Genomic DNA, 144,179 nt, shown 5'->3' on the forward strand with positions numbered 1-144,179 from the left:
AAGCTGTTGTCTAGGGGTTAAAGAAATCCTTCATTTTAGATGTTGTTTAGGACAGCGGTCCCCAACCTTTTTTGCACCACGGACTGGTTTATGCCCGACAAAATTTTCATGCACCAGCCTTTAAGGTGTCGCGGATAAATAAAACAAAATAAAACTAGTACCTGTACCGATAAAAAGAAGATTTATTCATAACACACATGAAAAGACCAAGGAAAACAGAGTTAACGATAACAAAATAACACTGAAAACCGATAAAAACCCTGAAAACTATACATTTCACACCTGAGCCTCAACTCTCGCGGCCTGGTACCAAACGACTCACGGACCGGTACCGGTCCGAGGCCCAGGGGTTGCGGACCGCTGGTTTAGGATATTGTTTTGATGCAGGTTTCCAATTTGCATGTTTGGGGTTTTTTTTGCTGAATGACTGCAACTTAAGGATTTACATTAAATTTTTTTTTTTTAATGATGTAGTGTGAGAAATTCTTCAAGGCTGACAGGTTTTATGATTTCTAATATCTCTTATCTACTTAGCCCTATTTTTCTGGAGGAAGATGAAGCTCTTGAAGAGGCAATTCAGCGTAGCCTCCTAGAAGAGTCTGATAAACAAAGTGAAGTTCATATTTCAAGGTAAGATTTGAAAGTAACCTTTGATAATTGAATATCTTATTTGCATCTTTACTTGCATCATTTTTTTTGCAGTTACACAATTACAAAGGTAATTGCTCATTTCTGACTAATTTAATATGGACTATCACAACATAGTTATCTGTTGTAACTCTGTGCACTTGAGTGAAATGTACAGCAAATTTCCATTTTTCCCCGAGATCTGTTTGTCATTGTCCCATTTTTATATAGGTCTTTTAAGAAACTCAGCAAAGAAGAAATTGAAGGTCTTCTTAGAGCTCATAGTGAGAAAGTCATTACACCAGGAACAAGACAACTCCATATCAGTCGAGCCAATGTGTGGTCAACTGCTTTGCGTCAGTTCAAGAGACCCAAGTTTGCAGAAAGCTGTGAGATGCTTTATGTCACATTTGCAAGCGATGAACATGATACAGAGGAAGATGCTGCTGACCTTGGGGGGCCAAGGCGGGAGTTTTTCCGTTTACTGGTGAAGGCCATCTTTCAGGAGAGTGGTGCTTTTGAAGGTAATATGATTTCATAGATAAACTAACTTACTTACTCAAGGCATAAAGGCTTGTTGACGACACTCGTTTTTATAATGTTACAAACGCAACAACCACCTGATCTGAACATTGTTTGACAGAACATTAACAAGTTAATAAATGACTACAGATAATAAATCTGTTATGTTCTGTGTGTCTGAAACAGTAAAAAAAAAAAAGTAATACATTTTTATCTGTCAATCTCAAGATATCAGTTGGGGTCTGTACAGAATATACTTTTTTTGTGTGTTATTTTTCAGCTACACCAAATGGATGCACACTGAAATTTAACATCCTACACTTGCCACCAGGAGCAGCAAGATTCCAGCCATAGGTTTTCAACCAGCTCCTAAAATAACATTCATTCACGATGAAAGCAAACATCTCCCGATTGCACACACATGTGCAAATGAGCTTCAGCTTTTTGTGAATGAAACAACAATGGCTGATGATGATGCTTTTCATTACTGCTTCTTAGTAGCACTCATGAATGGAGCTTTATTCAGCACCATCTAAACATGTTCCAAAAAAGTGAAATTAAAATGGTGGGTTTGTTAACTCTAATCCTGTTCATTAATTGTAGTTTCAAGTAACTTTGCTTCATACAAGAAAGTTGAAATCAATTCTGACTGCATTTAATGTTGAAATGTAATAATTTTCAAAGCTTCAATAGATTTATAAAAATGCTAACTGTATTTTCAACGACAAATCAATAAAGTCACTGGTGTAATACAATTAATAATTTTATTAAGCTTTTTCTTTTTTAAACAAGGACATTTCAAAACAGTTTATGCACAGAGTATACTAAACATGCTTTGTAGAACAGGCTAGGATTACTTAGACATCTAACAGCAACATTTATTAAGACTATTGCAACTTTACAATGATTAAAACAATACTGTAGATAATCTTGTGAATTGGTTTAAAGACTGACTGTTCCGTGTTGATAAATTTCACTGTTATACTGTATTACACTGTTACAGTGTGAATTTGATCTTTACTGCAATCTGAATAACTGGTTTTACCCATAAACTAAAAGTGGTTGTAGCCTTCTGAATAGCCTATGAGTCACTGTCAGTCATTAACTCTGAGTCCTTATGTGGCAGGAGGTGTCACTGCTAGAGGGGAGGGGGGTTCTGCAGTAGTACAAAAAAACGCATTTGCTGTACAGCATTTAAGAATACTAAGTGTCATCACTCTTTAGAACATCGCTGGTATCCTGTGGTTGAGGTCACACATTTACAAGTTTGTTAAAAATATACTGCTGTGTTCGCTGAAACAATGTTTTACCATTATTGTTGTCTTCTTCAAAAGGGTGAATGCTTGTATATAGCTCTTGTAAATCGCTGTCATTTAATGGGACAAACCTACTTTCAGAGTTTGACAAGGAGGGTATGGAGACCTCTGCTGTAGAAAGTTCTGGGTTGTGACGATGAGACACATGAGTTCCGCAGGCAAAAAGCTGGATGGGAGTTCTATTACCTTCAGTGGAAATAGAGTGATTGTTATATCCAGCTTTGAATTCCTTCAAAGTGCGGTTGATTCGTGGTAGAAACACATAATGAAGGGAAAATAGGTCTGTTGCATTTTCTAAGTCTAGGATACCAAGTGATTCCAATTCATAAAATATAGGTGCCTAAATGTGGCTACAGTTGTTGTTTAAGTCTCAGTTGAAACGCTCAACCCTCTGGTTGTGCACAGAACTTCCCATTAAGACAGAGCTTTCACCCCTGCTTGCTCGCATGTCCTCCCAAATCTGAGCATTCTCTCCTCCATGATCAGTCCTGATATGCAGGGGTCTGCCAAATTGTCCAACAGCTGCAGTAAAGAGGGCTTTCACAGTCTCAGCTCGATTATTGCTGGAGCACTGAAGAAACATCAACATCCTGCTGTATCCATCTATTGCACCATGAACAACAAACTTCCAACGAATCAGTTTGTGATTTCCATCTATGTGCCATATGAAATTTGGATGAGGCACAGAATATACTCGCCGAGCAACTGCAGTTCTCGGCGAGTATGGATAGAACACCAGCCGAGTCCACCCTCCGCAGTGACTCTCTTACGCGCCATCTTTGAACCACTATGTTTTTGGAACGCAGATGACCCATCAGCATCACTCCTCCAACATTTGGATGTTCAGTTTTTATCTGGGACACTATCTGATCTAACTCATGGTCACTGATTACATTGAATTTTGACTCTGAGATATTGTAGTCTTGCAGTAACTTATACAGAGTGGGCCTGGAGATGGAAAGGATAGATGCAGCTTCAGTAAAAGATGTTTTCAGGGAAAGAACATTTTCCAATTCCTCTTTGGAAATCTGAAGCCTTCCTTGGTAACCATCCTAGAACACGGCACAGAAAATCTCAATGAGCGCAATTGTACTGTGACAGATTAGCTAGAGAGTAATATTTTATCAATAGTTTTAAAATATGAAAGTGAGCAATCAAAAGACACTTCACAGCAAAAACAGTAATAAAATATGACGTAAAACTTGTGAATGTTGTTGGTGGTGATGTGACACTGCTAGTGATGGACCCCTAAGAAGATGAAATGTATGTAGAATCAGAATCATTACTTTGACAGGATTTAATTTAAGGTCACATATTACACCAAAGAAAAAACAAAAATCAGTCAGCTAAATGATATGTGTAAGAAGGCCTACCGAGCAGTATGGTATCCCAGTGGAGACGGCAGGTCTACTTGGTCCAGGTGCATTGCTGGATTCCTAAGGAAACATTTACATCAAGAACGACTGTTACCTACCTACCAAATAAATAAATAGAGTTGTATGATGTTCGATCTCTGTCTGCTGCCTACCAAATGAAATAATTGAGGACTAGCTAAGTAATTTAGCTTTGCTAATTTTGCTAACACTGCTATCAACCCGTCCAAAATGCTATACAATAAACTTACCAAGTGCTGCGGCGTTTGTGAGGTCGAGGGTGCGCTACTGCTGAATCGTTGGATGGCCGACAAAACAGCTCTTCCAATGTTTTCAGCTAAATCGCTGGACATGCTCGTAGGGAATAGTCGAAGCAGCTCATGGCAGTCAAAAGTGACCGTGAGAGGAGCGCAAACACAGAACCTGACCACGACCGGCACACTTTAGCGCGGGAGGTTTTCTTGAAGCTTTTATTTTGGTATTTCCGTTGACCCGTACAATAAATTTGCATATTAGCTAAATATTTAGTTTCCCGTAACATTTAGATTTAACATTTAACATTTAGATTTATATATAACATTTAGATTTAACATTTAACATTTAGATTTAACATTTAACATTTAGATTTAACATTTAACATTTAGATTTATATATAATATTTAGATTTAACATTTAACATTTAGATTTATATATAACATTTAGATTTAACATTTAACATTTAGATTTATATATAACATTTAGATTTATCATTTAACATTTAGATTTATATATAACATTTAGATTTAACATTTAAAATCCTGTTTTAAATATGAAAAGTTACAAATATTTTACCAAATGTTGTAAAAAATGACTCGAAAAAACATGTTTTTGTAAGATTTAGAGCTAAATATAGAAAAATGTTGCTGTTAATTTCGGCATGTTTCAGTTTACAAACGGCGCACCATACAAATGAGTATTTTGTCCACATCATCCTCTTCATGCATGTTGTCTTACTCCAAGCTGTATAGGCTCGAAAGCCTACTACCAGTTAAGCATATTAGGTGATGTGCATCTCTGTAATGAGAAGGGGTGTGGTCTAATGACATCAACACCCTATATCAGGTGTGCATAATTATTAGGCAACGTCCTTTCCTTTGGCAAAATGGGTCAAAAGAAGGACTTGACAGGCGCAGAAAAGTCAAAAATCATGCATTTCATGCAAAATAGTCAACAGGGTCGCAAGAAGCGTGTGGAAAAACCAAGGTGCAAAATAACTGCCCATGAACTGAGAAAAGTCAAGCGTGCAGCTGCCAAGATGCCACTTGCCACCAGTTTGGCCATATTTCAGAGCTGCAACATCACTGGAGTGCCCAAGAGCACAAGGTGTGCAATACTCAGAGACATGGCCAAGGTAAGAAAGGCTGAAAGACGACCACCACTGAACAAGACACACAAGCTGAAACGTCAAGACTGGGCCAAGAAATATCTCAAGACTGGTTTTTCTAAGGTTTTATGGACTGATGAAATGAGAGTGAGTCTTGATGGGCCAGATGGATGGGCCCGTGGCTGGATTGGTAAAGGGCAGAGAGCTCCAGTCCCACTCAGACGCCAGCAAGGTGGAGGTGGAGTACTGGTTTGGGCTGGTATCATCAAAGATGAGCTTGTGGGGCCTTTTCGGGTTGAGGATGGAGTCAAGCTCAACTCCCAGTCCTACTGCCAGTTTCTGGAAGACACCTTCTTCAAGCAGTGGTACAGGAAGAAGTCTGCATCCTTCAAGAAAAACATGATTTCCATGCATGACAATGCTCCATCACACGCGTCCAAGTACTCCACAGTGTGGCTGGCAAGAAAGGGTATAAAAGAAGAAAAACTAATGACATGGCCACCTTGTTCACCTGATCTGAACCCCATTGAGAACCTGTGGTCCATCATCAAATGTGAGATTTACAAGGAGGGAAAAGAGTACACCTCTCTGAACAGTGTCTGGGAGGCTGTGGTTGCTGCTGCACGCAATGTTGATGGTGAACAGATCAAAATAGAGCTGGGCCATATTATACCGTTCACGGTAATACCGGTATAATGTTAGGCAACGATAGGAAAATGACATATCGCGATAGAATATGAGTAAAACGCGCATGCGCAGTGCCTTTGTTTTCATACGCACATGGCCGATTGTTGAGTGAAACAGATGAACCAGAATTGGTTTGTAAAAACGGTGCAACTTCAGTGATGTGGAACTGGTTTGGTGTTTGTCCATCAGATACACGACAAAGCACATTTTTTTGCAGAACATGCAAGCGGCCGTCGTTATTGTCGTATTTGTCGTGCTAAGATGCTCTTAAATCTGGGAGTAATCTGGGTCCTAAACCCCCTCTTCAGGTCAAACGAACACTGCAGCATCACTGAGAGTTAAAAACTGTCTAAATTCTTTCATCTTTAATAAAACGATCAGCATTGCTGCTTTACCAGGTGTAACTATGAAGTTTAACTTCCAGGCATTCATGAAAACAAAATGTATTACATTTAACGGAGTTAGAAGTTAGCAGGAAGCTAGCGGAAGTTAGCTCGCTAGTTTCGCTAGTTACCTAAACATGATATTGCATGTTCTGACTGAGAGATTTCTGAAAAAAATCAAACGTACAGCTCTGCTATCACTTCCAACATAAATGAAGACAGGAAACTAAACAGCAGTGACGTTTGTAGGGTTACTGAAGTTGGGCTAGCTGGTATATAATGATGTGCTACGTGATCGCTAGCGACACAGCTATGTTAGCATAACATAAAGAGTGAAGCTGGAGGACGAACACTAACACTTTTCCATTTATAAAAGTTAACGTGAAGGTTCCTCATGGTTAGAGACAAATGCAATCGCATGGCAGGATGCTGTAAACGGACCAAACTTCAGTCAGGAGAACAACTGAGATAATCCATCCACAATACGAGGTTAGTCATTAATATACTGCAGCAACATGGGAATAGAACAGCTGCCAGAGAATTCAACATTAATGAATCAATGGTACAGAAGTGCAGGAAGCAAGAAGAATGAGTTTAATAAAGTTTGATTTATCTGACTGCTTTGTTTCGCTTAATGTGCCTTATAATCCCGTGCACCTTATGGTCTGAAAAATACGTACTGCACACTGCAGTTGGATATTATACATGGTTATGCTAAGGATATGTCAGCCCATTTCTACTGGAAATGCCTTTTGGTTAAACTTTCAGCAAGGAATTTGCATTTGCACTGTTACATTTTTATAAAGCTTTAATGTACATAAAAACCAGCTTCTTGTTTAAGTGAAAATAAATGGAAGGTTGTCTTTTTGCGCTAGTAATGTTGTGGAGTTGTATTTTGTCTCGCATCAATTATATCGTCAGTTATATCGTTATCGCAAATTTTCAAATATATATCGTGATAAATATTTTTGGCCATATCGCCCTGCTCTAGATCAAAACACTGACAGAATCCATGGATGGCAGGCTTTTGAGTGTCCTTGCAAAGAAAGGTGGCTATATTGGTCGCTGATTTGTTTTTGAATGTCAGAAATGTATATTTGTGAATGTGGAGATGTTATATTGGTTTCACTGGTAAAAATAAATAATTGAAATTGAAATTGTTTGTTTTTTGTTAAGTTGCCAAATAATTATGCACAGTAATAGTCACCTGCACACACAGATATCCCCCTAAAAGAGCTAAAACTAAAAGCAAACTAAAAACTACTTCCAAAAACATTCAGCTTTGATTTTAATGAGTTTTTTGGGTTCATTGAGAACATGGTTGTTGTTCAATAATAAAATTATCCCTCAAAAATACAACTTGCCTAATAATTCTGCACTCCCTGTAGTATACGTGGGGTAACGAGACACGATTAACACCTCACGACTACTGCTCACGCGCAACCACGTAAACGTCGGTGAAAAAGACGGAGCAGCACGGCTGTGCAGCGTGTGATCTGGACACAAGCGATGGAGGCACAACTTGTAGAACTTTGGAAAGCTCATCTGAGCCTTTTCGATGTGGCATCACAAAATTATCACGACCACAACAACTGTGAAAATAGTTGGATTTACATTGCTGCTTAATCACAGCTGCCTGATCAATGTTTTTCATTAGCAATTTAGCAAAGTTGATGGTGGTGGTGTGTCTGTATGAGTGAAAGACAGAGAGAGAGAGCGAGCGAGCGACATAATTTCTGTTATAACCTTCATTTTATGGACGCACAGTGTGAGCACTCAGGTCGCATCAGAGCATCGGGCGGTATAGTATGAGACCCTGCATCGTGACCTATGAACTTCTAACCCCTGTGAGTCAATCGTGCAATTTGAGCAGGAGCTGAATAACGTGACTGAAAAAAAAAATCGCACAGTGTCTGCCCAGCTTTAGGTGTACTGTCATCCGAGACTTGCACCGCAGCGTTTGTTTCCCTGTTGGCCATGCTTCTTGTTGTGGTCATCTGTTGTCTTCCGGTATTTTCTCTGCAAGCGACCTTTCCTCGACCAATGAGATGAGCGGTAATCTGAAATGTCATACTCGAATTGTCATAAGTGTGCTGTCAGCTCATTGGTCACAAAGCAGGAGAGGGGCTGGGAATTATGTTTTCAAACAAAGCGTTAATTCCATTAACATTTATAGATTACTTTTGATTCTCACTGTATTACGGGACAAAGTGCGTCCCTTATTAGCTCAATACGGGACGTGTACTTTTGTTTCTAAATACGGGATGATTCGGTTTTTTAAGGGATGGTTGGCAACCCTAGCGGTATGGTATCCCAGTGGAGCCGGCAGGTCTACTTGGTCCGGGTGCATTGCTGGATTCCTAAGGAAACATTTACATCAAGAACGACTGTTACCTACCTACCAAATAAATAAATAGAGGCAATCAAAAGACACTTCACAGCATAAACAGTAATAAAATATGACGTAAAACTAGTGATGGACCCCTAAGAAGATGAAATGTATGTAGAATCAGAATCATTACTTTGACAGGATTTAATTTAAGGTGACATATTACACCAAAGAAAAAACAAAAACCAGTCAGCTAAATGATATGTGTAAGAAGGCCTACTGAGCGGTATGGTATCCCAGTGGAGACAGCAGGTCTACTTGGTGCATTGCTGGATTCCTAAGGAAACATTTACATCAAGAACGACTGTTACCTACCAAATAAATAAATAAAGTTGTATGATGTTCGATCTCTGTCTGCTGCCTACCACATGAAATAATTGAGGACTAGCTAAGTAATTTAGCTTTGCTAATTTTGCTAACACTGCTATCAACCCGTCCAAAATGCTATACAATAAACTTACCAAGTGCTGCGGCGTTTGTGAGGTGGAGACTGCAGCTACTGAGGGTGCACTACCGCTGAATCGTTGGAAGGCCGACAAAACAGCTCTTCCAATGTTTTCAGCTAAATCGCTGGACATGCTGGTAGGGAATAGGTGAAGCAGCTCATGGCAGTCAAAAGTGACCGTGAGAGGAGCGCAGACACACAACCTGACCACGGCCGGCACGCTTTAGCGTGGGAGGTTTTCTTGAAGCTTTTATTTTGGTATTTCTGTTGACCCGTACAATAAATTTGCATATTAGCTAAATATTTAGTTTCCCATAACATTTAGACTTAACATTTAGATTTAACATTTAAAATTGTGTTTTAAATATAAAAAGTTACAAATATTTTACTAAATGTTGCAAAAAAAATGACTCGAAAAAACATGTTTTTGTAAGATTTAACGCGCCGTTAAATCTTACAAAAAGGATCTCTCCTTGACAAAACCCATAAGATTAAAGCCTTGGCGTATGCAGATGATGTGACGGTGTTAATTAGAAATCAAAATGAACTCTCTATAGTGATGGAGACATTACACCAATACAAACTGGCATCAGGGGCCAAGCTGAATCAAGATAAAACTGAAGGGGTGTGGCTTGGACATCAGACCACCAAAAGACCTGAAATGGCGATCTCCCTATGCAGGGAGATTAAAATCTTGGGTATATGGATTGATAGTACTGACTCTTGCCTATTAAACTGGACTCAAAAATCAAAACAGATAAAATCAGAACAGTAGATAGAATCAGTAGTTAATGTAAGTTTTGAAATCTAAGCTTAAAAGTGTGGATTTGGTGCTTTATTCAAATGCAGCTGAGAATAGGTGAGTCTTCAACCTGGATTTAAATAAACTGAGTGTTTCAGCTGATCTGAGGCTTTCTGGGAGTTTGTTCCAGATATAAGGAGCATAAAAGCTGAATGCAGCTTCTCCGTGTCTGGTTCTGACTCTGGGAACTGATAAAAGACCAGATCCAGATGACCTGAGGGATCTGGAAGGTTCATACTGGGTCAGGAGGTCACTGATGTATTTTGGTCCTAAACCATTCAGAGCTTTATAGACCAGCATCAGAACTTTAAAGTCTATCCTCTGACGGACAGGCAGCCAGTGTAAAGACCTCAGAGCTGGACTGATGTGGTCCACTTTTTTGGTCTTAGTGAGGACTCGAGCAGCAGAGTTCTGAGTGAGCTGTAGTTGTCTGACTGGTTTTTTAGGTAGACCTGTAAAGATGCTGTTACAGTAGTCAAGCCTACTAAAGATGAATGCATGGACTAGTTTTTCCAGGTCCTGTTGAGACATCAGATCTTTTATCCTTGAAATATTCTTGAGGTGATAGTAAGCTGACTTTGTTATTGTCTTAATGTGTTTTTCTAAGTTTAGGTCTGCATCCATCACTACACCCAAATTTCTCGTTTGGTTGGTGGTTTTTAGATGTATAGATTGAAGTTCTCTGGTGACCTGTAATCGTTTTTCTTTGGCGCCAAAGACTATTACCTCAGTTTTGTTTTTGTTTAGCTGGAGAAAATTGTGGCACAACCAGGCATTAATTTCCTCAATGCATTTACCAAGAGCCTGTACAGGGCCTTGGTCTCCTGGTGACATTGTGATATATATTTGTGTGTCATCTGCATAGCTATGATAGTTTATTTTGTTGTTCTTTATAATCTGTGCCAGTGGGAGCATGTAAATGTTAAACAGAAGGGGTCCCAAGATGGAACCTTGGGGAACTCCACATGTGATACTTGTCTGCTCAGATGTGAAGTTACCTATTGATACAAAGTATTTCCTGTTTTCTAAGTATGTTTTGAACCAGTTTAGTACAGTTCCTGAAAGACATGTTCAGTTCTCCAGTCGTTTGAGTAATATGTTGTGGTCAACTGTGTCAAATGCTGCACTGAGATCCAGTAAAACTAAGACTGACATTTTTCCACTGTCTGTATTCAGACATATGTCATTAAACACTTTGGTCAGAGCGGTTTCAGTGCTGTGGTTCTGTCTAAAACCTGACTGGAAGGCATCGTAGCAATTATTCTGTTTTAAGAAGTAACTGAGCTGTTGAGAAACTGCTTTTTCAATGATCTTACTTAAAAATGGGAGATTTGAGATCGGCCTGTAGTTGTTCATTTGTGTCTTGTCAAGATTGTCCTTTTTTAGTATAGGTTTTATTACAGCAGTTTTTAGTGATTCTGGAAACACACCTGATAATAAAGAAAAGTTGACGATCTGTAACAGGTCTGACTCTAAAGTCTTTGAGACCTTTTTGAAAAAACTTGTTGGCAGGACATCTAAACAGCAGGAGGAGGAGTTCAGTTGACCTAAGATGTCCTCCAGGTCTTTGCTGTTAATCGGGTGAAACTGTTTCATGGTGTTTAAACAGTTTTTTGGTGGACACAGTACATATCCTGGATCTGCTGTTGATGTACCAATTGCTTGTCTAATTTTTTGGATTTTTTCTGTGAAGAATTTGGCAAAGTCATTGCAGGCCATGGTCGAATGAAGTTCAGCTGCCACTGACACAGGAGGGTTTGTTAGCCTGTCAACTGTAGAAAATAAGACCCGAGCATTATGGCTGTTTTTAGTGATGATGTCAGAGAAGTAGGACCTCCTTGCACTCCTCAGTTGTAAGTTATAATTGTGAAGTTTCTCTTTATAGATGTCATAATGAACCTGGAGGTTTGTTTTTCTCCATCTGCGCTCAGCTTTCCTACACTCTCTTTTTTCATTTTTCACCAGTGTGGAGTTTCTCCATGGAGACTTTTTCCTTCCAGAGATAACCTTCACCTTAATGGGAGCAATAGTGTCCATTACATTTAACATCCTTTACGGCAGAGTCACCCACAATCAGAGTTTCAGGCCTAGCCTTTAGCTTTCCCTGTGGCCTTTCACTTTCATTTTCAGACCTTACTTCGCTGCTTTTAGATGGATGGTTGTCCGATATAGATCCAGGGTCCTTTGATAGTGGAGCAAATCTGTTGTGCAGTTTCACATTCAGTTGTTTTGGAGGTTTGTTGTTAACCTTCCTATTCGCGGTTGTCCAGTCCTGTTTCCTCTCGTATACAGGGGTAGAAGAGCTTCTCTGTCTCGTAGGAAGTGAAGGCCAGTCGGTTTCAGAGATTTCAGCTCGCTGTGCTCTGCCCGTGATACGTCCTCCCCCTTCCAGGAGACATGATTTATGTCTTGGTTTTACACCAAGACAGTCCAAGGGGGGATTATCACTTGAGGATTTATAATAATGCACAGAGTCTACTTTCTTGGTCATGTTATCTGTGCTCCTTAGCAGTGTACTAGCTTGCTCATCGCCATTGTTTTGAATCAAAGGCAAGGTTGTTTCATTTCCACATAGTCCATTTACCTCCACGTTTACTTCTAAGCGATGAATTTTTGTCTCCAGTACTGCAATCTTCTGCAGGAGGCTGTGGTAGTCATCTGTGGAGAGGGAAGGCATCTTGTTGCTAGTTAGCCTAGCGGTTAGCACCTTTCCAGGCTATTGCGGTGCCCAGATGCTGTAATCAGGCTTCAGCTGTGTCTAGGCCACAGACACACGGAGCGCTGAGGATAAGGTAACTATAAAAATGTTGCTGTTTCTGTTGAGAACACTTTAGTCCTAATGATCTATAGGTGTCCAGAAGCTATCGCAGGTAAGCTCATACGGAAAAAAGGGAAAAAATCAGCATAAAAATCAATAAAAGAAGCAAAGCATTTAAGGAGCAAAGAGATGAAGCGTCCACACTCGCAAAAGGGGAGGAGAAGTCCAGAGAGCAGGGGGGGGGGGGAATTGAAGAATATTTACTTACTGAAATTCTTTGGTGAAAACAAGTTGTGAGATAAAATCAATGGTTGTGTGAACACTGACCACATGGCTTGCAACTAGTACATCGACTGGTTGATGGTCTTTGAGGAATAAAATCTCCCTGTCTGTCACGTTTTTTCCAGCGCACTGGTCTTGGCTAAAGTTCACTCTGTGCATCATTCTACGCAATTAACAAGGAAAAAAGGGAACACCTAAAATACAGTCTATGATTAAAGCAAAGATTATCAAACATCTTAAGTTAACCAACTTAATTTGACATAAACTTTAAAAAAAATTCAAATAACATAACGTTTACTCCGTACAAAATATTAGACAAGCGTGTTCCCTCTTTAACAACTGTTTCCACTAAAAATGTTACCTGCATATCTTGAAGGAGTTCGTCAGCAGCCTGAAGCTCTTCCTCCAGCTCGGGATCCTCTGAATCACTCATTTTCAAGCTAAAGAGGAAAGAGATTTTTGCAGAACTCAGTGACATAAACACATAACTAACGCAATTCAAATTATTTTCAGTCTTGGCGCTCCGGTTAACGTTAGCAATTAACGTTAGCATCATCAGTTTGTAAAGAGCTAGCAGAACTCTTAGCGCAAAAACTGCTTTACGCACCATGTGAGGGTATTTTGCAGCACACAGGTCCTTTAACGTTTGTAATAGATTTAATCCATCATCGTTGGATTAAATGGCTAATGCTGCAGTAGCCACGTGTAGTCGTTACCTAGCAAGCATGCTGACGGTAGCTGTAGCCATTTTTAAATACATTAAACCGTTTCGAGATCAGTCACCTCTGTTTGTTTGAAGCCGGCTCTTGAGAAGTCCGTGGATTAGGCTGCGGTGAGGAACGCTGGCGGCGCGAACGTCGTTTCCGATCATTGGTTAAATGTGATCATGTGACTGATGCAAGCCAGATCCTTTTATTTAGCAAAACTGTGATTAATAGTTAAATATTATTGTTGAGGGGCACAGACAAGACTCCGCACGCACACACACATTAAAAAAAAATAAATAATATTTTTTTTCCTCGTTTCCGCCAAAGGCCAGTAGATGGCCGTAGTTTCAAGCACTCCTGTTTTCTTTTACGTCCTCAAATCAGATGTAAATTCAGGAGTCCGTCAAGCACCGTCTCACATTTGTTTCTGAACAGCCAAAATGAGTGGAAGAGGAAAGGGAGGTTTTGTCGCCTGAGTTTATCCCTTCCCTTCTGCTTTTAGCCCTTGTGTTCTTGAACATGCCCCCTTATGTGCCTTTGCCCTATGCCTCTAAATTTGGCAACCTATGGGTAAGGTTGAAATATGGTGGAAGTAACGACCCACCCTCCCGCGATTATGTGGCGGAGGAACTCCTTTTCCAATCTTCTTGGGTAAACCCTCAGGACATCTATTCTTTCATTTCGTTACCCAATAGAAGAGAGTTTGAGCTGTGCTTCCTTCAAGAAGCCCCCTTACGATGGTTCTTGGAAATTCATCATACCAACTTAAATCACCCGAAGTGGAAGGAATGGTCTGTAGAATCTCCAGTCCAGCTAGAAGTCACAACAATTGTGGTGAAATTTTGGACAGGGAGAGTTCCAGACCAAGACATTGAGCTCTATCTACAAAGGTACTGTGAAGTCTTGCAACCTCCTGTGAAGCCGGTTGACAAATTCGGCTTATGGTACGGAGTAAGAAAATTCAAAGTACGAATGCGGAGAGATGGAGCAGGTCATATTATTTCCATCCCTAACTCCATCTCTTTTGGCCCCTTTAATGGGCGTGTCATATATCCTGGACAGGCAAACAGATGTTTCGTCTGCCAAGCTTTAGACCACCAAGTAAGAGACTGTCCTACCTTTAAGTGCTGGAAATGCGGGGAGTTGGGTCATAAAGCTAAAGAATGCCAAAATGACAGCGAGTGTTCTCTATGCGGACTGAAGGGACACACCTTCTTTAAATGTCCCAAATCCTTTGCTAATATAACTAAAGCTTCCCAGCAGCCCTCCACGGGTGCTTTTCGCACGAACCTTCCAACCATCTCAACGCTGTCAGTGGTTTCAAATCCAGCCCCGCTACAGGAAAGGCCCGCACATGGAAATGTGTCCTCGATAAATCCATTGGCTGTCTCAGATGCTGCCTCAGGACAAGAACCAGGCAGTCGTAACACAACAAATCTTCCGGGAGTAACGGAGCCGCAGACACACAATAACAACATAAAAGAGGATTTGACGCTTCCAAGACAACCCGAAGAAATGGCAGTTGGAGGTGGAGAGGAACCGGGAGACCAATCCTTCTCACAAACCTCTGATGTGGAATGTGAGAGCGATGACGAGCGAAGAGAAAGCGAGGAAGAAAATTCATCTGAAAGCTATCTAAGTGCAAGTGATAGTGAAGAATCACCCATTTCGACTCCTGTGGAGATTTCTCCTACAGATGATCCTGCAGGACAAGATGATGTGGATCCACAAATAGGGATCTTTCTTAACAAACAGCATCCTGCGATGGAGGAATTGGTCAATGAAACAACGACAGGAGGAAGGAAAAGAAGTGTCTCGATGGCGTCTTATGGCAGAGATAAAAGAAAAGACGATCGATCCAGCCCTCCGCAAGGTACTGTTGAATTTACAATGTTCCCTCCCTCTACTGAATAACCCTCCTACTACATAAATATGAGCATTCTTAAAATAATAACATGGAATGTTAGAGGGTTACAATCAGAAAGACTAAGGAAGAAGAAAGTGCTTTTTCTGCAAAAACTGGACTATGACATATTATGCCTACAAGAATTAAGATTGAAAACCAAGGAAGATGTTGAAGAACTGATTAAATTATGGGGTCCAAGCCACTCAGTAGTCTCAATAGGGGAAGATAGTGCAGACGGGGTGGGCTTTTTCTTCAAAAACACTCATGTGAACATCATAAAGAAAAGAGATATAATACCAGGACGGCTGTTACTTGTTGATTGCCATTATGGGGGTCAAAAATTTCGGTTAATTAATGTGTATACCGCACCAGAAAGAACAAAGAAAATGCAATTGCTAAAGAAAATGAGACATTTGTTGGAATGTGGGTTTAATACTGTTCTATGTGGGGATTTTAATATGGTTACGGAAGAGAATGATAGGATTGCTAGTACGATTTTCAAAGAGTCCAGGGAAGGCAAATTACTTACACAAATATGTAATGACGCATCTCTTAGGGATTTATATAGGATCTTAAACCCTCAGACAATTCATTTTACAAGGTTTGACTCATCCTCTAAAACTAGAATAGATAGGATTTATATATCTTCCGAGATTGTAGCTTTAAGATATAATGATTTCGTAACTGATTTCTCTGATCATAAGGTAGTCAGAGCTACGATTTTGTGTGGCACTGACCCCCCTTCCACTTATTGGAAATTAAATACGAGCTGTCTAAGTGACGGGGCACTAGTTTTGGAATTAAAGGTAGAAATTGTGAAAGTTTTGCAACTTAAAAAACTCACAACATCTGATATACAATTGTGGGAGATACTGAAAGAACGGATGCGAAATTTTTTTAAATTTAAATGTAGAGAAATAAATTATGCAAAAAATATAAAGTATAACGAACAAGTAAATCAATACATATTGTTGAAGAATAAAAAATTTAGAAAAGAGGATGAAGAGAACCAGACTGAAGAACTTAGAGTTAGTATTGAAAAAGTAAATAATGAAATATTATTTAACATACAAAAATCAATGGGAGGTGATATAAATGGTAATAAAGATTATATGATTGGTGCTAACCAAAAGAAACGTAATAATGAGTTCATTTCTTCTATAAGAGATGAGGGAGGAAACTCCTTCGTAAAAGAAGTAGATAAAAGGCGAGTTATCAGAAGGCTATGTGCCCATATGTTCTCTCCGTTATCTACAAAAACAAGTGCAGTAAAATATTTGTTAAGTAAAATAGAACCTCTGGACTCCATCCAATATACCTCACTTTTAGGAAATATTACTAAAGAGGAGGTAGAATGTGCGATCAGTCAGTTAAACATAAACAAAACCCCTGGTTTAGATGGGCTTCCGTCCGAATTTTATAAAATAGTTGTGAATGAAATATCCAAATTTTTAGCCACTGTCTTTAATGAAGGCATGCATGAGGGAACTTTGGGTGACTCCTTTTATAATGGATTAATGTGTTTGCTATATAAGAAAGGGGAAAGAGATAATATAAATAATTATAGACAATTGACAATAATGAATGTTGATTATAAAATATTTGCTAAAATAATTATGAATAGGTTTGAAGAGGTATTAGATAAAATTATAGAAAAAGAGCAAACATGTGCAATAAGAGGTCGTCTGATGTGGGATAATTTATGTACTCTGCGTGAAATAATTTACAGTAGAAAAGACACAGAATTTTTTATTTTAAGTCTTGACCAAAGGAAAGCTTTTGATTACATCTCCCACTCTTATTTGTGGGAAGTAATGAAAGCATATAATATGCCTGAAACCTTCATCTCCATGATTAAAGTATTATATAAAAAATCCCTTGTCCAGATTAAAGTAAACGGAAGACTGACCGAACCCTTCCATGTCGAATGTGGAGTGAAACAAGGATGTCCTTTAAGCGCAGCCTTATATGTTCTAGCAATAAATCCGTTACTTAAAACAATCAATAGTGATAGCCGTTTTACTGGATACATCCTAAATGACACCTACAAGGTGACAGCCCTTGCTTATGCGGATGATGTCTCTGTAATTATTAAAGATCAAAAGGAGCTATCAATACTTAAGGATTTACTAACAAAATACGAACAAGCTTCTGGTGCTAAGCTAAACCAGGAAAAGACCGAAGGAGTTTGGTTTGGACAAAACTTAAAAGAACCTGTAATTGATTTAAAAACTAACAAGGAGATGAAGATTTTAGGTATTTGGATTACTAAAAATGATCCATGTCTTTTGAATTGGAAAAAGAAAGAGAGTGAAATAGAAAACGAAGTAGCTAAATGGGACAATAAAAATACAAACTATAAAGCGCGTGTGAATATCGTGAAAACACACGTAGTCTCAAAGATGTTGTTTCTGGCTACTGTCTTTCCCCCTCCTCACAAAACTGTTATTAAATTAAGTAAATTGTGTACCAAATTGATTTGGGGGACAAACCGCGAAGTAACACAGAGGAAATTAATGTATAAAGGAAAAGAAAATGGAGGATTAGGAGCGCCAGATCTTAGTGTTAATTTGATGATTCCTTTTCTAAAAAATGTATATAGCGCATTTGAGCGAAGCACCCACTGGATCCAAGGGAAGGAATCTTTGTGGAAAAAAATGAAAGGGAGAGCCCGAACGGGAGTACCATACTTTAAACTCGTGTTTGGGGATCTTGTGGATCAGTGGAAATTGGATGATTTAAATCTTTTACAATTAAATTCAAAACAGATATATAATAAAATCAATCTAAAAAAATGAAGGTATGATACAATATAAGGCTGTGGAAAAAGAAGAAAATCAGAAAATAGTTAAAAACATATATGACAAAGTAATATCCGAGAACATGAGAGATACAGTGTGGCTTATCTCTGTCGGACGTCTCCCAGTAAGAGCTGTGGTTCTGTGGAGTTGCTTCGTTACCACTAAGAAATGCCCTATGGAGAATTGTGATGAAGACGAAACTCTTGATCATCTATTGATATCGTGTTACAGGACGGTTGAAATAAGAAGGAGGATGGAAAAACTAGGTTTTAATATTGAAAATAATATAAAATCAGTAAGATATGGTTTGTTTAAAGAAAAGATGAGTGAAAATAAAAGAAGATTGTTTTGGTTGGTGATGTGTATTATAAATGTCCACATATGGAAAACAAGAGCTAAATGTGTTATAGAACAAAAAATGATAAGTAGTTTCACCGTATGTAAAAACATTGTCACTGAGCTGAGAAGAAGAAAAACGAGAGATATGAAATTAGGAAATGACTTGCCGTGGGAGCTTTTATTATTGTAATATGTAAAATAAGATGTGAATAATTTTGTGCATGGCGCTTGTATTATGTGTATTTGTAATTGTGAATATTGATATTTAAATAAAGTGATTTTTAAAAAAAAAAAAAAAGAAAGGGAGGTTTTGTCGCCTGAGTTTATCCCTTCCCTTCTGCTTGTAGCCCTTGTGTTCTTGAACATGCCCCCTTATGTGCCTTTGCCCTATGCCTCTAAATTTGGCAACCTATGGGTAAGGTTGAAATATGGTGGAAGTAACGATCCACCCTCCCGCGATTATGTGGCGGAGGAACTCCTTTTCCAATCTTCTTGGGTAAATCCCCAGGACATCTATTCTTTCATTTCGTTACCCAATAGAAGAGAGTTTGAGCTGTGCTTCCTTCAAGAAGCCCCCTTACGACGGTTCTTGGAAATTCATCATACCAACTTAAATCACCCGAAGTGGAAGGAATGGTCTGTAGAATCTCCAGTCCAGCTAGAAGTCACAACAATTGTGGTGAAATTTTGGACAGGGAGAGTTCCAGACCAAGACATTGAGCTCTATCTACAAAGGTACTGTGAAGTCTTGCAACCTCCTGTGAAGCCGGTTGACAAATTCGGCTTATGGTACGGAGTAAGAAAATTCAAAGTACGAATGCGGAGAGATGGAGCAGGTCATATGGTTTCCATCCCTAACTCCATCTCTTTGGGCCCTTTTAATGGGCGTGTCATATATCCTGGACAGGCAAACAGATGTTTCGTCTGCCAAGCTTTAGACCACCAAGTAAGAGACTGTCCTACCTTTAAGTGCTGGAAATGCGGGGAGTTGGGTCATAAAGCTAAAGAATGCCAAAATGACAGCGAGTGTTCTCTATGCGGATTGAAGGGACACACCTTCTTTAAATGTCCCAAATCCTTTGCTAATATAACTAAAGCTTCCCAGCAGCCCTCCACGGGTGCTTTTCGCACGAACCTTCCAACCATCTCAGCGCTGTCAGTGGCTTCAAATCCAGCCCCGCTACAGGAAAGGCCCGCACATGGAAATGTGTCCTTGATAAATCCATTGGCTGTCTCAGATGCTGCCTCAGGACAAGAACCAGGCAGTCGTAACACAACAAATCTTCCGGGAGTAACGGAGCCGCAGACACACAATAACAACATAAAAGAGGATTTGACGCTTTCAAGACAACCCGAAGAAATGGCAGTTGGAGGTGGAGAGGAACCGGGAGACCAATCCTTCTCACAAACCTCTGATGTGGAATGTGAGAGCGATGACGAGCGAAGAGAAAGCGAGGAAGAAAATTCATCTGAAAGCTATCTAAGTGCAAGTGATAGTGAAGAATCACCCATTTCGACTCCTGTGGAGATTTCTCCTACAGATGATCCTGCAGGACAAGATGATGTGGATCCACAAATAGGGATCTTTCTTAACAAACAGCATCCTGCGATGGAGGAATTGGTCAATGAAACAACGACAGGAGGAAGGAAAAGAAGTGTCTCGATGGCGTCTTATGGCAGAGATAAGAGAAAAGACGATCGATCCAGCCCTCCGCAAGGTAATGTTGAATCCACAATGTTCCCTCCCTCTACTGAATAACCCTCCTACTACATAAATATGAGCATTCTTAAAATAATAACATGAAATGTTAGAGGGTTACAATCAGAAAGACTAAGGAAGAAGAAAGTGCTTTTTCTGCAAAAACTGGACTATGACATATTATGCCTACAAGAATTAAGATTGAAAACCAAGGAAGATATTGAAGAACTGATTAAATTATGGGGTCCAAGCCACTCAGTAGTCTCAATAGGGGAAGATAGTGCAGACGGGGTGGGCTTTTTCTTCAAAAACACTCATGTGAACATCATAAAGAAAAGAGATATAATACCAGGACGGCTTTTACTTGTTGATTGCCATTATGGTGGTCAAAAATTTCGGTTAATTAATGTGTATACCGCACCAGAAAGAACAAAGAAAATGCAATTACTAAAGAAAATGAGACATTTGTTGGAATGTGGGTTTAATACTGTTCTATGTGGGGATTTTAATATGGTTACGGAAGAGAATGATAGAATTGCTAGTACGATTTTCAAAGAGTCCAGGGAAGGCAAATTACTTACACAAATATGTAATGACGCATCTCTTAGGGATTTATATAGGATCTTAAACCCTCAGACAATTCATTTTACAAGGTTTGACTCATCCTCTAAAACTAGAATAGATAGGATTTATATATCTTCCGAGATTGTAGCTTTAAGATATAATGATTTCGTAACTGATTTCTCTGATCATAAGGTAGTCAGAGCTACGATTTTGTGTGGCACTGACCCCCCTTCCACTTATTGGAAATTAAATACGAGCTGTCTAAGTGACGGGGCACTAGTTTTGGAATTAAAGGTAGAAATTGTGAAAGTTTTGCAACTTAAAAAACTCACAACATCTGATATACAATTGTGGGAGATACTGAAAGAACGGATGCGAAATTTTTTTAAATTTAAATGTAGAGAAATAAATTATGCAAAAAATATAAAGTATAACGAACAAGTAAATCAATACATAGTGTTGAAGAATAAAAAATTTAGAAAAGAGGATGAAGAGAACCAGATTGAAGAACTTAGAGTTAGTATTGAAAAAGTAAATAATGAAATATTATTTAACATACAAAAATCAATGGGAGGTGATATAAATGGTAATAAAGATTATATGATTGGTGCTAACCAAAAGAAACGTAATAATGAGTTCATTTCTTCTATAAGAGATGAGGGAGGAAACTCCTTCGTAAAAGAAGTAGATAAAAGGCGAGTTATCAGAAGGCTATGTGCCCATATGTTCTCTCCGTTATCTACAAAAACAAGTGCAGTAAAATATTTGTTAAGTAAAATAGAGCCTCTGGACTCCATCCAATATACCTCACTTTTAGGAAATATTACTAAAGAGGAGGTAGAATGTGCGATCAGTCAGTTAAACATAAACAAAACCCCTGGTTTAGATGGGCTTCCGTCCGAATTTTATAAAATAGTTGTGAATGAAATATCCAAATTTTTAGCCACTGTCTTTAATGAAGGCATGCATGAGGGAACTTTGGGTGACTCCTTTTATAATGGATTAATGTGTTTGCTATATAAGAAAGGGGAAAGAGATAATATAAATAATTATAGACAATTGACAATAATGAATGTTGATTACAAAATATTTGCTAAAATAATTATGAATAGGTTTGAAGAGGTATTAGATAAAATTATAGAAAAAGAGCAAACGTGCAATAAGAGGTCGTCTGATGTGGGATAATTTATGTACTCTGCGTGAAATAATTTACAGTAGAAAAGACACAGAATTTTTTATTTTAAGTCTCGACCAAAGGAAAGCCTTTGATTACATCTCCCACTCTTATTTGTGGGAAGTAATGAAAGCATATAATATGCCTGAAACCTTCATCTCCATGATTAAAGTATTATATAAAAAATCCCTTGTCCAGATTAAAGTAAACGGAAGACTGACCGAACCCTTCCATGTCGAATGTGGAGTGAAACAAGGATGTCCTTTAAGCGCAGCCTTATATGTTCTAGCAATAAATCCGTTACTTAAAACAATCAATAGTGATAGCCGTTTTACTGGATACATCCTAAATGACACCTACAAGGTGACAGCCCTTGCTTATGCGGATGATGTCTCTGTAATTATTAAAGATCAAAAGGAGCTATCAATACTTAAGGATTTACTAACAAAATACGAACAAGCTTCTGGTGCTAAGCTAAACCAGGAAAAGACCGAAGGAGTTTGGTTTGGACAAAACTTAAAAGAACCTGTAATTGATTTAAAAACTAACAAGGAGATGAAGATTTTAGGTATTTGGATTACTAAAAATGATCCATGTCTTTTGAATTGGAAAAAGAAAGAGAGTGAAATAGAAAACGAAGTAGCTAAATGGGACAATAAAAATACAAACTATAAAGCGCGTGTGAATATCGTGAAAACACACGTAGTCTCAAAGATGTTGTTTCTGGCTACTGTCTTTCCCCCTCCTCACAAAACTGTTATTAAATTAAGTAAATTGAGTACCAAATTGATTTGGGGGACAAACCGCGAAGTAACACAGAGGAAATTAATGTATAAAGGAAAAGAAAATGGAGGATTAGGAGCGCCAGATCTTAGTGTTAATTTGATGATTCCTTTTCTAAAAAATGTATATAGCGCATTTGAGCGAAGCACCCACTGGATCCAAGGGAAGAAATCTTTGTGGAAAAAAATGAAAGGGAGAGCCTGAACGGGAGTGCCATACTTTAAACTTGTGTTTGGGGATCTTGTGGATCAGTGGAAATTGGATGATTTAAATCTTTTACAATTAAATTCAAAACAGATATATAATAAAATCAATCTAAAAAAAAATGAAGGTATGATACAATATAAGGCTGTGGAAAAAGAAGAAAACCAGAAAATAGTTAAAAACATATATGACAAAGTAATATCCGAGAACATGAGAGATACAGTGTGGCTTATCTCTGTCGGACGTCTCCCAGTAAGAGCTGTGGTTCTGTGGAGTTGCTTCGTTACCACTAAGAAATGCCCTATGGAGAATTGTGATGAAGACGAAACTCTTGATCATCTATTGATATCGTGTTACAGGACGGTTGAAATAAGAAGGAGGATGGAAAAACTAGGTTTTAATATTGAAAATAATATAAAATCAGTAAGATATGGTTTGTTTAAAGAAAAGATGAGTGAAAATAAAAGAAGATTGTTTTGGTTGGTGATGTGTATTATAAATGTCCACATATGGAAAACAAGAGCTAAATGTGTTATAGAACAAAAAATGATAAGTAGTTTCACCGTATGTAAAAACATTGTCACTGAGCTGAGAAGAAGAAAAACGAGAGATATGAAATTAGGAAATGTTTTGCCGTGGGAGCTTTTATTATTGTAATATGTAAAAAAAGATGTGAATAATTTTGTGCATGGTGCTTGTATTATGTGTATTTGTAATTGTGAATATTGATATTTAAATAAAGTGATTTAAAAAAAAAAAAAAAAAAAAAAAAAAAAGAAAGGGAGGTAAAGGACTCGGCAAAGGAGGTGCAAAGCGTCACCGTAAGGTGCTTCGTGATAACATCCAGGGCATCACTAAGCCAGCTATCCGCCGCCTGGCTCGCCGTGGTGGTGTGAAGCGTATTTCTGGTCTGATCTACGAGGAGACCCGTGGCGTGTTGAAGGTGTTTCTGGAGAACGTCATCCGCGACGCCGTCACCTACACCGAGCACGCCAAGAGAAAGACCGTCACCGCCATGGATGTGGTGTACGCTCTCAAGCGACAGGGCCGCACTCTGTACGGCTTTGGTGGTTAAGCTTACTGCACTGACGACAACAACTGCAACAAAGGTCCTTTTCAGGGAAAAAAAAAAAAAAAAAAAGAAAGGGAGGTTTTGTCTATTGTCAATTAAATATAAATTATAATATGAAAACAAAAAGAAGATGCACATTCTCTGTCATATGGGCCCGCATGAATCCGCACTTTCCGAATCCTTTATCATCTGCAACCGAAAATAGTTGTGGATGATTACTATACCTTTCTAATGTGACGTTGTTGTCCCTGGCTCTCTTTCTCTCTCTCCCTCCCTCTGGCTCTGTTCCTGTGCTACTGAGTGTAACTACCGCCCCTCCCCCCTCTGCCCAGCGTAAAGCACAAGGCTCGCGTGCAGAGTGAAGCGGGAAAAAAAGTGCGAGAGAGAGAGGGTGAAAGAAAAAAAAAACCACGTGACTGCTCGCGATAAGGAGCCGGCTCGCGTCGTTCACGTCAAAGAGCCGGCTCTAAGAGCCATTTCGTTCGCGAACGACCCATCACTACTAAGAGCTGTTTCGTTCACGACTGACACATCACTAGCTGTATGACAAGGTGTTTAATCATTCCTCCATTTCAATCACAAAAGCTTTTGCTATGGCTGTTTAGGATATGTGCCACAAGTTAGCTTGTGGGAGACATGTTTGTGAAAACACCAACTGTAGAACTCCATAATGATTTAGTTTGTCAATTGACTCTTCACATTATATTTCCATTATATTCCCATGTATAGTGACTTTATGTTACCAATTAAAATTCATACACTCATGATGACCAAGTGGAAATTTCTATTTCCATGACATCATGACTATTAGAACAGGGCACATTGCTCCTGATATCAGCAAAGGGCCAAGGTTTAACGTACAAACCCCACCCTTTGTACGTGCTGTATGGGGTTTAATCATCATTATAAAGGTTTTTAGTTCCTTCAGTAAATAAATAAATCTCACATTTAATATTTAACAAATATTATAAAATAACTATATAATTTGATATAATTTGAGGGCATGTAACTGTAATTTTAATAGTATGAACATAATATTTTGCGTGATTTTATTAGCTATGATAAAGTTATTTAACCAAAAAGTAGTTGATTTGGAATAGAGCAGGTGGAAAATTTTGTCAGATTTGATTGATTTCAGTGGGGATAGGCCAGTAGATAGATGAATGTGAGTGCCAATTATCTGTTTGTGATTAGCCCTGGTGACCTGTCCAGGGTGTTTGTACACTGCATCTCACCCTAAGACAGCTGGGATAGGAGCCAACCCCCCCCCCCCCGCGCCACATATCCGGAACAGCAGAACAGAATGGATGGAATAGTGACTGATATTATGTGAAATCCTCCTTGTTCAAAGTTAATCTTTCACTTACCTGGAAAAAAAATATTTACAGTATTTTACCTTAGGGGATTGATCACATGTTCTGACAATAATATATAGGTATTAGTTTTAAATGAAGGATAGGATCATATATCTGATTTATACTTTATTCCACACAGTTAAGTATTGTAGTATTGTAATAGTTAGAGGTAGACTAGCACACCCAGGCACCATTAGACATTAGAGACATTAGACCAGGGGTTTCGAACTCCAGGCCTCAAGGTTTTAGATGTGTGTTGATCCAACACAGCTGATTCAAATGGCTAAATTACCCCCTCAACATGTCTTGAAGTTCTCCAGAGGCCTGGCAATGAACTAATCATTTGATTCAGGTGTGTTGATCCAGGGTGCTATCTAAAACCTGCAGGCCCTCTAGGCCTGGAGTTCGAGACCCCTGTCTCACCCTTGAAGAGGAAGGGGGCCTCCTGGGGGAAGCTGCAGCTTGTAATTAAACCCATTTCAAAGACACTCATCAAGTGCTTGTGTTTTATTAAACAAACTTCCATGACACAAACAAGACACACTGACAGGGAAAAATCTGTGAATAATTTACTCCAACACAAAACTGCAAAATCTGTTAGTAGCCTACTCCAGTCCTAATATCACGTTCATGGTTTTAGACAACAAACATAAAAGAAACAAACAAACAATCCAACAAAAAACAAATACTATTAATAACAAAATATACATATGAAAAATAAAAGCACTTAATTAGAATCGATCCTTACTGCTAAATTAAGCTTAATGTTGTTAGTTATATTGGATCCAAATGCTACTTCAGTTCCCACAAACAAACAAGAACTGAGGCACCAGTGAGAGTTAAAAATAGTCTAGATTTTTTTTTTATCGGCATTAAAATGATCAATGTAGCTTTTCTCTCACACACTACAACACAATCTTGTCTAAACTGGACTTTGAAACACAAATACTGAAATGTGAAATGAGTTTGAAATCAAGCATTATCAGCACAATTTGACATTGCTATAGTCTAAGCAGAAATAAAAAGCTTTATGGTACATTTAGTATGGGGTAGAAAAAGGTGTCACCTATGGATTACTCACTGCATAGCCTGATACCCTGCAGGACTTAATGATAGCTCAAAACGTTTACTATTAATCCAGGTATCCCATTGTCAGAATTTATCATCTATAACTACACAAATACCATGTATTTCTGTTTGATTTTTGTAACTATTGGAAAAACCGATTAATGATTCCATTATCAGTATAATGTAATATATGTATATAGTAAAAATAAGATATTCATCTCAGCGCTGCCAGTAGTTTCAAATCCAGCCCCGCTACAAGAAAGGCTCACATTTGGAAATGTGTCTTTAATAAATCCAGACGCTGCTTCAGGACAAGAACCCGGTAACCGTACCACAACAAATCTTCCAGGAGTAACAGAGCCACAGACAGACAATAATAACATAGAGGAGGATTTGACGCTCTCAAAACACCTTGAAGAAATAACAGTAAAAAGTGGAGAAGAACCGGGAGACCAGTCCTTCTCACAAACCTCTGATGTGGAAAGTGAGAGCGATGACGAGCGAAGGGAAAGCGAGGAAGAAAATTCATCAGAAAGCTACCTAAGTGCAAGTGATAGTGAAGAATCACCCATTTCGACTCCTGTGGAGATTTCTCCTACAGATGATCCAGCAAGACGAGATGATGTGGATCCACAAACAGGGATCTTTCTTAACAAACAGCATCCTGCAATGGAGGAATTGGTCAATGAAACAACAAAAGGAGGAAGGAAAAGAAGTGTCTCGATGGCGTCTTATAGCAGAGATAAGAGAAAAGACGATCGATCCAGCCCTCCGCAAGGTAATGTTGAATCTACAATGTTCCCTCCCTCTACCGAATAACCTCCTACTACATAAATATAAGTACTCTTAAAATAATAACATGGAATGTTAGAGGGTTACAATCAGAAAGACTAAGAAAAAGGAAAGTTGAAAATTTATCAAAACTAAATTATGATATTCTCTGTCTACAAGAGATGAGACTGAAAAGTGACAATGATATATCTGCACTAACTCAAATGTGGTGTCCGGGGCACTCAATAATTTCAATCGGGGAGGATAGTGCAGATGGAGTTGGTATCTTTTTTAAAGACTCAAATGTGAACATAATAAAACGAAGAGACATTATTCCTGGAAGACTTCTTTTAGTTGACTGTTTTTTTCATGGACAGAAGATGCGGATCATCAATGTTTATACTGCACCTGAAAGGACAAAGAAAATGAGGCTGTTAAAAAAAATGAAGCAGCTCTTAGAAGTGGGTTTTAATTTAATAATGTGTGGCGATTTTAATATTGTAACGGAGGAAAGTGATAGAGTTGCTACAACGCCTTTTAAGATCAATCGTGAAGGTAAATTTTTTAGCGCAGGTTTGCGCAGATGCTTCCCTTAGAGATCTCTATAGAATATTACATCCCACAAAGATTCATTTTACTAGATTTGACACAAATGTCAAAACTAGAATAGATAGGATTTATATTTCTTCTTCAATACACGCCCTTAATTATGACACCTATATGTCTGATTTATCTGATCATATGATTGTTAAAGCTACAATACAGTGTGGTTTTGACTATCCTAAAAGCTATTGGAAATTAAATACGGCGTGTTTGAGGAATCTGGCTCTAATACAAGAACTAAAATGTGAAATTAAAAAAATACTGCAATTAAGAGTTCTGGTAAGTTCTGAGATAGAACTGTGGGATTTGCTTAAAAGCCGATTGAAAGATTTCTTCAAATTTAAATGTCGGGAGTTAAATCATGCCAAGAATATGAAATATAATGAAGATGTAAAGGCATATATAAGTCTAAAGTATAAAAAAAGAAACGAAGAAGAGGAACATCAGATGGATGAGTTGAAAAAAGAAATAGAATTGATAAATAATGAATTATTATTTAATATGCAGATAACAGCAGGGTGTGATAAAAACGGAAACACTGACTTTGCGATTGTCTCTGGTCAGAGGAGACGTGGTAGCAACTTTATCCCCTCTATTAGGGATGGAAGTGGAAAATTAACCGCCAATGAGAGCGAGAAAAGATACGTTGTCAGAGAACAATGCTTTTCCATGTTTGTGTCATCATTGATGTTATGTTTGGTAAAATAAAAAGTTAATCACATCTCTGTTTAATGTGATTTTTCAACAGACATTTTACATTTTGAGAAGAAAAATGGAATTTCCTTGGTGCAGTTGTTTACCCTGAATCATTATTTCCCATCTAATTTAATGACTAGTGTACATGTTCAGATACGATAACATAATTTAATTTATGGGATGCTTTCTGGGCTGCTCAAATTATCACAAAATTTAAAAGCACCAGGCAGCACACTCACAAGTAAATTTTTTGTTCAGTGTTTTGTCGAAGAAATCAACAAGTACAATTGAGATGTTTGCTGTAGTGGTGTGTTTGTTAAGAAGCATGTCAGCACACTGGTGAACTGACAGTCCCAGAATGCACCCGAGCCAGTGACTCGCCCCAGAGCAAATGAAATTGCTTATCTAGAAAGACAACCGTCATCAAAGAAGAAGTAAAAGAGTAGGAAACAAATGGTAAGGGAAGGTACTGTGGGGTAGGAAAGAAAGGCCAGAGCTGTGCAAAATGACCTCCAGCAGGCCACAAATGTGCACGTCTGCTCAAACGGTCCGAAATGGACTCCATGAGGGTGGTATGAGGGCCCGACGTCCACAGGTGGGGTTGTGCTTACAGCCCAACACCGTGCCGGATGTTTGGCATTTGCCAGACAACACAAAGATTGGCAACTTTGCCACTGGCGCCCTGTGCTCCTCACAGATGAAAGCAGGTTCACACTGAGCACTTGTGACAGAGTCTGGAGACGCCGTGGAGAACCTTCTGCTGCCTGCAACATCCTCCAGCATGAGTTTGGCAGTGGGTCAGTTTTGGTGTGGGGTGGCATTTCTTTGGGGAGCTGCACAGCCCTCCATGTGTTCGGCAGAGGTAGCCTGACTGCCATTAGGTACTGAGATGAGATCCCTTGTGAGACCATATGCTGGTGCGGTTGGCCCCGGGTTCCTCCTAATGCAAGACAATCCTAGACCTCATGTGGCTGGAGTGTGTCAGCAGTTCCTGCAAGACGAAGGCATTGATGCTGTGGACTGGCCCGCCCATTCCCCAGAACTGAATCCAATTGAGGACATCTGGGACATCATGTCTCGCTCCATCCACCAACTGCACCACAAAATGTCCAGGAGTGGGCAGATGCTTTAGTCCTGGAGTCTGGGAGGAGATCCATCAGGAGACCATCTGCCACTTCATCAGGAGCATGCCCAGGTGTTGTAGGGAGGTCATACAGGCATGTGGAGGCCACACAGACTAGTGAGCCTATTTTGACATGTTTTGAGGACATTACATAAAACCAGATTAATGATTCTGTATTGCATTGATCAAGGAACCAACCCAATAGGAGCTAAAGGAATCCTCTTGACATTACTTCACTCAGTAAGTTTATACTATGTTTAATGTGCATTTTCTTCATCAGTTTAGAACATAACATGTTAGCGCTCCCTGGTTCTTTTTGGAGACAGATCCTGAGACAGCAGGCAGCTATGGAGAACTCGTGTCAGCTGTGGTAATTAGGGAATACTTTGATTTAATATTGATTTCATGACAACTATCCTCAGGCACATATTCCTGGATATATATAATGACATAAGTAAACTACCATTTTAGAATCATTGCCTTCTTTGATCTGACTTATTGCCTCAGACTTTGGCCCTGTGTCCCCAAAAGTATAGAAAATCCATGACACTGAGTAAGAGGCCTTTATCATGTTATAAGTGAGAGAGTTTGGTGTAACAGTGGTTGAACATGCCAAATCAATCCACAACATACTGCCATTCCCCAGCTGTAACCTGCATATGCATCAAACCAAAATCCAGTATCATAGCCACATGATAGACATACAGATGAGGTTAAAAGGGTTGTATCATTTTGCCAGATAGCTTCATCCCAAAAAAGATAAACATTCTTCAAAAACAAAAGTTTGTGAATATTTGCTTTTTTGCCAGGCCTAAACCAACCTGTTAAACTTATCAAATTATTGTCATAGATACGAACCTATTGATTGAAACAGAATAATCCATTGAAGCCTCCATCATCATCCACGATCACTGTTACTGTTCAGATTATTTTATCTCCGTTTTCCTCTAGAATGTTTTGAAAATCAGCATTTGATCAACAGACTTTTTAAAAGTTTATTTTGATCCTATTGTTTACGTGTGTAATTGCATTTTTATTGAAATTATGACAGGAAAACCCTTAATCAAATTGTATCTTTGATATCTAATAATAATATTAACAATAATGTTACATATGTAATATGTACACAATAATATTGCGCAAACAAACAAGAAAAATAGCAAAAAATGTCAATTTTTTTTAATATCCTGTATATAAAAACCCCATATGACCACAACTCCAAATGTGCAATTGTCACTGCATCTAAACATGACATATTACAAAAAGGTAGAAACATATAATATACAATATGTTCTGAAGCTGGTACTGGTGCAGTTAACTTTGCTTTAGGCTCCCATACACAGTAGGTGTTACTTACTTTACGTGCAGTGCAGTATTACTTTACCTTGTAATATGTTATACCGTATTTTCACGACCATAAGACTCACCGTACTAAAAGGCGCAGTCTCAGTTATGTGTGCCATTACTGTATTTAACACACACATAAGGCGCACTGGATCATAGGGCGCATACAAGTATGCGTGTTTAAAAATAAAGCGGGAGCAAAACTGAGTTAGGTACTCACATTTTTATTACCGGTAATTGTCATCATCATCAGCATACAAACATACAAGTATGCGTATTTAAAAATGAAGCGGGAGCAAAACTGAGTTTGGTACTCACATTTTTATTACCGGCAATTGTCATCAATCAAACCCATCGAAGTCCTCATCCTCTGTGTCTGAATTGAACAGCTGTGCTAAATCTCCATCAAACATTCCAGGTTCACTTTCTTCACCGTCAGAGCCACTTTCCGTGCCGTGCGGCTCCTCGGAAATGATGCCGGCTTTTGCGAAAGCTCGAACAACAGTGCCAGCAGACATGTTAGCCCAAGCATCTACAATCCATTGGCAAATTGTGGCGTAACTCGCCCGGCGCTGCCTTCCACTCTTGGTGAAACTGTGGTCTCCATCGGTCATCCATCGCTCCCACGCCGCTCGCAGCCTTACTTTGAACGGGCGGTTCACACCGATGTCCAGCGGCTGGAGTTCCTTTGTCAGGCCTCCCGGAATGACAGCAAGCTCACAGTTCATTTGTTTCACTAGCTTTTTCACATTGGCTGTGAGATGGGCACGCATAGAGTCACAGATCAACAGCGATGGTGATGCGTGGAAAAAACCACCTGGTCTCCTTACATACACCTCCCTCAGCCACTCTTTCATCATTTCCTCATCCATCCAGCCCTTTTCATTTGCCTTAATGATGATTCCTGCTGGAAACTTCTCTTTAGGCAAAGTCTTTCTCTTAAAAATCACCATAGGCGGCAGTTTCTGTCCATTAGCATGGCAGCCAAGCACAACAGTAAAAGAAGACTTTTCGTGCCCCGTTGTGCGTATCGCTAGCGTGCTGGTCCCCTTCTTCTCCACAGTGTGACTCACCGGGATGTCAAAAGTGAGCGGGACCTCGTCCATGTTTGTGATGTGGCTGGGCTGGATGTTTTTGTCGGCGATGTGTTTGCTGCAGTAGGAGCGGAAGATGGCCAGCTTTTCATTACCGGTATAATCCGCTGGAAGTTGCTGCGCTACCGTAGTCCTGGTCCGGATGGAAAAATGGCACCGTTTCATAAAACGAAAGCACCAAGACGGACCTCCTCGGAAATGTTCAATTTTCATTTCTTCTGCTAGCGAAACTGCTTTTAGTCGAATGGTGACCGTCGAAACGCTTCTCCCGCTCGTTCTTTGCTCGATGATCCACCGCTCGAGTCTTTCCTCCAACTCGGGCCACCTCGCCTTATGTCCGCGGAAACTCAGCTGCGTCTTCTTGACCTGTCGGAGCTTGTTTTCCAGCTTCCTCCACTTGCGAACCATCGATTCATTAATCTTAAATTCTCTCGCCGCTGCTCGATTTCCATGTTCCTCCGCGTAGCTGATGGCCTTCAGTTTAAACTGTGCTTCATAAGCGTGTCTCTTTGCCATTTTCAGGGTTGTTAAAACAACGATGTTCCACATAATCGCACATACCTGACCTTTTATACAGGTATGTGCGATTGTCCGGTATATACGATCAACGCCCACACTTCACCCTTTAGCGTTCTCATGGTGTTCTCTACTACGTCCTCCTTACAACACACAGGGCGCACTGCACTATAGGGCGCGCCGCACTTTTTAAAGAAAATCTAAGGCTTTTATGTGCGCCTTATAGTTGCAAAAATACGGTAATAAGCAAGTCACTTCTATATTTATGAGCATGTAGACAATAATGTTGGCTGATATGTAAAACTATGAGATGTCGAGTGCAGGGAAGATATTATTGATCGATCAGATTCATGAATGTGTTAGGTACTTAAGCCACAATTAGAGAGTGAAACAGAGACTGACACTGGTTGAAATGTATAGTAAATATTTTATTTTGAACTTTTATGCTGAACTACAAGCTGTGAACTGTGCGATCTCTGTGACCTGTGGTGCCTGGTTTACTGTGTGTAAAACTGCGCAGGTTCCCATGTGTCATCCCACACTTTGCCACTGTCAGGAGAAAAACATAACAAACAACAACCACAACCACACACAAAATAGGACAATTTAGGTTGTGACATATGACAATTTTTTAGGATGAAATATCTTCTATATTCATGTCACGCTTTATACACCTTCATTGTAATATAAATTAATCAAATCAAGTCAGAGAGTAATAATATATGTAGTAGATGTCAAGCAGGACCACAGCAGCAGCCACGATCCTTCAGAACCTGCTGGATGAGAGAGCACAGAAACTCCAGGGAAGAAGTTTAGTTAGTAACATGCATGAACTGCATTACTGAGACATGTGTGTTTACAGATGGTGGTGAGGGAGAGGGGGAGAGTTTTCAGTAAAAGGAGACGTGACTGCATCTTCAACCAATACTGAGCCTGCATAACCCTGAAAGAGACCGAGAGAGAGGGGGGGGGGACACTAACCTCCAGCAGTCTGGTCCTATTACAGCATAACTAAGGGCTGAGCTGAACCAGCCCTAACTATAAGCTCTATAAAGAAGTAAAGTCTTATGCCTACTTTTAAAAGTGTTGACCATGTCCACCTCCAAAACTCATAATGGACTTTGGAGGTGGACAGCTATCAAGCTCCTCACAGAAGAGCAGCTTGACAGCTAAAAGCTCCCAGTTTACTTTAGTCCAAATACATGAATTCAAATTGAGGTGATAACTATTTATCAACAATATGAATGTCTGTTCCCGTCCAACAAAGTTGTTACTACATACCATGTTGAGCAAGGCTTCCACTTGACTTTAACTTCTTCTTTTTCCTGAAAAACATGATATAAACAAACAATTAATTAAGAAAGACATGCAAGTTGCATACAAAAAGGAGCTTATAAACATTTGTGTACTATTGAATGGCTCAATATATTATACAATTAGTTTACAAAAACATAAGAACCACTACAATGCTTGTACTACCAGCATCGAGTGCATGTCAGCAAAGCAACACTGCTTACATTGTGGCTCACAAGCAAAACTAACTGAAGCAGATGTTACTGAATGGGAAAAGCACCTCCACATCAATCACTCCTTCTGAGCATGATGTCAGGAGGACTATAAAGAACGTAAACATCAGGAAGGCAGCACGACCAGGTCGTATCAGGTGGTCTGTTCTTATTTAATGTCCTATTTGGAGTGAAATCCTGACTCAGTGGCTGAATTAGTGTAGATTCATCAAATACAAAAGCTTATGGATATTCAGTCAGGCACAGTTCAAATCTGGGAAGTCCAAAGACGCAAACAAATCTGCACAACAGCAGGCTAAATTACTTACATTTACAACTCTCCTGTCTACTATCTCTTCATATTTGAAAATCTTCTGTGTACGGTGTTTTTGGCATTGTGAAAAATAACAAATGAAATATTTACATGAGTTCTGTAAAACTGGAAAAAATGCAAAAATTAAGAAAAAGAAATCTTAACAAACTTAACGAACCTGTCATGTGTTTCGTACATTTACAGTACCATAACATCTAACCTTTCCTTGTCCTTTTTTTGTTTGGGACATCCGAGGTGTACACCGTAGAAATTGAGGGAGATGCAGGATGTGGAGATGGAGAGGAGGACGCGGGAGAAAGCAGAGATGAAGAGGAGGATGCAGGAGGAAGCAGAGATGAAGAGGAGGATGCAGGAGGAAGCAGAGATGAAGAGGAGGAAGCAGGAGGAAGCAGAGATGAAGAGGAGGATGCAGGAGGAAGCAGAGATGAAGAGGAGGATGCAGGAGGAAGCAGAGATGAAGAGGAGGAAGCAGGAGGAAGCAGAGATGAAGAGGAGGATGCAGGAGGAAGCAGAGATGGAGAGGAGGATGCAGGAGGCTGACAGAGGGAAGATGTTGGTACAGGCTCTAAATGAAGAATAAATTCCTCGTTTAGAGCCTCTGGGTCTGGGACTGGTCCAGCATCCACACTGTCAGCAGAGGATGGTCCAGCTGCTGGTGTAGAATTTTTAGCAGGAGGTGAAGCTTGTAATTCTGAAAAATTTTAAATATTAAACATTCATTAACATGGGTTGAAAAAATGTACAGTACACATAAACACATAATAAGTAGTGATTTGCATGTTTTCAGTTAAGTTTTTACTAAAGATACAACTGGTAAATATTGGCATCAAATAAGTCATCTCACACCCTCACTGACCCAAATCATTCAGTACAAGTGCCCTCGGGGGTAGTGTGACATCTGTAGTGCTTTTCTACATTGTACATTAATAAATTAATGAGTGTGACTATAAATCCAGATAGCTAATGACTTTTTTCCTCTGATGACACTACTTTCCTGACTTTGTAATGAATAACATTTGACACTTCAAGCTAGTACTGTGACTTAGGAGTTTTGTACAGCGGTGATGCTAACTACCTCAGGGAGGTAATCAGGTAACCTCTTAAGAAGTATATAAGTTATTTAAGAATCTTGGTGTTCATATTGGTAACATTATATAACATTTGTTATACTAGAAAGTCTCGAAGAGAATTATCAGGTCTGGTTTTCGTGAAGATTTTTAAAATTACATTTGTATATACATGAGTGTGAAAGACCATACTATACACACACACGCATACAAAATTGTTCAGGTGGATAACACCAGAGGTTCAGTATGGCTAGCTTTGGTGATGTGACCGACACATGGGGAGGTAATAAGGCAGATATAACACTATTTTCATGTTAGCAACAGGACATGTAGGGCAGCTGTCACCTCACAGCAAGAAGGTTACTGGTCTGAAACTTGGCTGAATAATAGAATAGAACAGAATAGAGTAGAGTAGAATAGAATAGCTGGTGACTGTTAACTATCCTCATCCTCACCATCTTGTTTGTCTCTATGTACCCCGTGATGATCTGCCTTCTTATCTAGGGTGTACCATGAGTATCACCCAAAGACAGCTAGGATAGGCTACCTGATAAGGACACCTGGTTACAGATAATGGACAAAGTATATCTTACTTCTCAGAAGGTGTTCATAAAGCTTCCTCATCTTCATGAGGATGTCACGTGCAGCACCTTCCGCTGGTTCGATCTGAGTGATCACGTCCCCTACTATACGGCCCTTACGGTCAAACTGTCCAAGAAACAGAATTGGCTGGTAGCCCAGGGCGTGTAGTTTTGAAATCTGCAAGAACAACAAAGAAAAACATGCAGCCAGTCTTTCATGTAAGCAAATTGATGTATAACAAACCTTTAAGTTTCACATCTTTGTTGTTTTATTGTTGTCGATAGTTAAAAAGTATTTATGGTGACCAAACCTGTAAATGTATGATAAAGTCCATCTTGAAATGTTTTGTCTCTCAGTTAATAGCCGATTAAATTAAAAATCAGAATTAGCTTAAATAAAAATAGTTTTTAACAAGTTTTTTCTAGTTGGATGTCTTTAGTGTGATGATGTTATTCTGATGTGAATAACTTTTTTATTTATGCTCTTTTATAAATTAATATGTTATGTGTATATACATGTCTTGTTAGTTTCTTACTTCATGATATACAAGAAAACATTGACAACTGTGATTAATAAAGAATTGTCTAGCAGACCAACCACTTATTAGATCAGAACTTTTAAACTTACTGACAACTGGGCTGAATTAACCACCCTGCTCGCATTTCTGTTTTTTTTAACAGAGGCAGCCCAGTTACTGTTTTTAAACTGTTCTTGTTTTTTTTCAATCCCTCCTTTAGGTTCAGGCTGCCCAGGCATCCACTGCATGTCTTCCTGTTGCAGGTGTTTGGAGCCTGACAGGAAGGGCATGGTTTGGTTTTTGGCTTTGTCATTTCTGAAAATGAAAATGGAACATGTAGGGATTATTTCAGGTCTGTTTTGGTGAAATGATTACAAAAATAATTTATGACCAAAGAAATAACTTATATTACCAGGTGTAACAACCCTTTTGGGTTATAGCACCACTAGGGGGGGTTGCCCTACTATTGTAGTAGCTATGGGAGTCTCCTAGGGGGTGTGTGAGTTGTTAGCGGCAGCCATTACATGCTGCTCGTGTTCTGTTCTCAGGATAGACCTCACCGTTGTAACGGCCTGGCACCGGCGACTACCGATCCCCGCACATGTATGTACGGACAGTGTAGAGCCGTGGAGACCTGGCTTGTATGGTCTTATGTTGCTGACAAGGAATAAAGGTCTGTTGTTTAATTTAACTGACTGGCTCCGTGTTATCCGGCTAACCTCCACACCACATGCCCGCTGGACCGGCTAGCCGCTCCTTCCTCGCCAGACTGCTGTTACAAAGTGGCGCCCGAACATTGTTCTCTGGATCTTCATCGTCATCCGGACCGACAGACGGTGGGCTCGGATGTTTTTCCCGTGTTTTTCAACGATCGACACTTCGGCTGAGGTGGCGTGTTTTTTTTCTCTTCGTCTGGCTGTATTTGCCGGGCCAATAGAACCCCGTGAAGGAGCCGACTCCCCACGATTTCAGCGATATTTGCAGGCACGGAAGAGCGCCGACCCATCGCTTGAGACGTTCGCCTGTCGAGGGAGAGTACTCCGTGAGTAACTGTACGGTCCGTCGGACCGCCAACTCAGTGCTGTTGGACCGTTACGACATCGGCGGCGCTAAAGCTAAGGCTAATGCTGCAGTGACTTTGACTCAGTGTTTATTCAGAAGGACGTGTTGTTTTGTGTCAAGCATTGAAGCATCAGAGTGTGCATGGACGCTCTCGGTCTGACTGATATATGCGCTTAGGTACTGTGTGTGAACGCTCTTTTCACTTCGCCATAACTTTTGTGGGAGCGAGTTGTTACACACTTTTAAAATGGCGTCCCACGCAGACACGAGGAGTGAGGAAGATGGCTGCGACCCGGATGCTGAGGCGCCTGGCCTGACAAAGTACATCATCCCTCACTCTACACCTCTTTACCTCAACCTTGAAGTGGTAAACTTGAAAGGGGAGGTCAAGAAGCGACGAGTTTGCTTACAGGCTTCGCTGGAGCGGCAGAAGAGCCTGCTGAAGTGTTTGGATCAGGGAGCTACGGGGGAGCCGGGAGAGCGGCCATCTCCCCAACGAACCCCGCCGGTGCCCCGTAATGACCGCTGGTTGGACGGGTACCAGGTGGACTAACTGTTATCATACGGACAATCTTGAGGTTGACTAAGGGTTGGTTTCATGCAAGATGTATGTGATGTAATTATTCTGTTCGCAAGGGATGATTACTTGTTCTGTTCCACTGAACCCTCGTAGAGCCGTGGAGACCTGGCTTGTATGGTCTTATGTTGCTGACAAGGAATAAAGGTCTGTTGTTTAATTTAACTGACTGGCTCCGTGTTATCCGGCTAACCTCCACACCACATGCCCGCTGGACCGGCTAGCCGCTCCTTCCTCGCCAGACTGCTGTTACACAGGCAGTATTACACCATATTTAGAAAAAAAATCAATTACGAGATTTAAGTCGTTAATATTGAGTTAATTACGTGAATAGGGTTAAAAAAAACTGAATTGATTACAGAAAAGATACATTGCTAAAATAGAGCAGTACTAACATTAGCTGGGTGGCCAAGCAAGTGTCTTACACATGAGAATACATCACAAAAAAAATTAAATAAACTTTTGCAAAAGTAGTTCTCTTGGTAGACAGACTGCTCTGTGAAAACATTTCAAGTTTAATATCAGTTTAATATCACTGAAATTAATATTTCAGTGAACATGCAAATTACCCACAGTTTATCACAACTTACCTAGCTAGGATCTGCCTCGTGTCCAGTCGAAAACTTTGCTGCAGGACCGTGAGTTGAAAGATACATTTACTACGACTCCCAAGATGCATTGCAGTAAAAACCATCCAATCGCCTTGCTTAAGATCTGTTGACGTGTCGCTAAAGGCGCGCTGTAGATAAATATTGCAATTTGTAAAAAATAAAATACTAAAATTTGCAATTTTTAATTACATAATTAAACACTGGGCCAGTTTAATTTCGTATTATCGCTGGTTATTATTTTAGAGTAAATAAAGGAATAACGGGTAGCACCAAGCTGTTGTTATCTTCATTTCCATAGCGACGGCGGTTGAGGATTATGGGTAGTGTGCAGTTACGGGATTAGTGCGTCTGCGTAAATTGGTCTGATTGGTTGGAGCCGAGCGCATCCAAAACTAACAGGAGTGGTGAATGAATCTATAAATGTGTTTTACGTGTGAAATGAAAATAATAAACCTAACAAAGGATTATGTACGTTAAATCTGCGCACTTTCAGATCGTGAATCAGTTTGGAAAACACTGTGTGATGGCCACAACATGAAGCGATTTTATTGTTGAATTATCAGTGATACTTTCACGTGTTTTTGTTGAGAAATGTTAACGATGTCATTAAAAGAAAGCATTAAATTAGGGAGAAAAACCCGTTCGCGGAGAGGGTCCCCGGTTCTCCAGTTAGATTGTGCTTCACGGCGTCATGTTTCGCTGTGACGGGGTTATTATTGGAGTAAATGGATGGCTGGAGCCTCTGCTCGAAGCGTCTCTGATCGCCGCGAGCGGGTTCATATTGGAATGAATTGACAACCCACAGCGTCACATAAAAACGTGGAAGGGTACCTTAGGCGTCAGCATGAGAAGTTAAGGGACGTGACAAATCGTCATTATTTTAGCGTCGGGAGTGAGAACGGGTTGATCCAATATACCTTATTATAAGCTCCTGTTTGGCGACACTGGAAAGACTTGAACATTAACTGGACACAAGTATGCACTAAACAAGTATACAATATAATTAATAGTAAAAATAATGAAGGACAGATAAAATATAAGGGCGTGGGCGTAGAAGAATACCCGTTAGTAGTTAAAAATATCTATGACAAATTAATCTCTGAAAATATGAGAGATACAGTTTGGTTGATTTCTGTTGGACATCTCCCCGTTAGAGCGGTGGTTCAGTGGAGCTGTTATGTTACCACCAAAGAATGTCCTATGTCACGATGTGTCGAAGATGAAACCCTTGAACATTTACTATTATCCTGTGATAGAACAGTAGAGATCAGACAACAGATGACTAAAATGGGGTTTGAAATTGATAACAACATACAAGCTATAAAATATGGTCTGTTTAAAGAAAAAAATGTACGACAGTAAAAGACGCCTCTTTTGGCTTATCGTGTGTGTCATTAACACCCACATTTGGAAAACCAGAGCCAAGGTGGTCATTGAGCAAAAAATGATAGATAGTGTTGCTGTGTGCAAAAATATCCTTACAGACCTGAGAAGGAGGAAGACTTTAGAACAAAAGAAGAATAGCCCTTTACCTTGGGATCTTTTGAAGATATAATCAATGTTAACATGTTTGAGTATTTTTTTTTTTTTTTTGGGGGGGGGTTGTAATTTAACTTTTGTATTAATGTATCTATTGTAAATTATTCTGAGTATTGCCAAATATTTTGATGCAAAGTTTTTATGTGTTGTTGCTTGTTATTTTGTCATGAATGTTGAAAATAAAGGCTTAAAAAGAAAAAAGCAAGGGAGGCAAAAACATTGTAACGGAGCTGAGAAGAAGAAAAACGAGAGATATGAAATTAGGAAATGACTTGCCGTGGGAGCTTTTATTATTGTAATATGTAAAATGTGAATAATTTTGTGCATGGTGCTTGTATTATGTGTATTTGTAATTGTGAATTTTGATATTTAAATAAAGTGATTTTTTTTAAAAAAACAAAAAAAGAAAGGGAGGTAAAGGACTCGGCAAAGGAGGCGCAAAGCGTCACCGTAAGGTGCTTCGTGATAACATCCAGGGCATCACTAAGCCAGCTATCCGCCGCCTGGCTCGCCGTGGTGGTGTGAAGCGTATTTCTGGTCTGATCTACGAGGAGACCCGTGGCGTGTTGAAGGTGTTTCTGGAGAACGTCATCCGCGACGCCGTCACCTACACCGAGCACGGCAAGAGAAAGACCGTCACCGCCATGGATGTGGTGTACGCTCTCAAGAGACAGGGCCGCACTCTGTACGGCTTTGGTGGTTAAGCTTACTGCACTGATCGATCAACAACAACAACGGCAACAACAACAAAGGTCCTTTTCAGGGCCACCCATCTCTTCTGTAGAGCTGATCCTATCTCTTTTGTTTGTGTCTAGTCAAGTTCTATCAAACTTCTTTTCATATAAATGGTCAATCTGACTTGGAACCTGTATTGGAAAAGCTTTTGATGTGTGATACAGTTCTGCAGTAGTTGCGGTCGGTGGGGTTTTTTGTTTTGTTTTGTTTTGATTTTATATATTAAAGTGGGCCATATACTGACCGTAGTGTTGAGGCAGACATGACACTGTAAAAAGTATAAAAAAAAAAAGTATAAAAAAAGAAACGAAGAAGATGAACATCAGATAGATGAGTTGAAAAAAGAAATAGAATTGATAAATAATGAATTATTATTTAATATGCAGATAACAGCAGGGTGTGATGAAAACGGAAACACTGACTTTGCGATTGTCTCTGGTCAGAGGAGACGTGGTAGCAACTTTATCCCCTCTATTGGGGATGGAAATGGAAAATTAACCGCCAATGAGAGTGAGAAAAGATACGTTGTCAGAGAACAATGCTTTTCCATGTTTTCTGCATTACCCTCAGACAGCAATGCTTTACGATCATTGTTAAGTGTTATTGAACCTCTTGAACCTTCTGTTTTTGATTCACTCCTTGGGGTGATAAGAAAAGAAGAGGTTTTAGCTGCTATTGAGCAACTGAATAACAATAAAACTCCAGGTTTAGATGGTCTCCCAGCTGAGTTTTACAAGTTGGGTATAGCGGAAGTAAATGAACTTTTAACCTCAGCTTTGAATTCAGGGCTTGAAAAAGGAGTATTATGCGAGTCTTTCTATTTTGGCCTGATGTGTTTATTATATAAAAAAGGTGATAAAAGTGATATAAATAATTATAGACAATTAACAATAATGAATGTTGATTATAAAATATTAGCTAAAATAATAATGAATAGATTAGAAGATATATTAGATAAAATTATTGTGAAGGAACAGACATGTGCTATAAAAGGTCGCCAGATGTGGGATAATCTGTGCACCCTAAGAGAGGTAATATACTCCAGAAGAGACTCTGACTTTTTTATTCTTGGCTTAGATCAAAAGAAAGCATTTGATTATCTTTCTCATTCGTATATATGGGCGGTTATGAAAGCCTATGGGATGCCGGACGGTTTCATCGCCATGGTAAAATTGTTATATAAAAAATCCATCATACAAGTCAAGGTAAATGGAAGTTTGACCGAACAATTCCATGCTTCCTGTGGAGTGAAACAGGGATGCCCACTAAGCGCTGCTTTGTATGTTTTAGCCATCAATCCCTTATTGAAACTAATTAATAAAGACACTAATATTAAAGGTTACTGTTTTAATGATGGCTATAGAGTGACAGCTATGGCTTATGCCGACGATGTTACAGTTATTATTAGGAACCAGGATGAGTTGGACAGGTTATTTTTTCACCTCAAACAATATGAATTGGCATCAGGGGCAAAATTAAACCCAGAAAAAACAGAAGGCGTGTGGTTTGGTTCCTCACTACAAAAGCCCAAAATAAACATACAAGTAAATAACGAAATGAAAGTCTTGGGGATTTGGATCAACAAAGGGGACCCCTGTTTGTTAAACTGGTCTAAAAAGGAATGCAAAATTAAAGAAGTAGCTAAATGGGAAAATAAAAATACTAACTATAAAGCGCGAGTTAATATAGTCAAAACCCATATAGTATCTAAACTTCTCTTCCTTGCCACGGTTTTTCCTCCTCCTCACAAATCACTTTTTGTCAGGGTCCTGGGTCTGAGCGACCCAGGATCCCTGAGCAGTTATGAATTATATTATTATTATTATTATCATCATATGTATTTTGGTGTTGCTGCTGCTCTTCTCCATGCTTGTAGGTGTGTGTGTGTGTAAACTTTGTCCATAACCTCCCTCCTGAGCCTCTCCTCAGAGACCGCTGGGTCCATGCGTGGCGGGATCATTCTGTCACGGTTCGGCATGGCAAACCGTGGGAGGTGTGGGGAAGGAGGACCCAGGCGCGGTGCTTTATGTACAAACAGTGCGTTTATTTACAGTGTATGGTACAAACAACAATAAATCCCCGTGCTTTCCCTGACTCCCGTGTCGTGTCTCTCCGTGAATAGTCCGTGTCTCAGCACCCCTCGTGCTGGCTGCTGTCTAGCGCTCCACACTTCTCCTGGGCAGGGCTGTGCAGAGAGGTTTAAAGGGGCGGGTGCTCAAAGTTAAAAAGGGGCACATTGAACCAGGCTGAATAACAACAACACACATTCATCAAGAATCTAATACGGGCAACAAGGCAAAGCAAACGTAGCCGATGCTTTACCTGATGGGTACAATGTTGCCGTTGAGGCGTTGCTGTGGATAGTGCTGGAGGGCAGGGCTGTGTTGATCTGAGACTGTAGACATTAAAAAGTCCATAGGAGAGATGGTAGCTGATTAAACAAGTGTCATGAGATGATAACAAAATGCAAAGATTGGTGGCAGCGCTTGGAACCATAAGGCAACAAAAAACTGTGAGAAATAATTTAGGCTCTGCCTGTGAATCACTCTTTGCTTCTCTTCTTCCTTCCCTCCCATCATGGATGGGATGGAATAAACTATTACAATAAACTATAATCTAATTATCCACACCTAACAACTCTTGCACTTAATCGAAAATAAAATGATGACAGAAAAATGTTATAGCACTGCCTTTAGTAGCCTCACACAGTCACAGAGACGACAGCGGGCAGCGTGGCTGTGGTTGTGATGAGGGTGGGCTGGGCCAGGGTCACAGGGAGTGCAGAGTCCAACTTACTTTTCCTCTTCTGGGCATCTGTGGATGTAGTTGTGGTGTTGCTGGTGGTGGAGGCTGCTGTGCTGTTGAGGGGTTGATGCCCTTCTTAGTCCCCGTGACAAACTCAATCTTGGTCCGTTCCTTCTTGGCTTTCTCCAGTTTGTCCATCTCCACCTTCTGAGCTTTGGCGAGAGCTTCATAGTAAGAGTCTTCCGACCAGGCATGAGGCTCGAACATATCTTTTGGGTAGTTGGTTCCCAGTTCATCTATGGCACAGAACTGAATGAGGTTCTCGTAAATACTTGGGTTTCTAAATTCCTTCTTTTGCTGGATATGGGCGTTTACGTCAAAATCTCCATGGAGCTTCCTCTCATACAGCTTATGAATCTTCTCCTGTAGATGGCTGGAGCAGCGTCCGGGGTGTTCGGGGGGGATCTTGATCTCGTCAGGTGACATGTTTCTCACCTTTTCTGAAAACAGAGCAACTAGCTCCTTGGGGTCCTTTTTTTCTGCTTCTGAGATCTCAAAGTCATCTGCGTCTCTCCCCTCGTCAGATTCGTCCACTTCATAGACCGCTAAAGACGGCAGCAGCGTACTCTTTTTACCGCTCGCCATTTCTGTGTAGTGTCGCATAAAACCTCCCTTTCTTTTTTTTTTTTTAAAAAATCACTTTATTTAAATATCAATATTCACAATTACAAATACACATAATACAAGCACCATGCACAAATTATTCACATCTTATTTTACATATTACAATAATAAAAGCTCCCACGGCAAATCATTTCCTAATTTCATATCTCTCGTTTTTCTTCTTCTCAGCTCAGTGACAATGTTTTTACATACGGTGAAACTACTTATCATTTTTTGTTCTATAACACCTTTAGCCCTTGTTTTCCATATGTGGACATTTATAATACACATCACCAGCCAAAACAATCTTCTTTTATTTTCACTCATCTTTTCTTTAAACAAACCATATCTTACTGATTTTATATTATTTTCAATATTAAAACCTAGTTTTTCCATCCTCCTTCTTATTTCAACCGTCCTGTAACACGATATCAATAGATGATCAAGAGTTTCGTCTTCATCACAATTCTCCATAGGGCATTTCTTAGTGGTAACGAAGCAACTCCACAGAACCACAGCTCTTACTGGGAGACGTCCGACAGAGATAAGCCACACTGTATCTCTCATGTTCTCGGATATTACTTTGTCATATATGTTTTTAACTATTTTCTGATTTTCTTCTTTTTCCACAGCCTTATATTGTATCATACCTTCATTTTTTTTTAGATTGATTTTATTATATATCTGTTTTGAATTTAATTGTAAAAGATTTAAATCATCCAATTTCCACTGATCCACAAGATCCCCAAACACAAGTTTAAAGTATGGCACTCCCGTTCGGGCTCTCCCTTTCATTTTTTTCCACAAAGATTCCTTCCCTTGGATCCAGTGGGTGCTTCGCTCAAATGCGCTATATACATTTTTTAGAAAAGGAATCATCAAATTAACGCTAAGATCTGGCGCTCCTAATCCTCCATTTTCTTTTCCTTTATACATTAATTTCCTCTGTGTTACTTCGCGGTTTGTCCCCCAAATCAATTTGGTACACAATTTACTTAATTTAATAACAGTTTTGTGAGGAGGGGGAAAGACAGTAGCCAGAAACAACATCTTTGAGACTACATGTGTTTTCACGATATTCACACGCGCTTTATAGTTTGTATTTTTATTGTCCCATTTAGCTACTTCGTTTTCTATTTCACTCTCTTTCTTTTTCCAATTCAAAAGACATGGATCATTTTTAGTAATCCAAATACCTAAAATCTTCATCTCCTTGTTAGTTTTTAAATCAATTACAGGTTCTTTTAAGTTTTGTCCAAACCAAACTCCTTCGGTCTTTTCCTGGTTTAGCTTAGCACCAGAAGCTTGTTCGTATTTTGTTAGCAAATCCTTAAGTATTGATAGCTCCTTTTGATCTTTAATAATTACAGAGACATCATCCGCATAAGCAAGGGCTGTCACCTTGTAGGTGTCATTTAGGATGTATCCAATAAAACGGCTATCACTATTGATTGTTTTAAGTAACGGATTTATTGCCAGAACATATAAGGCTGCGCTTAAAGGACATCCTTGTTTCACTCCACATTCGACATGGAAGGGTTCGGTCAGTCTTCCGTTTACTTTAATCTGGACAAGGGATTTTTTATATAATACTTTAATCATGGAGATGAAGGTTTCAGGCATATTATATGCTTTCATTACTTCCCACAAATAAGAGTGGGAGATGTAATCAAAAGCTTTCCTTTGGTCGAGACTTAAAATAAAAAATTCTGTGTCTTTTCTACTGTAAATTATTTCACGCAGAGTACATAAATTATCCCACATCAGACGACCTCTTATTGCACATGTTTGCTCTTTTTCTATAATTTTATCTAATACCTCTTCAAACCTATTCATAATTATTTTAGCAAATATTTTGTAATCAACATTCATTATTGTCAATTGTCTATAATTATTTATATTATCTCTTTCCCCTTTCTTATATAGCAAACACATTAATCCATTATAAAAGGAGTCACCCAAAGTTCCCTCATGCATGCCTTCATTAAAAACAGTGGCTAAAAATTTGGATATTTCATTCACAACTATTTTATAAAATTCGGACGGAAGCCCATCTAAACCAGGGGTTTTGTTTATGTTTAACTGACTGATCGCACATTCTACCTCCTCTTTAGTAATATTTCCTAAAAGTGAGGTATATTGGATGGAGTCCAGAGGCTCTATTTTACTTAACAAATATTTTACTGCACTTGTTTTTGTAGATAACGGAGAGAACATATGGGCACATAGCCTTCTGATAACTCGCCTTTTATCTACTTCTTTTACGAAGGAGTTTCCTCCCTCATCTCTTATAGAAGAAATGAACTCATTATTACGTTTCTTTTGGTTAGCACCAATCATATAATCTTTATTACCATTTATATCACCTCCCATTGATTTTTGTATGTTAAATAATATTTCATTATTTACTTTTTCAATACTAACTCTAAGTTCTTCAATCTGGTTCTCTTCATCCTCTTTTCTAAATTTTTTATTCTTCAACAATATGTATTGATTTACTTGTTCGTTATACTTTATATTTTTTGCATAATTTATTTCTCTACATTTAAATTTAAAAAAATTTCGCATCCGTTCTTTCAGTATCTCCCACAATTGTATATCAGATGTTGTGAGTTTTTTAAGTTGCAAAACTTTCAAAATTTCTACCTTTAATTCCAAAACTAGTGCCCCGTCACTTAGACAGCTCGTATTTAATTTCCAATAAGTGGAAGGGGGGTCAGTGCCACACAAAATCGTAGCTCTGACTACCTTATGATCAGAGAAATCAGTTACGAAATCATTATATCTTAAAGCTACAATCTCGGAAGATATATAAATCCTATCTATTCTAGTTTTAGAGGATGAGTCAAACCTTGTAAAATGAATTGTCTGAGGGTTTAAGATCCTATATAAATCCCTAAGAGATGCGTCATTACATATTTGTGTAAGTAATTTGCCTTCCCTGGACTCTTTGAAAATCGTACTAGCAATCCTATCATTTTCTTCCGTAACCATATTAAAATCCCCACATAGAACAGTATTAAACCCACATTCCAACAAATGTCTCATTTTCTTTAGTAATTGCATTTTCTTTGTTCTTTCTGGTGCGGTATACACATTAATTAACCGAAATTTTTGACCACCATAATGGCAATCAACAAGTAAAAGCCGTCCTGGTATTATATCTCTTTTCTTTATGATGTTCACATGAGTGTTTTTGAAGAAAAAGCCCACCCCGTCTGCACTATCTTCCCCTATTGAGACTACTGAGTGGCTTGGACCCCATAATTTAATCAGTTCTTCAATATCTTCCTTGGTTTTCAATCTTAATTCTTGTAGGCATAATATGTCATAGTCCAGTTTTTGCAGAAAAAGCACTTTCTTCTTCCTTAGTCTTTCTGATTGTAACCCTCTAACATTCCATGTTATTATTTTAAGAATGCTCATATTTATGTAGTAGGAGGGTTATTCAGTAGAGGGAGGGAACATTGTAGATTCAACATTACCTTGCGGAGGGCTGGATCGATCGTCTTTTCTCTTATCTCTGCCATAAGACGCCATCGAGACACTTCTTTTCCTTCCTCCTGTCGTTGTTTCATTGACCAATTCCTCCATCGCAGGATGCTGTTTGTTAAGAAAGATCCCTATTTGTGGATCCACATCATCTTGTCCTGCAGGATCATCTGTAGGAGAAATCTCCACAGGAGTCGAAATGGGTGATTCTTCACTATCACTTGCACTTAGATAGCTTTCAGATGAATTTTCTTCCTCGCTTTCTCTTCGCTCGTCATCGCTCTCACATTCCACATCAGAGGTTTGTGAGAAGGATTGGTCTCCCGGTTCCTCTCCACCTCCAACTGCCATTTCTTCGGGTTGTCTTGAAAGCGTCAAATCCTCTTTTATGTTGTTATTGTGTGTCTGCGGCTCCGTTACTCCCGGAAGATTTGTTGTGTTACGACTGCCTGGTTCTTGTCCTGAGGCAGCATCTGAGACAGCCAATGGATTTATCAAGGACACATTTCCATGTGCGGGCCTTTCCTGTAGCGGGGCTGGATTTGAAGCCACTGACAGCGCTGAGATGGTTGGAAAGTTCGTGCGAAAAGCACCCGTGGAGGGCTGCTGGGAAGCTTTAGTTATATTAGCAAAGGATTTGGGACATTTAAAGAAGGTGTGTCCCTTCAGTCCGCATAGAGAACACTCGCTGTCATTTTGGCATTCTTTAGCTTTATGACCCAACTCCCCGCATTTCCAGCACTTAAAGGTAGGACAGTCTCTTACTTGGTGGTCTAAAGCTTGGCAGACGAAACATCTGTTTGCCTGTCCAGGATATATGACACGCCCATTAAAAGGGCCCAACGAGATGGAGTTAGGGATGGAAACAATATGACCTGCTCCATCTCTCCGCATTCGTACTTTGAATTTTCTTACTCCGTACCATAAGCCGAATTTGTCAACCGGCTTCACAGGAGGTTGCAAGACTTCACAGTACCTTTGTAGATAGAGCTCAATGTCTTGGTCTGGAACTCTCCCTGTCCAAAATTTCACCACAATTGTTGTGACTTCTAGCTGGACTGGAGATTCTACAGACCATTCCTTCCACTTCGGGTGATTTAAGTTGGTATGATGAATTTCCAAGAACTGTCGTAAGGGGGCTTCTTGAAGGAAGCACAGCTCAAACTCTCTTCTATTGGGTAACGAAATGAAAGAATAGATGTCCTGGGGATTTACCCAAGAAGATTGGAAAAGGAGTTCCTCCGCCACATAATCGCGGGAGGGTGGATCGTTACTTCCACCATATTTCAACCTTACCCATAGGTTGCCAAATTTAGAGGCATAGGGCAAAGGCACATAAGGGGGCATGTTCAAGAACACAAGGGCTACAAGCAGAAGGGAAGGGATAAACTCAGGCGACAAAACCTCCCTTTCCTCTTCCACTCATTTTGGCTGTTCAGAAACAAATGTGAGACGGTGCTTGACGGACTCCTGAATTTACATCTGATTTGAGGACGTAAAAGAAAACAGGAGTGCTTGAAACTACGGCCATCTACTGGCCTTTGGCGGAAACGAGGAAAAAAAATATTATTTATTTTTTTTTAATGTGTGTGTGCGTGCGGAGTCTTGTCTGTGCCCCTCAACAATAATATTTAACTATTAATCACAGTTTTGCTAAATAAAAGGATCTGGCTTGCATCAGTCACATGATCACATTTAACCAATGATCGGAAATGACGTTCGCGCCGCCAGCGTTCCTCACCGCAGCCTAATCCACGGACTTCTCAAGAGCCGGCTTCAAACAAACAGAGGTGACTGATCTCGAAACGGTTTAATGTATTTAAAAATGGCTACAGCTACCGTCAGCATGCTTGCTAGGTAACGACTACACGTGGCTACTGCAGCATTAGCCATTTAATCCAACGATGATGGATTAAATCTATTACAAACGTTAAAGGACCTGTGTGCTGCAAAATACCCTCACATGGTGCGTAAAGCAGTTTTTGCGCTAAGAGTTCTGCTAGCTCTTTACAAACTGATGATGCTAACGTTAATTGCTAACGTTAACCGGAGCGCCAAGACTGAAAATAATTTGAATTGCGTTAGTTATGTGTTTATGTCACTGAGTTCTGCAAAAATCTCTTTCCTCTTTAGCTTGAAAATGAGTGATTCAGAGGATCCCGAGCTGGAGGAAGAGCTTCAGGCTGCTGACGAACTCCTTCAAGATATGCAGGTAACATTTTTAGTGGAAACAGTTGTTAAAGAGGGAACACGCTTGTCTAATATTTTGTACGGAGTAAACGTTATGTTATTTGAATTTTTTTTAAAGTTTATGTCAAATTAAGTTGGTTAACTTAAGATGTTTGATAATCTTTGCTTTAATCATAGACTGTATTTTAGGTGTTCCCTTTTTTCCTTGTTAATTGCGTAGAATGATGCACAGAGTGAACTTTAGCCAAGACCAGTGCGCTGGAAAAAACGTGACAGACAGGGAGATTTTATTCCTCAAAGACCATCAACCAGTCGATGTACTAGTTGCAAGCCATGTGGTCAGTGTTCACACAACCATTGATTTTATCTCACAACTTGTTTTCACCAAAGAATTTCAGTAAGTAAATATTCTTCAATTCCCCCCCCCCCCTGCTCTCTGGACTTCTCCTCCCCTTTTGCGAGTGTGGACGCTTCATCTCTTTGCTCCTTAAATGCTTTGCTTCTTTTATTGATTTTTATGCTGATTTTTTCCCTTTTTTCCGTATGAGCTTACCTGCGATAGCTTCTGGACACCTATAGATCATTAGGACTAAAGTGTTCTCAACAGAAACAGCAACATTTTTATAGTTACCTTATCCTCAGCGCTCCGTGTGTCTGTGGCCTAGACACAGCTGAAGCCTGATTACAGCATCTGGGCACCGCAATAGCCTGGAAAGGTGCTAACCGCTAGGCTAACTAGCAACAAGATGCCTTCCCTCTCCACAGATGACTACCACAGCCTCCTGCAGAAGATTGCAGTACTGGAGACAAAAATTCATCGCTTAGAAGTAAACGTGGAGGTAAATGGACTATGTGGAAATGAAACAACCTTGCCTTTGATTCAAAACAATGGCGATGAGCAAGCTAGTACACTGCTAAGGAGCACAGATAACATGACCAAGAAAGTAGACTCTGTGCATTATTATAAATCCTCAAGTGATAATCCCCCCTTGGACTGTCTTGGTGTAAAACCAAGACATAAATCATGTCTCCTGGAAGGGGGAGGACGTATCACGGGCAGAGCACAGCGAGCTGAAATCTCTGAAACCGACTGGCCTTCACTTCCTACGAGACAGAGAAGCTCTTCTACCCCTGTATACGAGAGGAAACAGGACTGGACAACCGCGAATAGGAAGGTTAACAACAAACCTCCAAAACAACTGAATGTGAAACTGCACAACAGATTTGCTCCACTATCAAAGGACCCTGGATCTATATCGGACAACCATCCATCTAAAAGCAGCGAAGTAAGGTCTGAAAATGAAAGTGAAAGGCCACAGGGAAAGCTAAAGGCTAGGCCTGAAACTCTGATTGTGGGTGACTCTGCCGTAAAGGATGTTAAATGTAATGGACACTATTGCTCCCATTAAGGTGAAGGTTATCTCTGGAAGGAAAAAGTCTCCATGGAGAAACTCCACACTGGTGAAAAATGAAAAAAGAGAGTGTAGGAAAGCTGAGCGCAGATGGAGAAAAACAAACCTCCAGGTTCATTATGACATCTATAAAGAGAAACTTCACAATTATAACTTACAACTGAGGAGTGCAAGGAGGTCCTACTTCTCTGACATCATCACTAAAAACAGCCATAATGCTCGGGTCTTATTTTCTACAGTTGACAGGCTAACAAACCCTCCTGTGTCAGTGGCAGCTGAACTTCATTCGACCATGGCCTGCAATGACTTTGCCAAATTCTTCACAGAAAAAATCCAAAAAATTAGACAAGCAATTGGTACATCAACAGCAGATCCAGGATATGTACTGTGTCCACCAAAAAACTGTTTAAACACCATGAAACAGTTTCACCCGATTAACAGCAAAGACCTGGAGGACATCTTAGGTCAACTGAACTCCTCCTCCTGCTGTTTAGATGTCCTGCCAACAAGTTTTTTCAAAAAGGTCTCAAAGACTTTAGAGTCAGACCTGTTACAGATCGTCAACTTTTCTTTATTATCAGGTGTGTTTCCAGAATCACTAAAAACTGCTGTAATAAAACCTATACTAAAAAAGGACAATCTTGACAAGACACAAATGAACAACTACAGGCCGATCTCAAATCTCCCATTTTTAAGTAAGATCATTGAAAAAGCAGTTTCTCAACAGCTCAGTTACTTCTTAAAACAGAATAATTGCTACGATGCCTTCCAGTCAGGTTTTAGACAGAACCACAGCACTGAAACCGCTCTGACCAAAGTGTTTAATGACATATGTCTGAATACAGACAGTGGAAAAATGTCAGTCTTAGTTTTACTGGATCTCAGTGCAGCATTTGACACAGTTGACCACAACATATTACTCAAACGACTGGAGAACTGAACATGTCTTTCAGGAACTGTACTAAACTGGTTCAAAACATACTTAGAAAACAGGAAATACTTTGTATCAATAGGTAACTTCACATCTGAGCAGACAAGTATCACATGTGGAGTTCCCCAAGGTTCCATCTTGGGACCCCTTCTGTTTAACATTTACATGCTCCCACTGGCACAGATTATAAAGAACAACAAAATAAACTATCATAGCTATGCAGATGACACACAAATATATATCACAATGTCACCAGGAGACCAAGGCCCTGTACAGGCTCTTGGTAAATGCATTGAGGAAATTAATGCCTGGTTGTGCCACAATTTTCTCCAGCTAAACAAAAACAAAACTGAGGTAATAGTCTTTGGCGCCAAAGAAAAACGATTACAGGTCACCAGAGAACTTCAATCTATACATCTAAAAACCACCAACCAAACGAGAAATTTGGGTGTAGTGATGGATGCAGACCTAAACTTAGAAAAACACATTAAGACAATAACAAAGTCAGCTTACTATCACCTCAAGAATATTTCAAGGATAAAAGATCTGATGTCTCAACAGGACCTGGAAAAACTAGTCCATGCATTCATCTTTAGTAGGCTTGACTACTGTAACAGCATCTTTACAGGTCTACCTAAAAAACCAGTCAGACAACTACAGCTCACTCAGAACTCTGCTGCTCGAGTCCTCACTAAGACCAAAAAAGTGGACCACATCAGTCCAGCTCTGAGGTCTTTACACTGGCTGCCTGTCCGTCAGAGGATAGACTTTAAAGTTCTGATGCTGGTCTATAAAGCTCTGAATGGTTTAGGACCAAAATACATCAGTGACCTCCTGACCCAGTATGAACCTTCCAGATCCCTCAGGTCATCTGGATCTGGTCTTTTATCAGTTCCCAGAGTCAGAACCAGACACGGAGAAGCTGCATTCAGCTTTTATGCTCCTTATATCTGGAACAAACTCCCAGAAAGCCTCAGATCAGCTGAAACACTCAGTTTATTTAAATCCAGGTTGAAGACTCACCTATTCTCAGCTGCATTTGAATAAAGCACCAAATCCACACTTTTAAGCTTAGATTTCAAAACTTACATTAACTACTGATTCTATCTACTGTTCTGATTTTATCTGTTTTGATTTTTGAGTCCAGTTTAATAGGCAAGAGTCAGTACTATCAATCCATATACCCAAGATTTTAATCTCCCTGCATAGGGAGATCGCCATTTCAGGTCTTTTGGTGGTCTGATGTCCAAGCCACACCCCTTCAGTTTTATCTTGATTCAGCTTGGCCCCTGATGCCAGTTTGTATTGGTGTAATGTCTCCATCACTATAGAGAGTTCATTTTGATTTCTAATTAACACCGTCACATCATCTGCATACGCCAAGGCTTTAATCTTATGGGTTTTGTCAAGGAGAGATCCTTTTTGTAAGATTTAACGGCGCGTTAAATCTTACAAAAACATGTTTTTTCGAGTCATTTTTTTTGCAACATTTAGTAAAATATTTGTAACTTTTTATATTTAAAACACAATTTTAAATGTTAAATCTAAATGTTAAGTCTAAATGTTATGGGAAACTAAATATTTAGCTAATATGCAAATTTATTGTACGGGTCAACAGAAATACCAAAATAAAAGCTTCAAGAAAACCTCCCACGCTAAAGCGTGCCGGCCGTGGTCAGGTTGTGTGTCTGCGCTCCTCTCACGGTCACTTTTGACTGCCATGAGCTGCTTCACCTATTCCCTACCAGCATGTCCAGCGATTTAGCTGAAAACATTGGAAGAGCTGTTTTGTCGGCCTTCCAACGATTCAGCGGTAGTGCACCCTCAGTAGCTGCAGTCTCCACCTCACAAACGCCGCAGCACTTGGTAAGTTTATTGTATAGCATTTTGGACGGGTTGATAGCAGTGTTAGCAAAATTAGCAAAGCTAAATTACTTAGCTAGTCCTCAATTATTTCATGTGGTAGGCAGCAGACAGAGATCGAACATCATACAACTTTATTTATTTATTTGGTAGGTAACAGTCGTTCTTGATGTAAATGTTTCCTTAGGAATCCAGCAATGCACCAAGTAGACCTGCTGTCTCCACTGGGATACCATACCGCTCAGTAGGCCTTCTTACACATATCATTTAGCTGACTGGTTTTTGTTTTTTCTTTGGTGTAATATGTCACCTTAAATTAAATCCTGTCAAAGTAATGATTCTGATTCTACATACATTTCATCTTCTTAGGGGTCCATCACTAGTTTTACGTCATATTTTATTACTGTTTATGCTGTGAAGTGTCTTTTGATTGCCTCTATTTATTTATTTGGTAGGTAGGTAACAGTCGTTCTTGATGTAAATGTTTCCTTAGGAATCCAGCAATGCACCCGGACCAAGTAGACCTGCCGGCTCCACTGGGATACCATACCGCTAGGGTTGCCAACCATCCCTTAAAAAACCGAATCATCCCGTATTTAGAAACAAAAGTACACGTCCCGTATTGAGCTAATAAGGGACGCACTTTGTCCCGTAATACAGTGAGAATCAAAAGTAATCTATAAATGTTAATGGAATTAACGCTTTGTTTGAAAACATAATTCCCAGCCCCTCTCCTGCTTTGTGACCAATGAGCTGACAGCACACTTATGACAATTCGAGTATGACATTTCAGATTACCGCTCATCTCATTGGTCGAGGAAAGGTCGCTTGCAGAGAAAATACCGGAAGACAACAGATGACCACAACAAGAAGCATGGCCAACAGGGAAACAAACGCTGCGGTGCAAGTCTCGGATGACAGTACACCTAAAGCTGGGCAGACACTGTGCGATTTTTTTTTTCAGTCACGTTATTCAGCTCCTGCTCAAATTGCACGATTGACTCACAGGGGTTAGAAGTTCATAGGTCACGATGCAGGGTCTCATACTATACCGCCCGATGCTCTGATGCGACCTGAGTGCTCACACTGTGCGTCCATAAAATGAAGGTTATAACAGAAATTATGTCGCTCGCTCGCTCTCTCTCTCTGTCTTTCACTCATACAGACACACCACCACCATCAACTTTGCTAAATTGCTAATGAAAAACATTGATCAGGCAGCTGTGATTAAGCAGCAATGTAAATCCAACTATTTTCACAGTTGTTGTGGTCGTGATAATTTTGTGATGCCACATCGAAAAGGCTCAGATGAGCTTTCCAAAGTTCTACAAGTTGTGCCTCCATCGCTTGTGTCCAGATCACACGCTGCACAGCCGTGCTGCTCCGTCTTTTTCACCGACGTTTACGTGGTTGCGCGTGAGCAGTAGTCGTGAGGTGTTAATCGTGTCTCGTTACCCCACGTATACTACAGGGAGTGCAGAATTATTAGGCAAGTTGTATTTTTGAGGGATAATTTTATTATTGAACAACAACCATGTTCTCAATGAACCCAAAAAACTCATTAAAATCAAAGCTGAATGTTTTTGGAAGTAGTTTTTAGTTTGCTTTTAGTTTTAGCTCTTTTAGGGGGATATCTGTGTGTGCAGGTGACTATTACTGTGCATAATTATTTGGCAACTTAACAAAAAACAAACAATTTCAATTTCAATTATTTATTTTTACCAGTGAAACCAATATAACATCTCCACATTCACAAATATACATTTCTGACATTCAAAAACAAATCAGCGACCAATATAGCCACCTTTCTTTGCAAGGACACTCAAAAGCCTGCCATCCATGGATTCTGTCAGTGTTTTGATCTAGAGCAGGGCAATATGGCCAAAAATATTTATCACGATATATATTTGAAAATTTGCGATAACGATATAACTGACGATATAATTGATGCGAGACAAAATACAACTCCACAACATTACTAGCGCAAAAAGACAACCTTCCATTTATTTTCACTTAAACAAGAAGCTGGTTTTTATGTACATTAAAGCTTTATAAAAATGTAACAGTGCAAATGCAAATTCCTTGCTGAAAGTTTAACCAAAAGGCATTTCCAGTAGAAATGGGCTGACATATCCTTAGCATAACCATGTATAATATCCAACTGCAGTGTGCAGTACGTATTTTTCAGACCATAAGGTGCACGGGATTATAAGGCACATTAAGCGAAACAAAGCAGTCAGATAAATCAAACTTTATTAAACTCATTCTTCTTGCTTCCTCCACTTCTGTACCATTGATTCATTAATGTTGAATTCTCTGGCAGCTGCTCTATTCCCATGTTGTTGCAGTATATTAATGACTAACCTCGTATTGTGGATGGATTATCTCAGTTGTTCTCCTGACTGAAGTTTGGTCCGTTTACAGCATCCTGCCATGCGATTGCATTTGTCTCTAACCATGAGGAACCTTCACGTTAACTTTTATAAATGGAAAAGTGTTAGTGTTCGTCCTCCAGCTTCACTCTTTATGTTATGCTAACATAGCTGTGTCGCTAGCGATCACGTAGCACATCATTATATACCAGCTAGCCCAACTTCAGTAACCCTACAAACGTCACTGCTGTTTAGTTTCCTGTCTTCATTTATGTTGGAAGTGATAGCAGAGCTGTACGTTTGATTTTTTTCAGAAATCTCTCAGTCAGAACATGCAATATCATGCTTAGGTAACTAGCGAAACTAGCGAGCTAACTTCCGCTAGCTTCCTGCTAACTTCTAACTCCGTTAAATGTAATACATTTTGTTTTCATGAATGCCTGGAAGTTAAACTTCATAGTTACACCTGGTAAAGCAGCAATGCTGATCGTTTTATTAAAGATGAAAGAATTTAGACAGTTTTTAACTCTCAGTGATGCTGCAGTGTTCGTTTGACCTGAAGAGGGGGTTTAGGACCCAGATTACTCCCAGATTTAAGAGCATCTTAGCACGACAAATACGACAATAACGACGGCCGCTTGCATGTTCTGCAAAAAAATGTGCTTTGTCGTGTATCTGACGGACAAACACCAAACCAGTTCCACATCACTGAAGTTGCACCGTTTTTACAAACCAATTCTGGTTCATCTGTTTCACTCAACAATCGGCCATGTGCGTATGAAAACAAAGGCACTGCGCATGCGCGTTTTACTCATATTCTATCGCGATATTTCATTTTCCTATCGTTGCTGTAGATAAAATGCTGTTAGTTTGGTATTTGGTCCTAATCCGCTTGCCGTACCTCCGTGTAGGTGTGTGTATGTTTTGAGTGGTATAGGCGCCATTCCGTTATTGAATCCAAGCATGTAAGTTCTCTGCTGCTGTGCTGGTTAATAAAACCACGTTAACTGAGATTACTGCTTCATCATTATCATACTGGTGAACATACAACATGGTGTCAGAAGTGGGATATTATCTATGCCCGGATGATCAGGGCTGAAGAGTACAATAGCTTTGAGGTAGGCATATTCATACGAGTCGGGGGAAAGCTTGGACACGCTGTTACAGAACTCCTGCATCCTCCAAATGTGCTCCATCACTATTTTCACTCTCTCTGGGGACAGCTTCTCTTCCTGTAAGCTGGTCTGGAGATGGTTGATAATAGCACTTAAGATGGTGCCGACATTCATTACATTTGAACACTGTGCCAGACCCAGGGCAAAAAGTTCATTCCAGCAGGCTTTCATCAGGTTAATGTCATTGTCTTGCCCGCCGAGGGTTTGAAAGGCAGGTATGGAGCGTGCCCAGTGCATAGAGAGAAAAAGTAGCCGTGAAGCCGATTCACAGATGTAGTTGACATTGAGGTACTCTGGCACAGGCAAAGGCATCATAAGCTTGAAAGGGATATGGCTGTCAGAAAGTAGAGGTCCTTCCAGCTCCACCACAGGGCCCGACTGGTCCCCTGATATCAGCTGCATTGTAGCCTCCAAGGACTCTCCTGCTGAGCCATCACCAGGGTGCAGGACTTTGGCCAGGGTGTCAAAAGCTCTCGAGATATCACTTGCAGTTTGTTCATCTCCCTGGATATCAGTCATTGAGCTGTCACCGTTGCTAAGTGTTTCAGCTCCCATCAGATCATTTCCGCTGTCACTCGCTTCTCTGCTCTTGTTGAGGTGGGCAAGGGATGTTACTACATTTGCCAGTGTTCCAAGGTCACCCTGGCATGGGTCCTCCTTTTCAGGTGAAGCTGGAATCAAGATGGTGTTTTCCAGCTTGGAGAAGGGTTGCTGAATGTTGAGCAACATGCTTGACTCAAGCAAACTTGTAGATCGAGCAGTTTCCTTGTCGGATGCAAAAGTAGGTGTAGCAGCCAGAGGGCTACACAAATTCTTGCGGATGTAGATCTTTTCAGTGGAGGCTGCACAGTTGACGGATTTTTCTCTCGCAGTGACTTCAACAGGCTTTCTCTCACACTGAACATTATCATACTGGTGAACATACAACAGTTGCCTAACATTATACCGGTATTACCGTGAACGGTATAATATGGCCCAGCTCTATTTTGATCTGTTCACCATCAACATTGCGTGCAGCAGCAACCACAGCCTCCCAGACACTGTTCAGAGAGGTGTACTCTTTTCTCTCCTTGTAAATCTCACATTTGATGATGGACCACAGGTTCTCAATGGGGTTCAGATCAGGTGAACAAGGTGGCCATGTCATTAGTTTTTCTTCTTTTATACCCTTTCTTGCCAGCCACACTGTGGAGTACTTGGACGCGTGTGATGGAGCATTGTCATGCATGGAAATCATGTTTTTCTTGAAGGATGCAGACTTCTTCCTGTACCACTGCTTGAAGAAGGTGTCTTCCAGAAACTGGCAGTAGGACTGGGAGTTGAGCTTGACTCCATCCTCAACCCGAAAAGGCCCCACAAGCTCATCTTTGATGATACCAGCCCAAACCAGTACTCCACCTCCACCTTGCTGGCGTCTGAGTCGGACTGGAGCTCTCTGCCCTTTACCAATCCAGCCACGGGCCCATCCATCTGGCCCATCAAGACTCACTCTCATTTCATCAGTCCATAAAACCTTAGAAAAACCAGTCTTGAGATATTTCTTGGCCCAGTCTTGACGTTTCAGCTTGTGTGTCTTGTTCAGTGGTGGTCGTCTTTCAGCCTTTCTTACCTTGGCCATGTCTCTGAGTATTGCACACCTTGTGCTTTTGGGCACTCCAGTGATGTTGCAGCTCTGAAATATGGCCAAACTGGTGGCAAGTGGCATCTTGGCAGCTGCACGCTTGACTTTTCTCAGTTCATGGGCAGTTATTTTGCGCCTTGGTTTTTCCACACGCTTCTTGCGACCCTGTTGACTATTTAGAATGAAACGCTTGATTGTTCGATGATCACGCTTCAGAAGCTTTGCAATTTTGAGACTGCTGCATCCCTCTGCAAGATATCTCACTATTTTTGACTTTTCTGAGCCTGTCAAGTCCTTCTTTTGACCCATTTTGCCAAAGGAAAGGACGTTGCCTAATAATTATGCACACCTGATATAGGGTGTTGATGTCATTAGACCACACCCCTTCTCATTACAGAGATGCACATCACCTAATATGCTTAACTGGTAGTAGGCTTTCGAGCCTATACAGCTTGGAGTAAGACAACATGCATGAAGAGGATGATGTGGACAAAATACTCATTTGTATGGTGCGCCGTTTGTAAACTGAAACATGCCGAAATTAACAGCAACATTTTTCTATATTTAGCTCTAAATCTTACAAAAACATGTTTTTTCGAGTCATTTTTTACAACATTTGGTAAAATATTTGTAACTTTTCATATTTAAAACAGGATTTTAAATGTTAAATCTAAATGTTATATATAAATCTAAATGTTATATATAAATCTAAATGTTAAATGTTAAATCTAAATGTTATATATAAATCTAAATGTTAAATGTTAAATCTAAATGTTAAATCTAAATGTTAAATGTTAAATCTAAATGTTATATATAAATCTAAATGTTAAATGTTAAATCTAAATGTTACGGGAAACTAAATATTTAGCTAATATGCAAATTTATTGTACGGGTCAACGGAAATACCAAAATAAAAGCTTCAAGAAAACCTCCCGCGCTAAAGTGTGCCGGTCGTGGTCAGGTTCTGTGTTTGCGCTCCTCTCACGGTCACTTTTGACTGCCATGAGCTGCTTCGACTATTCCCTACGAGCATGTCCAGCGATTTAGCTGAAAACATTGGAAGAGCTGTTTTGTCGGCCATCCAACGATTCAGCAGTAGTGCACCCTCGACCTCACAAACGCCGCAGCACTTGGTAAGTTTATTGTATAGCATTTTGGACGGGTTGATAGCAGTGTTAGCAAAATTAGCAAAGCTAAATTACTTAGCTAGTCCTCAATTATTTCATTTGGTAGGCAGCAGACAGAGATCGAACATCATACAACTCTATTTATTTATTTGGTAGGTAGGTAACAGTCGTTCTTGATGTAAATGTTTCCTTAGGAATCCAGCAATGCACCTGGACCAAGTAGACCTGCCGTCTCCACTGGGATACCATACTGCTCGGTAGGCCTTCTTACACATATCATTTAGCTGACTGATTTTTGTTTTTTCTTTGGTGTAATATGTGACCTTAAATTAAATCCTGTCAAAGTAATGATTCTGATTCTACATACATTTCATCTTCTTAGGGGTCCATCACTAGCAGTGTCACATCACCACCAACAACATTCACAAGTTTTACGTCATATTTTATTACTGTTTTTGCTGTGAAGTGTCTTTTGATTGCTCACTTTCATATTTTAAAACTATTGATAAAATATTACTCTCTAGCTAATCTGTCACAGTACAATTGCGCTCATTGAGATTTTCTGTGCCGTGTTCTAGGATGGTTACCAAGGAAGGCTTCAGATTTCCAAAGAGGAATTGGAAAATGTTCTTTCCCTGAAAACATCTTTTACTGAAGCTGCATCTATCCTTTCCATCTCCAGGCCCACTCTGTATAAGTTACTGCAAGACTACAATATCTCAGAGTCAAAATTCAATGTAATCAGTGACCATGAGTTAGATCAGATAGTGTCCCAGATAAAAACTGAACATCCAAATGTTGGAGGAGTGATGCTGATGGGTCATCTGCGTTCCAAAAACATAGTGGTTCAAAGATGGCGCGTAAGAGAGTCACTGCGGAGGGTGGACTCGGCTGGTGTTCTATCCATACTCGCCGAGAACTGCAGTTGCTCGGCGAGTATATTCTGTGCCTCATCCAAATTTCATATGGCACATAGATGGAAATCACAAACTGATTCGTTGGAAGTTTGTTGTTCATGGTGCAATAGATGGATACAGCAGGATGTTGATGTTTCTTCAGTGCTCCAGCAATAATCGAGCTGAGACTGTGAAAGCCCTCTTTACTGCAGCTGTTGGACAATTTGGCAGACCCCTGCATATCAGGACTGATCATGGAGGAGAGAATGCTCAGATTTGGGAGGACATGCGAGCAAGCAGGGGTGAAAGCTCTGTCTTAATGGGAAGTTCTGTGCACAACCAGAGGGTTGAGCGTTTCAACTGAGACTTAAACAACAACTGTAGCCACATTTAGGCACCTATATTTTATGAATTGGAATCACTTGGTATCCTAGACTTAGAAAATGCAACAGACCTATTTTCCCTTCATTATGTGTTTCTACCACGAATCAACCGCACTTTGAAGGAATTCAAAGCTGGATATAACAATCACTCTATTTCCACTGAAGGTAATAGAACTCCCATCCAGCTTTTTGCCTGCGGAACTCATGTGTCTCATCGTCACAACCCAGAACTTTCTACAGCAGAGGTCTCCATACCCTCCTTGTCAAACTCTGAAAGTAGGTTTGTCCCATTAAATGACAGCGATTTACAAGAGCTATATACAAGCATTCACCCTTTTGAAGAAGACAACAATAATGGTAAAACATTGTTTCAGCGAACACAGCAGTATATTTTTAACAAACTTGTAAATGTGTGACCTCAACCACAGGATACCAGCGATGTTCTAAAGAGTGATGACACTTAGTATTCTTAAATGCTGTACAGCAAATGCGTTTTTTTGTACTACTGCAGAACCCCCCTCCCCTCTAGCAGTGACACCTCCTGCCACATAAGGACTCAGAGTTAATGACTGACAGTGACTCATAGGCTATTCAGAAGGCTACAACCACTTTTAGTTTATGGGTAAAACCAGTTATTCAGATTGCAGTAAAGATCAAATTCACACTGTAACAGTGTAATACAGTATAACAGTGAAATTTATCAACACGGAACAGTCAGTCTTTAAACCAATTCACAAGATTATCTACAGTATTGTTTTAATCATTGTAAAGTTGCAATAGTCTTAATAAATGTTGCTGTTAGATGTCTAAGTAATCCTAGCCTGTTCTACAAAGCATGTTTAGTATACTCTGTGCATAAACTGTTTTGAAATGTCCTTGTTTAAAAAAGAAAAAGCTTAATAAAATTATTAATTGTATTACACCAGTGACTTTATTGATTTGTCGTTGAAAATACAGAGTTAGCATTTTTATAAATCTATTGAAGCTTTGAAAATTATTACATTTCAACATTAAATGCAGTCAGAATTGATTTCAACTTTCTTGTATGAAGCAAAGTTACTTGAAACTACAATTAATGAACAGGATTAGAGTTAACAAACCCACCATTTTAATTTCACTTTTTTGGAACATGTTTAGATGGTGCTGAATAAAGCTCCATTCATGAGTGCTACTAAGAAGCAGTAATGAAAAGCATCATCATCAGCCATTGTTGTTTCATTCACAAAAAGCTGAAGCTCATTTGCACATGTGTGTGCAATCGGGAGATGTTTGCTTTCATCGTGAATGAATGTTATTTTAGGAGCTGGTTGAAAACCTATGGCTGGAATCTTGCTGCTCCTGGTGGCAAGTGTAGGATGTTAAATTTCAGTGTGCATCCATTTGGTGTAGCTGAAAAATAACACACAAAAAAAGTATATTCTGTACAGACCCCAACTGATATCTTGAGATTGACAGATAAAAATGTATTACTTTTTTTTTTTTACTGTTTCAGACACACAGAACATAACAGATTTATTATCTGTAGTCATTTATTAACTTGTTAATGTTCTGTCAAACAATGTTCAGATCAGGTGGTTGTTGCGTTTGTAACATTATAAAAACGAGTGTCGTCAACAAGCCTTTATGCCTTGAGTAAGTAAGTTAGTTTATCTATGAAATCATATTACCTTCAAAAGCACCACTCTCCTGAAAGATGGCCTTCACCAGTAAACGGAAAAACTCCCGCCTTGGCCCCCCAAGGTCAGCAGCATCTTCCTCTGTATCATGTTCATCGCTTGCAAATGTGACATAAAGCATCTCACAGCTTTCTGCAAACTTGGGTCTCTTGAACTGACGCAAAGCAGTTGACCACACATTGGCTCGACTGATATGGAGTTGTCTTGTTCCTGGTGTAATGACTTTCTCACTATGAGCTCTAAGAAGACCTTCAATTTCTTCTTTGCTGAGTTTCTTAAAAGACCTATATAAAAATGGGACAATGACAAACAGATCTCGGGGAAAAATGGAAATTTGCTGTACATTTCACTCAAGTGCACAGAGTTACAACAGATAACTATGTTGTGATAGTCCATATTAAATTAGTCAGAAATGAGCAATTACCTTTGTAATTGTGTAACTGCAAAAAAAATGATGCAAGTAAAGATGCAAATAAGATATTCAATTATCAAAGGTTACTTTCAAATCTTACCTTGAAATATGAACTTCACTTTGTTTATCAGACTCTTCTAGGAGGCTACGCTGAATTGCCTCTTCAAGAGCTTCATCTTCCTCCAGAAAAATAGGGCTAAGTAGATAAGAGATATTAGAAATCATAAAACCTGTCAGCCTTGAAGAATTTCTCACACTACATCATTAAAAAAAAAAAATTTAATGTAAATCCTTAAGTTGCAGTCATTCAGCAAAAAAACCCCCAAACATGCAAATTGGAAACCTGCATCAAAACAATATCCTAAACCAGCGGTCCCCAACCCCTGGGCCTCGGACCGGTACCGGTCCGTGAGTCGTTTGGTACCAGGCCGCGAGAGTTGAGGCTCAGGTGTGAAATGTATAGTTTTCAGGGTTTTTATCGGTTTTCAGTGTTATTTTGTTATCGTTAACTCTGTTTTCCTTGGTCTTTTCATGTGTGTTATGAATAAATCTTCTTTTTATCGGTACAGGTACTAGTTTTATTTTGTTTTATTTATCCGCGACACCTTAAAGGCTGGTGCATGAAAATTTTGTCGGGCATAAACCAGTCCGTGGCGCAAAAAAGGTTGGGGACCGCTGTCCTAAACAACATCTAAAATGAAGGATTTCTTTAACCCCTAGACAACAGCTTACACAAATTCTGCCACATTATATGGAAACATCTGCTGTCCCTCTGCCTGTCCCTCATTTTCACTCTCTTGAATGCAGCTCTCTGTTTCCTGATGCTTGGCCTCACTTTCACCTGGTGTTGTAGACAACGCATGATGCACTGAACAAAGGAAAGAAGGTCAGCATGACTTGCTTCATAATGTTAACAGAGCCTTTATATATCCTTATATTAGTTCAAGTGAAAGTTGGGCACAAATTCCTCCTTGGCTTTAATCACCTGTGATAATCCGTAAACGTTAAAATGGTAAATGGCCTGTTTTTGTATAGCGCTTTTATTTTATTTTTTTTTTTATCTTTATTTAAAGTAAACAAATTTACATATAAAATGTACATACACATACAATTACATATACAAAACCATGAACACATACAAAAAAGGAGAAACAAGGAGGAAAGTCTAGCATCTGAGTCCACACAACGCTCACAAAACTTACAGTTTCAATTCGTTCCAGGGGAAAACTTTCCCAAGTTTCAGGTCCATTGTTCGTCTTCTCCGCAGATCTGTAATGATATGTTTACTCAGCACATCACTACTTATCATCTTTTGTTCAAGTACTCCTTTGGCACGGGTTTTCCAAATATGTGTGTTTATTACACACATTACTAACCAAAAGAGTCTCCTTTTGTCTTCACCCATTTTTTCTTTAAACAAACCATATTTAACTGCTTTGATATTAACATCAACGTCATAGCCAATCTCTGTCATCTTCTGTCTTATCTCAGTTGTCCTATAACAATCCAATAGAAGATGTTCTAGGGTCTCATCTTCATCACAGTCTGTCATAGGACATTTCATGGTGGTAACAAAACAACTCCATTGTACCACCGCTCTCACAGGGAGCCGCCCGAGCGAGATGAGCCACACCACGTCTCTCATGTTTTCAGATAATAATTTGTCATGTATATTTTTAACTATTGAAAGGTTTTCATCTTCATTTGCATACTTGTATTGAATTAAACCTTCATTTTTGATTCCATTAATTTTTTTATAGATATTTTTCGTATTATCTTGGAGAATATTTAAACTATATTGTTCCCATTGACTTGATAAGTCACCAAACATAAGTCTGTGGTATGGAACGCCCGCTCTGGCCCTGCCTCTTTTCTTTTGCCACAATTCTTCTTTCCCTCGAACCCACGGGGCACCCCGAGAAATTGTGCTTTGAATAATTTTAATAAAAGGAATTCGCAAAACAATCTCTAAGTCTGGGACTCCCAAACCCCCGTGCTTCCTACTCTTGTACATAAATTTTCTCTTAGTCACTTCTCGATTGGATCCCCAGATAAATTTAATGCACATCTTACTTATTTTCATTACAGTTGTTCTCGGAGGAGGAAAAATTGTGTCAAGGAAAAGAAGTTTTGAAATTATGTGTGTTTTTACAATATTAATACCTGTTTTATAATTTGTATCTTTATTTTCCCATTTTATAATTTCCATTTTAATTTCATTTTCTTTCTTATTCCACTTTAGTAAACTAGAGTCAGTATTATCAATCCATATACCCAAAATTTTAATTTCCCTACAAAGAGAGATCGTCATTTTAGGTTGTCTGGTCTGATGTCCAAGCCACACCCCTTCAGTTTTGTCTTGGTTCAGCTTGGCACCTGATGCCTGTTCGTAGTGGTGTAATATCTCCATAACTGAAGACAGTTCGTTTTGGTTTCTGATTATCACAGTCACGTCATCTGCATACGCCAAAGCTGCGATTTTATGGGATTTGTCAAGGACGTATCCCTTAATCAGTTTGTCATCATTGATCCTTTTCAGTAAGGGGTTAATGGCAAGGACATATATTCTAATTTTTGCCTCATAACTTTTGCACTGTAGCAATGGATGAAAACATCTCCGAACAATAATCTCTAATTACTTGTCTTTTCCCCTCTTCTTTAAAAACTGACTTTCCATGTTTATCTTTAATTGAGACAATAAAATCATTTCGACTTTTCTTTTGATTATTAAAAATCATATAATCACTGTTCCCGTGAAAGTCAGTACGTCGCAACATATTAAATAAAACTTCTCTATTGACCCGATCAATGTCCTCTTTAAGAGACATCAGTTGATTTTCCTCCTCCTCTTCCTTCTCCTCCTTATTTCTTAAATATATATATCTACTCACATCTTCATTATATTTTACATTCTTTGCATGGTTTAATTCTCTCGCTTTAAATTTAAAAAATTGACACATACGTCGTTTAAGAAGCTCCCAAAGTTCCGAGAAAGAAGTAGTAAAAATCTTAAGATGTCATATTTTCTTAATTTCAGATTTAACTTCGGACACAAGCAACTCGTCTGCTAACAAGGATGTATTCAATTTCCAATAGTTCAAAAATTCATGGGGACAACAAGATACTGTTGCCATAACCACCATATGATCAGAAAAGTCTGTTAAAAGAGTGTCATATTTCAGACCTTGAACATTATGTGATATGTAGAATCTATCAATCCTTGTTTTAGTTAACGAATCGAATCTAGTGTAATGGACGGTATGTGGATGCAAGTGCCTGTATAAATCACGAAGTGCTGCTTCCTTAAAAACCTTAACCAACAATTTGCTTTCTCGCAATTCTCTAGCGCTTTTACTAGTCCCCCCTAAGGACCCCCAAAGCGCTTTACACACCCAGTCATCCACCCATTCACACACACATTCACACACTGGTGGAGGCAAGCTACAGTTGTAGCCACAGCTGCCCTGGGGAGGACTGACAGAAGCGAAACTGCCATATCGCGCCATCGGCCCTTCTGGCCAACACCAGTAGGCAGTAGGTGAAGTGTCTTGCCCAAGGACACAACGACCGAGACTGTCCGAGCCGGGGCTCGAACCGGCAACCTTCCGATTACAAGGCAAACTCCCAACTCTTGAGCCACGATCGCCCCAATCGGACAAATTAATGATGCTCTCATCAAACAAACCCCCCAGGAATTATTACGCACTGCAGTAACAAAATCTAACTGGTCATTGAGCTTAGAACCTCACTAGGTTTTCATTCACGTCACATACCTCGTCTTCTCCGGCAGACTGGACTTTCAAAGTCACTGTCAGACAGCTCTTCTGGTTCCTCCTGAGGGACAAGAAAGCATGTTCTACATAAAATCAAATACAGTTGCACCAAATCACTGGTAACACAGAGACACATGGCTGCACTAAAAACTGTTTACACCTGCTAAAAGTGCAATATTAATTAATTAAGAAAATTACGTTAAGGGAACAGACTCACTTTTTAGACAATAAATATTTCTGCACTGCAATATAAAATGTTTACCTGTGCAGGTGTTTGTATCCCTGCCATTATATAGAGGCAGGTGGTGGAACAAATCGAGCCAACTTCTTGGCCACCCCAAAGAAAACTGCTAAAAACATTTGGTTTCATTAGTCGTTTACATCCTCTAATTGTACTCAAATACTCAAAAGGGAATGTCTGGCTAGTTGACAGTGCAAACGTTCTTCTGAAGATTGCTGCGATTTCTTCTCTAAGTTGTGCTTCAGACCAGTCAGATGTAAAGGAGATCTTCCCAATAAGGCCATCTTGTGCTAGTTTTGCTTGTGAATCTCCTCTCGGTATGAGAAACGTTGATGCTGAAGACAAGGGCAAGCACACAACATCTTTTGTATAGTGTTTGCAGGTCTTGTTTTTTCTCACAAAATGTGAGCGCGTAGCATGAGCTTGAGGAACTGATGGAAGAGGAACCTGAAATGAATTCAAACACAGATACAGATAGACACCTATGCATTACAATACATCCATAAGGTTTCTGTTATCTGTTCATTAAAAAACAAAACAAAACAAAAAACTGTAGACTCAGACCATCTTACTATTGTCTACCCATTACACAGAAAACTGAAGGAGGAATGCCAGCATCTGGTGGTGTCCATGACTTCAAGACTTCAGGCTGTCATTGCCAACAAAGGGTTTTGAATAAAGTAATAGAAATGATCATTTTATTTTCAGTTATTTAATTTGTCTAATTACCTTAGGTATCGGATATCTGCCGATACCGATATGAATCCGATATAGTGTTTTTTAACTCATTCACTGCCATTGACGTCTATAGACGTCAATTGAAAAACTTACGTTGACTGCCATTGACGTCTATAGACGTCAATTACGTTTTTCAATGGGAGGGGGCAGGTGTGGGATTTGAAGGGGAAGGTGACTGGAAAGGCAGAAAAACCCCAAGGGCACCTTACAACACCGACCCTGATAGCAGGCTAGACGGTGACCTAGGCAGGCACCAACTTGAAAAACTGAAGCCCACCAGCAGTAAAAGTAGACCTGCAAGGAGGTGCAGGGTTTGCGCACGTAAGGGATTGCGCAGTGAGACAAAAATGTGGTGCAAGTCTTGTTGTGTGCCCTTGCATCCCGGAAAGTGTTATAATGATTACCACACAAAAGTGAATTATTCATTGTGAATAAATGTTTCACTATGTACATTTTATTTTTTCATATATTTGTAAATAAATTGTTTTGATAAAACATAACCTTTCTCAGTGTTATTTCTGTTTTATAGAAGTGAAAAACTATTTTATATGTTAGAGGTGTCACAAAGCAAGAAATATTAGTGTCAAAGGCACTTTTCTGCTTGAAATGTATTTTTCACAAAAAGCTCGTTTTCTCCCTTTTTTTGGTCAAAACAGGCATTTTTGGTGGAACCCACCTCTCTTCTACAGCTGATTACTAAAGAATGGAAAATGGTAGAAACAAGCTTTTTTTTTGGATGAAAGAAGAGAGTCTGTTCTTCATTTTGGTAGGTTCAGCGTTTATATGATCATAACACACAGTTTTCTGTGGCTCTTCAAAAATGAGTAAAAATGCTCAAAAACCCTGGCAGTGGGGAGTTACCTGATTTGAAAATGGCTGGCAGTGAATGAGTTAATCAACAAAACTGTCTTTTTAAATATCTTGCTGCATTTTGTATAAGTTCATACTCAAGTTTAAAACAACAACTACACTAAAGCTATTCTGTTATACCTGTATGCAAAAAAAAAAAAAAATTCATAGTAATCAACCTTAATTTTATGTAGTGTGAAAAAAAATGCACAGAAATCAATTATTTTTCAAGAAATATTAAATAGATTCAACATCTTTCTTCAACAAAATTGCAGACTGCACAGATGGTACCTTCCCAAAGGAAAAAGTACTATAGCTTACTAGGGTATATATATTAGACTTAATAGTCACTATATACAGTAATTGACTTGTATTCATTTTACATCAAATTAAAACTTTGGGTGTCAGATAATTATTTATTAAAAGCTAGACATTTTAAATGAGAATAAGAAAGAAAAGTATGTCTTTGTGCCCCCTTTTCCCTGTTAATGCCCTATCAGCCCCCCTGGCTAAACTTTGCTAGATCCGCCCCTGCACAGTTACCAGCCGTCAGCTACGTAGAAAAAGATCCTGGTGTAGAAAGTAATATTAAATAAATTCTAACAACAGCTTATCAAGCTTAAACGTGCTGCTGTTGTTCAGCCGCTGGTTTCCTCTTTTTTTTTTTTTTTTTTTTTTTTTGCCTGTCCCGTTTGGCTCTTTTGCCATCAGAATTGTTGTCTAAAGGCAAAGAAAGATGCCCAACGGATTTACTTTACCAAATTGACCATCCCAGCCTTGCCGTAATGGTCCATTTGATTCACCTTTTATTGTTTATTTTATTTTCACTTACTGAATACGGGACAGATATGACTGGGGGAAAGAAGGGGAGAAAGAAAGAGGGAAAGAGAAACAGCTGAGAAGAGGGACGGGGGAGAAGGGCAAAAAACAAAAACCAACAGAATGAGCAGGAAAAAATAAAAAATAAAAAATCCATATATCAATCACCTGGATCACCTGCTGAGAAAGAAAAAAGAAAACAAGCAGAAGAGAACAAGAGTAATAGAATAAACAGCATCACAATGATATATGGGAATATGACAGTAAATACTAAATATTAAACATTATTGTGCAGCACATAAGATCAACAGAACAGTGTGCTTTGAGGTAGGAGCCAAAAAGGGTGTAGTTTGTGGGTGTGATCACCCGTGTGTACACCTGTGAGCATGGACGCGCTTGTTTTTTTAAAAGGTTCCTTCATGTAATGATCTGCTAGAGGGTGTGGGGGGGCCACAGCCCCGTCCTCCAGGGCATGAAGCAGGTATGGAGGAGATCAAAACTCCAGACATCCAGAGGCCCCCAGAACACAAGAGACCAAGGAAGACCAACAGAGGGGCAGCCGCGCCACTGTCCCAGAAAGAGCTGAGGAGAGTCCCAGATGAGGGCTCACTCAACAGCCGCGGAGCAGAATCCAGGGGGAGTTGCAGTGACGCGCCCATGAGCTCCACCGGCAGCCAGCCGTGCCTGAGTGACCCAGCCCCAGGCCGAGAGGCCGGGGGCACCCCACCTCCGAAGTGGCCCGAGCGAGCCCCAGGCTCCAGGCCCCGATACGTGGCCGCCAAGGAGTGAGCCGGTGTGTACCTGGACGCCCATCCCCGGACACAAAGAACCACCAATGCACCGACACCTGAGGGAGTCCGCCACTGGCAGGGGAAGTGGTGGTAGGGGGAGATAGGCCTCCAAACCTTGGAGGGCCTGAGATGTCCCCAGAGAGGTGGCGCCTGACATCCAACCTGACATATAGACACAGAAATACAGGCACACACATATACAAACATCCATTCCCACCCTCATGCTCTCATATGCACTTACTCCACACTCAACCAACGTGGAGACAGACATAAAGAGACGCTGTACACACGATCACACTCCCAAAGCGTACTCTACGAACCGGGTCTAGGTACCCTTGCCCCTGGAGGGGGAACTGCACCCAGACCCAGGTGGTGTTACCCTCTTCCCTGCGGTGGGGGGAGGCAGACCGCCCCGACTCCGCAGCAGCAGGGAGGCCCCACACTCCAGACCGCAGTCGGACGGCCAACTCCTCCTCCTAGCCCCCCCGCTCCAGCAGGTCGCAGAGAACGGGGGTGAGAGAAGACTCCAAACCTCCCTCCACCCGCTCATTGTAGTGTTGATGCATGTGTGTTCTAAGGTGCATTTAAAACCCAGGAGGGCATGGAGCTACCTGCCAGAGAGCAGCAGGTAAGCGCATGGTCCCTCCTGCTAGCCCTCAATGTCTACGTGTATTTAACCTTGAGAGGTGGGCAACGACGCCAGGGGTGGGGTGTACACCCTGATGGTACTTTGGATTCCGTGTATCGTGCCCACCCCCAAGATCCTATATGTATGTGTAATGAGAGTGTGAGTAATGTGAATGTCTAAGTTGTGGTTTCCTCTTTCCGGTGCAAAGTGGGCCAAAAACAAACAAGAGAGACGGACTCGCGACAGAAAAGCCGATCAGCTGATCATTAACCAGTTTCATGATTGAAATAGCAGCAAGAAGAGGCAGTCGCTTGTTAAGCTTAACGCAGGAATGCTTTACATTCAGAGATGGACTTACACACTTGCTGTACTTCTCTCGGGGATAACTTTGTCGGAGATGAAATGCCGGGTTGCTAGCGAAGCTCCAAATGCTACCCAGACCACCGACAGGTCCCGCATGCCACAGCCGCTCTATCACATGATGCATACTGCTCCGACGTGCTAACGTTCTGAGGCGAGTTACGGCTTGTTGCAAGTTTTGTGAGGTGCTTTCGTGATATTTAATGGATCGGATTACATTTTTTATTTTTCTCCGATATCCGATCCAGTAATTTAGGTCAGTATCGGACCGATACCGATACGTAATATCGGATCGGTCCATCTCTAATTTCTATTACTTTATTCAAAACCCTTTGTTGGCAATGACATCCTGAAGTCTTGAAGTCATGGACACCACCAAATGCTGGCATTCCTCCTTACTAAGGCTCTGCCAGGCCTTTACTGCATTGGCTTTCAGTTGCTGTTTGTTTGTGGGCCTTTCTGTCCTAAATTTAGTCTTCAACAAGTGAAATGTATGCTCAACTGGGTTAAAATCCAGTGACTGACTTGGCCATTCAAGAATATTCTATTTCTTTACTTTAATTTAAAGTCATGGGGTGCTTGGACTGTATGTTTTGGGTCATTGTCCATCTGTATTATTAAATGCTGCCTAATCAATGTGACTACTTTTAGCTGGACTTGAGCAGACAGTATGTCTCTGAACACATTCAGCTGCTTCAGTCCTGTGTGACATATTCAGTAAACACTACCAGTGCCACTGGCAGCCATGCATGCTCAAACCATCACACTGCCTCTGCCATGTTTTACAGATGATGTGGTATGCTTTGGATCATGAGCCGTTCCACCCTTCTCCATACTTTTTTCTTGCCATCATTCTGATAGAGGTTGATCTTGGTTTTATCTGTCCAAAGAATGTTTTTCCAAAATTTAGCTGGCTTTTACTAGATTTTTGTTTTGTTTTGTTTTGTTGTTAAGTCCATTCTAGCCTTTCTATTCTTGAGGCTTATGAGTGGCTTGCACCTTGCAGTGAACCCTCTGTATTAGGGCTGTTCGATATGACGATATGAAAACATCTATCGTTTCATATTATACGCTATCATTGGTTCTGTGGTGTCGCAAAAATTTTTTTACGGCAATATTTTTCATTGTTTTGATGGTCACTGTAGTGGCTGTATTAATTTCTTAATTTTCTTTTTTCTGTTATGTTCTCTTTGACCGCATGTTGTCTGTTCACAGTAAAATTTTCAAAATGCAAACACTACGTCTCAAATCAATTTCAGGCCTTTTATCTGCTTAATTGGTAATTACATCATCATTTTAATATGGATACCCTAAATTAAAGCTGAGTCTGCACATCATGTCCATGATATAATTTTGATTGGAATATGTTTCAGTAAACGGGCAACAAAATAAAACTTGTTAGGGTCCAAATACACACTGACCTAACTGCAGGCCTTTTCTACTCTAATTGAGTGCTCAAAGCACTTTATACAACAGATCTCATTTACCCATTCACAGGCACAGATTAATACAAGCACTTTTTCTGTACTTAGACAAACCAATGGGTTTATCTAAGTATGACTGTGTGCGAACACAGTCATACTTAGATAAACCCATTGGTAGCTGTAGATTAGAGCACCTGGGGACTGAATCACCAACTTGACCAACAATCACCAAATGCTAATCTACAAGGTACAAGAGGTTCAGTTTTCTGTGTAATGGGTAGACAATAGTAAGATGGTCTGAGTCTACAGTTTTTTGTTTTGTTTTGTTTTTTAATGAACAGATAACAGAAACCTTACGGATGTATTGTAATGCATAGGTGTCTATCTGTATCTGTGCTTGAATTCATTTCAGGTTCCTCTTCCATCAGTTCCTCAAGCTCATGCTACGCGCTCACATTTTGTGAGAAAAAACAAGACCTGCAAACACTATACAAAAGATGTTGTGTGCTTGCCCTTGTCTTCAGCATCAACGTTTCTCATACTGAGAGGAGATTCACGAGCAAAACTAGCACAAGATGGCCTTATTGGGAAGATCTCCTTTACATCTGACTGGTCTGAAGCACAACTTAGAGAAGAAATACAGTGGGGCAAAAAAAGGTATTTAGTCAGCCACCGATTGTGCAAGTTCCCCCACTTAAAATGATGACAGAGGTCAGTAATTTGCACCAGAGGTACACTTCAACTGTGAGAGACAGAGTGTGAAAAAAAAAAATCCATGAATTCACATGGTAGGATTTGTAAAGAATTTATTCGTAAATCAGGGTGGAAAATAAGTATTTGGTCACCTCAAACAAGGAAAATCTCTGGCTCTCACAGACCTGTAACGTCTTCTGTAAGACGCTTTTCTGTCCCCCACTCGTTACCTGTATGAATGGCACCTGTTTGAACTCATCATCTGTATAAAAGACACCTGTCCACAGCCTCAAACAGTCAGACTCCAAACGCTGCTATGGCCAAGACCAAAGAGCTTTCGAAGGACACCAGGAAAAGTATTGTAGACCTGCACCAGACTGGGAAGAGTGAATCTAAAATAGGCAAGCAGCTTGGTGTGAAAAAATCAACTGTGGGAGCAATCATCAGAAAATGGAAGACTTTTTTTTTTTTTGTGGGAAATGAGACCAACTGTGATAAGTGACTATAATACCATAACCTGGTAAGACCCACACAGGTTGTCCTAAAATTGTAATTTAAATAAAGTAAATGCTTAAACACTCCTAGCAACACTTCTCCAGTAAAACTAACTTTATTGTCACATTCAAGAACAGACGATAGCAAGTCAACATTCACTGATGTCATCTGAAGTTTAGCCCAAGAGGAGCTTTGGTGTTTAGTTTTCTGATCCACAGGTCCTCATGTCTCCTCCTCTGTCCCCCCCGTCCATGATGCACAGGACTGCAGTCCCAGGATACCCAGGGAGTTTGGTGAGTGGATTTGAAAATGTTTGACTAGAGGAGTATTCAATCTGTCTGTCCTAATGTTATACAAATGTTGTTTCAATCTTTCCGTCAGAGTCTGACCCGTTTCACCGACATATATTAACAAACACTGTTCACAAATGATACCATAAACTATATTTCTACTATTGGGTGTAAAGTTGTCCAGAATTGGAGCTCCAGCACCACCATGTGGGTTAAACAGGTATTGCACTGCATTTAAAAAATGCTGGTCTAAGCTTTGTGTTCTTCCCTGTCGGTGGCCTCCAAGTCTGGTTCTAACCAACATATCTTTAAGGTTTTTATTTTTCCTGTTGGCCACTATTGTTCTACAGTTTTGAAAGGGGGGGGGGTATATCAGTTAGAAATCTAAAGTTCATTTTGAAGGTCCTGTTCAAAGGTAAGTATGAGGTAGAGTACATTGTGATCAGATGCAAAATTTCCTTATCCTCCTCTGCCCCCCCCGTCCCTGACTAGCTACTTGGGGTGAGAGAATCTCTCCCTCTCTGGAACCCAATTCCGATAGGGTCTTACTCTTAATTGTTCTCAGGAATCTTTTTGAGTACCCCCTTCGTCTGAGGCTTTGGAACAAGATCATAATGGACTTCTGGAGGTCTATTTCACGGGAGGAGATTCTGTAAAATCTAATAATCTGCGATTTCACAATTCCCCTGAATGTATGTTTGGGGTGATAGCTAGCTTTGTGAAGGAGTGCATGGGTGTCAGTTGGTTTAAAGTACACCCGAGTAAGTATTTTCTTCTGCTGTTCATTTAACTGCTCGAAGAAAACCGTTGTATCTAAAAAGTTGACCTCATTTGCGTCTAATGTATACTTTACTTTAATTGACCCGTGATGATTATTCAACACGCTAATGAACTCATCAAACTCCTCCCTGCTGTGTGACCAGGCTCCTATGATGTCATCAAGAAACCGAAGATAAAAAAGAGGCTTACATTGGCATTTACTCAACGCACCCGCTTCCCATTCACTCATATAGAGGTTGGCATAAGAGGGAGCATATCTGTGCCCCATTGCTGTTCCTTCCACCTGCAGGTATCGATTGCCATTGAACTCAAAGTCATTACACCTCAAGCAAAGTTCTAAAAGCTGTAACACCTCCTCATCTGGTCTCTGAGCATCCAGATTCCTTCTAAAGATGTTTCGTACTGTACTTAAGCCTAAATCCGTATTAATGTTTGTATATAAGCTCTCGATGTCAATTGTGAATAACAGGGCATTGCTGGGTAGCACTAATCGTCTAACAACTTCCAAAAAATGGTAGGTGTCTTTCAAGTAGCTCTGATGTTTAGTAGAGAGAGGACCCAGGAAATGATCTATGTACAGGGAGACGTTATAAGTGGCGCTACTGCAGTCAGACACTATAGGTCTGCCCGACGGCACCCGATGTGGTATTGGTCAGCTTTCCGGTTCTTTATGGATTTTAGGTAGCAAATAAAATTGTCTTTCACGGGGGGAAGTAGGTCCAAACAAAAAGTCCCGCTGTTTAGCGGTGATGTATTTTTTGTAATATAGCCGATTAATGACGGCGTAAATCTGACTCTGGGACGTTTTTTGTAAACTCTCCCCAATTGGTCTATAATATTTGGTATTTACAAGTTGTCTGTGTGCCTCCCCTACATACTGTTGTTTGTCCATGATGACAATTTTACTGCCCTTATCTGCAGGTGTAATCACAATGTTTTTGTTTTCCTGCAGCTCCCTAATTATTTCCCTCTCCTCCTCAGCCCGTCCCATCCCTCCATCTATGAACAGAAGAAACTGATGAAAATTATGAATGTCTGACTGTATGAGTTCCTTCACCTCCCCACTAATCTGTTCCCATGTTGGCTCCCAGTGAGACGGTAAGGTAAACTTTGCCTCTGTATTACCTTTGTTTTTATAATTGGTTTGTGAGAAATAATCCATAAGTTTGATTCTTCTGTGATATAAATGAAGATCTTTTCGTAAACCAAGCCTATCATATGATTTTGGAATCGGTATGTAGGTTAAGCCCCGTTCCAGTAAGTGCACTTGCTTTTCTGTGGGGCAGAACAATTCAGATAGATTTAATACATTACAATTCGAGTTCCATGATAGATCAGTAGACGGTGTCCCTCCCTGCTTAGGGTAACAAGCTACTGAAAATCCAGATTAATTTGTTTACACCAGTTCACCAATATGTTTTGGGCTGTTTCTGGTGTCCAGTGGATATTATCCCCCACAGTATTAAACTTATCACCCGGGAGCGGGTTCAGTACCTGAAATCGTTTAATCGCAAAGTTGTTGATGCTGGTTAGATTCTGTTCTTTTGGAAGCAGAGGTGAAAAATTAATTAAGGGAAAGAATACATCGGCATTTGGAAAGACAGATTGTGCCCTTTTATAGAGCATTCTCAATTGTTTATTGGAAGTTTTATCTGCATCTTGGTCCCTGTTATTGATTCCGATGGATAAAACTACTAATTTGACATCTGGATGGATTGGTGTCTTTTCCAGAATCTGGAGAAAATGGTAAAATGAAGCCCCTGGGTAACTATCAATTTGTATATTATCATTATTGTAAGCTGGTACACGATTTAGGTTGGAGTCCCCTAAGAACCAAACTGGTCGAGTCCCACGAAATACCCAATCTATGATTTTTCTGCCCTTGCGGGCTTTATGATACGTCAGGTGACACTGGTTAATATTTTCAACCTGTTGATTCTCGGTGGCTGTCTGTCTCTCTTGTCTGTTTTCTGTTGTTACAGGAGCGGAGCCCCGGGAGGAGCCAAGTTTGGTTGGAGGAGCGGCAAGGTGGTCATTTTTGTGGTCAGATGGGGTCTTCATGCCTTTGTGTTTAGTCACACTGTGGTTTACAGACCCCCCCATCATCATGTTGGAGTTGTTTCCCACCAAGTTCGTTCGGCCGCTTACACTCCTTTCACCAATGGAGTTAAAGTCCATGCTTTGTGCTCCCCCAGGGGGCGTCCCTGCATCATTAGCTGAGGCCCTGGCAGCAGAAGAAAAGGTTTTGCTGGTCGTTTGAGACCTCTTGCTGCAGGTTTGTATCTCTGGGCTGGTCTGTAATACCGAGACATTAGAGTATACATTTTTAGACAGATGAAGTGAATGGGACTTAGTTGTGATCACATTTTTCTGTGGATCGGATCTAATTTGTACCTCACTTCTATTTGCTCTATTTGTAGATTTTTCCCAATTTGTTGTGGATTGGAACAAATCCTCGTCAGTCTGAGGGGCCACAGGCCTAACCTCAAGTCCCCCAGGTCTCTCCCCCTCCCCTAGAATCAACTCTGGATGTGAAGTCGAGAGGGGACAAAGGCTCGTGAGGAGGACACGATGGCACAGGAGGCCTTTCATCTGTTGGTTTTGGACCAAGAGTAAACTCAGTGGACCGCTGGTTGCTATCAGGGAGAACAGGAGAGATAACCCGGTTTGGCAAAGTACTCCCGGTGATATTAAATTGTGGTAGTGGTACATGGTCATCTAATAAGGGAGTCGATTGTGAATCCCGGGCGGTGGGGTTCCTCATGATCTGAACCTCAGGATACAGGGAGGTTTGGTTTAATCTATTGACTTGGCTCAGAGGTGGGAATTCCTCCTCATTCTCTAGGTCTAGTTCCTCCAGTGTTTCCTCTTCCACAGAATCTACAAGCGGCGAGGAAACAGATGTCTGAGCCCTCCAATTGTTCGATCAATAAGGATCTGGTAGCTCCCAGAGTGTCTGCAGCTAATCTAGCTTTATAGCGTTTTATCATCCAATTTGCTGCCACCTGAAAAGCTGTGTCGTCCCAAATTGTATATTGATATTCTAACACGATTTTAGCGTAATGTTGCTGCAGTATGGAGAGGCTATTCTGTAGCCATGTCTGCGTGTTCAGGTTTACTGCCTCCCTGAGTTCCTCCGTGGGGGAGGAAGGTCTAATGAATGCCGTGAGCTTTGTTATCTGTCTAGCCATTCCCTTAGGGGGAGTTTGAGTCAAAATAGCTTTATCAATGATGTTTTTATGGTGTATGGCCTGCATTAATTTGAAATAACTTTTTGCAGTCTGTCTAGTATTTGCATTTAAAGGTTGATATACAGAATAACGGTTACGTTGTGAGCCTGTTTGTCCCCCCTCTCCCTCCCCCCCTACCCTCTGAAAATTATTGTGGTGTTTTCTAGCAGATGGGTTCCTCCTAACCTCCGCTGGAAAGTTGGATTGGGCCCGCTGGAACCTGTTGGAAAAATCCATAGTCAGTAAATGAGGCTCACCTGTGTTTGGGCCTCGGCTCCACTCCACCCTGGGTCTCCAGCAGTTCTTTTCTGTCTCTCCCGGTGTTGTGTCCGTGAATTTATCCAGGTAGGAGTCCAAAGCACTCTGTTTGTAGATTAAGTCCTGTCCCTTATCAAAAGATGACAAAAGAAGGGAGGAGAAAAGAGGGGGGCCCTCCAGCCCACGGATTCCGACCTCCAATCAATGGAAGTGTGATTTAAGCAGGCTTCTCCACAAGGTAAGGCCTCACTGACATACTAAAAGCCAAATATTTATTAAGGAAATTTAAAAAAGGCTAAAAAAGCCAATTGCGGACGAAATTAAGTCCAATAAAACCAATTTCTAGAAGTCCACAAGGTTGGAATTATATTCCACCCTTTGAGACCAATAAGTTTTGTCAAAAAGGCTCCGTTTGGGCCCAATACAGCTTCTACCCCTTACGTTTCGCAGCCTGTTGCTGCTTCATCAGAGGGAGTCACAGTGAAGAATGGACAGGTGTGTTAATGAGGATTGAGCTCATTGGTTGGTACCACTCTGGATGTTACTTAGGTAACCCATCTGCCTGAATGAAAATGATTGTATAAAAAAGAGGAATAAAAAAAGTACACCAACCAAAATCAAGATTAATTAATTACTGGGTAGGGGAGTGGGGCCCGTGAGGGAGTCTTGGGGCTGTCGCGGGCCAATGGGGAGAACCCGACACCGGGTAATATCCGGAGCAGGAACGTGATTGGGGAGAAAAAAATAAAAATATAAAATAATATGTTTTTTGTTTTTTTCAAAAAACAGCAAAAATAAAAAACCATGTAGAAGATGAAGAGTAATAGTCTATTGAATCCGGACTGGATTTGGGTGTTTCTGGTGGAGTGGGTTCCGTTCATGAATCATTCTGAAAAAAACAAAAGAAAAAAAGGGAGAGGGGAGGGGAGAGAGGGAGGAGGAGAGACAAATACCCCTGTTCCTATTATAATGGACCCCTGGTTGAGGTTAGGTAAGATGCTTTTCAAGTTGGTCTATCTAGACCTTATAACTGTGCATCATGGAGTAGGGAATTAAAAATCAAAAGGGGAAAGAGGATTTTTATCCCTAATTTACCTCTGGTTGAGGTTAGGATTCTGTGTTCCGATCAGGGTTTGTTCCCTTTAGGCGACTAGAGGAGGAGAGAGGAGAGGTATACACCACTTATCTGATATTAAGATGCCTGGTTAAGGTTAGGGCTAAGTGTATTTGGTAGGGGCATCTCTTCCATGTACCAAAATACTAGGGTCTATGTGAAGAGCCATTCTAAAACATAGATAAATAAGCACTCCATATATTGCTATCTCTATAATCATGAGCAGATTGTGTGTCACTATTTGTGCTTGTAGGAGAAGGTCGACGTACTTCGAGGGTCAGGTGGGGAGAATCAAGGCATCTGGCTAGGTTAGGTATTAGGAACGTGAGCTTTTGTTATTCCGTCAATACGGTTCAGGTGCACTGGCAACAGAGGTCCATAGTACAATGCAAAAATATTCATAGATTTAAATTTCTCTACAAACAGTTGGTCTGGTCACAGTATACTCAATGATGGGTTTTAGTGTGCTCTGTAATGTCTGTCCTCTTACCATTGCTGGTATGGATTCCAAAATAAAGTGTGCGTATGTATGTACATATATGTACTTGTGTGTGTAGATATATATGTATGTATGTGTGTCTGTTACTTGTAGTTATTACTGCCTGTTACCTGTGGTAATGCAATTTATAATTTATATATTCTGTATTCAGTTATGAAGGCTCTAATTGTTGGTTGCGAGCTGCCGCTTAGATGCTTGTATCTGCCCGGGGCTGTTGATGGGTCTGTATGCAATGATGGGCGTAGCTGCGGGAAGTTTATTGTTTTTTTTTGTTTTTTTTTTTGTTTGTTTTTTTTTTTGTTGATGAGTGAGTATAGGGGTGGGATTTAATAAGTTGTCTTCGTCCCACTCCTTTTTCAGGCAAGTTTTGTTTTGTGTATTTTATGTTCAATATAGGTATTTGTTGTGCCTGAAAATGAATAAAGAAATGAAATGAAATGAAAATGAAATAGTATTCCACCCATTTACTCCTGTATCCCCTGTACTTGAGACCTCTATTCTCCACTGATCCCCTGGTAGGTCTTTCTGTATGCCTTATTGCATTATATTTGTAAAAGATAATAAACACATTTGTGTGTGTGTGTGTGTGTGTGTGTATGTGTGTGTGTGTATACATATATATACATACTAATATAATATCACTATTTCAAATATATTAACTAGTGATCCTAATGGTATTTACAGTGGACTCATTTTTTGTATTTAAATGCTACTTTCCCACAGATAAGAAAAAGAAAACAAGAAAAAAAAAATCAGGCTCCAATTGGAGCTCACACCTTCCAGACCTAGATGCCTCTCCTTGGAGGAAATATAGCGGTCAAGGTAAGTATTACAGGTAAGTTTAAATTTAATTTTTTTTATTTATTTTTTTTGTGGGAAATGAGACCAACTGTGATAAGTGACTATAATACCATAACATGGTAAGACCCACACAGGTTGTCCTAAAATTGTAATTTAAATAAAGTAAATGCTTAAACACTCCTAGCAACACTTCTGCAGTAAAACTAACTTTATTGTCACATTCAAGAACAGAGGATAGCAAGTCAACATTCACTGATGTCATCTGAAGTTTAGCCCAATGAATGCCTATGTCTTCCATTACAAATTACTGACCTCTGTCATCATTTTAAGTGGGGGAACTTGCACAATCGGTGGCTGACTAAATACTTTTTTGCCCCCACTGTAGCAGCAATCTTCAGAAGAACATTTGCACTGTAAACTGGCCAGACATTCCCTTTTCAGTATTTGAGTACAATTAGAGGATGTAAACGACTAATGAAACCAAATGTTTCTAGCAGTTTTCTTTGGGGTGGCCAAGAAGTTGGCTCGATTTGTTCCACCACCTGCCTCTATATAATGGCAGGGATACAAACACCTGCACAGGTAAACATTTTATATTGCAGTGCAGAAATATTTATTGTCTAAAAAGTGAGTCTGTTCCCTTAACGTAATTTTCTTAATTAATTAATATTGCACTTTTAGCAGGTGTAAACAATTTTTAGTGCAGCCATGTGTCTCTGTGTTACCAGTGATTTGGTGCAACTGTATTTGATTTTATGTAGAACATGCTTTCTTTTCCCTCAGGAGGAACCAGAAGAGCTGTCTGACAGTGACTTTGAAAGTCCAGTCTGCCGGAGAAGACGAGGTATGTGACGTGAATGAAAACCTAGTGAGGTTCTAAGGTCAATGACCAGTTAGATTTTGTTACTGCAGTGAGTAATAATTCCTGGGGGTTTGTTTGATGAGAGCATCATTAATTTGTCTGATTTTAATGTTTACGGATTATCACAGGTGATTACAGCCAAGGAGGAATATGTGCCCAACTTTTATTTGAACTAATATAAGGATATATAAAGGCTCTGTTAACATTATGAAGCAAGTCATGCTGACCTTCTTTCCTTTTTTCAGTGCATCATGCGTTGCCTACAACACCAGGTGAAAGTGAGGCCAAGCATCAGGAAACAGAGAGCTGCATTCAAGAGAGTGAAAATGAGGGACAGCAGATGTTTCCATATAAATTGGCAGAATTTGAGTAAGCTGTTGTCTAAGGGTTAAAGAAATCCTTCATTCTAGATGTTGTTTAGGATATTGTTTCGATGCAGGTTTCCAATTTGCATGTTTGTTTGTTTGGTTTTTTTTGGGGGGGGGGGTTGTATGTTTGTTTTTTTTTGTTGAATGACTGCAACTTTAGGATTTACATTTAATCTTTCTTTTTTTTTTTTAATGATGTATGGTGAGAAATTCTTCAAGGCTGACATGTTTTATGATTTCTAATATCTCTTGTCTACTTAGCCCTCTTTTTCTGGAGGAAGATGAAGCTCTTGAAGAAGCAATTCAGCATAGCCTCCTAGAAGAGTCTGATAGACTGAGTCAAGTGATGATTTAGAATCATATAGTCGCTATTCCCATGAAATTCAGTACGTCTCAACATGTTAAATAAAACTTCTCTATTGACTCGATCAATGCTCTCCTTAAGAGACATCATTTGATTTTCCTCCTCTTCTTGTTTCTCCTTATTTCTTAAATATATATATCTACTTACATTTTCATTGTATTTCATATTCTTAGCATGATTTAATTCTCTCGCTTTAAATTTAAAAAATTTACACATGCGTTGTTTAAGAAGTTCCCAAAGTTCTGTGAAAGAGGCAGTAAAAATCTTAAGATGTAATATTTTCTTAATTTCAGATTTAACTTCAGGCACAAGCAACCCGTCTGCTAACAAAGATGTATTGAGTTTTCAATAGTTCAAAAATTCGTGGGAGCAACACGATATTATTGCCATAACCACCGTGTGATCAGAAAAATCTGTTAAGAATGTGTCATATTTAAGACTTTTAATATTAGATGATATGTAAAATCTATTAGTCGAGTTTTGGTTAATGAGTCGAACCTAGTGTAATGTACAGGGAGTGCAGAATTATTAGGCAAATGAGTATTTTGTCCACATCATCCTCTTCATGCATGTTGTCTTACTCCAAGCTGTATAGGCTTGAAAGCCTACTACCAATTAAGCATATTAGGGGATGTGCATCTCTGTAATGAGAAGGGGTGTGGTCTAATGACATCAACACCCTATATCAGGTGTGCATAATTATTAGGCAACGTCCTTTCCTTTGGCAAAATGGGTCAAAAGAAGGACTTGACAGGCTCAGAAAAGTCAAAAATAGTGAGATATCTTGCAGAGGGATGCAGCAGTCTCAAAATTGCAAAGCTTCTGAAGCGTGATCATCGAACAATCAAGCGTTTCATTCTAAATAGTCAACAGGGTCGCAAGAAGCGTGTGGAAAAACCAAGGTGCAAAATAACTGCCCATGAACTGAGAAAAGCCAAGCGTGCAGCTGCCAAGATGCCACTTGCCACCAGTTTGGCCATATTTCAGAGCTGCAACATCACTGGAGTGCCCAAAAGCACAAGGTGTGCAATACTCAGAGACATGGCCAAGGTAAGAAAGGCTGAAAGACGACCACCACTGAACAAGACACACAAGCTGAAACGTCAAGACTGGGCCAAGAAATATCTCAAGACTGGTTTTTCTAAGGTTTTATGGACTGATGAAATGAGAGTGAGTCTTGATGGGCCAGATGGATGGGCCCGTGGCTGGATTGGTAAAGGGCAGAGAGCTCCAGTCCGACTCAGACGCCAGCAAGGTGGAGGTGGAGTACTGGTTTGGGCTGGTATCATCAAAGATGAGCTTGTGGGGCCTTTTCGGGTTGAGGATGGAGTCAAGCTCAACTCCCAGTCCTACTGCCAGTTTCTGGAAGACACCTTCTTCAAGCAGTGGTACAGGAAGAAGTCTGCATCCTTCAAGAAAAACATGATTTTCATGCAGGACAATGCTCCATCACACGCGTCCAAGTACTCCACAGCGTGGCTGGAATGAAAGGGTATAAAAGAGGAAAAACTAATGACATGGCCACCTTGTTCACCTGATCTAAACCCCATTGAGAACCTGTGGTCCATCATCAAATGTGAGATTTACAAGGAGGGAAAACAGTACACCTCTCTGAACAGTGTGGGAGGCTGTGGTTGCTGCTGCACGCAATGTTGATGGTGAACAGATCAAAACACTGACAGAATCCATGGATGGCAGGCTTTTGAGTGTCCTTGCAAAGAAAGGTGGCTATATTGGTCGCTGATTTGTTTTTGTTTTGTTTTTGAATGTCAGAAATGTATATTTGTGAATGTGGAGATATTGGTTTCACTGGTAAAAATAAATAATTGAAATGGGTATATATTTGTTTTTTGCTAGGTTGCCTAATAATTATGCACAGTAATAGTCACCTGCACACACAGATATCCCCCTAAAATAGCTAAAACTAAAAACTACTTCCAAAAACATTCATCCTCCTTTTCCCATATATGTGTTTTGTTTGTCTCCTTATTTATGAAGGAGTCCTTTTATGATCTACAACGTACTTTTATTATTCAATCTTAGCCAGCCGGAAGAACAAGAGTATCTCACCACTTCTTAGCTCGCATGCCCATGTTAACAGATAGGGCCACCTTGTGGTATGGCATGAAACTACATTAATTTACAGCAACAGCTGCTGATCATTACAATATGTATCTGTAAATGTACGTAATGATTTGAAATGTATGGGATTCTGTTTGTTTTTCACTTTGTGCTGTTAATGAATAAAAACTGTTGAATCATAAAGGGGTTTGGATAATTAGCACATTCCCTAGAACTGTTTCAGCTGCTTGACAGGCTTAATTCAGTGCAATGTACAACAAAATGAAAAGAAGTGTTTTTAATGTTGATAATCACAGGTTCCCATCTGTTTTGCACCAGTTTTTAATCTTTCTCAGAGTTCGTGTCATCAGAATTGTCAAGGCTAGAAACTGTTTTCAGTAAGTTCAAACGTAAATATTTAAGAGACTAAATGTCTGAAAAGGTAGCATTCATTAAATTAGCGCAGGCTTCTTCTGACCTATCGCAACAGTCCACTTCACTGTACACTGAAACGGACAGAGCGGCTGCTCTCGCACTGCTGGTTGAGTCATTGGAGCCTCAGGCAGAAGTCATCTTTATGGCAGTAATCTTTTGAAGAAGCCTGTATATAATTACACTTTATTTAAAGTAAACAAGTTTACATATAAAATGCACATACACATACAATTACATATACAAAACCATGAGCACATACAAAAAGGAGAAACAAGGAGGAAAATCTAGCATCTGAGTCCACACAACGTTCACAAGACTTACAGTTTTAATTCGTTCCAGGGGAAAACTTTCCCAAGTTTCAGGTCCATTGTTCGTCTTCTCCGCAGGTCTGTAATGATATGTTTACTCACCACATCACTACTTATCATCTTTTGTTCAAGTACTCCTTTGGCACGAGTTTTCCAAATATGTGTGTTTATTACACACATTACTAACCAAAAGAGTCTCCTTTTGTCGTCACACATTTTTTCTTTAAACAAACCATATTTAACTGCTTTAATATTAACATCCACATCATAGCCAATCTCTGTCATCTTCTGTCTTATCTCAGTTGTCCTATAACAATCCAATAGAAGATGTTCTAGGGTCTCATCTTTATCACAGTCTGTCATAGGACATTTCATGGTGGTAACAAAGCAACTCCATTGTACCACCGCTCTCACAGGGAGGCGCCCGAGCGAGATGAGCCATACCACGTCTCTCATGTTTTCAGATAATAATTTGTCTTGTATATTTTTAACTATTGAAAGGTTTTCATCTTCATTTGCATACTTATATTGAATTACACCTTCATTTTTGGTTTCATTAATTTTTTTATAGATATTTTTGTATTATCTTGGAGAATATTTAATTTATAATTACCATCTCCTTCCTTTAATACTAAATATTTGTTACCCACGTGGTACATTGAGCTTTCTGCAGTGAAGTTCTTGACAAAAATAAGTTGCAAACACATTCAGAATTTGTGTGCTACATGTCATGAATAGTTGCTGATTTGGATGCAGGTCACGTGGAAGCCAGACGAGGGAGATGTTACGCAGAGAATAAAGCGGTGACAGTAACCTGAGAATATGGTGTCAGACACAAACAAAAGAGATAGGATCAGCTCTACAGAGGAGATGGGTGGCCCTGAAAAGGACCTTTGTTGCAGTTGTTGTTGTCGTCGTCAGTGCAGTAAGCTTAACCACCAAAGCCGTACAGAGTGCGGCCCTGTCTCTTGAGAGCGTACACCACATCCATGGCGGTGACGGTCTTTCTCTTGGCGTGCTCGGTGTAGGTGACGGCGTCGCGGATGACGTTCTCCAGAAACACCTTCAACACGCCACGGGTCTCCTCGTAGATCAAACCAGAAATACGCTTCACACCACCACGGCGAGCCAGGCGGCGGATAGCTGGCTTAGTGATGCCCTGGATGTTATCACGAAGCACCTTACGGTGACGCTTTGCGCCTCCTTTGCCGAGTCCTTTACCTCCCTTTCTTTTTTTTCTTTTTTCTTTTTAAATACTTTATTTAATTATCAAAGGACACAATTACAAATACACATAATGCAAGCACCATGCACAAATTATTCACATCTTATTTTACATATTACAAAAATAAAAGCTCCCACGGCAAGTCATTTCCTAATTTCATATCTCTCGTTTTTCTTCTTCTCAGCTCCGTTACAATGTTTTTACATACGGTGAAACTACTTATCATTTTTTGTTCTATAACACCTTTAGCCCTTGTTTTCCATATGTGGACATTTATAATACACATCACCAGCCAAAACAATCTTCTTTTATTTTCACTCATCTTTTCTTTAAACAAACCATATCTTACTGATTTTATATTATTTTCAATATTAAAACCTAGTTTTTCCATCCTCCTTATTTCAACCGTCCTGTAACACGATATCAATAGATGATCAAGAGTTTCGTCTTCATCACAATTCTCCATAGGGCATTTCTTAGTGGTAACGAAGCAACTCCACAGAACTACAGCTCTTACTGGGAGCCGTCCGACAGAGATAAGCCACACTGTATCTCTCATGTTCTCGGATATTACTTTGTCATATATGTTTTTAACTATTTTCTGATTTTCTTCTTTTTCCACAGCCTTATATTGTATCATACCTTCATTTTTTTTAGATTGATTTTATTATATATCTGTTTTGAGTTTAATTGTAAAAGATTTAAGCCATCCAATTTCCACTGATCCACAAGATCCCCAAACACAAGTTTAAAGTATGGCACTCCCGTTCGGGCTCTCCCTTTCATTTTTTTCCACAAAGATTTCTTCCCTTGGATCCAGTGGGTGCTTCGCTCAAATGCGCTATATACATTTTTTAGAAAAGGAATCATCAAAATAATGCTAAGATCTGGCGCTCCTAATCCTCCATTTTCTTTTCCTTTATACATTAATTTCCTCTGTGTTACTTCGCGGTTTGTCCCCCAAATCAATTTGGTACACAATTTACTTAATTTAATAACAGTTTTGTGAGGAGGGGGAAAGACAGTAGCCAGAAACAACAACTTTGAGACTACGTGTGTTTTCGCAATATTCACACGCGCTTTATAGTTTGTATTTTTATTGTCCCATTTAGCTACTTCGTTTTCTATTTCACTCTCTTTCTTTTTTCAATTCAAAAGACATGGATCATTTTTAGTAATGAAGTTTGATAGAACTTGACTAGACATAAACAAAAGAGATAGGATCAGCTCTACAGAGGAGATGGGTGGCCCTGAAAAGGACCTTTGTTGCCGTTGTTGTTGTCAGTGCAGTAAGCTTAACCACCAAAGCCGTACAGAGTGCGGCCCTGTCTCTTGAGAGCGTACACCACATCCATGGCGGTGACGGTCTTTCTCTTGGCGTGCTCGGTGTAGGTGACGGCGTCGCGGATGACGTTCTCCAGAAACACCTTCAACACGCCACGGGTCTCCTCGTAGATCAGACCAGAAATACGCTTCACACCACCACGGCGAGCCAGGCGGCGGATAGCTGGCTTAGTGATGCCCTGGATGTTATCACCTTACGGTGACGCTTTGCGCCTCCTTTGCCGAGTCCTTTACCTCCCTTTCTTTTTTTGGGCCAGGGTCACAGGGAGTGCAGAGTCCCACTTACTTTTCCTCTTCTGGGTATCTGTGGATGTAGTTGTGGTGTTGCTGGTGGTGGAGGCTGCTGTGCTGGAGGGGTTGGTGCCCTTCTTAGTCCCCGTGACAAACTCAATCTTGGTTCGTTCCTTCATGGCTTTCTCCAGTTTGTCCATCTCCACCTTCTGAGCTTTGGCGAGAGCTTCATAGTAAGAGTCTTCCGACCAGGCATGAGGATCGAACATATCTTTTGGGTAGTTGGTTCCCAGTTCATCTATGGCGCAGAACTGAATGAGCTTCTCGTAAATACTTGGGTTTCTAAATTTCTTCTTTTGCTGGATATGGGCGTTTGTGTCAAAATCTCCATGGAGCTTCCTCTTATACCGAATCTTCTCCTGTAGATGGCTGGAGCAGCGTCCGGGGGGTTCGGGGGGGATCTTGATCTCGTCAGGTGACATGTTTCTCACCTTTTCTGAAAACGGAGCAACTAGCTCCTTGGGGTCCTTTTTTTCTGCTTCTGAGATCTCAAAGTCATCTGCGTCCCTCCCCTCGTCAGATTCGTCCACTTCCGAGTTGTTTTCTCTGCCGTCTTCATCTGCAGACTCTTTTTCTTCTGGGTCCACAGTTTGGTTCAGGTCATCCTCATCATAGCGATATACAAGGCTTCCTACACGCCCCCCTGATTCTTCTTGTTCAGGGTCAGAGTCAGGCTCCGAATCATCTCCATAGACCGCTAAAGAGGACAGCAGCATACTCTTTTTACCGCTCGCCATTTCTGTGTAGTATCGCATAAAACCTCCCTTTCTTTTTTTTTTTTTAACTTTATTTAAAGTAAACAAGTTTACATATAAAATGCACATACACATACAATTACATATACAAAACCATGAGCACATACAAAAAGGAGAAACAAGGGGGAAAGTCTAGCATCTGAGTCCACACAACGTTCACAAGACTTACAGTTTTAATTCGTTCCAGGGGAAAACTTTCCCAAGTTTCAGGTCCATTGTTCGTCTTCTCCGCAGGTCTGTAATGATATGTTTACTCACCACATCACTACCTATCATCCTTTGTTCAAGTACTCCTTTGGTACGAGTTTTCCAAATATGTGTGTTTATTACACACATTACTAACCAAAAGAGTCTCCTTTTGTCGTCACACATTTTTTCTTTAAACAAACCATATTTAACTGCTTTAATATTAACATCCACATCATAGCCAATCTCTGTCATCTTCTGCCTGATCTCAGTTGTCCTATAACAATCCAATAGAAGATGTTCTAGGGTCTCATCTTCATCACAGCCTGTCATAGGACATTTCATGGTGGTAACAAAGCAACTCCATTGTACCACCGCTCTCACGGGGAGGCGCCCGAGCGAGATGAGCCATACCACGTCTCTCATGCTTTCAGATAATAATTTGTCTTGTATATTTTTAACTATTGAAAGGTTTTCATCTTCATTTGCATACTTATATTGAATTACACCTTCATTTTTGGTTTCATTAATTTTTTTATAGATATTTTTCGTATTATCTTGGAGAATATTTAAACTATATTGTTCCCATTGACTTGATAAGTCACCAAACATAAGTCTGTGGTACGGAACGCCCGCTCTGGCCCTGCCTCTTTTCTTTTGCCACAATTGCTCCTTCCCTCGAACCTACGGGGCACCCCGAGAAATTGCGCTTTGAGTAATTTTTATAAAAGGAATTCGCAAAACAATCTCTAAGTCTGGGGCTCCCAAACCCCCGTGCTTCCTACTCTTGTACATAAATTTTCTCTTAGTCACTTCTCGATTGGATCCCCAGATAAATTTAATGCACATCTTACTTATTTTCATTACAGTTGTTCTCGGAGGAGGAAAAATTGCGGCAAGGAAAAGAAGTTTCGAAATTATGTGTGTTTTTACAATATTAATACGTGTTTTATAATTTGTATCTTTGTTTTCCCATTTCATAATTTCCATTTTAATTTCATTTTCTTTCTTATTCCAATTTAGTAAACTAGAGTCAGTATTATCAATCCATATACCCAAAATTTTAATCTCCCTACAAAGAGAGATCATCATTTTAGGTTGTCTGGTCGGATGTCCAAGCCACACCCCTTCAGTTTTGTCTTGGTTCAGCTTGGCACCTGATGCCTGTTCGTAATGGTGTAATATCTCCATAACTGAAGACAGTTCGTTTTGGTTTCTAATTATCACCGTCACGTCATCTGCATACGCCAAAGCTGCGATTTTAAGGGATTTATCAAGGACGTATCCCTTGATCCGTTTATCATCATTTATCCTTTTCAATAAGGGATTAATTGCAAGGACATATAACGCAGCACTCAAGGGACATCCTTGTTTAACCCCGCACTCAGCACTAAAAGGGGATGAGAGCTTTCCATTTAACTTAACTTGCACTAGGGACTTTTTATAAATCAATTGGATAATAGAAATAAATTGGTCCGGAAAATTATAAGCTTTCATTACTTTCCATAAATAAGAGTGGGAAACAGAATCAAAAGCCCTCCTTTGATCTAAGCCTTAAATGCAGAGTTCTGAATCCTTTCCATTATGAATAATCTCTCTTAACATACTTAAGTTATCCCACATCAATCGTCCCTTAATTGCGCATGTTTGTTCTTTTTCAATGATAATATCTAATACATCCTCTAGTCTAGACATAATTATTTTAGCAAAAATCTTATAATCTACATTCATTATTGTCAGTTGCCTATAATTGTTAATATCTTCTCTATCACCTTTCTTATATAATAAACACATAACTCCCTCATAAAACGATTTACCCATTGTTTTTCTTTCTATTCCTTCATTAAAATACTGAGTTAATAATTCAGACAGTTCTTTACTCACAATTTTGTAAAATTCAGAGGGGAGTCCATCCAGACCAGGTGTTTTATCGGTACTAAGTTGGTTAATTACTGACTCCACTTCCTCTCTTTTAATTTTTCCAATCAAAGTTTCATAAATGACAGAATCTAATGGTTCAACCTCACTCAAAAAATTGTTAATAGCGTCGCTGTTTGTAACTATGGATGAAAACATCTCCGAACAATAATCTCTAATTACTTGTCTTTTCCCCTCTTCTTTAAAAACTGACTTTCCATGTTTATCCTTAATTGAGACAATAAAATCATTTCGACTTTTCTTTTGATTATTAAAATCATATAATCGCTGTTCCCGTGAAAGTCAGTACGTCGCAACATATTAAATAAAACTTCTCTATTGACTCGATCAATGTCCTCTTTAAGAGACATCATTTGATTTTCCTCCTCCTCTTCCTTCTCCTTCTTATTTCTTAAATATATATATCTACTCACATCTTCGTTATATTTTACATTCTTTGCATGATTTAATTCTCTCGCTTTAAATTTAAAAAATTGACACATACGTCGTTTAAGAAGCTCCCAAAGTTCCGAGAAAGAAGTAGTAAAAATCGTAAGATGTAATATTTTCCTAATTTCAGATTTAACTTCGGACACAAGCAACTCGTCTGCTAACAAGGATGTATTCAATTTCCAATAGTTCAAAAATTCATGGGGACAACACGACACTGTTGCCATAACCACCATATGATCAGAAAAGTCTGTTAAAAGAGTGTCATATTTCAGACCTTGAACATTATGTGATATGTAGAATCTATCAATCCTTGTTTTAGTTAACGAATCGAATCTAGTGTAGTGGACGGTATGTGGATGCAAGTGCCTGTATAAATCACGGAGTGCTGCTTCCTTACAAATTTTAACCAATAATTTGCTTTCCCGCAGTTCTCTAAATTCAACCTTGGATATTCTATCAGTTGCTTCAGTAACAATGTTAAAATCTCCACATATAATTATATTAAAACCAATCTCTAATAAATACTTCAATTTTTTCAACAATTGTATCTTTTTCGTTCGTTCGGGTGCATTATAAAGATTAATAATACGCAACCTTTGCCCGTAATAACAGCAATCAACAAGGAGGAGTCGTCCCGGTATTATGTCTCTTCTTTTGATTATATTCACCGCATCTTTTTTAAAGAAAATACCCACTCCGTCAGAGCTGTCTTCCCCTATCGATATTATTGAATGGGCAGTGTTCCACATTTTATTTAATTCACATACATCTACGTGTGTCTTTAATCTCATCTCTTGAAGGCACAAAATATCATAATCAAGTCTTTTTAAGAAATCAACCTTCCTTTTCCTGCTCTTATCTGATTGGAGACCTCTGACATTAAATGTTATTATTTTGATGTTACTCATAGGTTGACTAAAGGAGAGACCATCTCAGAAATATTACTCACGGAGGACTTGGTCTATTATCCTTCCGCTTATCTCTTCCAGAGCTAGAAGCAGAAACGCTCCTTTTTCTGCTTCCTCTCGTATCCTCGTTGACGAGCTCGTTGAGGGCTGGGTGACTTCCACTAAAGAAGGTCTTCCGTTTTACTTTCGTTTCCCCGGGCAGCGAAGCAAGAGCCAGAGATGCCGCCTCTGAGAGAGGGAAGGATCCATGGTCCTCGCTATCTCCGTCGTCATCAGGTGTCTGCTCGCTGTCAATTTCTTCGTCATCACTATCGCTTTCATTCTCACCATCCGATGTCTCTATGATTAGGTTACCATCTAGCTCTTCATCACTCTCGTCACTTTTTTTACTTGACTGAGACAGTGGAGATGGTAACTCATTTTGAACAGGGCTAGACTGGGTATCCTGATCATCCACTTGTGGATTGTCCAATCCAAGCGAAACTGGGAGTGACAGTGAGGCAGCCGTCGGAGGAAGGTGGGGGGGAGTAGAGGGAGGGGGCTCTCTCACCTGGTCACTCACGGGGGGATCCAAGACTTGGGAAGGATCCACCAAAGAAGGGAAATCCATGGTGGCAGAAGGTCGAGGTTGTTGGGAAGATTTAAGTATATTCACGTAGGACTTGGGGCATTTAAAGAAGGTGTGCCCTTTCGCACCACAGAGGGAGCACTCACTTTCGTTTTGGCAAATTTTAGCCTTGTGGCCCAACTCACCACATTTCCAACATTTGACAGTGGGGCATTCTCTCGCCTGGTGGTCTGGACCTTGGCAGATGAAACACCTCACCGATTGGCCCGGATAAATAATCCTGCCATTGTAGGGGCCCAACGAGATGGAATTAGGGATAGAGATTATATGTCCAGCTTCGTCTCTACGCATCCGAACTTTGTATTTTCGGACTCCATACCAGAATCCGAATTTATCCACTGGCTTGACTGGGGGTTGAAGAATCTCGCAATACCTTTTAAGATATAACTCGATATCTTGGTCTGGAATCCTTCCAGTCCAGAACTTAACAACAAGAGTCACTACCTCTACCTGGACAGAAGACTCCACTTGCCAGTCTTTCCATTTTGGATGTGATGCGTTGGAAAGAGAGATCTCTAAGAAGCGACGTAAGGGCGCCTCTTCGGTGAAACACAGCTCAAAATCCCGTTTACTGGGGAGAGCAATGAAGGAGTATATGTCCTGCACATTCAGCCATGATGTTTGCAATATCAGCTCTTCAGCAACATAATCACGGGTCGGGGGGTCCCCGTCTCCGATGTACTTAAGTCTCACCCATAAATTGCTGAAGTTTGAAGCAAACGATAATGGGGCATACGGGGGCATGATTACATAACTAATAACCAATTACTCCGGTCTTTCCGCGCCCACTCATTTTGACAGGTTCTTTTCTTCGTAGTATCGAGACTAAGAGAAAAAAAAACCATAACTAACAGACAGAAACAAATGTGAGGGGTTGCTTGAAGGACTCCTGAATTTACATCTGATTTGTGGACGTAAAAGAAAACAGGAGTGCTTGCAACTACCCCATCTACTGGCCTTTGGCGGAAATGAGGAACAGCATGACTGTTCCTGGGGTGCAGTAGCTGTGTACTGTACACGATATGAGATTGAGTACTACATGTGTCACAGAGACAATCCAACAGTTTATATCCAGTTAATATCTTTATTAAAGGCCAATAACCAGTGGTGCCTCCAACAGAGCCAGATAGGGGGGGAAGGTCATGCCATGAAATATTATTAGTTGTCCCCAGATCAAATAGGTTGTTAATGAGGTTTTACCTTGAAACTCTGAATACCAGAACGTCCATACTTCCAGAATCAATGTAGTTTTAGAAGTGTGTTTATATTGGCTTTAGTACATGCAATAGCATTCACAGATGATCGCAACAGATTATTCAGAATGTCAATACTATATTTTCTGACTTGAAAGCGGCGGGGAGTCATACTGTGGGAGCACTATATCTATGATCTCTACTTGACTGGACTGATCTGGACAGCTTCACAGTATAATTTTTCTGTATGTTATCAATGTTAGTGTCAAAGTCTGAACACAGTTTGTGCAGTGAGATTAGTTTAACAGAGTTCCCAAAAGTCAGCTTCAATCCAACATCAGCGATGTGGCCTAGGTATTGGATCAACGCCAGCGGAACAAGACGATGCTGTGTTTCCATGCTCAAAGTTAGTTCAAAGAATTGTGTTAAATTGTTAGTTTTTTATACATCTTTGGGGAGTGAAAAAAAAATATGCACCTGTGAACTGAACATGAACTGTGAAAAATATCTGATCCATGTTAGGCTTATTGTTATGTACATTCATAGTTTATAGCCAATTTAAACAACTCTAAAGGTACTTTAGAGCAGGGGTGTCACAGTCTTCTTCTACTGTAAGTAATGTAAACTTATGTGTAGCAGGAAAGAATTGGAAGTACTGGTGCTTAGATCAAGTTACTGGATGCCACCTTCATGCCAAGCATATGGCTTCTATTATATAAAAAAAAAAACTGTCTTGTACTGTCTTGTATGAGGTTAATGTTATTGTAAGAAAGGAGCGCGCTCTCGGTGTGAGTGTGTTGGCTCTGAAAAGAGCCGTTGTTTGTAGGAGGGCGTGCAGACAGCTTAAGCCCTCTCTCCGCGGATGCGGCGAGCCAGTTGAATGTCTTTGGGCATGATGGTGACCCTCTTGGCGTGGATGGCGCACAGGTTGGTGTCCTCGAAGAGTCCGACCAGGTAAGCCTCGCTGGCCTCCTGCAGAGCCATGACAGCTGAGCTCTGGAAGCGCAAGTCGGTCTTGAAATCCTGAGCGATCTCGCGGACCAGGCGCTGGAAGGGCAGCTTGCGAATGAGCAGCTCGGTGGACTTCTGGTAACGGCGGATCTCGCGCAGAGCCACGGTGCCGGGCCTGTAACGGTGAGGTTTCTTGACGCCTCTGGTGGCCGGGGCGCTCTTACGAGCGGCCTTGGTGGCCAGCTGCTTTCTGGGGGCTTTGCCGCCAGTGGATTTGCAAGCGGTCTGCTTGGTTCTTGCCATTCTTTCTCTCTTTGGTCGTGTCCAAATTCATGGGCTGCATCCTCCTGAGGCCACATTTGTAGACTGATTACGTCACAGCGACGCGCCGAAGGCTGTCCAAATTCGTAGACTCCTCCGAATGCAGCCGACAAATGCGTCCTCCTTTTCCCCGAATTTGAAGGATGGGTCGGGTGTGTCCTTCGTGGCCTACCATATCCCAGAATTCATAGCGCCCAGCCAAACTCCAGTTTCCAGCAACGCTACTAAGTTTTAAAATTACTCATACTAATCTTTCTGGGTCACCAAATAAACTTTTAACATATTTTCAGGCGAGAAAGTAGCTGTGTAAACATCAAATATCTGCTCGGTTTATCAAGATATCGCATATTTGCAAAAGTGCTTCGACGTTTTCGGAGATGTCTGCTACCCACCAGCTCGACAGCTAACCGGGAGCTCGAGGGTTAGTGATGCGGCTGAGAACGGCACAACTCCCGGCACATCATTTTCAGATCACCGCGGACTTTCGCTGCTCGGGTTAAACGTAATATATAAGTCACTTAGACAACCTAAAAATGTTATTGTTGGGCTTTTTTCAGTGTTTTGTTTGTTCGTAAGTAAATCGGTTTGGCTGAGATTAAAGTTATTAGATTAGATTAGATAAAATAAAACTTTATTAATCCCCCGGGTGGCATTTACCCTGGCATTTGGATGCACCACCGCGGGAGTTGCTGTGTGCCCTGACGGAGGACTACGTGGAGTATTTGCGTCACGGCGCTGTGCTGAAAGGACTCGAAAAGGCTGTCGCTCGCTCCAAATATGAGGAGGACGTGCTCATCAACAACCACACTTGTATTTGGGGTTCCTACTGGAAAGACGGCTTCTAGGGGTACAAGTGTTGCCACTCCATGGTCAAACAGAGTTACTGCACAGGATCAGCTGGAATTGGAATTAACAACTCAGAGTGCACTCCATTTGAAGAGGCAATAACTGAGCCACAGGAGGAGGAACAGCCCAAGACTCTGCTAGAAATGCATCAAGATAAGATGAAAGAGAAGAACAGAAAGAACAAGAAGCTCGACTCCGACAGCAGTGATTCGGAGGATGAGGAGAAGAAGAAGGAAAAGCTGAAGAAGGCTCTAGAAGCAGAGGACAAGCGGGTGAAGCAGGTGAAGCAGGTGGAGATGCTAATGCAGCTGGATGAGGGGAAGAGGCCGTACAACAGCTTGTTTGAAGTAAAGGCGCCCACTGAGGAGGAGATGGTGTTACGTTCCCCTGGGGGGGTCTAGGCGGTGAGGGGGAAGTAACAAAAGTGACCGGGTCAGAAAAAGGAATCAAGGAGGCGAAAAGTTAAATAAAACAGTTTTATTGAAGTAATTCAACTAAAAGAGACGGACAAGCCGCTATCACCATAAAAGTAACACAAACAAAACTCAGGCGTTGGTCAGTAATGCAAAAAGTCAAAAGGAAAACGCAGCTCACTAGCTGAAAACCACAAAACACAGCTCACCAGCTGGAAACACCGAAAAACCACTCAGCTCACTAGCTGTACCCACACAAATGGCACTCTGGCCCAGAGCTCACCCTGCTCTGGGCTTAAATACCTTTAATTGCTGATGGGAGTCAGCTGTACAGGAGGGAAAGGTGGCACCTCAGGCAGAGGAGTAAGTGGGACATGCCCACACAGGCACCTTCAGGAGAGAGAGAGAGGCCCTGCTAGGGCCGTAACACCCCCTCCCATAAATGCAAACCCATGGTTTGTCAAATTTACGATAACACAAAGTGACTCCATAGCCGTTTCATGAAGAAATTGCAGGTTTTCCACCTACCAAACCCCATAGCACCGGTTAGGCATTGCCTGCGGAAACTGCCAATCCCATCTCAGTGGGTTCACAACATTCCCAGAGAGTGGCCCCAAACCCTCGAAACAGTGTCCCATGGGATAGCCAGGGCTTCGAACTATCACGTGTGGAGAACCCAGCAGGCAGCTAGCGGGCTTCACTGAAACACAGACATACTTGTTAGCAAGGGGTGCAGATCTGAAGGGTGGTTTTGAACATGAACCGGAGAAAGGGTCAACCAGGGGCAGCTCAGGGTTAGTTGGCCTCGTACCCTGATTACGGGGTGCTACCGAGCAATTGTGCTCCAGGTTTAGCCTTTCAGTAGGCCTGGCAAGCTTGTCAGTTTGAGAGCCACGACTGACTTTTCTCAAAACAGGCCCCTTTTGTGTTGAGTGGGCTTTCTGTTTGAGTGCCAGTTTGACACAATTGGCAACCACATGGCCAGGCTTGTGACAGAAAAAACACAGTTTGGGCCTAGGTCTTAAAACCATAACTGCATTTTCCTTATTAGCTGGCCCACTCTTACCTGTCCAGGATGCGCTATAGTGCAGATGGATATCCTATCCGACAGCACTTGCTTTATGAGTCAGCTTAAACTCATCTGCCAGGGTGGCAGCTTGCTGTAAAGTTGTAGCCCTCTGTTCACTTAAATAAAGGGCAACAGACTTAGGAACAGAGTTTTTAAAGTCCTCCACCAGCATAAGCTCACGTATGGACCCCACATCATTAACCTGGCTTGCAGAACACCACCTATCAAAGAGCTTTGCCTTCTCCCTAGCGAAGTCAAGATAGGACTGTCCCTGTGCCAACTCCAACCCTCGAAAATGCTGCCTATAGGCCTCAGGTACCAGTTCATAGGCTTGGAGGACGGCACTTTTGATCTTTCCATAAACTAGGCCATCCTGCCCAGACAGAACAGAACAAGCTTCTTGAGCCTTACCTGTCAACCTACACAGCAACATCACCCCCCACACATCTTGAGGCCACTGCAGTGCAGTTGCTAGGCGTTCGAATACACTGAAAAAGCTGTGAACACTGGATTCGCAGAAGACTGGAACCAGGTGAATATTATTGCTCACAAACGAGCCTCTAGACACCTGTACACTAGCAGCTGTGTCATCCATTTTGGGGATGGTGAAGGGTTAGAAAACACACCCTTAATTAAGACAATTAACAGCCAACTACACAACTTACTTTAGCTGACCAACTTACCTCTCGCCACGCACCCGTTAACAAAAACAACTTACCCAGTTCCAAAACCTTGCCCTGCCTATCTTCCGGAGCGTGCTGGGCTCGAGGCAACTTTAAAGGCAGAACTTCAGCGACCGGAGCCCTGAATTGCCTACCCCCAACAGAGAATTAATCCCCACCCAGGATTACTCCAAAAATAACAAAGGCAAAATAACAAAAGAGTGCCCGAAGGAGGAACTTAAAAAGCTCAGCTGGACACTCACCTACCTTAACTGGGAAGTTAGGAATCTCTAAAAGGTGCCAAAGCGAGATAAACAACAAAAACCAAATCCAGCACAGAACTCCTTGTTCAATTATCCCGGACGAGCCCCCACTTGTTACGGTCCCCTGGGGGGGGGGTCTAGGCGGGGAGGGGGAAGTAACAAAAGTGACCGGGTCAGAAAAAGGAGTCAAGGAGGCGAAACAATTGAATAAAACAATTTTATTGAAGAAGTTCAACTAAAAGAGACGGACAAGCCGCTATCACCATAAAAGTAACACAAACAAAACTCAGGCGTTGGTCAGTAATGCAAAAAGTCAAAAGGAAAACGCAGCTCACTAGCTGAAAACCACAAAACACAGCTCACCAGCTGGAAACACCGAAAAACCACTCAGCTCACTAGCTGTACCCACACAAATGGCACTCTGGTCCAGAGCTCACCCTGCTCTGGGCTTAAATACCTTTAATTGCTGATGGGAGTCAGCTGTACAGGAGGGAAAGGTGGCACCTCAGGCAGAGGAGGTAGTGGGACATGCCCATACAGGCACCTTCAGGAGAGAGAGAGAGGCCCTGCTAGGGCCGTAACAATGGAGGCCTTCCGCATGAAACGCAGCAGGCCAGATGATCCCATGGCTTCCTTCTTGGGACAGTGACCTTTTCAGTCCCGGCAGATTCCCCTAAACTCTCCCCAAGGACTCTACTAGAGCAGCTACTCAGTAAAATATAAAATCCCACATTCACTCAAGTTTTGTGTTTTGGAAAGAAGTGCTGGAGAAACTGTACAGTATTTTGTAAAAGTTAATGTTAACACATTGTTTTGAAACTGCATGTCCATAAAATGTAGAACAACAATAAAAAAGGTGTTTCACTTCAACAGGAGACATTTAAATACTTTCAAACCTTTCAAATTCAGTCTTTACAGGAAACATGAGAAACGTAACTGCATTTCTTTTTATAATAAAATCCATGAGGAAAAAAAAAAAAAAAAAAGCAAAACCGGAGACAAAGCCAGAGCTAAGGCTAAGACCCGTTCATCCCGTGCCGGGCTCCAGTTCCACGTGGGTCGTGTCCACAGACTGCTGCGCAAAGGCAACTATGCGCAGCGCGTGGGTGCCGGCGTCCCCGTCTACCTGGCAGCTGTGCTTGAGTACCTGACTGCTGAGATCCTCGAGCTGGCTGGCAACGCAGCCCGCGACAACAAGAAGACTCGTATCATCCCACGTCACCTGCAGCTGGCTGTGCGCAACGACGAGGAGCTCAACAAGCTCCTTGGCGGAGTCACCATCGCCCAGGGTGGTGTGCTGCCCAACATCCAGGCCGTGCTGCTGCCCAAGAAGACCGAGAAGCCTGTCAAGGCCAAGTAAATGCCAAAGCCTCTGCTTCACGCACGAAACAAATAAACAAAGGCTCTTTTCAGAGCCACACACTTCTTTCTGAGCAAACATCCTTGTGTATATGGAAATGTAGTATTACCTTATTCTCGCCGACTTCCGTGTGTGTGTATGTATAATCATTACCTTTTAGTTACTTACCTCTTATTACTCTTTCAAAATGATTCCAGAAAATATTTCTTTTCAGCAACTCATGTAATACTGAACACTTCTTCTTGGATCAAAACCACTTGCAGTCTCTCTCGCAGCGTGACCGATGCCCGTGCCTTTTTGACCTCTGTTAGCTTGTATCTTTCAGAAATCTGTCACTTTATTCTAACAAACTTGCTCAGGTCAAAAGATCACGTTCAACACAACTGACTACATCACATTTTTACGGTCTTAACAATTCGGAGCTACTCATTACTGACATGCTAACTACGGCCGTAGAAATGCATCATGGTTGACATTAAAAGCAGATCCTAAGCTCGTGGAAACAGACACGACGTGGTTCATGACCAATGTTCCCTCTAATTTTTCATGTGTCTGAGCGAACACACAAACTCCCTGAGCGGACACTTGGACCACTGTGAGCAACAGCAGACGTGTGCACTGTGGTCACGCAGGCATCAAATCCATCCAAGTTACATGGTTTAATAAAGTAATCAAATTACAGCATTTACATTTATGTTAGACTACTTTTAATTAAGTGCTTTAGCCCCACTTACAATGAAAATTAAAAAAAAATCTTGTTCATGACCTGTGTAGTATGCTAACACAATTGGAAGTAAAAATAACTTGAACTCCAACTTTGAAAACACAACTTTTTGTTTTTTTAATATAAAGCTCTGACTTGTATTATGAGTCTGTGGTCTGGGAGAGAGTCCTGTAACTCTCTGTCTGCAAAATACAGCATACAATGACCAATGTTGGGCAATTAATTATATAGTTACTTCTTCAAAAAAGTAACTGAGATTTGCAAATTTTTTTGCAGCTGTTTATCTAAAAATGCAGCCAAGGCGTTTTTTTAAAATAAACATTTCAAACTTTCTACAGAACAATCAGCTGTTCTGCATCAAATCTGAATCCACACAAATTATTTGTGCCACTCCAAAAAATAATTTCTGTCCACTATGAGATGAAGGAGAACAACAGCCTGATACCTGCAGGCCTGACAGCAGGAGATGTATCACTGCTGTAACACCTGTAACATTCAGCAGTCGCCTCGTTGTTCTGACACACACAACAAAACTATTGACTACACTACACACTAACTACACAAGATTTGCGCTAAACATCGCAAATCTCTCACATCTCAAAACATTCCTAAAACTTTTCCCCTTCCTAAACAACTGTTGCCATATCATTTTTTCATTGGTTGACACGGTACATTTTTTGACCAATAGGAAAGGGGGGGGGGGGGTGTTTTGTTTTTGCTCACAGGCTTTCGAGTGTTTTCCTTATAAAACGCCGTTTTTACCGTTTCTTCCCGCAGTAAATATAAACAACGACAGTATTCAGGAAGAAAACCAAACATTGCAGATATTTTTTATCATAACTCTGGTTTTATGTGGCCGATCAACACAATTTAAAAACTGGTATAAAGTCCACACTTTTTCCACCAATTGTTCCGTCTGTCCTGCTCACATCTCCAAAGATTGTACATGTTGTCATGACCGTGGCTTCACTCCACATCAGCCACGCCGCTTTGCTAGCTAAAACACCGGTGTCAGCACATAAGGACGCTGTCATAGCCTGTCAACAACGTTGATTAGCTGCGTATATACGAATGTGAATCACATTATCGGCTGGACTATGGGATAAGGTGGCATTGTTCTAATCCCATACGGGAGCAGCCAGTCACTTACTGACTAACACTGCAAAACAGAATTGTTAAAGTTTTAATTTTAATTTCAATTCAGGTTAGATTTTTTTTGTGCGCAACGCAGATTTTCTGTGCGCAGAGACTGTGCCAGCAGTGCGCAATTACGCATGCGCGCAGCTTAGAGGGAACATTGTTCATGACACATGAGGCAAGACCACAAACTTTGTCAAACGCAAAAGCCATAACACAGAAGAGGGGGAGGGGGACGTGTGGTGGACGTACTCTGGTGCTGCAGGAACTATCCAGGTGCAGAGGGAGGAAAATGTGGAGCCATTTGCGACGTGTTCAGCGCTGCTGCTGAATTTGGGAAATTTTGGAAAGTCACTTCCGTCTAGGCTTAGGTTTTTGTGTCTATATTTTGAAATAATGGGAATTCCCCCGCATCCTTAACGCCAAGGAAGCCCATTTGTTGAAATGTGCATTAATCAAAATGGTCATGACATTAGTCATGAAATAAATACATGCGACAACAAATAGCTGCATGGGTTCAGCTTGGAGTAAAGTGTGTGCTTGAAATCACCTAATATCAGTTCAACTGGCCTAGATTTAGTCAGGTCGGGTTGTAGAGTGGAGCATTTAATTTGATTATATTGGCTCGGTATTCTTAAAATATACAGTGTGTTTCCACTAAAACAGCTGTTTAGAAATAAAAATAGAAGGGAAAAATATTCCATACGTAGATGATAATAACATGCATCTATTAATTTATTTCCAGTCATATTTGTTGTTTATTAAAAAAAAAAAAGATGTAGGTGATGACTTTTAAAGGTTTCTTGTATTATAATGCTTCATAGTAAGAGATAAGAAGTGGTTTGATGTATTGACTATGAAGGTGTGACTGTAAACATAGTTGTAGATTTCTGAAGACACAGCACTCGTGTACATATGACTGTTCCCACCACAAACACGTGACCCTATACTGTGTTCTCTGCATCTGTTCCATTGTGGCGCTGATCATCACCTGCGCACATGTACACACACACACACACACACACACACACCTCCTGAGCACTTTTAATTTTTAAGGGTTGTTTTGCACCAAGTATGGCAGCAATTTCCTAATGTCATAACCCCCCCCCCCCCCCCCCCCCCCAATTTGGCAATAAAACTGTTTCTGATTGTGAAATGTGAGCCATGATAGTAATACAAGCTGCAAGTGTTATGAGAAAAAAACAAACCCAAAAAGTATCTTATCTTGCTTTGACAATAATGCTATTATGCGTGGCCGCCTTCTTGGCTTTGGGTTTGGCGGCCTTCTTGGCGGGGGCTTTCTTGGCTGCGGGAGGCTTCTTGGTGACCTTCTTGGGGCTCTCGGTGGGCTTCTTGGCCGCCACAGCGGGCTTCTTGGCCTTCTTGGGGGACTTCTTAGCGGCTGCGGGCTTCTTGGCTGCCGCTGGCTTCTTGGGGGACTTTTTAGCGGCTGCTGCCGGCTTCTTGGCTTTGGCAGCGGCGGGCTTCTTGGCTTTGGGAGCGGCTTTCTTTGCGGGCTTCTTGGCTTTGCTCTCGGTAGCCTTCTTGTTCATCTTGAAGGATCCGGAGGCCCCGGTGCCCTTGGTCTGCACCAGAGTGCCCTTGGCCACCAGGCTCTTGATGGCGGTCTTGACGCGGGCCTTGTTCTTGTCCACATCGTAGCCTCCGGCAGCCAGAGCCTTCTTGAGAGCGACTGTGGACACGCCGCTGCGCTCCTTGGAAGCGGCCATGGCTTTCACGATCAACTCGCCCACGCTGGGGCCCACCTTCTTCGGCTTGGAAGCCGTCGTCTTCTTCTTGGCCGCCTTGGCCGGGGCGGCGGCAGCAGCAGGTGCGGGTGCTTCCTCTGACATTTTCCTCTTTCCTTCTGATCGAGTCACGGTGCAGTGATGGCAACTCGGAAGCGTCACACTGCACTTAAACGCACCATGAGAACCGTGGAGAGTGAATGTAGCGCGCGCCACTCTCGCGTGCGCCACGCAATGCTTCAGTTTGTGTTTCGTGTCTCGGGATCAAAGAGCTCAAAGTGAGTGTGTGAGCAGCACTGCAGGCCGACAGTGGAGCAGTCCACAGCGGACTCGTGTCGGGCTCTGGTGCTCTCTGCTCTTGCTTTGTGGAGCCTCCAAAGCTCAGCGACTCAGTGCGGAGCTCAGCACTGCTCGGCGGCTTTTTGCGCTCTTTTCTTTCCTAAAACAAAGGAGCCGCAGCACAGCTCCGTGAAAAGCCCTTTTCCAGCTCAGACACATGTTCGTTCGCGCACTCCGACTTAAAAGCAGCATCTGGTGAGCGCAGCTGTGGGACAAAGTGACGCCGCGAACTCCCAGCAAACACACCGATGCAGCTGGACGCCCACGGTGCAGCGAGACTTCTGTGAGAGCTGCTCACTTCTAACCAAAGCACAGCGGCCTCGAGTTTCACTCACGTTGTTGTATATCAGAAATCACCATTAGTTAGTCACCTTACGGCAGCTCACTTCCACACTTTGGCCCTGATCTCTTAGTCTGCATCAGTCCGTTTCCTTCCAGCTACAGTTACCGACTCTACTATAAACAACAACAGCGAATGAACACGTGAATACACACATCCACCAACTGATCACTAAGTATCTCAATGTGCAATACTCAATACCTGCTAATACTTGGCTCTTGGTGAAGGCGGTCGCACTTTTCTCCTCTCCTCCTTCCCCTTATCTTCCCTGCTTAGCCTCTTGTGTCCTTGTCTTGTCTCGTGTGCATTACTTTCCCTGGAACAGTCTCTCACTGTCGTTCTCTAAAACCTAAAAGAGAATTATGGATTTGATCAACTGGTCTCTGAATGCTATTGACACCCTCTTCTCAACGAGAAGTCTGGGCTCGGGAGAGCCTGAGTGCCCTGGAGGGACTTTCCCTGCCAGATACACGATGGATGGGTGGCAGACCTGGAGGATCTTGTGCCTGGCGGGACTGTCTATCGAGGACGCTGAAGACATCTACCTGTTCGGAACCATGATAACAGGGTTCTTGCTGATCGGAGCTGGCTTGGCCCTGACCTATCGGAGAAATAAGAGAGCGGAACCAGCTGTTCAAACCCCCCCAAGGCTGACCGCTGGAATTGAAGCGACGGGACGAGGCGCGACCTCTCACAACGAACGCAGCATGGTTAACACCTTGGAGACGCTTACAGCTGCCGTGAAGACTCAAACTAACACCATTGAGCGTATGATGGGATACATCAGAGAGGGGCCTGCTCACAATGTCACCCTTGAGCGAAAGTTGGAACACATCGCAGAACGGCTCACTGCAGTGAGGTCTCAGAATCAAAAGAATGACAACACCACGGAACAGAAGTTTGATACCATCATGGGGAGGCTCGCGGCTCTCCAACGGGAGATCGAGAGACCAGTGTCAGAGTGCTAAATTCGCTGCTCGCATAAAGGAGAAATCAACAATATTCAACATATGGACACCACGGCGCCAGCTGCTCAGGCCCAAGGCTGGAGCCCACCAAAACAACTCCCTGATAACGACTGTGTGATGACTATTCTTCCCATCCCATGCAAGGCCACCTGGGTTGGCTGGAAGACTGTTTACTTAGCCTGATAGGGCGAAGGACACTGTCTCAGCTGAACTATGGACACGCACACACTTACACTTACACTGATAAGCACGCACTCATCCCCCTCCCTTTCCAAACGCCTTCGATGCTTGTTTCCTGCGGGGGGAGACGGCGGGTCTGCGTGCCGTGCTGAAATGGTAGCGCTGTGTAGGACGACTGCTGTGTTCCTTCGGATTACCTCCCACCCCCCTATCCACCCCTGTGGCTAGTCACGTGCTCTAATGTTGTGATGTGGACATTAATGTGCTCTCTGTGCAGAGGAGTTTTTTTTGTTTCCTGTTCTCATGCTGTCCTCCCATAGGTGCCCAGCGTGTGAAGAGGTCTCTTTTTTTCCTCTTGTACTTTTTCCCATTGTTGTGTAATTTTTCAGTGTTTTCTCTGCAACGCTGCCGATCTCCGACTGTATTCCCATGTGATGTCTTTGTTGTGTGTGTAAGTCGGGGGGGGGGGGTCCTATTTCTCTGCGGGGCAACCTGCATATGGCCAATAAAGCATTCAATCAATCAATCAATCAATCAATCAATCAATCAAAAACCATCCAACGTCTCACTATTAAACATTCTCTTTTTGTCGCTACTAGTCAAACGTATTTTTATATCTATTTCATTTATTTAATCAGAGTAATATTGCTGTTATTTTTTTGGCATTTATTTAATCCTGCTCTGTCCACGTTGCTGCTGTAACAAGGTGAATTTCCCAGCTCTGGGACTAATAAAGCTTATCTTATGTCCTGGATAGCGACCTCAGTCTAATCTAGTACAGTGCATTTAATTATGCCCAGTATATCTGTGCTCCTTTTTCTGGAGGATTCTATTATTCTTCCACCCACTAAAAAAATGTAACCACAGATTGTTGTCCAAGATAAGTAAAATGCTGCACAATACCTCCCACTCTCCCATCGTGTGCTTGACCAGTCACAGAAGAGCATTTAGTGAGAGACTGAGATGACCAAAATTCACCTCTGAATCAGAATCAGAATGGGTTTTATTTCCTAATGTTGAGCAGGTTTACAACATTAGGAAATTGCTTCGGTACTTAGTGCAAAACACACTGTAAGACAACACTTAACTAAACATAAAAGATAAAAGTGCTAAGCAGATAGATATATCTTATTCACAGCACTTGCTACAATAGTTGTACTATCTAAAGGCATATAGAAAGGTGGCTACGGAGCCAACAAATTATGAATTAGATTGAAGATAGCTTTGACGGAAATTCCTCTTTGAGCATCGCTAGGAAAGCTGGATGCGTAGGACACAGCAGAGCCTGCCTGTGGGATAGGCAGTATAGGCAAATGGTAAAGATGCCTTCCATCCAGGGGTACCACAAGTGGGGGAAGAGAAAACACATTGGACTCCTTTTCTTATAATAATAAATACAAAAACATATTAATAATAACTTAATATAAAAATATATATTAATGGTAGTAATTCATACCTTTCCTAGTATCCATTTGGACATCTAGGGTAGCTAATGTTTGCCCTCTAACAGGCCAAACAAACCACGCCTTTATCATAGTTGTTAGTCTAGTTGTGTGATTATAGTGTTAACGAGCACATAAAGTCAAGTGGCTTTGTGATTTCAACCATGTGCAGTGCTACAGTACACAGTGAAGCAAGTCAGCGTTCTTCCGTGGTGCTACATAGGACAATCAACACAGGACCACATAAAGTGCAAATGTACAACATAAGAAAAACGGCGCAACCCCAGATCAGAACGATACAGACAAATTGATACTAAATTTTAAGTTTACTGCTTCTTTGGATTCTGCTATGCAAATTTTTTGTGAAATGACAAACTTAACTTTGGATATCAGAAAAAAAAGAAAAAAAAACACCCAAACACTTCCATTTTACACACAGTAAAGAAACTGTCAAAATGAGTTAACTGGCCAGAGCAACACTTGTGTTCAGGTATTTTGTGGAAAAAGTACTGTTTTCAATTTGGGTTTTTTTTGGAATTTTCTTTGTATTATATTATAACACACACACACACACACACACACACACACACACACACACACACACACACACACACACACACACACAGCCCTTATCCCCAAGGGGCAAATAAGATACAATGGAGCAGCATGACGTTGAAGACAAGGACAGGGCATAAACAGGCAATAAGAATGAGATAATAAATACACAGCATATACAGTTTTAAAATTAAAGTGACTGAATAGGTGAATAAATAACTAAGTGACTAAAAGTGAATAAAGTGGCAGCACAAAAAGAGCGTACACTGAAAAAAAAAGTTCTTTCAATTTACTTGATTTTATTGTGTACATCGGTCCCACATAATATGAATAAGTATGACTGATTTAATTTTCCACTTTCCCTCAAGTAATTAATGCTTGTCAAATCAAAGTATTTTATTTACATCAGATTACTTTAAAAAATCATGTTTGATGTACTAATATTAATCTGTTATCATAATATCAATGTATTGTATAATGTCAATATATTTTAATGTTTAACACCAACTTATTTTTATTCGCCAGTGGTATGCAATGATATTATGTAATGTAAACACATTGCAATTATGTTCCTGCAACACAAATTATGGCTTTAAATCCATCCATCCATCCATCTTCATCCGCTTTATCCGGGGCCGGGTCGCGGGGGCAGCAGCCTAAGCAAAGAGGCCCAGACCTCCCTCTCCCCAGCCACCTCCTCCAGCTTATCCGGGGGAATACCAAGGCGTTCCCAGGCCAGCCGAGAGATATAATCTCTCCAGCGTGTCCTGGGTCTTCCCCGGGGCCTCCTCCCGGGACATGCCTGGAACACCTCACCCAGGAGGCGCCCAGGGGGCATCCTTGTCAGATGCCCGAACCACCTCTGCTGGCTCCTTTCGATGCGGAGCAGCAGCTGCTCTACTCTGAGCCCCTCCCGGATGGCCGAACTTCTCACCCTATCTCTAAGGGAGAGGCCAGCCACCCTTCGGAGGAAGCTCATTTCTGCCGCTTGTATCCGCGATCTCGTTCTTTCGGTCACTACCCACAGCTCGTGGCCATAGGTGAGGGTAGGGACGTAGATCGACCGGTAAATTGAGAGCTTCGCTTTTACACTCAGATCCCTCTTCACCACGACGGACCGGTGCAGCGTCCGCATTACTGCAGCTGCAGCCCCAATCCGTCTGTCGATCTCTGGCTCCCTTCTCCCATCACTCGCGAACAAGACCCCGAGATACTTGAACTCCTCTACTTGGGGCAGGAACTCATCCCCGACCCGGAGTGGGCACTCCACCCTTTTCCGGCTGAGAACCATGGCCTCAGATTTGGAGGTGCTGATCCTCATTCCCGCTGCTTCACACTCGGCTGCGAACCGTTCCAGTGTGAGCAGTGCGGGTGAGGGCTTTAAATCCTACTTAATTTTTTGAATTGAAATATTAACTGATCATTATTGACAAAAAAGGCAAAGACTGAGTGCTACTGAACAATTCACCTTTATTAAACTGTAACAGCAGTGAAAGCAGCAATTCTGCCATGAACAAGTCCAAAATCACATCCATGTAAACTTGTTAACACATTTTTAAAGATAGCCTGCAGAAATAACTAAAAAAAAAAGTTAGAGAATATATTTGCAAATATTTCACAAAAAACTGACCTTAGCAGCAAGTAAAAGAAAGTGCTTATAGATGATCCTGTCATCTCTTACATATAACATTTGTATTAATTACACAATTGAAAAATGTAAATTAAATTAAGACTACCTGAAAAAAAAAAGCAACACACTTTTATGAATAAACAAAAATTATACAAATATAACTGTATTATTTGATAACAGTTTCAGCTTCTGTACAAGTATTTACCTATACAAGATTTCAACTAAGTTGAGCCTTAAATGACATTGTTACATAACTAAAACACCTACATGAATTTTAATCTTCATTTTAAACATGTAAGCAGGACATTAAGGTTGACTTAGAACATATTGCTAAAAATTGTCAGTAAAAATTTCTTACAACATGATACCAAAAGGAAAAATCATCCTGCATTGCAGTCACATGAGGGGAAAGCAATAAAAAAATGAACACAAAATGAAAAACTGCAAGGAACTGCAGAAGTGCAGTCTTTGACTTCTCAATGAAACAGATGGTTTTTGAAAGCAAGAACTCTAGAGAGTTTAGCTCCATCCAGTTCCATGAAAATCTTCTAGAAAACGTCAAAGTTGTAGCGAAGGTCAGCAGGGTAGGCAAGGTTTAATGCATCCATGAGTCCAAATAGCATTATCACAGCAAATGCTACATTATCCAAATTCTTCACCACCCTGATGCCTGCAAGGACAACTCTTGTTCATCTTGCTCTTTAAGAAGATAAATTTGAACAGTGGTGTCTTCAACAGTCTCACTGATGGCACGTTCTTCCATGCCCTGTAAAAAAGAAGCCATGTTAGTCATTTCATGCCAAGTAATATGACACTGTGGAAAGTCCGAAAAAAAAAGACAAGTACATACCACATACTCCTGGATAAGCCAGCGTCTTCACCCATGTAGATACACACTTCCTTGACACACTCAGCATCAACATCAAAGTCAAAGTCAAGTCAAAGTCAACTTTATTTGTCAATTCTGCCACATGTACAGGACATACAGAGAATAGAAATTTCGTTACTCTCAAACCCTAGATGAAATAGCAAATGAACATTTAAATATAAGAGAGTGATTAAAAAATGCAAATAAAATAATTAAAAAGTAAAAATTTAAATAAATACAATACAATTTAACAAGAAAGCTATGCAATATACAATATACAATATTCAGGTAAGGGTAAATGACATTGAGTGTAAACCAGGCAGAGTAGTGCAAATAGGCAAATAGTGCAAATGGAGATTTAGTAATGTACGGTAAGAGATAGTATAACAACAAAGTCTTATGAGGTAATGGCAGTCCAATGCTCCACAAAGTGACTGGTAACTGGTGCAGGCCAGTGAGTCAGTCAGAGAGAGAGTTGTCGTACCATAGGCACGAGGAGTGTGTGTGTGTGTGTGTGTGTGTGTGTGTGTGTGTGTGTGTGTGTGTGTGTGTGTGTGTGTGTGTGTGTGTGTGTGACAGAGTTCAGTGAGACCATGGAGGAGAAGAGGGGAGGGAGTTAAGCTTCCTGACAGCCTGATGGATGAAGCTGTCCTTCAGTCTGCTGGTCCTGGCCTGGAGACTCCGCAGTCTCCTCCCTGACGGCAGCAGCTTGAAGAAGCTTTGCATTGGGTGCGTGGGATCAGCCGCTATGCAAAGGGCTTTTTTAGTGAGACGGGTGCTGTAAATGTCCTGGAGGGAGGGGAGAGAGACACCAATGATCCTCTCTGCAGCCCTCACTATGCGTTGGAGGGTTCTATGACAGGACGCATTGCAGGCTCCAAACCACACAGTGATGCAGCTCGACAGGATGCTCTCGATGGTGCCTCTGTAGAAAGTGTACATGATGGGGGCTGGTGCTCCTGCTCTTCTTCACACTGAAATGAAATTCATGTAATTAGCATCTTCATTCAGCCCTTGTCCTTCATTTAAGTTTTAATAGTGTACTTTACATGAATGTTTTTAAAGTAAAAGGCACACAAATTAATAATAGGTTTCCTGGCAATTAATAATAAGTTGACAAAGTGAAGGTTAAAAAAAACAAGCAGATGTAAAAATACAAATACAAATTTATCATGGGAAAACATTTGAAATCTTCCACAATTATAAAGTTTCATCCAAAGAGGATCATGTTAAGTGAATGTTGAGGCTTTATCACTTACATTATCCATTTATGCAACAATTCTTTTCAGTATTAATCCAAGCTCTCCTCTTCTGTTGACCAACTTCACCAGTTTGTCCAAGTGGAGAGCCAGCCGAGCCACGAACTTTGTTTGAGGGGGGATGGTGGCAATTCTCTTAAACTCAGCCTTGATCTGAAAACATGAGCACAGAGGAATGAGCTTCAAAGGTTTAATACCTGGAAGAAGGCTGCAATCACTCATGCTGAAGAAATGGGCTGTCAAATAACAACTGTGCCTTAACCATTTAGGCTAATACCACAAGAACACCGTGTATGAGGCAAACCTTACCTCATGGAAATCAAATAGAGCAGGCCATCTTGCCATGAAAGCCTCCACCATTGGTGCATCACGAACAACTTCATGTCTTCTGTATGAAAAAGTCTTTTCCATCTTGAGTTTCACCAACTCTGTTACTCTTTTTTATGTCCATGTGGTGGGCTTTGACATGTCAATAGCTTTAAGAGTCCCCTTGTCTGCTACTTCTGAAACTGAGGTAAGGTTAAGAAACTCATTCCCAAACAAGGAATCCATAAACTGAAGTCTGAAACTGCCCTGAAGACAACACTGTCTCTTGACTTCAACGATGAGATCCTCAGTTGATTCAGGCGCTCCATTAGAGAGTGAGCCTTCGACAGGTTCCGTCAGCCAAAACAGTCTTTAGGACCATAGGACTCTGTAGGCAAAAAAGAATTACATATCAGACATTCAGAAAGAATCATTTCAGTTTAGTTTTCATGAAGCTATCCATACCCAATAGTCAAAGTTATAAAGATCAGACATAAAAAAAGAAGAATTTATCTAATGAAATACATGCGACTGAACCTATTACACTTATATGAACACCTTTTATTTCTATATGCCTTTTTAAAGTCACAATGTGGACTGATCCAATCTCATAGTCAACCAATGGATAAGTATCAAGGAGTTCACAGAGTGAAGCGAGAGTGAATATTCTTGTGGATACTGGGCTGAGCTCAAACGCTCTGTGGTGCTCTCTGTACCAGCCACCAAGCTCTCTGACAATGTAGAATATGCTGTGGTACAATGCAGATACGGTTTTTCAGTATTCTGGCAATCCACCTGCTGCCCGCCCTTTGGGCCAGTACCATTCCCTTTCTATAAGTTATGCCCTTTAATGTCACACACTGTGCAAGGTCAACCTCTAGAATGTCAGGGAATACTGTATGTACCTAATGAGTTAAGCTATCTCCTCTTTAAGCAAATCCACTAGAAAGGCCGATACAGCTGAGACCTCTAATTCAGACTTGCCAAGAGGTGGGGAGTTTAGATGGTAAGCTATCATCATCTGATGTTTTGACTTCTGTAATCATAAAGGTAAAAATTCCACCATCACAAAAAAAATTAATTTTAATTGAAAAAAAGTATTCCAGTCCAGAAGAGCATCAATGGTTTCTTTTAAGTACCAATCTTTCTCATTTATCCACAATGTTTTGAGAAGCAGCTCACATATGTTCTACACAAAGTAGAAAAAAAAGGGGGGGAGGGTCCTAATTTTTGTTAGGATGATGTTGGAAAATTCACAATACATCACTTAATAAGACATACTCTGTTGAACCAACTTATCTCCTTGTAGATATCTGCTGTATTATTTGGGCGTGACCAATAGAATAGTCAAGTAAGTTACACTTCACCTAAAACAACTAAATGGAAAAATGATTTGGCATTTATGGGTACAGGTTCTCAAACCCACGTCTAAGGTGGCAGGATCCTTAGTATAACTTGAGTGTGTGTCAGCAGCAAGAATTAAGGTATGGCACTGTGGGGCTCCCAGCTTCTTAAACTCTGACGGTTACAGCCGGACTAATTAGCCACTGTAGCCATAACTAGCACGAATAACACAAACACTATTGCGCTCTCTCAGTGACGTTTTAACTTGCTAAGCCATCAAAAACGTCAGTGCTCTCTGTCACATGCATAAATTCCATATCTGACTGACAACAGCTGCTTTCTCCCGACTATGTGCAATTTGTTACTATTTTTCAGCTTTAGCCACAGAGCTAATACCAACTTTAGCTAGCACTGTAAAAACAACATGCAGATGCATTACAGATTACTTTTCATATAGCATGCACTACAACAATTCTGTGAAAATGTACCCAACTAAAACAAATGTATTTAAATTACTTACCTTCTCAGTATGCCTGACTCAGTGCCAAAGGTTGCATGTGGCTAAACAGTCTTCCAGAATCTGGAGGTCAATTGCGCTCTCCTTAAATTATGTTGTTGTCTTATTGGATAAGACTCTAGGTCTTATTATCCAATCATATTTAGTTGTTGTCTTTGAATATATTGCATCATTTCCGGTTGTGGTCAAATATGATTACAATGGTTTTAGTATTCTAATTTAGTCACTTTAAATCAATGCAAGAAAAATGAGTAGTCTCAGTATTGTTTATAATCAAGTAAATGGTACTTTATTTAATCATGTAAATAAGAGAAACATGAAAGGTTTGTGTAGCATTAACTAAATTCATTTGTGCAAATTCAAAAGCCTGCCAATTCCCATTTTTTCAGTGTAGAGTAGTTCATGTTTACAGGTGTGGGAAATGGTCTTAAGGGCTGGAGTTAAAAAGCAGAGTGGCTTTGGGGACAGAGGTGGCTCTCCTCCTCTCAGTCCTGCAGGAAATGCAGCGGAGGCGCCGCCCACAGGGGAGCCATTGAAATGCACTGAAAGACTGTCAAACATAAAGTGGCATTAATGTTGTATTTGTAGTTACTTTGTCATCGTTCCACAACACACACAAGACATTTCCTGAGTCTGGGTCAATGTAGCGGATCAATAGCACCTAGTGACAAAGAAGCATTTCCGCGATTGCAGTAGTTGGCAACATAGTAACTGCACGTTTGAAGGTAGAACGTATGCTCTTCAGGACAGAGTGGGTGGCTCTGAAAAGAGCCGTTGGGTTGACTGACAGCAGGATCAGTTTACTTGGAGCTGGTGTACTTGGTGACGGCCTTGGTGCCCTCAGACACGGCGTGCTTGGCCAGCTCACCGGGGAGCAGCAGGCGCACTACGGTCTGGATCTCCCTGGACGTGATGGTGGAGCGTTTGTTGTAGTGGGCCAGGCGAGAGGCCTCGGCAGCGATGCGCTCGAAGATGTCGTTGACAAACGAGTTCATGATGCTCATGGCCTTGGAGGAGATCCCGGTGTCGGGGTGGACCTGCTTCAGCACCTTGTACACGTAGATGGCGTAGCTCTCCTTCCTGGTCTTTCTCTTCTTCTTGCCGCCCTTGCCGGCGGTCTTGGTCACGGCTTTCTTAGAGCCCTTCTTGGGCGCGGACTTTGCGGGTTCAGGCATTTTGTTGAGCTAGTTAATAGGTATGCCCTCGTTGTCATCTGTTGTGATTTTATTTTGAAAGGATGCTTCCTGTTATGCTGCAGAGTGCACGCGAGAGTTCAATAATAAAAACTAAGTGTTGTTCCGGTGAAAAGCCGATGCCCCACGTGTGATTATTCCTCCGTCTAGACAATATAAGTATCTTCAATATTCATGCAGATTCTGCTGGAAGACCCGTCTCTGCTAACAGGTTATGGGCCCAGGAAAACATTGAAGCTACGCCAGGGGAAAGTTTACCACCAGAAAAGTCGCAAAGTACAGCGTGTTCGGTGAGGACTAGCGTGCTAAGTTAGCACCATGAATAAGCGTGCTGGTGAACCCAGTGGCCGATGGGCAAGGTTGGTTTTTGACGGAGATGAGAAGAATTATGAACTGTGGGAGACAAAATTTTTGGGACATCTTAGATTACAAGGTCTAAAAGACACAATATTGAAAAGTGATGACGAAGATGAGGACGACGAAGATAAAAATGCCCAGGCCTATGCAGAGTTAATACAGTTCCTGGATGATAAGAGTTTATCGCTCGTGATGAGAGAAGCTGCCGATGATGGACGCGAGGCACTGAAAATTTTAAGAGACTATTATGCAGGAAAAGGTAAACCAAGAATTATCAGCCTTTATACCGAACTGACTTCTCTGAAGAAAGCAAGCAGTGAGAGCGTCACGGAGTACATCATACGCGCAGAGACATTTATTACAGCCCTGAGAAATGCTGGAGAGACACTTAGTGATGGTCTGCTTGTAGCGATGGTGTTAAAAGGTTTACCAGAAACATTTAAACCTTTTTCCGTTCACATTACGCAAAGTGAATCAGAAATCAAGTTTGCGGAATTTAAAACGAAACTCCGCAGCTATGAGGACACTGAGAAAATGCGCTTAATGGAACAAGAGGATAACATCATGAAGGCGAGAGTGCAACCCAGCGTGAGACCCGCAGCAGCTGCTAATGACCACAGGAGAGACATGTCAGACATAGTCTGTTTTAAGTGTGGCCAACGGGGACACAAGGCCAGAGCATGCCACTACAGACAGTGGTGCGGTCACTGTAGGAGCAACACCCATCGAGAGTCGACTTGCAGGAGACGACAACGGAATGATGAAGCACGCACAGCCTCGGAGGAGGGCGACAACGCAGAGAGCGACGACACCTATGTCTTCCGGATGAGCGATGACTACGCGGCACCTCAACAGCCACAAGACATCAGGACCAAAGGCCTGATGGTGGATACTGGCGCAACATCACACATCCTGAATGATAAAACAGCGTTCAAGAAATTTGATGACGACTTCCAGCCGGGAACGCACTGTGTGGAATTAGCTGATGGCACCAGGTGTAAAGGAGTGGCTGAAGGCAGAGGAGATGCAGAGGTGTGCTTGATTGACAGCAGAGGGAGACAGTGTAAAACAACACTGAAAGACGCCCTATGCATTCCCTCATTTCCACAGAATATCTTCTCTGTGAGAGTGGCCACCACGAACGGAGCCACTATCATCTTTAAGAAAGGAAGGAACGTCCTTCAACACAGAGACGGTACAAAGTTTCACATCCATGAGCACAACAGACTTTATTACCTTGAGACTGTAAGTGAGTACGATGATAAGTGTAATAATTGTTTTGATATGCAGACATGGCATGAAATTTTGGGACATTGCAATCATAGTGACATTCTGAAGCTACAAAATGTGGTTGAAGGTATGAAAATCAAAGGGAAAACTGACAAAGAAAGTTTGAACTGTGAGGTGTGTATTCAGGGAAAATTTGTCCAGACTAGGAATAGAAACCCTGACAGGAGAGCTGAGAAACCTCTCGAGCTGGTACATACGGATCTAGCAGGGCCGATAGATCCAGAATCACGAGATGGACACAGATATGCATTATTGTTTACCGATGACTTTTCCGGTGCAGTATTTGTATATTTTCTCAAAAACAAAAGTGAAACAATGCAAGCAACTGAAATCTTTTTGGCCGATACAGCCCCACTCGGGAAGGTAAAGTGTATCAGGTCAGACAACGGCACAGAGTTCATGGCAAAGAGTTACCAGGTATTGTTAAACAAACATGGAATAAGACATGAAACTTCAGCCCCATATTCCCCTCACCAGAATGGTACAGCGGAACGTGGCTGGAGAACACTTTTTGATATGGGAAGGTGCATGCTTATTGAGAGTGCCATACCAAAGGAATTATGGACGTATGCAGTTCAAACAGCGGCTATCGTGAGAAACAGATGCTTTAACAACTGGACAGGGCAGACACCTTACTTTTTGCTGACTGGGCGGAAGCCCAATCTATCCAGAATGCAAAAGTTTGGGTGTGAGTGTTATGCTTACAAGCAAAACAAGGGTAAGCTGGATTCTAAGTGTACAAAAGGGATTTTTGTAGGCTACGACAAAAACAGCCCAGCATACAAGGTTTATTTCCCAGACAGCGCCAAAGTGCAAAAGTTTAGGCTGGTTAAGTTTGTAACCAAACACAATGAGGAAAAGCAAACACAAACTGATACGACATCTGAGGATGAAGACATACAGGTGAGGGAGAGACCAAACGTGAACAGGGAAAGCCCCAGTACCAGTTCACAGGAACCAGATACTGACAAACAACCAGAAGTGAACAGTCAGATGCCACTTAGTGATGAGACTGAAAACTCCAGAAGGTATCCTTCTAGAACAAGAAAGAAACCAGATTATCTAAATGAATATGAGTCAGAAGAAGACATTGATGATCAAGTGCTGACTAACATAGACTACTGTTACAGACTGATAAGTAACTCACCCGTGACATTCAGTGAAGCTGCAAGGTCACCCAACTCTAGAGAGTGGAAAGCAGCTATGGATGAGGAAATGCAATCCTTAAAAGAGAACAACACCTTTACCCTAACAATCTTACCTGGGGGAAAGAAAGCAGTGGGGGGTAGATGGGTATATGTGAAGAAAAACAGTGGTGATGGATCAGAAAAATATAAAGCACGGTACGTAGCTAAAGGTTACAACCAGTGTTTTGGGATAGACTATGATGAAACTTTTTCTCCGACTGCTAACCTGACAAGCATAAGAGTATTGATGCAGTGTGCAATACAAGAAAACCTGATTTTGCATCAGATGGATGTAAAAACCGCATACTTGCATGCACCAATAGATTTTGAAGTGTATGTTGAGCAGCCAGAAGGCTATGAAGTAAAAGGAAAAACAGATGAGAAACTGGTCTACAAGCTGGAAAAGTCACTTTATGGGCTTAAACAGTCAGGCCGAAACTGGAACAGGACATTACATGACTATTTGATAGAGAACAGTTTCATGCAGAGTCCTGTAGATCATTGTGTTTACATAAGGAAAACCGGAAAAGAAAAAGTGATCATGGTCATATGGGTTGATGATATTATTATTGCAGCCAGTGATGAAAGGGTTTTGAAAACTGTGAAGGAAATGCTAACTGCAAGATTCAAAATGAAAGATATGGAGAAACTCAAACATTTTCTTGGTATTGATTTTGAGCAAACCCAAGATTGTGTAAAAATGTCACAAGAGAGATATGTAGAAAACATACTGGAAAGATTTCAAATGCAAGACTGTAAACCAAGATCAACTCCTTGTGAACAAAGGTTGAACTACAATGATGATGCTGAGAAAATGAACAATGTCAGAATGTACAGAGAGGCAGTAGGTAGCCTTATTTACTTGACCTCTTGCACACGACCAGATTTAAGTTTTGTTGTAAGTAAGCTGTCACAGCACTTCAAAGAACCAGCTGTGGAACATTGGACTACTGTGAAACATGTTCTAAGGTATTTGAAACAATCAAAGGACAAGACATTGTGCTACAGGAAAAGTGCAAATTACTGACCTCTGTCATCATTTTAGGTGGGGGAACTTGCACAAATGGTGGCTGACTAAATACATTTTTGCCCCACTGTAAATGGTAAACGGCCTGCATTTGTATAGCGCTTTACTCAGTCCCTAAGGACCCCAAAGCGCTTTACACTACATTCAGTCATTCACCCATTCACACACACATTCACACAATGGCAATGGCAGCTACATTGTAGCCACAGCTGCCCTGGGGTGCACTGACAGAGGCGAGGCTGCCGGACACTGGCGCCACCGGGCCCTCTGACCACCACCAGTAGGCAAACATAACACATACACATGTAAAACACTGTCAATATTTTCCATATCTACTTAAGTTTTGTCTAATTTCTTCATCCATCTGTTTCCTGTTCATATCTTTTCAGTAATCTACAGAACTATAGCCCTCACGTCTGAAGTCATGAAGTGTTTTGAGCGGAAAGTGTCGCAGCACACCAGAAACTCTCTATCCCCCTCCCTCGACCCCTACCAGTTTGCTTACAGAGCAAATAGGTCAACCTAGGACACCATCACCATCACCCCACACAGAGGCTGAGCCATCTGGAGAACAGGAGGAGCTAAGTGAGGATGCTCTTTGTGTGCTACAGCTCAGCATCAACACCATAAGCCTATATTTATTTTGTTTCCCCTCACATAATGAAAAGCAGAAACATGCTGTTTGATAAGACTCACTTATAATTCTGCACTGATTTCTTTTTGTTGCTCCCATCATGAGCAAAACTTGACAGAAAAAAACCATGAACAATATCTGCTTTTACTAAAACAGAGGAGACACAAGGTTTCAGAAACAACTGAGGCAATGCACAGACTGTCAGAGTTATGAAAATGAGTCTACATACAGCAGAATTCTAGTCACTGTGGGTTATTGGATGTTGTTTATTGTAGGTCTTATCCTTGTGTTAATCAGTATATTCTGCTTTTATGGCATATTATGACCAAGAAGTCTAATAAGTGTTTTGAGAGCAATTGTCAGGCGTTGTGTGGACGCGAGGAAGAAGGAACCCAAACGCAGGACTGGCAGGTAGGTGAAGGTTTATTATAGGGAATGGGTGAACAGAGGGTGAACGGACACTGACTGGCTAGACAACTGAACGGCTGACTGAACTGAGGGAACACACGGGAAGGACAACGTAGCATCAATGACACGACAGTGAACGAGTAGAAACAGAGTGCTTAAATACACAGACTTACCTGTTCAAGTCACTCCCCTCCTGGCAAAGCCTGCGATTGGAAAGACAACACGCAACAGACGAAGGATGGAAAGATCTGCAGATGCACAAAGACAAACAGACATGTGGGATAACTCTGACAGCGGTTCTGAGAGTGATTGCTCGGGGTACTGGCTAAGAGCACCTGTTGAAAGGACTGTGAGAAGGAACCTGGACCATGAGCAACACCCTGCATCTCAGTCATACCAGACCAAAGAACCTATTAGAGTGACAACAAACACAAAAAATGGACATTCACCTGTGCAGACGATGGAAGACATACTGACTATGCCTGAGCATTCACCATCCGTCAGCATTGAACAATTCGAAGAGGAAACTGGGAGAGAATGCTCACACCTGCCATGTTCTCTGAGAGAGGAGATGGAAGAAATGGAAGTGGGTAGTGACAACCTATCTGAACCCAGAGGGTCTGGTGAGGAGTGTGAAACTCATTCGCAGTCTAACGTACAGGTTCAACCACCGGGACATACTTGTACGGACATTAGAAGATCTACCCGTCACAGGAAGCCACGACAGTTTCTGACTTATGAATCACTGGGTAAACCCTCAGTGCAGTCACATGCGGCAGTTAATCTAGTTGGGGAACGCACAGCACCACAGTTACCTGCCACAACCATACCATTATACACTGTATTTCCATACCCACCATTGGCAATTGTGCCGCCCGTGTGTATGTCACAGTCACCAATGTACTGCACCCCAATACCATACTCACCATACCAGTATCACGCATCACTGACCCCATCTGCATACACACCACCCCCACTGCTTGTTTCATAACTAGTTCTTGGACTGATAAGAGTTAATAAGAATTTGAGAAGCAAAAGTTAAAAATGTCATGATTTTGTGAATGTTGGGAGCCATTTTATTTTTGTCAGGGAGTGTGTGATACCCACTAATGTGTGATCACATTTATGTGAATTAATTTAAGTAATTTCACTTTCAATGTAAGTGATATTTCCATTTGGAAATGCCCTAAATAACTACAGTAATTGTAACAGGAAACTTGGTAACAACCCTGGGATATTTGTAGCGGACGCTTCATTTTTATACCAATAGGTGGCAGTGTGAGACCATGGTTTGGCCTGTTGTTAGCAGCCTGAAGCGCATGCTCCGCGCTGTTTTCTCATAATGGCGGAGTATTCAGGAAACGGCAAGCCACATCTCCCTGTCTGATCATTTCTTTCCTGTTTACAGGTTCGTATTGTGCCCGAAATAGAATATAATAGCAATCACATCCATTATATAGCATAGACTAACCATTACAGTTGGAAAGTGAAAGCGTACAACATTGTGTAGTACAGTAAATTACACTTTTGTAAGTATTTGCAGGGCTCGCAAAATCGCTAGCCCGACGTCCTGGGGCTAGCGATCTTTCCAGTCGGGCTACCAAAATCTATCTCTGCCCTGCCCGTCGGGCTATTGTAGGAAGGAAAAATATATGTCAATGCTTTTGCATTCTTTCGGAAATGTAGCTGGGTAATTATGTCATTGGCATCGATGAGCCACTGTCAATATGTGACATATTGAAATCGCGTTTGAATTTGTGCTTGTTTTTTGCTTTCACTTTGCAATCGCGCGAACTGTGTATAGAGAGCGACAGCACTGATCTGTGAGTGATGATAATTTGTGCACCAATTCCTCTGACATTGTCTTATCAATCGTTAGCTTACTACGCAAACATGACAAGTGAAATCTCCCGCAGCTTAAACATGTGAGAGGTTGATCGCGCAGAGAATCGCTGAGCTTATGTGTGTGTGTGTGTGTGTGTGTGTGTGTGTGTGTGTGTGTGTGTGTGTGTGTGTGTGTGTGTGTGTGTGTGTGTAAAAGCAGCAGGATATATATTTTAGTTCTGCTGAGCCAAATAAGACAGGTCAGGGTGAAGAAGTGACAGCCAAAGAAAAGCTTACCACAAAATGGAAAAGTTATGACAAATCAGACTATAAGGCAAAAAGAAGGTGTGCAGCTTTATGGTTTCATGGACAAAAGAATTTCTGTGGCTGCAATATGACGAGCTAAATAACCAGGGCTGCACATAAGTGGTCCGCAGGTGCGCATTCGCTGTCAAAATAAAAAAAAAAAACGCGCACAAGATATGAAGTTGCAACGGCTGTTTGCATACATAAGATTTTCTGGAGGAGGACAGACATTTGTTTAGAACTCTTAAAGATGTCGAAGAAGCTCCTTTAAGCAATTACTTTGGTGTTCCTCCACCTCCAAACGAATGTCAGAAGGAGTCCGAACCACAAAAGAAGCGCGTATTCTCAGAAAAGTGGTTGCAGGAGGTGAGCTGGCTTCAAACAAATGATGAACGCACAGATGTGGTGTGGAATGTGCCGTGAAAATCCCACTCTAGCGGACAAAAACAGTGCTTTTTATATGGACGCAAACGCGCGTTGCAACTTCTTATCTGGTGCGCGTCTTTTATTTTGACAGCGAATGCGCACATGCGGACCACTTATGTGCACTCGTGTAAATAACATAATGTTCTGCCGGGTGTGGTGTTGGTTTTCCCTCGATTTCTGAGTCGACAAGCGCCTTTGTTACTGGGACCAGTCATTTTAAGAAAGGCCCACATTAGAACCCATGAGAAATGCAAGAAATGCATTATTGCTCAGTCTGCAATATCTTTCCCAGAACAAACACCAATTGCAAATAACATACTAAAAATAAACCTGAAAAATCTGTTTAGAACAGCTACTATGTTGCAAAGAGTGAACTACCACTGGCACAATTTAGCAGTCTTTGCAAACTTCAAAAAGCAAATGGCCTAGATCTTGGTTCCACTTGTCTCTTACCCGTGACTTCAGTGGAAATTTCAAATTCAGGATCTCACACAGGCTGATTCATGTCCTACACAGTTCTTACAAGTTCATAGAAATTTCTGTTCAATTAGAACCAAGTATTTGAGTTGATGATTGTAATTTTTATACAATGTTGTAATTTGTTTTTCAACAATTTTTTGATTAATGTTTTGTTTCCTTTACAATATGATACATTAAAGTATCATATTGTAAAGGAAACAAAACATCAATCAAAAAATTGCTCTCTTTTTTATTCGGGCTGCTTAAATTTATTTTGGGCTACCAAAAACTGAAGAGTCCCTGCCCAAAGGGCTACCAGGGATTTTGAAATTTTGAGACCCCTGATTTGTTTACGGCTTTAGCAGCATGCTAAGGTTAGCATGTTAGTTTGGGTCGCACACCTCCTATGCTCTGTGATGTTAGTGATCGGCTCCACCGTTATTCTGTATTGTTTTAGTATCTTGTTTCTGCCATAAAGTGTTTCCGTGAATTCAGTGCACATGTCAAGATGGTGCTGATTATACCATTCTTTCAAGCTATTTGAGATTTATAGATTTGTCCTGTTGGAATTCATTTTGAACCAAGTCTTACAAGAAAATTGGTCATGTTTATAACATTGGAATGTGTTATGGAGAATGTGTGTGTGAGCTATGTTAAGAATAAGTAAATACACAGTTGTAATACTGTAAAAGTAATGAAAGGAGTGCATAATTGTGAATTTTAATAAATAATGGCGGAGTATTCAGGAAACGGCAAGCCACGTCTCCCTGTCTGATCATTTCTTTCCTGTTTACAGGACACATATATAGCTGTCTACAGGTGCTGCCACCCGGTACCTGTAACACTTACCTGCCCGTTGGTCTGGGGGTGGTATGGAGTGGAGACGGCATGTTTAATATTCAGCATGCTGAAAATGCTGTTGTTGAGCTGCAGTGAAATGAGCAAACTTGGCCTAAATACATCATATCATATCATATCATATCAAGGTATGAATAACACTTTCACAAGTTTTACATGGTTCACAAACTCCTTTCCTTGTTCAGTGATGATTTTCCTGACCATGCCAAACGTGTATAACTTAGAGGTCATGATTGCAGAGACCTCAGCTGCAGTTGGACTTAAGAGGTTCTGCAATCACCCACTTAGTATACACATCGGTCATTGTCAGGACATATCGGTTCCCTAGACGTGATTCCGGGAGTGGTCCAATTAAATCCATGCCCAGCTCCTCCCAAGGTTCTTTTACCTGCAGGTCACAGAACTTATCAAATTAAAATTTAAAGCTACCCTGCAGCACAAAAGCTAGCATGAAAATAAAATTGGTGTTGGGGGATCTTTATGAAAATAGTATATTTAAATCATATGGAAAACTTGCAGAAGAATTTGATTTACCTAGACAGGAATTTTGGAAATATCTGCAACTAAGACATTTGATGGCCAATACATGTGGTTCATTCGCAAAGTTCCCTTTAAGCTGCGACATTCTAGAGGAAATAAAAAAAACCTTTGGGCGTGGACAAGAGGCATCAGCTTATTACAAAATGCTTTTATTAGCTTCTGATCCTAACACACTGTCCCTCAGAAGAACGTGGGAAATGGACTTAAATCTCAACTTTACAGTGGAGGAATGGAATGGCATCCTCAGGAATCTGAAAAAAATGTCACGCGAATTACGTTCAAGATTGGTTCAATTTAAGATTTTAATTAGAGTATACTGGACACCCTCACGGTTGCATAGGGTGGGTCTAGCGACTGATGATACATGCTGGAAATGCCAGCAAGGAAGTGGCACACTTTTACTTTTGCTTTGGGGGTGCTCCAAAGTCCAAGATTATTGGATTCATATTCACACTGTAGTAGAGAAGGTTGTAGGTCAAGGGGTCCCATTTATGAACAGTCTTTATGTATTAGGAGACCCTTCAGCTTTGAGTCACTTATCCACTTCTCTTGCTCATTGGGTACAAACGGCGATTATGCTGGGGAGGAAGCTGCTGATGAAAGAGTGGAAGGCCTCATCGACTCCTACCTATCTCTTTGGGACAAGTGGCAGCTTACAAAAGATTATCATATAGACTGCTAAATAGACTGGACGACTATAATGATAAGTGGGCTAATTACTTTTTACATACAGGTCAGTGACGTATCCGGCTAAAGTAGTTAAGTTCGGACTAAATAGGATAGCTGTAATCTGGTCTATGTGAAATGTTGGCATCACTTTTTTTTTTTTTTTTTTTTTTTTGGGATGGAAATATGCATTGATGCTCAATTTTTTCTGTTGTTGTTACTGGGAATGTCCATTCTGCTATTTTTTGGGTGGTTTTTTTTTGGGGGGGGGGGGGGGGGGTCTGGGGTTTTTTTTTTTTTTTTTTTTTTGTGTATATTAAAATCTAATAAAGTTTGAGTCATAAAAAAAAAAAGAAAATGAAATTGGTGAACAGGCTTTAAGATGTACCTTGATGGGATCTAATGCTGGTGCCACAGTCTTGATTGGGTCATTCATCTGGCAGCGATGACAGCATCTGACCTGAAAGATGTATCCCAAAAAATATTTCAAGGATACCGTAAAACAAGTTGATGTAAATTAATAACAATTTTTAAAAAAACAGACACACACACACAGAAACTAATGTTGATATGTAAGTGTGCAAGTAAAGACATGGTTCTGATTTATCTTGTTAACAGAAATAAGGACATACCCATTCACCGATGTCCTGGTTCAATGTTGGCCAGTAATAGCCAGCAACTACCCTGTTCCGGGTACCTCTGACACCATTGTGGTTCCCGGTACCAGGGTTATTGTGGCATTCCATCAAAACCGACTTCTTCTCCTCCTCTGACTAGAGATGGCACGATACCACTTTTTTATGTCCGATACCGATACCGATATCATAAATTTGGATATCTGCCGATACCAATATGAATCCGATATAGTGTTTTTTAATCAACAAAACAGTTTTTTTTTAAATATCTTGCTGCATTTCGTATAAGTTCATACTCAAGTTTAAAACAACAACTACACTAAAGCTATTCTGTTATACCTGTATGCAAAAAAAAATGTTTAGCTTACTAGGGTATATATATTAGACTTAATAGTCACTATATACAGTAATTGACTTGTATTCATTTTACATCAAATTAAAACTTTGGGTGTCAGATAATTATTTATTAAAAGCTTTTAAATGAGAATAAGAAAGAAAAGTATGTCTTTGTGCCCCCTTTTCCCTGTTAATGCCCTATCGGCCCCCCTGGCTAAACTTTGCTAGATCCGCCCCTGCACAGTTACCAGCCGTCAGCTACGTAGAAAAAGATCCTCGAGTAGAAAGTAATATTACAGTTTTTTGTGAATGCTTAAACCCTAACTGTGATTCCTGTAGCACAATCTCTAAAACTATTCAGACTTATAGCAAAACCACTCACTGAGTTTGCAAAACTAAAAGCACAAAAACTGCTTTGCACTCAGTTTGCAATTTTGTAACACACACTTTGCAAAACTGTAGGCACAATTCACTGCACAACACTCAATTACCAAATTTCCAACACACTCCTAGCAAAAGTATACACATGTATGGCTATCATTAACACTAATTTGCCAACTGTCTGGCACACTTTCACATGTGAAAACTTTTTTAGATAATTAGTTCACTTTGCAATCAGCCTAAGCACTATAATCCAGGTAAGCTGTGTGTGCGGAGTACAATGGAGGGAGCAGAAAGAGTGAGAAGTAGAGGAGGCCGAGGAAGAGGACGTGGAGGTGAAGAAGTAGGATGAAGAGGACGACAAGGACAAGGAGGAGCAAGAGGAAGACGAGGAGGGAGGAGAGGAAGATGAGGAGGGGTGAGAGGAAGGGTAGGAAGAGTAAGAAATAGAATCACTGATGACATCAGAGCTACAATAGTGGACCATGTAATCAACCGTGGAATGACCCTGAGGGTAGCTGGCCAACGGGTCCAGCCTAACTCGAGCCGCTACACTGTAGCAAGTACCATAAGGACATCTTGAAATGAGAATCGGTGAGTATAGTCACTTCGCACAAAGATTTGTAGCACTGCCATATGCCAATGAGAAACACACCAATACCATTGATGTAAAAATACTGAAATTGTTACTTTACAGAATTGCTAGATGACCAGATGCTGGGGCAGAGGAAGCATGTTCACTGCAGACCAAGTAACCCATATAGTCATTATGGCGGTTGCAAATAATCCTATACTTGGAAATAAACACTTGTGTTTGTTTTGATGTGTTTGAATAAACACCAGTACTTGAAGTTTGGATCCCTCTATGCTTATGGATCTATGACAGAAGTATGAGCTCAAACTGACATAGCCTACCTTGTGCACAGAGAAAGCAAAAGCCAGATGTGTTTTGTATTCATACCATCAGTGTGCAGTTGGCGCATTGTGTGCTTAGTAGATGATGGCTTGTGTGTACTGTTTGATACGGAAACACCATTTTTACGAAGGTGTGAAGAGTTAATCTAGCTGTGTTTGCTTTTGCAAGAGAACTACAATGTTTTGATTATTGGGTGACAGGTTTTCTTATTTGTGTGAAGAGTTTTGCAAAATTAGCCAATAGTTACAATAAATGTGCTTAAGCAATCAGAAAAAACTGTAAATAAATTCTAACAACAGCTTATCAAGCTTAAACGTGCTGCTGTTGTTCAGCCGCTGGTTTCCTCTTTCTGGTGCAAAGTGGGCCAAAAACAAACAAGAGAGACGGACTCCCGACAGAAAAGCCGATCAGCTGATCATTAACCAGTTTCATGATTGAAGTAGCAGCAAGAAGAGGCAGTCGCTTGTTAAGCTTAACGCAGGAATGCTTTAAATTCAGAGATGGACTTACACACTTGCTTTACTTCTCTCGGGGATAACTTTGTCGGAAATGAAATGCCGGGTTGCTAGCGAAGCTCCACGTGCTATCCAGACCACCGACAGGTCCCGCATGCCACAGCCGCTCTATCACGTGATGCATACTGCTCCGACATGCTAACGTTCTGAGGCGAGTTACGGCTTGTTGCAAGTTTTGTGAGGTGCTTTCGTGATATTTAATGGATCGGATTACATTTTTTATTTTTCTCCGATATCCGATCCAGTAATTTAGGTCAGTATCGGACCGATACCGATACGTAATATCGGATCAGTCCATCTCTACCTCTGACATGACTACCAGGCGCATGCACTGCATACTGGGGCCAGTGTAGAAGAGTCTGTTGTCTGTTATAAGATGAAAATGAAAAAAGCTAAGAGAGTTGCTGACGACATTAAATAAAATGTCTGATAAAGTTTGGGACAATGTATCGTACTGCTACTAGCTAGCATGACGGAGTTTCTATACAGCTGGGTGGGTGCTATGATGTTACTGATGTAGAACTTTATTTTGTTCATAAGGTTAATTATTAGAGTTGCCAACCATCCCGTAAAAAACGGAATGGTCTCGTATTCAGAGAAAATATTACGCGTTTCGTATTGAGGTGAAAAGGAATGCAGTTTGTCCCGTACTTCAGCTACAATGAAAAAGACACAAAGCTGGAGTTACTCTGCGTCTTTACGCTGCACAGCTGCCTCTTCTTCTCTCATTCTCTCCCCCCTCCCTCTCCTGTTGCTACTTCAATCATGAAACTGATCAATGATCAGCTGATCGGCTTTTCTCTCGTTTGTTTATCGCCCACTTTGCACCAGAAAGAGGAAACCAGCGGATGTAGCGCTAAACAGCAGCACGTTTAAGCTTGATCAGCTGTTGTTAGAATTTATTTAATATTAATTTCTAGTATCAGCTGATGTTTGCTGGAGCCACAGCTGTAAAGCTGCTGGTCATGATATCGGTTTGAATATGTGGTGAGAGGGAAAAATGAGGATGAAACCAGGAGATGTCCTTACTGAATCATCAGAGCTGAACAGGTGATGGAGAAACAGGTTTACCTTTTAGGTGACATGAATGAGTTGAAGGGAAGTTATGAACTGTTTCTGAGAGACAAATAACACCAGGATCCTTTTTCCGATCGGGTTTCTGGTACGGATCGGGTAGCGACACCCGACACAGGTATCGAAGCTTTGACACACAGGACACATCACTAACCGACTGTAATTTAACTTTCTCAAATATCTAGGAGTTTGTAGCGGCGTTGTATAGTGAGGAAATCCGTGTGCCTGCTGAACTTGCAGCGGGACTTCCAAGCTGTGCGTGTAATTTAACACTTTTAGTTTAAGGCTGTTTTTGCATCAGCAGAAATTGTTGTGAATGTGTCTCAAGGGATTCACACATACACACAACACAAGTGGAGATCAAACAATCACCGGTGTCACGTCTGCACAGCTGTTCTATATGTGAGCTGTGGGGCGTAGCCGGGCGTGCCGGGGTGTCTTAAAGAAATATCCACACGCCACATATGGAATATGTAACGGTGTGGAGAAATAGTCTCTCACTAAGAGAACTAAGAGAACCAAAGTTACTCCGTAACCGTACGATTAGTTCCTCAAAGTTTGGTCTCCCTTGCTTTTTTATTTGCCAGATGAATTGTCCCAATTGTTGAGAGGGGCCAGTTGTCTTTAGTGTGCCTCCAGGTAAATTGGAAGTCAGCACAAAGGATGGGAGTTCACTTTTGTCTCTTATTTTTTGAAATCTGTGGGGGGTTTTCACTCAGGTGGGGGGGGGGGGGGGGGGGGGGGGGGGGTCTTTCTCTCCTCCTTTTCCCATATATGTGTTTTGTTTGTCTCCTTATTTATGAAGAAGGAGTCCTTTTATGATCTACAACGTACTTTTATTATTCAATCTTAGCCAGCCAGAAGAACAAGAGTATCTCACCGCTTCTTAGCTCGCATGCCCATGTTAACAGATAGGGCCACCTTGTGGTATGGCATGAAACTACATTAATTTACAGCAACAGCTGCTGATCATTACAATATGTATCTGTAAATGTACGTAATGATTTGAAATGTATGGGATTCTGTTTGTTTTTCACTTTGTGCTGTTAATGAATAAAAACTGTTGAATCATAAAGGGGTTTGGATAATTAGCACATTCCCTAGAACTGTTTCAGCTGCTCGACAGGCTTAATTCAGTGCAATGTACAACAAAATGAAAAGAAGTGTTTTTAATGTTGATAATCACAGGTTCCCATCTGTTTTGCACCAGTTTTTAATCCTTCTCAGAGTTCGTGTCATCAGAATTGTCAAGGCTAGAAACTGTTTTCAGTAAGTTCAAACGTAAGTATTTAAATAAGAGACTGTCTGAAAAGGTAGCATTCATTAAATTAGCGCAGGCTTCTTCTGACCTATCGCAACAGTCCACTTCACTGTACACTGAAACGGACAGAGCGGCTGCTCTCGCACTGCTGGTTGAGTCATTGGAGCCTCAGGCAGAAGTCATCTTTATGGCAGTAATCTTTTGAAGAAGCCTGTATATAATTACACTTTATTTAAAGTAAACAAGTTTACATATAAAATGCACATACACATACAATTACATATACAAAACCATGAGCACATACAAAAAGGAGAAACAAGGAGGAAAATCTAGCATCTGAGTCCACACAACGTTCACAAGACTTACAGTTTTAATTCGTTCCAGGGGAAAACTTTCCCAAGTTTCAGGTCCATTGTTCGTCTTCTCCGCAGGTCTGTAATGATATGTTTACTCAGCACATCACTACTTATCATCTTTTGTTCAAGTACTCCTTTGGCACGGGTTTTCCAAATATGTGTGTTTATTACACACATTACTAACCAAAAGAGTCTCCTTTTGTCGTCACACATTTTTTCTTTAAACAAACCATATTTAACTGCTTTAATATTAACATCCACATCATAGCCAATCTCTGTCATCTTCTGTCTTATCTCAGTTGTCCTATAACAATCCAATAGAAGATGTTCTAGGGTCTCATCTTTATCACAGTCTGTCATAGGACATTTCATGGTGGTAACAAAGCAACTCCATTGTACCACCGCTCTCACAGGGAGGCGCCCGAGCGAGATGAGCCATACCACGTCTCTCATGCTTTCAGATAATAATTTGTCTTGTATATTTTTAACTATTGAAAGGTTTTCATCTTCATTTGCATACTTATATTGAATTACACCTTCATTTTTGGTTTCATTAATTTTTTTATAGATATTTTTTGTATTATCTTGGAGAATATTTAATTTATAATTACCATCTCCTTCCTTTAATACTAAATATTTGTTACCCACGTGGTACATTGAGCTTTCTGCAGTGAAGTTCTTGACAAAAATAAGTTGCAAACACATTCAGAATTTGAGTGTGCTGCATGTCATGAATAGTTGCTGCTTTGGATGCAGGTCACGTGGAAGCCAGACGAGGGAGATGTTACGCAGAGAATAAAGCGGCGACAGTAACCTGAGAATACGGTGTCATGTCTGCCTCAACACTACGGTCAGTATATGGCCCACTTAAAAAAAAAAAAAATAATAATAAAAAAAACCAAGAAAAACAAACCAAGAAAAAACCCCACCTACCGCAACTACTGCAGAGCTGTATCACACATCAAAAGCTTTTCCAATACGGGCTCCAAGTCAGATTGACCATTTATATGAAAAGAAGTTTGATAGAACTTGACTAAACAAACAAAAGAGATAGGATCAGCTCTACAGAAGAGATGGGTGGCCCTGAAAAGGACCTTTGTTGCCATTGTTGTTGTCGTCAGTGCAGTAAGCTTAACCACCAAAGCCGTACAGAGTGCGGCCCTGTCGCTTGAGAGCGTACACCACATCCATGGCGGTGACGGTCTTTCTCTTGGCGTGCTCGGTGTAGGTGACGGCGTCGCGGATGACGTTCTCCAGAAACACCTTCAACACGCCACGGGTCTCCTCGTAGATCAGACCAGAAATACGCTTCACACCACCACGGCGAGCCAGGCGGCGGATAGCTGGCTTAGTGATGCCCTGGATGTTATCACGAAGCACCTTACGGTGACGCTTTGCGCCTCCTTTGCCGAGTCCTTTACCTCCCTTTTTTTTTTTTTTTTTTAAAATCACTTTATTTAAATATCAATATTCACAATTACAAATACACATAATACAAGCGCCATGCACAAAATTATTCACATCTTATTTTACATATTACAATAATAAAAGCTCCCACGGCAAATCATTTCCTAATTTCATATCTCTCGTTTTTCTTCTTCTCAGCTCAGTGACAATGTTTTTACATACGGTGAAACTACTTATCATCTTTTGTTCTATAACACATTTAGCTCTTGTTTTCCATATGTGGACATTTATAATACACATCACCAACCAAAACAATCTTCTTTTATTTTCACTCATCTTTTCTTTAAACAAACCATATCTTACTGATTTTATATTATTTTCAATATTAAAACCTAGTTTTTCCATCCTCCTTCTTATTTCAACCGTCCTGTAACACGATATCAATAGATGATCAAGAGTTTCGTCTTCATCACAATTCTCCATAGGGCATTTCTTAGTGGTAACGAAGCAACTCCACAGAACCACAGCTCTTACTGGGAGACGTCCGACAGAGATAAGCCACACTGTATCTCTCATGTTCTCGGATATTACTTTGTCATATATGTTTTTAACTATTTTCTGATTTTCTTCTTTTTCCACAGCCTTATATTGTATCATACCTTCATTTTTTTTTAGATTGATTTTATTATATATCTGTTTTGAATTTAATTGTAAAAGATTTAAATCATCCAATTTCCACTGATCCACAAGATCCCCAAACACAAGTTTAAAGTATGGCACTCCCGTTCAGGCTCTCCCTTTCATTTTTTTCCACAAAGATTCCTTCCCTTGGATCCAGTGGGTGCTTCGCTCAAATGCGCTATATACATTTTTTAGAAAAGGAATCATCAAATTAACACTAAGATCTGGCGCTCCTAATCCTCCATTTTCTTTTCCTTTATACATTAATTTCCTCTGTGTTACTTCGCGGTTTGTCCCCCAAATCAATTTGGTACACAATTTACTTAATTTAATAACAGTTTTGTGAGGAGGGGGAAAGACAGTAGCCAGAAACAACATCTTTGAGACTACATGTGTTTTCACGATATTCACACGCGCTTTATAGTTTGTATTTTTATTGTCCCATTTAGCTACTTCGTTTTCTATTTCACTCTCTTTCTTTTTCCAATTCAAAAGACATGGATCATTTTTAGTAATCCGAATACCTAAAATCTTCATCTTCTTGTTAGTTTTTAAATCAATTACAGGTTCTTTTAAGTTTTGTCCAAACCAAACTCCTTCGGTCTTTTCCTGGTTTAGCTTAGCACCAGAAGCTTGTTCGTATTTTGTTAGCAAATCCTTAAGTATTGATAGCTCCTTTTGATCTTTAATAATTACAGAGACATCATCCGCATAAGCAAGGGCTGTCACCTTGTAGGTGTCATTTAGGATGTATCCAGTAAAACGGCTATCACTATTGATTGTTTTAAGTAACGGATTTATTGCTAGAACATATAAGGCTGCGCTTAAAGGACATCCTTGTTTCACTCCACATTCGACATGGAAGGGTTCGGTCAGTCTTCCGTTTACTTTAATCTGGACAAGGGATTTTTTATATAATACTTTAATCATGGAGATGAAGGTTTCAGGCATATTATATGCTTTCATTACTTCCCACAAATAAGAGTGGGAGATGTAATCAAAAGCTTTCCTTTGGTCAAGACTTAAAATAAAAAATTCTGTGTCTTTTCTACTGTAAATTATTTCACGCAGAGTACATAAATTATCCCACATCAGACGACCTCTTATTGCACATGTTTGCTCTTTTTCTATAATTTTATCTAATACCTCTTCAAACCTATTCATAATTATTTTAGCAAATATTTTATAATCAACATTCATTATTGTCAATTGTCTATAATTATTTATATTATCTCTTTCCCCTTTCTTATATAGCAAACACATTAATCCATTATAAAAGGAGTCACCCAAAGTTCCCTCATGCATGCCTTCATTAAAGACAGTGGCTAAAAATTTGGATATTTCATTCACAACTATTTTATAAAATTCGGACGGAAGCCCATCTAAACCAGGGGTTTTGTTTATGTTTAACTGACTGATCGCACATTCTACCTCCTCTTTAGTAATATTTCCTAAAAGTGAGGTATATTGGATGGAGTCCAGAGGTTCTATTTTACTTAACAAATATTTTACTGCACTTGTTTTTGTAGATAACGGAGAGAACATATGGGCACATAGCCTTCTGATAACTCGCCTTTTATCTACTTCTTTTACGAAGGAGTTTCCTCCCTCATCTCTTATAGAAGAAATGAACTCATTATTACGTTTCTTTTGGTTAGCACCAATCATATAATCTTTATTACCATTTATATCACCTCCCATTGATTTTTGTATGTTAAATAATATTTCATTATTTACTTTTTCAATACTAACTCTAAGTTCTTCAGTCTGGTTCTCTTCATCCTCTTTTCTAAATTTTTTATTCTTCAACAATATGTATTGATTTACTTGTTCGTTATACTTTATATTTTTTGCATAATTTATTTCTCTACATTTAAATTTAAAAAAATTTCGCATCCATTCTTTCAGTATCTCCCACAATTGTATATCAGATGTTGTGAGTTTTTTAAGTTGCAAAACTTTCACAATTTCTGCCTTTAATTCCAAAACTAGTGCCCCGTCACTTAGACAGCTCGTATTTAATTTCCAATAAGTGGAAGGGGGGTCAGTGCCACACAAAATCGTAGCTCTGACTACCTTATGATCAGAGAAATCAGTTACGAAATCATTATATCTTAAAGCTACAATCTCGGAAGATATATAAATCCTATCTATTCTAGTTTTAGAGGATGAGTCAAACCTTGTAAAATGAATTGTCTGAGGGTTTAAGATCCTATATAAATCCCTAAGAGATGCGTCATTACATATTTGTGTAAGTAATTTGCCTTCCCTGGACTCTTTGAAAATCGTACTAGCAATCCTATCATTCTCTTCCGTAACCATATTAAAATCCCCACATAGAACAGTATTAAACCCACATTCCAACAAATGTCTCATTTTCTTTAGCAATTGCATTTTCTTTGTTCTTTCTGGTGCGGTATACACATTAATTAACCGAAATTTTTGACCCCCATAATGGCAATCAACAAGTAACAGCCGTCCTGGTATTATATCTCTTTTCTTTATGATGTTCACATGAGTGTTTTTGAAGAAAAAGCCCACCCCGTCTGCACTATCTTCCCCTATTGAGACTACTGAGTGGCTTGGACCCCATAATTTAATCAGTTCTTCAACATCTTCCTTGGTTTTCAATCTTAATTCTTGTAGGCATAATATGTCATAGTCCAGTTTTTGCAGAAAAAGCACTTTCTTCTTCCTTAGTCTTTCTGATTGTAACCCTCTAACATTCCATGTTATTATTTTAAGAATGCTCATATTTATGTAGTAGGAGGGTTATTCAGTAGAGGGAGGGAACATTGTAAATTCAACAGTACCTTGCGGAGGGCTGGATCGATCGTCTTTTCTTTTATCTCTGCCATAAGACGCCATCGAGACACTTCTTTTCCTTCCTCCTGTCGTTGTTTCATTGACCAATTCCTCCATCGCAGGATGCTGTTTGTTAAGAAAGATCCCTATTTGTGGATCCACATCATCTTGTCCTGCAGGATCATCTGTAGGAGAAATCTCCACAGGAGTCGAAATGGGTGATTCTTCACTATCACTTGCACTTAGATAGCTTTCAGATGAATTTTCTTCCTCGCTTTCTCTTCGCTCGTCATCGCTCTCACATTCCACATCAGAGGTTTGTGAGAAGGATTGGTCTCCCGGTTCCTCTCCACCTCCAACTGCCATTTCTTCGGGTTGTCTTGGAAGTGTCAAATCCTCTTTTATGTTGTTATTGTGTGTCTGCGGCTCCGTTACTCCCGGAAGATTTGTTGTGTTACGACTGCCTGGTTCTTGTCCTGAGGCAGCATCTGAGACAGCCAATGGATTTATCGAGGACACATTTCCATGTGCGGGCCTTTCCTGTAGCGGGGCTGGATTTGAAACCACTGACAGCGCTGAGATGGTTGGAAGGTTCGTGCGAAAAGCACCCGTGGAGGGCTGCTGGGAAGCTTTAGTTATATTAGCAAAGGATTTGGGACATTTAAAGAAGGTGTGTCCCTTCAGTCCGCATAGAGAACACTCGCTGTCATTTTGGCATTCTTTAGCTTTATGACCCAACTCCCCGCATTTCCAGCACTTAAAGGTAGGACAGTCTCTTACTTGGTGGTCTAAAGCTTGGCAGACGAAACATCTGTTTGCCTGTCCAGGATATATGACACGCCCATTAAAAGGGCCCAAAGAGATGGAGTTAGGGATGGAAACCATATGACCTGCTCCATCTCTCCGCATTCGTACTTTGAATTTTCTTACTCCGTACCATAAGCCGAATTTGTCAACCGGCTTCACAGGAGGTTGCAAGACTTCACAGTACCTTTGTAGATAGAGCTCAATGTCTTGGTCTGGAACTCTCCCTGTCCAAAATTTCACCACAATTGTTGTGACTTCTAGCTGGACTGGAGATTCTACAGACCATTCCTTCCACTTCGGGTGATTTAAGTTGGTATGATGAATTTCCAAGAACCGTCGTAAGGGGGCTTCTTGAAGGAAGCACAGCTCAAACTCTCTTCTATTGGGTAACGAAATGAAAGAATAGATGTCCTGAGGGTTTACCCAAGAAGATTGGAAAAGGAGTTCCTCCGCCACATAATCGCGGGAGGGTGGGTCGTTACTTCCACCATATTTCAACCTTACCCATAGGTTGCCAAATTTAGAGGCATAGGGCAAAGGCACATAAGGGGGCATGTTCAAGAACACAAGGGCTACAAGCAGAAGGGAAGGGATAAACTCAGGCGACAAAACCTCCCTTTCTTTTTTTTTTTTTTTTTTTTTTTTTTTATTTAAAAATCACTTTATTTAAATATCAATATTCACAATTACAAATACACATAATACAAGCACCATGCACAAAATTATTCACATCTTATTTTACATATTACAATAATAAAAGCTCCCACGGCAAATCATTTCCTAATTTCATATCTCTCGTTTTTCTTCTTCTCAGCTCAGTGACAATGTTTTTACATACGGTGAAACTACTTATCATTTTTTGTTCTATAACACATTTAGCTCTTGTTTTCCATATGTGGACATTTATAATACACATCACCAACCAAAACAATCTTCTTTTATTTTCACTCATCTTTTCTTTAAACAAACCATATCTTACTGATTTTATATTATTTTCAATATTAAAACCTAGTTTTTCCATCCTCCTTCTTATTTCAACCGTCCTGTAACACGATATCAATAGATGATCAAGAGTTTCGTCTTCATCACAATTCTCCATAGGGCATTTCTTAGTGGTAACGAAGCAACTCCACAGAACCACAGCTCTTACTGGGAGACGTCCGACAGAGATAAGCCACACTGTATCTCTCATGTTCTCGGATATTACTTTGTCATATATGTTTTTAACTATTTTCTGATTTTCTTCTTTTTCCACAGCCCTATATTGTATCATACCTTCATTTTTTTTTAGATTGATTTTATTATATATCTGTTTTGAATTTAATTGTAAAAGATTTAAATCATCCAATTTCCACTGATCCACAAGATCCCCAAACACGAGTTTAAAGTATGGTACTCCCGTTCGGGCTCTCCCTTTCATTTTTTTCCACAAAGATTCCTTCCCTTGGATCCAGTGGGTGCTTCGCTCAAATGCGCTATATACATTTTTTAGAAAAGGAATCATCAAATTAACACTAAGATCTGGCGCTCCTAATCCTCCATTTTCTTTTCCTTTATACATTAATTTCCTCTGTGTTACTTCGCGGTTTGTCCCCCAAATCAATTTAGTACACAATTTACTTAATTTAATAACAGTTTTGTGAGGAGGGGGAAAGACAGTAGCCAGAAACAACATCTTTGAGACTACGTGTGTTTTCACGATATTCACACGCGCTTTATAGTTTGTATTTTTATTGTCCCATTTAGCTACTTCGTTTTCTATTTCACTCTCTTTCTTTTTCCAATTCAAAAGACATGGATCATTTTTAGTAATCCAAATACCTAAAATCTTCATCTCCTTGTTAGTTTTTAAATCAATTACAGGTTCTTTTAAGTTTTGTCCAAACCAAACTCCTTCGGTCTTTTCCTGGTTTAGCTTAGCACCAGAAGCTTGTTCGTATTTTGTTAGCAAATCCTTAAGTATTGATAGCTCCTTTTGATCTTTAATAATTACAGAGACATCATCCGCATAAGCAAGGGCTATCACCTTGTAGGTGTCATTTAGGATGTATCCAGTAAAACGGCTATCACTATTGATTGTTTTAAGTAACGGATTTATTGCTAGAACATATAAGGCTGCGCTTAAAGGACATCCTTGTTTCACTCCACATTCGACATGGAAGGGTTCGGTCAGTCTTCCGTTTACTTTAATCTGGACAAGGGATTTTTTATATAATACTTTAATCATGGAGATGAAGGTTTCAGGCATATTATATGCTTTCATTACTTCCCACAAATAAGAGTGGGAGATGTAATCAAAAGCTTTCCTTTGGTCAAGACTTAAAATAAAAAATTCTGTGTCTTTTCTACTGTAAATTATTTCACGCAGAGTACATAAATTATCCCACATCAGACGACCTCTTATTGCACATGTTTGCTCTTTTTCTATAATTTTATCTAATACCTCTTCCAACCTATTCATAATTATTTTAGCAAATATTTTATAATCAACATTCATTATTGTCAATTGTCTATAATTATTTATATTATCTCTTTCCCCTTTCTTATATAGCAAACACATTAATCCATTATAAAAGGAGTCACCCAAAGTTCCCTCATGCATGCCTTCATTAAAGACAGTGGCTAAAAATTTGGATATTTCATTCACAACTATTTTATAAAATTCGGACGGAAGCCCATCTAAACCAGGGGTTTTGTTTATGTTTAACTGACTGATCGCACATTCTACCTCCTCTTTAGTAATATTTCCTAAAAGTGAGGTATATTGGATGGAGTCCAGAGGTTCTATTTTACTTAACAAATATTTTACTGCACTTGTTTTTGTAGATAACGGAGAGAACATATGGGCACATAGCCTTCTGATAACTCGCCTTTTATCTACTTCTTTTACGAAGGAGTTTCCTCCCTCATCTCTTATAGAAGAAATGAACTCATTATTACGTTTCTTTTGGTTAGCACCAATCATATAATCTTTGTTACCATTTATATCACCTCCCATTGATTTTTGTATGTTAAATAATATTTCATTATTTACTTTTTCAATACTAACTCTAAGTTCTTCAGTCTGGTTCTCTTCATCCTCTTTTCTAAATTTTTTATTCTTCAACAATATGTATTGATTTACTTGTTCGTTATACTTTATATTTTTTGCATAATTTATTTCTCTACATTTAAATTTAAAAAAATTTCGCATCCGTTCTTTCAGTATCTCCCACAATTGTATATCAGATGTTGTGAGTTTTTTAAGTTGCAAAACTTTCACAATTTCTGCCTTTAATTCCAAAACTAGTGCCCCGTCACTTAGACAGCTCGTATTTAGTTTCCAGTAAGTGGAAGGGGGGTCAGTGCCACACAAAATCGTAGCTCTGACTACCTTATGATCAGAGAAATCAGTTACGAAATCATTATATCTTAAAGCTACAATCTCGGAAGATATATAAATCCTATCTATTCTAGTTTTAGAGGATGAGTCGAACCTTGTAAAATGAATTGTCTGAGGGTTTAAGATCCTATATAAATCCCTAAGAGATGCGTCGTTACATATTTGTGTAAGTAATTTGCCTTCCCTGGACTCTTTGAAAATCGTACTAGCAATCCTATCATTCTCTTCCGTAACCATATTAAAATCCCCACATAGAACAGTATTAAACCCACATTCCAACAAATGTCTCATTTTCTTTAGCAATTGCATTTTCTTTGTTCTTTCTGGTGCGGTATACACATTAATTAACCGAAATTTTTGACCACCATAATGGCAATCAACAAGTAACAGCCGTCCTGGTATTATATCTCTTTTCTTTATGATGTTCACATGAGTGTTTTTGAAGAAAAAGGCCACCCCGTCTGCACTATCTTCCCCTATTGAGACTACTGAGTGGCTTGGACCCCATAATTTAATCAGTTCTTCAACATCTTCCTTGGTTTTCAATCTTAATTCTTGTAGGCATAATATGTCATAGTCCAGTTTTTGCAGAAAAAGCACTTTCTTCTTCCTTAGTCTTTCTGATTGTAACCCTCTAACATTCCATGTTATTATTTTAAGAATGCTCATATTTATATAGTAGGAGGGTTATTCAGTAGAGGGAGAGAACATTGTAAATTCAACAGTACCTTGCGGAGGGCTGGATCGATCGTCTTTTCTTTTATCTCTGCCATAAGACGCCATCGAGACACTTCTTTTCCTTCCTCCTGTCGTTGTTTCATTGACCAATTCCTCCATCGCAGGATGCTGTTTGTTAAGAAAGATCCCTATTTGTGGATCCACATCATCTTGTCCTGCAGGATCATCTGTAGGAGAAATCTCCACAGGAGTCGAAATGGGTGATTCTTCACTATCACTTGCACTTAGATAGCTTTCAGATGAATTTTCTTCCTCGCTTTCTCTTCGCTCGTCATCGCTCTCACATTCCACATCAGAGGTTTGTGAGAAGGATTGGTCTCCCGGTTCCTCTCCACCTCCAACTGCCATTTCTTCGGGTTGTCTTGGAAGTGTCAAATCCTCTTTTATGTTGTTATTGTGTGTCTGCGGCTCCGTTACTCCCGGAAGATTTGTTGTGTTACGACTGCCTGGTTCTTGTCCTGAGGCAGCATCTGAGACAGCCAATGGATTTATCGAGGACACATTTCCATGTGCGGGCCTTTCCTGTAGCGGGGCTGGATTTGAAACCACTGACAGCGCTGAGATGGTTGGAAGGTTCGTGCGAAAAGCACCCGTGGAGGGCTGCTGGGAAGCTTTAGTTATATTAGCAAAGGATTTGGGACATTTAAAGAAGGTGTGTCCCTTCAGTCCGCATAGAGAACACTCGCTGTCATTTTGGCATTCTTTAGCTTTATGACCCAACTCCCCGCATTTCCAGCACTTAAAGGTAGGACAGTCTCTTACTTGGTGGTCTAAAGCTTGGCAGACAAAACATCTGTTTGCCTGTCCAGGATATATGACACGCCCATTAAAGGGGCCAAAAGAGATGGAGTTAGGGATGGAAACAATATGACCTGCTCCATCTCTCCGCATTCGTACTTTGAATTTTCTTACTCCGTACCATAAGCCGAATTTGTCAACTGGCTTCACAGGAGGTTGCAAGACTTCACAGTACCTTTGTAGATAGAGCTCAATGTCTTGGTCTGGAACTCTCCCTGTCCAAAATTTCACCACAATTGTTGTGACTTCTAGCTGGACTGGAGATTCTACAGACCATTCCTTCCACTTCGGGTGATTTAAGTTGGTATGATGAATTTCCAAGAACCGTCGTAAGGGGGCTTCTTGAAGGAAGCACAGCTCAAACTCTCTTCTATTGGGTAACGAAATGAAAGAATAGATGTCCTGAGGGTTTACCCAAGAAGATTGGAAAAGGAGTTCCTCCGCCACATAATCGCGGGAGGGTGGGTCGTTACTTCCACCATATTTCAACCTTACCCATAGGTTGCCAAATTTAGAGGCATAGGGCAAAGGCACATAAGGGGGCATGTTCAAGAACACAAGGGCTAAAAGCAGAAGGGAAGGGATAAACTCAGGCGACAAAACCTCCCTTTCCTCTTCCACTCATTTTGGCTGTTCAGAAACAAATGTGAGTCGTTGCTTGACGGACTCCTGAATTTACATCTGATTTGAGGACGTAAAAGAAAACAGGAGTGCTTGAAACTACGGCCATCTACTGGCCTTTGGCGGAAACGAGGAACAGCATGACTGTGCCTGGGGTGCAGTAGCTATGGGGCGCCGTTTGTAAAGTGAAACATGCTGAAATTAACGGCAACATTTTTCCACATTTAGCTCAAAAACAAGTAATTTTTTACAACATTTAGTAAAATATTTGTAACTTTTCATATTTAAAACAGAATTTTAAATGTTAAATCTAAATGTTAAATATTCAATCTAAATGTTAAATCTAAATATTATATTTAAATCTAAATGTTAAATCTAAATGTTTAGGCTAACATGCAAATTTATTGCACGGATCCGCGGAAATACCAAAATAAAAGCTTTCCGAAAACCTCCAGTGCAAAAGTGTGCCGGTAGTGGTCAGACACGTTCTCACTCCCAAAGCGTAATAATTTTCTCTAGGTGACAAATTGTCAACATGTTATGCTTTTGGGTACCCAACACGTTCCTAAATTATAGCATCGGAAAAAGGAGAGCTCAATCTACACATGTTCGTTCATTTTCTAAAGATCGATTTGGAAAACACTATTTTACGTCATTTAACTGCTAGTAAAGGTTATGAATAAGGTTATAGTTAGGGATAAGGTTAGGTTTAGGGCTGGAACACATGGCTGGAACGTCTATTATGGCGGGACCGTCATTCCACTGGAATTCAGCCATAACCCGACCATGAGAAAGCACGTCCGGCGATTTAGCTGAAAACATCGGAAGATCCGTTTTGTCGGCCATCCAAAGGTTCAGCAGTAGTGCACTCTTAGCAGCTGCAGTCTCCACTTCACAATCGCTGCAGCACATGTCCAGCAAAATCGCTGGACATGCTCGTAGGCAAGAAGTGAAGCAGCACATGGCGGGGAGAAGTGAGGAGGAGAACAGACACAATGTTGCACCGGAGGTTTTTGGGAAGCTTTTATTTTGGTATTTCCGTTGATCCGTACAATAAATTTGCATATTAGCCTAAACATTTAGGTTTAACATTTAACATTTAGATTAAGATTTAACGTTTAGATTTAAATATAATATTTAGATTTAACACTTAACATTTAGATTTAAATATATTTAGATTTAATAGTTAACATTTAGATTTAATATTTAACATTTGATGAAAAGTTACAAATATTTTACTAAATGTTGTAAAAATTACTCGAAAAAATATGTTTTTGTAAGGTTTTGAGCTAAATGTGGAAAAATGTTGCCGTTAATTTCAGCATGTTTCACTTTACAAACGGCGCCCCATAAGTAGCTGTGTACTGTACACGATATGAGATTGAGTACTACATGTGTCACAGAGACAATCCAACAGTTTATATCCAGTTAATATCTTTATTAAAGGCCAATAACCAGTGGTGCCTCCAACAGAGCCAGAAAAGGGGGGAAGATCATGCCATGAAATATTATTAGTTGTCCCCAGATCAAATAGGTTGTTAATGAGGTTTTACCTTGAAACTCTGAATACCAGAACTTCCATACTTCCAGAATCAATGTAGTTTTAGAAGTGGCTTTAGTACATGCAATAGCATTCACAGATGATCGCAACAGATTATTCAGAATGTCAATACTATATTTTCTGACTTGAAAGCGGCAGCGAGTCATTCTCTGGG

The 144,179-nt window shown here is 40.5% G+C and overlaps 8 protein-coding genes, 2 long non-coding RNA genes and 7 pseudogenes across 10 annotated transcripts in view; 4 read left to right on the forward strand and 13 right to left on the reverse strand.

Moving 5' to 3' along the window:
- Window positions 1-2,112: 2,112 nt before the first annotated feature.
- On the reverse strand, window positions 2,113-4,122 carry LOC146667387 (uncharacterized). The gene is made up of 3 exons (XR_014911949.1): window positions 4,090-4,122; window positions 3,839-3,901; window positions 2,113-3,517 (listed from the first exon to the last, which is right to left on the reverse strand). It is a non-coding gene; the product is annotated as an uncharacterized LOC146667387 (long non-coding RNA).
- Window positions 4,123-33,262: 29,140 nt separating this feature from the next.
- Window positions 33,263-36,405, reverse strand: LOC146667388 (uncharacterized). The gene is made up of 5 exons (XM_085408455.1): window positions 36,266-36,405; window positions 34,805-35,296; window positions 34,601-34,668; window positions 34,048-34,091; window positions 33,263-33,315 (listed from the first exon to the last, which is right to left on the reverse strand). The coding sequence occupies exons 1-5, from the start codon at window positions 36,300-36,302 to the stop codon at window positions 33,264-33,266; spliced, it is 693 nt and encodes a 230-aa protein (XP_085264581.1). The 5' UTR covers window positions 36,303-36,405; the 3' UTR covers window position 33,263.
- A 4,559-nt stretch (window positions 36,406-40,964) lies between these two features.
- Window positions 40,965-41,264, forward strand: LOC146667389 (histone H4-like; the record flags this gene model as incomplete). Its single annotated transcript, XM_085408456.1, has 1 exon — window positions 40,965-41,264. A coding segment is annotated over one exon (300 nt), but the record flags the coding sequence as incomplete, so codon positions are not given.
- A 2,732-nt stretch (window positions 41,265-43,996) lies between these two features.
- On the reverse strand, window positions 43,997-44,703 carry LOC146667390 (SAP30-binding protein pseudogene; annotated as a pseudogene).
- A 13,273-nt stretch (window positions 44,704-57,976) lies between these two features.
- Window positions 57,977-60,840, reverse strand: LOC146667391 (nuclear receptor subfamily 2 group C member 1 pseudogene; annotated as a pseudogene).
- Window positions 60,840-62,869, forward strand: LOC146667392 (uncharacterized). Its single transcript, XR_014911950.1, has 3 exons — window positions 60,840-60,892; window positions 61,081-61,143; window positions 61,465-62,869. It is a non-coding gene; the product is annotated as an uncharacterized LOC146667392 (long non-coding RNA).
- A 611-nt stretch (window positions 62,870-63,480) lies between these two features.
- LOC146667393 (uncharacterized) lies at window positions 63,481-78,312 on the reverse strand. The gene is made up of 7 exons (XM_085408389.1): window positions 77,995-78,312; window positions 68,289-68,714; window positions 68,027-68,087; window positions 64,986-65,121; window positions 64,354-64,449; window positions 63,833-64,125; window positions 63,481-63,554 (listed from the first exon to the last, which is right to left on the reverse strand). Exons 1-7 carry the CDS (start codon window positions 78,310-78,312, stop codon window positions 63,481-63,483), a joined length of 1,404 nt encoding a protein of 467 aa, XP_085264515.1.
- Window positions 78,313-87,302: 8,990 nt separating this feature from the next.
- On the reverse strand, window positions 87,303-87,806 carry LOC146667394 (histone H4-like). The gene is made up of 2 exons (XM_085408390.1): window positions 87,797-87,806; window positions 87,303-87,679 (listed from the first exon to the last, which is right to left on the reverse strand). The coding sequence occupies exons 1-2, from the start codon at window positions 87,804-87,806 to the stop codon at window positions 87,366-87,368; spliced, it is 324 nt and encodes a 107-aa protein (XP_085264516.1). The 3' UTR covers window positions 87,303-87,365.
- Window positions 87,807-88,945: 1,139 nt separating this feature from the next.
- On the reverse strand, window positions 88,946-89,247 carry LOC146667395 (histone H4-like; annotated as a pseudogene).
- A 7-nt stretch (window positions 89,248-89,254) lies between these two features.
- On the reverse strand, window positions 89,255-90,049 carry LOC146667396 (SAP30-binding protein pseudogene; annotated as a pseudogene).
- A 6,116-nt stretch (window positions 90,050-96,165) lies between these two features.
- On the reverse strand, window positions 96,166-96,588 carry LOC146667397 (histone H3-like). Its single transcript, XM_085408458.1, has one exon. It carries the CDS (start codon window positions 96,586-96,588, stop codon window positions 96,178-96,180), a length of 411 nt encoding a protein of 136 aa, XP_085264584.1. The 3' UTR covers window positions 96,166-96,177.
- A 683-nt stretch (window positions 96,589-97,271) lies between these two features.
- LOC146667398 (pre-mRNA-splicing factor SLU7 pseudogene) lies at window positions 97,272-97,868 on the forward strand (annotated as a pseudogene).
- A 2,574-nt stretch (window positions 97,869-100,442) lies between these two features.
- Window positions 100,443-101,317, forward strand: LOC146667399 (histone H2A-like). Its single transcript, XM_085408392.1, has 2 exons — window positions 100,443-100,504; window positions 100,847-101,317. The coding sequence occupies exons 1-2, from the start codon at window positions 100,443-100,445 to the stop codon at window positions 101,217-101,219; spliced, it is 435 nt and encodes a 144-aa protein (XP_085264518.1). The 3' UTR covers window positions 101,220-101,317.
- A 2,983-nt stretch (window positions 101,318-104,300) lies between these two features.
- Window positions 104,301-104,933, reverse strand: LOC146667400 (histone H1.4 pseudogene; annotated as a pseudogene).
- A 5,825-nt stretch (window positions 104,934-110,758) lies between these two features.
- On the reverse strand, window positions 110,759-112,860 carry LOC146667401 (uncharacterized; annotated as a pseudogene).
- Window positions 112,861-114,983: 2,123 nt separating this feature from the next.
- On the reverse strand, window positions 114,984-115,751 carry LOC146667402 (histone H2B 1/2-like). The gene has a single exon (XM_085409078.1). It carries the CDS (start codon window positions 115,749-115,751, stop codon window positions 115,377-115,379), a length of 375 nt encoding a protein of 124 aa, XP_085265204.1. The 3' UTR covers window positions 114,984-115,376.
- Window positions 115,752-143,918: 28,167 nt separating this feature from the next.
- Window positions 143,919-144,179, reverse strand: part of LOC146667403 (histone H3) — a 1,400-nt gene continuing 1,139 nt past the window's right edge. The window contains exon 1 of the mRNA XM_085409075.1: window positions 143,919-144,179. This exon is cut by the window's right edge and continues 1,139 nt beyond it. The gene's annotated coding sequence lies outside the window, so the exon portion shown is untranslated.

Source organism: Rhamphochromis longiceps, linkage group LG6 (assembly GCF_057381845.1).
Source record: "Rhamphochromis longiceps isolate RC_006_pf linkage group LG6, R_longiceps_female_GT1.1, whole genome shotgun sequence".
Classification (NCBI taxonomy): Eukaryota; Metazoa; Chordata; class Actinopteri; order Cichliformes; family Cichlidae; genus Rhamphochromis; species Rhamphochromis longiceps.

What these genes read in the sequence shown, in the direction of transcription:
- LOC146667388 (XM_085408455.1), bottom strand. Translation starts at nt 36,302, where the DNA reads ATGAAGATGAGGAAGCTTTATGAACACCTTCTGAGAA. An exon ending in CAAAAAAAGGACAAGGAAAG is followed by an intron (nt 34,669 to 34,804) that starts GTTAGATGTTAT and finishes GTTATTTTTCAC; the next exon opens with AATGCCAAAAACACCGTACA. An exon ending in TAGACAGGAGAGTTGTAAAT is followed by an intron (nt 34,092 to 34,600) that starts GTAAGTAATTTA and finishes CATGTTTTTCAG; the next exon opens with GAAAAAGAAGAAGTTAAAGT.
- LOC146667393 (XM_085408389.1), bottom strand. Translation starts at nt 78,312, where the DNA reads ATGGACTTTAACTCCATTGGTGAAAGGAGTGTAAGCGGCCGAACGAAC. An exon ending in GCAGAAAAATCATAGATTGG is followed by an intron (nt 68,715 to 77,994) that starts GTATTTCGTGGG and finishes AATTCATTTCAG; the next exon opens with GTTCCTCTTCCATCAGTTCC. An exon ending in AGTCTGCCGGAGAAGACGAG is followed by an intron (nt 65,122 to 68,026) that starts GTATGTGACGTG and finishes TCCTTTGTTCAG; the next exon opens with TGCATCATGCGTTGTCTACA.
- LOC146667399 (XM_085408392.1), top strand. Translation starts at nt 100,443, where the DNA reads ATGGAGGCCTTCCGCATGAAACGCAGCAGGCCAGATGATCCCATGGCT. An exon ending in ATGGCTTCCTTCTTGGGACA is followed by an intron (nt 100,505 to 100,846) that starts GTGACCTTTTCA and finishes AAAAAAAAAAAG; the next exon opens with CAAAACCGGAGACAAAGCCA.
- LOC146667402 (XM_085409078.1), bottom strand. Translation starts at nt 115,751, where the DNA reads ATGCCTGAACCCGCAAAGTCCGCGCCCAAGAAGGGCTCTAAGAAAGCC.
- LOC146667397 (XM_085408458.1), bottom strand. Translation starts at nt 96,588, where the DNA reads ATGGCAAGAACCAAGCAGACCGCTTGCAAATCCACTGGCGGCAAAGCC.